At 40.5% G+C, this 108,659-nt stretch overlaps 3 protein-coding genes across 3 annotated transcripts; all 3 read left to right on the plus strand.

The window, feature by feature from the left end:
- The first annotated feature begins 9,336 nt into the window (after positions 1-9,336).
- Positions 9,337-15,541, plus strand: LOC138615623 (rho-related GTP-binding protein RhoU-like). The gene is made up of 4 exons (XM_069689374.1): positions 9,337-9,345; positions 13,143-13,257; positions 13,502-13,560; positions 14,993-15,541. Exons 1-4 carry the CDS (start codon positions 9,337-9,339, stop codon positions 15,479-15,481), a joined length of 672 nt encoding a protein of 223 aa, XP_069545475.1. The 3' UTR covers positions 15,482-15,541.
- Positions 15,542-21,627: 6,086 nt separating this feature from the next.
- arhgap19 (Rho GTPase activating protein 19) lies at positions 21,628-29,383 on the plus strand. The gene is made up of 12 exons (XM_069689375.1): positions 21,628-21,692; positions 22,873-23,147; positions 23,954-24,034; positions 24,400-24,609; positions 24,808-25,034; positions 25,881-25,967; positions 26,159-26,224; positions 26,704-26,910; positions 27,058-27,153; positions 27,738-27,851; positions 28,089-28,190; positions 29,305-29,383. The coding sequence occupies exons 1-12, from the start codon at positions 21,649-21,651 to the stop codon at positions 29,362-29,364; spliced, it is 1,569 nt and encodes a 522-aa protein (XP_069545476.1). The 5' UTR covers positions 21,628-21,648; the 3' UTR covers positions 29,365-29,383.
- Positions 29,384-36,015: 6,632 nt separating this feature from the next.
- On the plus strand, positions 36,016-103,270 carry slit1b (slit homolog 1b (Drosophila)). Its single transcript, XM_069689464.1, has 38 exons — positions 36,016-36,683; positions 50,699-50,770; positions 51,635-51,706; positions 51,836-51,907; positions 69,207-69,278; positions 69,467-69,538; positions 70,284-70,355; positions 70,481-70,644; positions 70,754-70,901; positions 72,033-72,104; positions 75,988-76,059; positions 76,534-76,605; positions 77,515-77,658; positions 77,755-77,918; positions 78,949-78,972; positions 79,192-79,336; positions 80,240-80,314; positions 80,742-80,885; positions 81,717-81,860; positions 81,958-82,124; positions 82,347-82,485; positions 83,071-83,139; positions 84,218-84,289; positions 84,764-84,835; positions 85,173-85,244; positions 87,763-87,926; positions 90,501-90,625; positions 90,987-91,081; positions 91,878-92,017; positions 92,192-92,285; positions 92,522-92,659; positions 93,624-93,852; positions 93,988-94,118; positions 97,135-97,289; positions 97,394-97,605; positions 98,174-98,298; positions 98,488-98,693; positions 99,160-103,270. Exons 1-38 carry the CDS (start codon positions 36,436-36,438, stop codon positions 99,420-99,422), a joined length of 4,716 nt encoding a protein of 1,571 aa, XP_069545565.1. The 5' UTR covers positions 36,016-36,435; the 3' UTR covers positions 99,423-103,270.
- Positions 103,271-108,659: the final 5,389 nt, after the last annotated feature.

Consider the following 108,659-nt stretch of genomic DNA (forward strand, 5'->3'; position numbering starts at 1 on the left):
TTAGTCTAAACTAGAGTTTAGAGCAACTTTAACTTGCAACTGTGGAACATGATACAGTTGCCAGATTTCCTCCTGGCATTTGGATGTTAATGGCATGTGGTTGCATTGATCCATCCAGCTGTTGCTTCACTGGACGAACTTCTTTGTTTTGAGCGTCTTTAGATTTGTTTTGGCTAAAGTGTCAGAAAAACAAAAATCAAAAATCTTCCTTAAAAAAAAAAAACGGGAAAAAAAATGTTTCCTGGTCAACTCAGGCAACTGTTTTTCAGCCCTCCTCCCCTTTCTTCTCCTCCCTCTTCTTTCTCAGCATACACACACTCTACATTTTGGTATTTCTGGTTGTGGGAAGAATTTGATGCTTTGAATCGACTCAAAAGACTAAAGAAAACATTCCTTGGCAGAGCTAAGCGATGAGGTAAACGACTTGAGGGGCTGGACTCCTGCTTTTCCATTTTGCTCTCCCGTTCTTCTCATTCTCTGCAAGATGTAAAAAAAAAAAAAAAAAAACAACAAAAAAAAACGCGTGTTCACATGAATATGTGTGAGTGCGTGCAAGGGAGCGCGCGCGCACCGGAGTCGCTCGCGTGGCCAACATGAGGGGGAACTTTTGTTATTGTGTGTGGTGAAGGAATAAGTTTGCTCACTCTCTCCCCCCTCAGCTGTATGGTAATTCGGCCAGCACCTGCTCTCCCTTCAATAACAGCGTGTGCGCGCCTCCCCTAGCGGAGCGCGCGCCCACACATCCCATACACAATACTCTCCCTCCACACACACACACACACACACACACACACACACACACACACACACACACACACACACACTAACTTTTCATTTCACACCAAACAATCCTAACCGGTCAAATATCGCATATATTTGTTTTTGCTTCAATCTTCTTTTAATTTATCCCCAAATTCTGTGTTACACGAGGAAAAAATATAATTCAGCCATTTTTGAAATCGTATTCTCTGTATGAAGGTGGTGTGTGCTCGTGCATGTGCGCGCCCATATGAATAATGAGCAGGAAGGTGGGGGTTGTCGCTTAATTAGATCGTTCATTAGATGTGTGATTTTTCTGCTGTATAATGGAGTCTATTGCAAGCTGCACGCGCGGGCTCCTGCACCGTGCACGTATAGTTTACATTGCGTCACTGTGTTCAGTTATGCACGTCGTGGATGGTGTTTTCTGGCGCCTGTCTCCGGTGTCGTTACCTGCTGCCGTGGTCAGTCCTACACAACGTCGTCCCTCGGAGGAGGCGGATACACGCACACCACCTTCCCTCAAAAAGGGGCACGCTTTCCCCTTTTTTCCAAATCACCTTCAATCCTTACGTCACATCACATGTGTTTGCTGTGCCTGTAGTTACTTATTACTACCTCTAATAAATGGCAGCCACAACGAAAAACCTCCTCCATTGATAAACCTGTCCATCTCAACCATTTTTCAAACCAAATCCCGACTGAACCGTGACCATCACAATTAACCTCGAATGAGACAAGAAAATCTATTTGATTTCAAACAAAAGAGAGACTTCTTTTGTCTTCAAGGGAGAAGTTTGAGAGTTTTAAGGGTTTGCAGAACATCTATGTTAAACCAACCTCAGCTTGGTACCACACTGAACTTTAACTTGTGGCACTCAGTGGGTAAAATGCTGTTTTCCTCCAGTAAAACCCTGTAAAATGTTTGTCTTGATTATTACGGTTCAAACTTCAAGGCTACATGCGTATGAAAAAAACCTCTAAACAGGAAGGAAAACGAGGCATATATTTGAGCAAAGTAAACTCCCAAAATCAACTAAACTTCATTCCTTTACTAGTCAACATCTGTTTTTACAGTTGACCACCAAAATACTAAAAGTTTGATCTAAAACAGGGATAAAAACGAAACACAGTTTGGAAACTCTTGTCCCTACAGCTTATGTCTCTTTGGTCCTGGCCAAGATGCTGCTGGCTGAGTTCTGACTGTTTAACTAAAATGCTACTGTAGGGGGCTGCTGTAGTTTAACTCCTGCCCACCAGTAGCTGCGTCAAACAAAAAAGGGTGACTCGAGGTCTGACTATTCATCCATTCTCTGCGCTTTAATTTCCATTGATTGTGAATGCAGGGGGGAGGGAGGAAGCGGGTCTTCAGTGAAGGACCACGACACGCCTTCAGACGCGGACAGACCCTTACAAGCCATCTGCCACTAACTACCCCCTCCCCTACTCATCCAGAAAACGACGTTTATTTCCCTGCTTCCCTCCCTCCCTCCTTCCCTCCTCCGGCCTGAAGCGCACGTCTCTATGCGCCTCTGTCCACCGGCTCCATCTACACTCAACTGGAAGCATGTTAAAGGACCTGTAACGGTATGGGCCCTCCGGGGCCATATGGCGAGGGGGAAGGCAGGAGAGGGTTTTTTTCTTTTTTGGTCCCCGAAGATGAGACACCACATGGTCACTCGTGGGAACGTAAACACGGCGCGCATCACACGATATCGATCAGAAGAAGCCGTGATTGGGGATGGGGAGGAGGGAGGGTGCTACTATGTGATGATCAATTGATTTTTCACATCAGTTGAGAAATGTTAATGTATCTTTACCCGGAGTGAAAGCTTTTTTTTTTTTATCCCGGGCGCAGCGCACTGAGCTCAGCCCATGACCGTGCCAGGGTTGGTGGTTCAAGTCACTAAATGATCCAGAGATGATAAAGAATCAACCTGCCAGGGTTGGATGGAACGAAGTAGAGGGGAAGAGGAGGGGTGTGTGTGTGTGTGTGTGTGTGTGTGGGGGGGGGTGTTACAGAGGCCACCCATGCTAAAATGTAGGGTAGCAATGAAAGCCCAAAGGAAATGACAGGTTTTGAATCAGCACGTTCACGAGGGATACTTTTATGCACGCCTCCTCCAAGTCCTTGCTGATGCCTACGGGCAAAAAGGTGTTTTAACGTAATGACAAATGACTTTAATAATTGGACAGATAATTAAAATTGGCTACTTGGGTCTCAATGGTAAATTTATGGATGCTTTTGTAATAACTTTATTTTAAAATCCAATTGGAATTCTGTTGGTTTTACGTCACATTTCTGAAATATAACTTAAGTTATTCATCCTTTCGAGGCAACTGATTGTAGTCGGGACCTGGACTGTATTCTCCTTTCTGGTTTGCCATTTTTACCTGCTGAAAAGCAGAGATCAACAGGCTCCTTTGTGTCCAGATCAGATTACTGTGGCCAGCTGCTAGGAAAGGGGGCCACAGGCCAGACCCGCGTTTCCCCAGGGCTCTTCAGGGTTCCGCGAGGCTCCCCACGGCTTCCCACGGCTCTTCGAGGCTCCTGGTCCGGCTGCTGTCTCATTTGCATACGTTGCTGTTACTGGAGACGTGCTGAGCTTAAGTTTATGGGAAGAGTGCCGCAGTAATTACGTGGGGGGCCCAGAGACGCGCCTGCAAGTGTGTGTGTGTGTGTGTGTGTGTGTGTGTGCTTCATAAGTGTGTGTGAGAAGGGGGTTGTGGTGTGTGTTTATGTGCATGCGTGTGCGCAGGGGCACAGGGGACCTGAGGGGGAGGTAAAGAGGGAGCTGTACGTGGCCAGTCGCGTGCCAATCTTGATGAAAACACATCTGTCGTGCACCCCGGGGTGACGCACCACAACATATGCGGGGCACTATGAATAAAATCGATAATTCAACACCTGATACTGTGCGCGACACGTTTACCTACAACAAATAGGGTACTCGTGTTAACATTGACAGCGATTAGCCCACTACAATGATAAAGACGCTAATCGGGTTAAACAAACCATTGTGGGAATAGTATGAGAACTCAAACCTATTAACAAGGAAACATTGTCTTTACAGTTGTAGCATAAGAACTCATGATCTCAAATTCCTGTAAAAAAATAACCCAGCACAGCACAATAAAAATATAGAAATGTATATGTAATCTCTGTATTTTAAGATATGCAGTACTACTTGAGTGAAAAATGAAAGGAAAAAACGAAATCACTCAGCAAAAACATGAGATGCTCCTACAATGCTTGGTTCCACATATAATAACGCTGATTTTGAAATAAAGGGTGGGATGAATATTAAAATGTAATTTATATGTTACAGCCTTCACAGTCACCAGATCATTCCTCCTTGAACACATTGAAATTTTGGATTTACGGCTGCGATGATCTCCACCAGCAAAACATGAAATGAGAGACTAATGTTGGCCTGTCAGAGAGGCCACCACTTCAGTCAACACTGAAGTAGCCTATCTCAAAAACGATGGGATGAAATTTGTGGTCGCCAGAGGAGAATTCCTCCTAAATTTGGTGATCTAACTTTTCTTCTAGTACCCACAGCAGACTGACAGAGTAGTTTTGACTGAAGTGTTTGAAAAACAGTTGGATGAGTCATCGTAAAATCTGGTACTCACTCATGCCCCCGTTAGGATGGGTTATTTTCCAAAAATTTTAATCCAGCTCCATCATCAGGTCAACATTTTAAAAAGGTTAATTTCTGCCTGAGAACAGCGTTACAGAGTTTACAGGTGGCTTTGGGCTCCTAGGCTTGTTTTACTTTCATTTTTAACCTTCCTGATGTCACTTACAGGAAATTGGTGGCTGCTGGCTGTATAACTATTTACTGACCAAGATAAGAGAGAGATAAGAGAGGAAGAGTACGATAAACTGTTTGTTGAGTGATTTTATACCACAAATTAAAATACAATGAAATCCATACAAGAATGAAAATATTTGTTCTCTTTTATATGTACTGTAGAAACGAACCACTGATATGCAGCCACCTTATATCATAAACACTGCAGAGCCAAAAATATAAGAACACCCTGTTCATATCCAGTTCATTCCGAAGGTGATGGGTGGGGTTGAATTCAGGGCTCTATGCAGGTCAGTTAAGTTATTCTACATTCAAATGGGGAAAGTGTTATATTATGGATCTGGATTTGTGCAGAGGGCATTATTAATTACACATGAACGGGTGCAACACAGTATCTCGCTCTTTGTTCTACTCTAATTTTGTTCTAGCTCTGCTTAATCATCAGTATAAATGATGAGAGAGTAAATGGAAGAAGTCCATCTTCCCTCCCCTCCCCTCTCTTTCCAACTCCCTCTATCTCTAGAAGCATGAGCATCTGCCCAGAAATGAACAGATGTAGGCACCTGCGTTGTGGGCCCACATATGCGCACATGTCCCCCTCCCCAAACCCCTTTCAACCTTCTATGGGACCCGGAGCCCACCACAATGGGGAGAGATCAGGGATGCAGTAACCAAATACTGCCTATCCCCCCAGGACACTCGCTCTGTTAGAGGCATTGTCACCAGTTATATCAAGTGGCTGCACCAAACAATCTGCTGTATGACTGCTCATTTGAGACATAACATAATTCAGAGGGACAGAAGGGAGGGAGCAGGGGGGGCTGGCTGGTGTACAGAGGTGGCTGCCTGGATAATTTCTATGGCTCCAATATGAAGTGGTGGCTATTTTGAACAAGTGATCTCAGGTTTACTTGCAGTTGGGGTTCAATTGAATTGAATCCAGTCTTGGGATAAGTGGCTGTTGGGCTTTTTTTTTGGAGGGTCCGAGGGTGGCAGGTGCTAGCTGGGTTAGGAGGATGAAAGGGAGGTTTGTTGAAGCAGGGTGGATACGAGACCAGGTTACACATAAAAAGCCATGTTTTTGTTCGAGAAAAGAGCTCCAACAGCCTATTGGTAGAGCAGCGGTAGATAATGGTGCCATAATAGCCCCATGTCCCTATCTCTCAGCTGCCGCTGGACGACAGAGGATCCACACGCACCTGTTGTCGTCCCCCTATTGTGTCCAGCAAGCGTTAGTGTGCTACACCTCAGGAATGCTCCCCATCCAGAGGCCTGCCTCCTCGTCCCAGGAGAGAGCTTAGCCACGGTGGGATGAGGGGAGGGTGTCACGAGTGTGTGTGTGGAGCGGGGGGGGGGGGGGGACACGGGAACCAGCAGGGAAGCTTTAGAGGATGAGGCATGGAGAAGGAGGGGAGGTAGAGGTGGGAGGCGGGCACAGAAGGGTGGGTGCGTTCCTCCAAAGCCAGTGTCCTCTCTCCTCCTCTTCAGGGGCCTGTCCAGAGAGCCCTGTCCTAAATCACTGGCCCCAGGGGGAAGGCTCTCCATTGTGAAGAGATGGCCCCTGCAAGCTGGGCCGCCAGCTGCCACTGCTGCAGCGTCATGCCCCCCTCTCACACACACACACACACACACACACACACACACACACACACACACACACACACACACACACACACACACACACACCTCCTCCCTATATCCCCTCCACCTTCAGCACCGTGACAATGCTGCTTGTGGCCACTGCCACAGCATTAAAAAGAATTTGGAGGAGGCTGTTGAGAAAGGCCACAGCGGAGCAACATGTTTTTTGGACAAACATTAATGATGACAGACTCAGAGCTGGGTTACAGTGCACGACACGGTAACCTGCACACATGTGACTCCCTGCCCCCTCAGACTGACTGAAATAGAGTCGAGAAGGACAGACTGAGATCATAATGTTTGTGTGATAATGCAAAACTTACTGCAGTTTGTAGTCAATATTCAAAAGGAAAAGAAGGCTTAACCAAAGATGCAGGACTTGATGCTCCCTGGAAAGGTTCAGTTTAGTTATTTTTGTTTCGTTCAAAGATGTACAAATCCCAGCTCCAGATTCTATCAAGTCAAATAGAGTTTAATGTTTTTTTCTTTCACCCTGAAATGTCTTTCAGCACTTGAGAGTGTTGTGTCATATAAAATCAAATCAGTATTTCAACCTTTAGACTTATAGCGCAATTTTATTATGCAAACAAAGATAATGGTCTCATCAACTCCGATTTATTTTATTTATCTCTTTTAAAGCTCCACCCATTCTGATATAGTTTGTGGATTATACATGGATTAATTTTTTCAAACAGGTCTAAATTTATAAAGAGGAAGGAAATAAAAGAAAAAGAAACATTACATTTGTTAGTAAGGTGTTAGTTCACAGCAGACCTCCATAACAGCTTCAGCAGTCTGACACTGATGTTTTAAAATGTGTCTGCTTAATTTCTTTCTATACTTGTCATAGTCACTTATTAACTGTAACATATGACCAAAACAGTGCAGTATAATTTGTATCTTAATGCTGTGCCAAAGTTGATATAATGACTAGTTTCTGACTTGTAAACACGGCTGATGTAAACATCTAGGTTATTATTCCAACCAAGAAACTTCGGTTTAACTATCTCAGATCCATCTGACTTGGCACTTAATGATGATTGAAAATGACCAGCTCAAAACACAATCATATATTTGGATTTGTCCAATGACATGAAAATTGGAAAATTGTAACATGGGAATCTTTTAAGTACACAGATTCCTTTACTTTTCAGATACAAATTTTAACAATTTGCTAAAAATACAAAGTATGAGTGGAATAAGTTTGACACCACAAGAAGTCTTCATAGAGTTGGCAATCCAGCCCAACTGACTAACTGAGCAGGTAGGTCCTCGGTCACGGATCTGACTGCTCGGAGTTTACCAAATGCAAAATGTATTTAAATGGCTCTGAAAGCCAGAGTAAAAAGATTTTCAAATCTGTTTTGTCAAAAGTTGAACTCACTGAACAGAAGTGGAACCACTATGTCTGACCAGCCTCAGCCACTGCATATCATCTGGCTAACATCATCCCTGCAGTCAAACACGGTTGTGGTAGCATCATGCTATAGAAGTGCTTCTCAGTAGCAGGGACAGGGAGGTTCTCAGAAAACCTGCTCCAGTTCACCTTTCAGCACGACAACGACCTGAAGCAAACAGTCGAGACAACACTGGTGTGGCTTCAGGCTCAACCAAAGTCTGGACATAAACCCCACAGAACATCTATGGACAAACCTAGACATTTCCAATTATATGAAGCTCGACAAGATCTGGCTGGAAGGATGGGACTGATCCAATCCAGGTGGGCCAAGCTATTAGGGACTTACCCAAAAAGACTCAAAGCTCTAACTGCTTTCAAAAGGGTTCTAAAAGTACTGAATAAAGGGTCTATAAGAACTTCGTGTCCTAATAAGTTCATAGTGAGTCGGTCACAGAAGTATTTAATGTTTTAGAGTAAAATTTTGTGGTCAATTCTGAAAACGTAGCGCTAGCCAATGTAGGGATCTGAAAATGGTGTAACTGAATTCAGTCTATCTTGTTTATACTCTGGCAGCTGCATTTTTGATTATCTGTCGTTTGCCTGCAGTCGTTTCGGTAGGCATTGAAATAGTCAAACCAACACAAAAATAAATGCATGTATACATTTTTCTAAATCAGTTTTAGACAAGAAGCCTCCAACTCTTGATATATTCTTTAAATGATGAGTAGCTAACGCCTAAAAAGAGACACCTCAGGAATAGAAACACAAAAGGCTTCCCTGTTTCATATCACTCAATGTAAAGAATCAGTCTTTTTGAAAGATCACTGTGTTCATCTGAATCAAAAGTGTTGCAGTTGCACCCGATGAGCCGTGCTGTGTCACCAGACAGAACTGTTGCAGATCCACTAAATTGACACATTCAAAGACTTTTTTTTGTGCTCTTTTTTTAAATTTTTTTTATTTCATCCCCCCACTGCTGCCGTCACCGCCTCACCTCGAGGATTTTCCCATCCATAGCTAAGGGAGGCATGCTCCATTGTGCAGCTTCTAATGATGATTGTAATGATGGCTTGTCCATCTTTGATAAGAAACAGCACGCCTCTCATTAAAGGGCCCGGGGCCCCGGTTCTCATGGTCGCCGGTCCTTCTCCGGAGTCGGACAGCAGGCGAGGGGAGGCGAGACGACACCCGTGGCACACGCCTGTTGACCGAGCCACAAAGCAAAAGCGTGTGACACTCACCCCACCCCCGCCGCTGCCATTGTCCTCGCCGTGGGTCCCACAGACAAGACCAATCCTGTTACCCTCCCACCCCCTCACCCACCACCCCTTCTCACATCCACAAAAACCACAACACACGCTGCTCACTGCAACACACATGCACTCTCCTCCATCCTTTCTCTCTCTCCTTCACAATCAGTTTTACCAATCAGCTGATCTCTCTCTTTCTCACACATCCACCAAGGGCTGTCTCCCCATCCCCTTCTTCCCCCACCCTCAACCCCCCTCCTGCACCCCCCACCCCCCTTCACCATCAGCTGCTTCGTAAGTTGGAAATCCATCATTGTGTTTAAAGACGGTGTTCGTGCATGCTGCTCAGCCATAGCCATACACACACACACAAACACTTATTGGGGTGTGTTGGGGGTTGGAGGGGAGGGGGGGGGGGGTGATTGGTCCATGAGGTTTTCAGGGGGGTTGTAATTCACTGATTCACATGCAGACAGTATTTCTTGGTGGTGTTGGTGGAGGAGGAGGGTGTGGCAGGTGGGTGGGTCTGGGCTTTAGAGATGCTGGTTGGTGGTGATGGTCGTGGGATGGAGGAGAGAAAAGGAGGAGGAGGGGAGAGGCACGGGGTGATGGGAGGGAGGAGGAGGGGGGGTTGCTGCGGCTGCCGGGGTCAGGCCTGTGTGTCCTGGGAAAGTTGGGTTCTCCATTTAAATCTGCACATGTTGTGGCCTTCTGGTGGCTGCGTGAATGCGCACGGTGACAGATGGCCCCGGCCCATAACTATAGAGTCCGAGCACCCCGGTCCCCCCAGGGAGAGAGAGAGGGAGAGTGACAGAGAGGGAGACGGAGAGAGGGTGCAGGGGAAGAAGAAGAAGAGAATGAAGCGCTCAGCTGATCCCATCAAAAAGAGAGATGAGGGCCAGAGGAAAGGCAGAGCAAGGAAAAAGAGGAGGACGAGGAGGTGTGTGTATGTTTGTGGTTTTGTATCTATGTGTGTGTGTGTTAAAGGGGGGGGGGGGGGGGGGCTTAATCCCAAACTCCAAATTGAGTTAATGTATTTGCCTGGTCTGCATGCTCCAAAAGGAGGCCCGGGGTCCCCAAAGATTCTGATTAGGTGTCTGGTTTATCAGATGTTGGCGGATGGCAGGGAGGGGGCTGTTTGTACATGAGTAGAATAGCAGCTTTGTATGTTGTGTGTGTGTGTGTGTGTGTGTGTGTGTGTGTGTGTGTGTGTGTGCGTGCGTGCGTGCGTGCGTGCGTGCGTGCGTGCGTGCGTGTGTGTGTACAGGGTTTATGGGTTTGTGGTGCTGTGCCAACTTCTGGAGCAACCCGATGTCTCCATTCACAGAGCCGGTAGATCTCTGCTAAATTTTCACTGACTCTTTGTTAATCCTGTTAAGCAGTGATGTCAGCGCCTGGTTAAAGTTATTTTTAGCCGTCAAGGAGACGTGGGACAGTTCACTCTTTTACGTCTGTCTTCAAAACTTTAGTTTTCGTCTTTCAGAGGCATAACAATTTTGTAAACCCAGGGCATATTTTGCTAACATTTCTTTAATGGGGTGTTTGGATAAAGACATGGTTTAAAGTTGAAGGTTAGAAGTACCTACTGTACTTTTAGGTAGTGCAATATGTCATAGAGCGTCCTCGTGAGATGAGAGTCCATGTGTTCACTAGAAGTACAAACAAGTGCGTGGAACAGATTGATGTGTAAATAATTTATGCTTATTAAGAGTTATTCATGTATTGCATTTTATTATGCAGGATCGGACACACAAAACACTCAAGAGAAAAATAAATGCATGACAAGTGCATGAGTGCATAAGTGCATGACAGAGGAGTATAGGTAATAGATGTGACAAGAAAACCTCCCCAGTTGATTATCAATATTAAGATGGTTACTTTTTGAATAACACGTTTTCTGAAATGTTATGTTATAACATACAAATGGGCGTTATCTATTAAATATGTGCTAACTTGTACACATTTCTGGAATAGAAGTCTGAACATTGGATGAAGCCGGATTCAAATTTCTTGTTTAATTTTTGCTGACATGTTAGAGTCAAAGGTTTTTACAGAGGGAAATTTCTTTTTATCTTTTTATCACGCCATAAATCAGAAAATACTGTCAACATGCATACAAAAAAAAAAAAAAAAATCAATTTTCACAATGTTTTTTGGAATAAAATGTTATAAGGCTATGAAGGATATGTGATCAAAACTTTTTCAAAAAATAGAGAATAAAAAAATGGAAATTTTGTGTCTTACCTAAATAAAATATTTAGTAATAGAAAAGAGACAACACAGAAAAACAACCTTTTCACTTCCTTTTCCATCTTGTAGACTTACATGTCTGACATCAACGTGCTTCAGTCATATTTAAATGTAGGTTTCAGGTAGAAATTAGTGCGATGAAGTAAGGGAATATTCAGTGGGATACTAAATCTAAACACTAAATCTAACTAATACTAAATCCGTTTCTACCAAAACTTTGTGTGACCATTCCTTTTATCCATTTGGGTGGACTGACAGTTCCATGAAGCAAATCATCATAGACACACTCCATGGAGTAAAGGTGGTGCCTTGCTCCCACTCAGTGGTGTTTTTGGTGCTGTTTAATGCATGGCAACACATTCTGCCTCCCACACACGCACATCAGCACACACAAACACACACAAATGCACACACACCACACAAATGCACACAGCCTCTGGGAGAAGTGACACACTTCACACAAAGGCACCGGCTGGGCTTTGTGATGCTTTTTGCTAACCTCGTCTGTCATTACAGAAGAACATAAGTTTCATTACTTTATTAGGCTCCTGTAACTCTGATATAACATGGAGAATCAATCCTAATCTTCAGTAGTTAAGGTTCCTACCTGAACAGATAAAGAAGAAAACTATTCAAAAAATGGCAAAACCAAAAATAAATAAAGATATTTTATGTAAATGATCAGAGTATATATCATATTTCATGTCATATAATTATTCAAATAAATTCCTTATATAAAAGGGAAATGTGTCTCGGCCACTGGATAGATATGATGGATGTGTCAAGCTGCTTGCCGCAGGACTATGAATCTGTATTTTGTTAATGTGCCTGAGGAATTTCTTGCTTAATGAGAATAACAAAAACAAAATGTAGGTGATTATTTCCTGTTTTTTTTCCATCCTCTGTATTCACTGCAGCCCCCTCTCTCCTGTTTTAATGCTTTAACCTGTTCTCAGCTTCAGGCTTCCTAACCCTTTCCGTTTATGTGTAGAAGCAAAATGCTTTTATGCTGTTATGTTTTCATGAGAAATCATGATTCATGTGTTGCCTCCAGTTTTGCTCCTTCAGTCGCTACAGCTGACAATTCCACCACGAGGGGGCGTCACAACACTTCCACTCTTCTCAATATTTTCCTGCGAGCAGCCTGGTAGAAGTAAAATTTGGGGTTGTTTGATTAAATTGATAAGAAAGGGTAGAAACACTGAGGAAAAATAAACAAAAACAAACAAAAATATTTATTTGTGACTGTCATTATTGACCGTTTTTTTTTAGTATCCTATTATCCAAATTTATTCATTAGAGTGGGCAGATTTTGTCTGAGGATGCTGGAGAGATTTTGTATGGTCTAATCATTTGAAAACCAACCCTTTTATTTTCATGGGTGTCTGAAATATTCAAAAAACAAATACAAAATATATTCATTTATTGTCTCGCTCCTGTTGCAGAAAGAGGTTCAAAAATGTCAAAATATGAAGATTTAAGATTTTATTTCCTCTTTTTATTTGACTGAAGAGGGAGCCATATTGTATATATTTACTCTTTGGGATAAAGGTTTTTATTAAGCTTAGTTCATTTCACTTGGAAAGCTCTGGAGCTTCATATGGTGCCCTGCTCGGTAATAAGCCTCTTAGGAGGCTCGACCGCAGCAGATGTAGCGAAAATGCCAATCAGGAGCGTCTGCTGAGCAGAGAAATCTCTGCCACGGTTCACGTAAAACTCGCCTGAATGCTCTTTTGCGCTTTAGATGTTCAGTTGACAACACAAACATCAGCCGTCAAGACGATGGAGCGAGCAAGGAGTCAGCAACAAATCTAAGCCGTCAGAAAAACCTAGAAACCAAATCCTTTCCTGTCCACAGGCCGAGCCATGCTTCCTCAGGATGTTGGGAAACAGAAGTCCCGCCGTGTGTCGGACCTGGTGTGCGGAGGAGACTGTCCCCAGGCCCAACCTCGGCGTTTAAAGAACCGGGACTTTCCTCTGAGCGTGAAGCGCCGGCGGTCTGGCTCCGCACCTGAGCGCAAGGTCAACTGCGTCCTGGTGGGAGACGGCGCGGTGGGCAAGACCAGTCTCATTGTCAGCTACACCACCAACGGATACCCGACAGAATATGTACCGACAGCGTTTGACAACTTTACCGGTAACCTTTGATAACAATGTTGCTGATTTCGCAAAAAAAATTAAGAACAAAAAAAAAGAAATATTCTCACAAGGAGGGAGAAATGTGGCTTACAGTAGGCTATGTGTTTTATAGGCTGAGTTTCCGACCCGAGCTAAGTTTTACAGTTTGTCGATTGTGCCCATGTAGACTCCTTTATCTCACTGAGAGACTATAGATGAAGCGATCGCTACAGAAACAATTTAACATAAGCTGATCTTCTCAGGGATGGTTGTGGTTGACGGAAAACCGGTGAGACTGCAGCTCTGTGACATGGCTGGACAGGTGAGAAGCACCTTTTTATATTTAATCTATTTTAATTAACATACCTTAACATGTACCGGCTGTATAACATGTATATGCTGTAGGCACAGTGACTTTATGGAAGTATAACCACTGAGATATTATTTCAACCTCACTCCTTTCTTCCTCACACTGCCGTGATAGAAATGGGGGCTGGTTGATGGATCAATTAATGTAAGTCATCACTGATCAGGAAGTAGGATAGGCCTAGTTGTCAGTCATTCCAAAGTTAGCAGCTCTTCCCATGTTTGTGTTGGCTCCTTTAGGACCCCTTGAGTTTGAACTTGCCCTCCAGTCCCGAACATCCCTGCAACCCCCATAGACTGTATCGCCCCCTGCAGGAATAAAGTTCGTTTGTATTTCACGCGTTTCGCTCCATCTATATGCTCCATCGCCCTCTTTTGGTTGAGTGGGGGTCTTTGCAATAAAAGAAGACAAATTTCCTCCAGCATCCTAGCTAAAGGAGAAGACTTTAGAACTTTCTGTACAGCAGCCTTTTTTATACTCTAATAATAAACTTATGGGACAAAATCAACAATCAGTCTGTTGGAGGAGGTCAAGATAAAGGATTGGTTCATCCAAATTATGAGACCCTTTTCCAAAAACAGTGATCCACAAACTATGACTATGAATGGATCTCCCCACTGATATTTTTAATTGTGACCCACTCAGAAATCTCAGAAACTATTTAAACCAACTATTAGCATGACCAGATGTCAGTGGGTGAAGGGAGAATTTTGGGAACTACATTAACATTAGACCACGAATGCCGTTGTCACATGTATAAAACCTTTATTTCATATGTCAAAATGAAGACAACCGGATAGATGTCAGAGTGGTGTGGAGATCAGGCGATGATCTAGGATAAGATAAGGCTGGCAAATATTCTCAATTTATTTTACTGTTAACAGATCTTTATCCCTCTAATATGTATTATCTATGTATATACTGTATTTTATTCCTAGGTGCCATGCAGCTCTGTTGTTGTTCAGTACTATTCAAATCAATGAGTGACACATCTTGCCTCCATTGTGGTGCCAAATGAAGAAGTGTGGACAAAGCTGAAACAGAAAATAATCCTGAACAAATGTACTATTTTCTTCTGCTTGAGCAATGCCTGTTAAAAACAAGTGACAACCTGTTTTACAAAATTACGGAGTTTCTTTAAAAAACCAAAACATAACTACATATTTGTGAGCTATAAGCAAAGATGTACATCGCCAGTGAGAATGAATGGATTTGAAGCTGAGAACCACAAACAGGAGGTCGGGAAGTATTGAGAAACAGACTAACAATGTTATCCTTTTTTTATGGGATTAGTTGCAAATTAAAAAGACAGAATAACTCCACCCTCATCCTGCGAAGTAACTGAGTTGATTCTAACCTGACTTTCACTGTTTCATTATTCTCGCAGGACGAGTTGGAACGCCTCCGGCCGTTATGCTACAAGAACGCTGATGTCTTCCTTCTCTGCTACAGCGTGGTGCGTCCCTGCTCTTTCCGTAACCTGACCAACAAATGGGTTCCTGAGATCCTTCAGCACTGTCCCGGCGCACCCTTGGTCCTGGTTGGCACCCAGCTGGACCTGAGGGAGGACGTCCAGGTACTGATCCACCTGGCACAAAACCAGGAGCGGCCGGTTGGTACTGAGGAAGGTCAGCAGCTTGCTCAGGAGCTCAGGGCAGTGAGTTTTGCAGAGTGCTCGGCATTGACCCAGAAGAACCTGAAGGACACTTTTGATTCAGCCATCTTGGCCAGCATCCAGCACATAGACAGTGACAGCGTCCAGCAGCAGAGGTTGACTCTAACGAAGAAGACTCCTGATAAGATCAAGAGCCTCTCAGAGACCTGGTGGAGGAACATCAACTGTCTGATGGGAGAGCAGAGCTGTGAATTCAAATGAACAGCAGCTGCGTGTGATCATGTTTGCAAATACCTTGATTGTTTCTGCCAGGTTACAGAAGGGGCCAGATGGGTGAGGATTATCACCACACATGACCACACGACAAATCCCACCACGACTTCAAATAGCAGGTTAACAAACGCAAAGGTTACTTGTTAAGATCCCCACGCTGACAGGGAAAATTCCCTGATGGGTCCAGATTCCCTGTCAGCACTTTTCCTGTCAACACTTGGAGTGACCAATCGAACAGTGAACATGAACATGATCTTACTTGTAACAATGTGTTGTGCAGAGCCGATAAGAACAGGTGTAAAAGATCAGGTGGAGCCATTGAAAAACTGAGAGCTGTCCAACTGAACAACACTTTGTAGTTATAACAGAAAAACTGGCTACAAAAGTGGATTTGTAGTTGTATGTTACTGACCTACATTATGCTGAGGATATACCGTACAGTATCCAGAGACTTTGAGTCCAACACATACTGAAGAATGAAAGGTTGGACATATCTGCCTCTGCTGCATCTGCTTTTAATCATGCACTTCATTTCAGTACGAACTTGCTGGAGTGCCCCTCAAACACGCATCACTACACTCGGACCCTAAACTGTCAACTGCACAATGGCCAACAGAGGAGGGAGGTGAACTGTTCAGCAGGTTCTGATGAATCCACTAAGGGACAGGTTCAGCTGATTCATTTGAGTACAAAAACTCACAAAGATATTCAATAAGGTTCCTGAAATAGTTCATTAAAAGTCCAGAATGTAAATGCCCTTCCTACACCATCAGTGAATGCTCCACATGAAATAACATTTGCACTGCAGATCACCTGGTCTACAGCTGGTAGAATAGTTTCTCACCTGTTCTCACCTGATTTTTTTTTTTTTTTTTTATCTTCGCTGTTTAGCATTTGTACTGCTAAATTGTATGTGAATAAGGGGAAATAAGCAGAATGTCAGAGTAATAAATACTTTTTTTTGAACTACTCACAACTTAACATGGAGGTCTGTGTTCAAAAAATTACCAGATTCCTTCTGAATTTGTCTTGACGATGTTGATATCACCCATCCAAGGGCCATTTTTAAAACCCAACATTACTAGTAATTTGTATGACTGTCAGTTTGTGGATAATTTATTTATATATATACTTATTATTATTTTGACTGACATCACTGATCATTGAATATGCTTAGAAGCTTTGATACAACTTTTTTTTTTAGATGTACGCAAGACCACTTCTTTTATCAAGAAAGTAGTTAAATATCAGAGATATTTGCTGATATGACATCAAAGATTGAGAAATCTGAAGGGAAAACACTCGAGAAGCATTTTCCTGCAGAAGAACTGTGCGCGCGTCCCATAATCTCTGCTCTTTATCTTTCACCAGGCAAAAACAGGACATGTTGGAGGGTTAAATGAGATCAAGTGTTGAATGTCTCATCAGCTCTCTGATCCGCCTTAACCAACTTCTGACCGTGCTAGACCTGATAAGGTGAACTTGCATGAATGAAAATGTATCTTTCCCGCAGAAATCTGTTTTGAAATCAGGCAGTCAGAGGTGGAGTGTCTTCTGGGTTAATGGGGTAATACAGAGATGACCACTTTGCTCAGTTGTCCTCGTTGATTGAGAGTCGGCCTGGTGAAGGCGCCTCCGCTTGCAGTCTCTCCTAATAGAAGCAGACAGGACCACCTGGACTGGATTAGACCAGCAGATGGAGCCTGATTCTCTCACCACGGAAGCATCACCTCTCAAGGAGCAGGAGAAGCAGATTGATCCACTTTCAGAGGTTAATCGCTTATGTGATTGCTTTCTGTAAGTAAGAAAAATCATCATGGCACTTCAGGTTGCAAATGCCTTTACACACACACACACACACACACACACACACACACATGCACGCACGCACACACACACACACACACACACACACACACACACACACACACACACACACACACACACACACACACACACACAGTGTACTGATTGACTTACTCTAACCCTATAACTGAATGGTGTACATTTTGGGGACTTGCATGTGACTTTCAGTATACCATGTGTAAAATGTAAACATAATCAAACAAACAAGACAATGCCAACTCAACGAGATCATAAAATTGGATTTATTAATCTGAGGAATACAAATATGTACTTGGTGTGTTTCTTTAAAGGTATCTTATATCCTAAGTGTCATAACATTTGACTTAAAATACAAACTATGGGTTGGCATTAAATAGTATAAATGCAGGTAAGTGTGATATATTATTAAGACATGACAAAATATGGTAATTAAAGACCATTACATAATGTTAGATACATAGTTAGTGGACTTAATAAAAGAAACAATAAATACATGTGAAATTAATTATCAAGCAACTTTCAAAGCTGTTTTTCACAAAGTAAGTGAATAATCCCGTCACAAAAATCAGGTAAAATTAAACAAAAAAATTAAAATGTGCGTAGTACTTTTTGACTTCAGACCACTTGAATTTAAATATTTTCTTAATTTTTTGCCATTTATGACTTTTCAACAGTAGGTTTCCCAGAAACATGCTGTCCTGTCTGACCCTGTGTGTTTTAACCTTTCTCCTCTCCTCCTGTGTTCTGTCATTCCCCTGTTTGTTGTTGTCTGCCATGTGCTTTGTGTTTCTCCAGACACCTCCCACTTCCACTCCCCTGATCCATCTGTGCAGCTCCTGGCAATCCAGTTAATCACCTCCTGAGAGTATATCAACCCTGGTCCTGCACTTCAGTGTCATCAGTCCGTTCCGTCTTCTCACCCGGTACCACACTGGGTTTTTGAGCCTCATTTTTCCTTGTCTGGTTCTGACCTCAGTTTTTGTCTGCCTGCCTCAGCAACCTGCCAGCGTGCCCACAGTCTACCTGACCTGTCCCCTCGTCTTGCCTCGGACTTACCTGTTACGCCTCTGTTTCTCCTCTTGGGTCTGCTACCACATAACAGTACCCCCTGAAATGTGATGCTTTATCTCAAGGGGCTATCCATTGATAAACATATTGTAGTCTTATGTTCAGACCTGGTTTGTGCAGCATAAACCAGACCACAGGGACATTTCAGTATATCAACACCATTTGTGGATTTAATGGACTATTTTTTTTACAAGGGCAGAATGGTGTGAAGTAGTTTGTTTTGCGTCCCACTTGTGAGGAAATTGTGCACAGCGACCACGGGGGAAAAAACCTATAGATTGAATAGGCAGCCAGTGACAGATGTTCAGAGAGGCAGAGAGGTAAAATTGTTTATAGATGGGTCATTTCTGAGGATATTCCAGTGGTTAGGGATAATAGTTTTGACCCTGTCAGTAAGAGGAACGTGGTCAGGGGCGACACCTGGTTGAACATTTCTGCTGTGGAGCTGCAGTGTACTGATGACACGCTGAAAAACAGGGACTCAGACTAGTTAAGTGTCATTCACAAGTTCATTCAAAAGAACAAAGTATTTGGGTGAACCAACTGAAGTTAATCACTTCCAGAAACAGTTTGTTTATTTCTCCATGTGAGTTGTGAGTAAAGGTTCAGGGATGCACTCAATGAGTGAGGGATTAAAGTCATTGATTTGCAGTGATTCATTCACATGGAGGCCATTCTAATAACCTACCGTATTTTTCGGACTATAAAGCGCACCGGATTATAAGGCGCATTAAGCAAAACAACACAGTCTGGTAAATCAAACTTTCCACTTCCGTACCATTGATTCATTGATGTTGAATTCTTTGGCGGCTGCTCTATTCTCATGTTCTGCTGCGTAGCTAATTGCTTGGAGTTTGAAACCTGCTTCGTAAGCATGCCTCTTAACAGGTGCCATGTTTTGGAGTCCTTTTACGTACACACAAATGTACTGTAATATAATGTTGAAGCACAGTAAGTATTACGTATAAAAAGTGGAGGGGGTAAGCGTACTAAATACTGTTCTCTGACTGGTTTATTGTAGCTAACGCATACTCCGGGCGCGGGCTGCCTGACATGAATGCACTTTTAGTTCAGACATTACATTCCTGTTACGGGCCGATCAGGTCGTGACTCAACGTACCGTGATGCTCCCAATATCCATTGAGCGGAGCGGCTTCGTTGCTTACCAAAGTCGTACTTACACATTTCGACAGATTTTTGAGCGCATTGTACCACATAAAATAACAAGTAACCATACATAAGGCGCGCTGGATTATAAGGCGCGCTGTCAATTTTTGAGAAAATTTAAGGATTTTAAGTGCGCCTTATAGTCCGAAAAATACGGTAATAGTCTATCGGTTGAATACCAGGCAAATACCACGATTTGAAGCCCAGCTCTCTTGACAGCTCAGCAGCTGATCACGAGACCAGCCCACATCAGCTGACGCTCAGCTGATTCCCTGCTATGCATTAATTGAGAAATCTCAAACAGGGTGCCTTATTTAAGCAGCTTCACCCTACCCTTCCTGATTCCTCTGCAAGATCCCAGCTCCTCCCTTAACACTGTTTCTGATTTAATCCTAATTTCTGTTTGTCATTGATGCCTGCTCTGTTCTGTTGGGTTCTTGCTGCTGCTCTCCCTGTTTTATGCTTCTACGTAGGCAAATGGAAGGACGGGAAGGAGTGCTCTTTTGGTGCAAGAATGTCGGAGGGCAGGGAGGTTCCAGAACAAAGCCATACAAAAACACTAATTTCATAGGAGGACAAGGAAACACAACAATTGCAATTTTTTATTTCCCTGTATCAATAACTCATGAACTAAACTTTATTAAACACAAAAGAAGGTAGACAATTAGCTACAACATTATTTTTTATTAAACCAAGTTGTCCTCGGAGGTGGACTGATAGCACAGGTCCCTGTGCACAGCTGGCCGTGAGACAGTGCAGGGGCCGTCTAAAAAGTGCAACACTAAAAAGAAATACTACTAAAATATTCATTAACTTCAGTGTTATTTAGTGCAGTGTTACCAAAATCACTTCAGACGTAAGTGATCTTCTGTTGGTGTTTTCACCAATAAAAATGACTAAAAATTATGCAAAACCATATGTACCTAAATTATGAGTTGTAGTACAAGAAACAAGGTCAAGGTCCAGCCAAATAGCCAACTAAGTTTTTAATTTTGACCAAGTCTTGTAATGTGAAACAGTGGCCTTTGCGTCTGGGAGGCACGGACCAATGTGTGATTTTGTGTGTATGTGTTATTTGCGCGCGCGCACACACACACACACACACACACACACACACACACACACACACACACACACACACACACACACACACACACACACACACACACACACACACACACACACACACACACACACACACACACACACAGAAAGTGGGAAAACAAAATTGTACTAAAACTGTAATTTAATTTGTTTTAAACAGCTTAAGGTTTTGTGTTATCCTACCTTTTCTACCTAATAGCCCTCCACTGGTTTTTACATTATAACATTAGGAGAAGACACACAAACACATATGCACATAATTAGTATATTTAAATGTATTTGTTAAGAAATATTTTAACTGGATTTCTTTATGTGCAATTTTTTTTTCATTCATGAGCATGTGGTCCTTGGGAAAAAGGTTAGTGAAGAGCACTGCATATCATAGAGCTGTCAGCTGGAGCTGCAGGTAAGCAGAGGAGTTGTGGGTAGAGATAGAAATAAAAATCCTCAAAATATTTTACATTCATGGGTATTTTGAAAAGAGATGTATACATATTCTAAACTAAAAAAAACAAACCATCCACACTGCACCTTTAATTAACTTTTTCACATAAGCCTATATATTTTTGCAAACGTTTTGTCTATATATTAAGTCTTCCACAATTACACCTCTGAAATTATACCAGGTCACATGTTACTACCTATTGCATGTTTAATTTCCCCAACACAAGATACTAAAACACATGTGACGTGATACCTGAAAATAAAAGTTCAACAGCTGTAAAATGTAATGTTGCTAATGATGTTGAGCGTTATTTTTACGTACTTGTAGGTTTATTTGACCAAGAATTCCTCGTTCCAGTGATTTTTGCATACAGATGGTGTTTTTCTCTTGACAAAAGCCGGAGAATTCAAACCGACCAATCACATGTAATTTGGAGTTTGTATGCCACGCCCCCGTGAGACAGCCAACCAATGACTGGTGATGTAGGCGGCGGCTGGAGGACAACAGCGGAGGATTCAAACCGAACATGGCTGCGGGTAAAGATGTCGATGAAAACAAACAAAACGGAAGGTAAAAACGAATTTTATAATGTCATTGATGAGTAGTTAATGTTTTTAACAATAACGGAGAGCAAGCATTCTTCAGAGCTAAAGCTTTACCGGAGGGATTTTAAACTGGTAAACCTACGTGTCGTTGCAGAGAGTGGCAAACTGTCACCGGCCGTCGGTGAAGTAATTTAATGAAGCTGTATAACGTTGGCTAATGTTTGCTGCATGACGTAACAAAGCGGAGAAATCATACCAGAGGGACAGTTTTGTGAAACTGATACGACTAGCTACCTGGAAAACACTTAAATCAACGTGAATGGGAATTCCTTCCTTTCAGTTGTCAACGTTAGCACTGTTAGCTGAATGATGCAGAGTTCGTGTGTAGGTTGATTTACATGAGCTCCATTGAATTTAGCGAGGTTAGTTTGAGCAACGATCTCACACTTCAGTCGCCAGGTTCTTTTTTTTGTTGCATGCATGCATGCACATGCATGCACTGTATATAAAAGGATGCACAATTTATAGCCTTTGTTAACCTTATACCATATAATGCTATTACAGCACCACTTTGAATTATTATTTTAGAAAGATCATAAACTGCCAAAACAGAACTTTAATGAAGACACAACTGCATAGTGTGTCTTGGTTAAATCCCTGTTGTAAAATATGTGGCATTTTAAGTCATCCGTCTCTATATTGAGCACTGAGCAGCCACAGTACAGTTCCCACAGATAGACGCCAGGACAGCTGAAGGATTTACAGTATTAAACAGCTTGCACTAGTGCAGCCATGTGTGGTGCAGAGGTGTGTATAAAAAGTGTATGCATGCATGCACAGATCAGTCAAGCAGCACTTGTTTACCTGCGGCTGATCAGCAGGTCGTCACCTTGAAAGCACTTCTATCCCCAGGTCCTCCTGTGCAGGAGACGGGGACACATGTTGGGCGAGACCTTGAACCACTATTTGCTCCCAATGGTTAGGCCACCTTGCATGGTTACTCAGTGCTGTGTATGTGTGTGTGTGTGTGTGTCTGTGTCTGTGTGTGTGTGTGTGTGTCTGTGAGCAAAAAGGAAAGTGCTCTGGATTAAAGCACTAAATACATTAATTGATCATTTCCCTAATCGTGATTTATCTAGGATGTTCTCTCACATTCAAATAGGTAACTGCATGTCAAATCTCTCCTCCCTGTCTCCCCCTCTCAGAGGTACAGTGTGCAGTATGGTGATCAATCATGAAGAATCATCGGGGGGCTCTCATGCCGGCCGACCACCCGTCATCTTTAACCCAGATTTCTTTGTGGAGAAACTCCGTCACGAGAACCCTGATGTTTTCCTGGAGCTGGTCCTCAGTAACATTACTCGCCTTATTGATCTTCCTGGGACAGAGTTTGCCCAACTCATCGGTGAGGAGGGCCCTAAGACCCCAACCGGCGGAAATGGAGGCTTTTTCCGTTCTTTCAACTTCCTCAAACGCAAAGGTTAGAGGTCAACTACAGTAGGTCATGTCTGGTGAATACTGTTCTGTGTTTGTATATACATATGTATTTACAGCATTGGAAAAAAAAAAGAGCATAAATATCCTTCATCCTTCCACACAACACAGACATAAGGAAGCACTCAGGTGCAGGCGAACTAATGTACTAGAGCATATGAAATAGCATTTCATAAATACAAAAGAATCCCTGCAGACATCCAGTTGTAAACTAGTATTTGTTTGAAGAGTTAGATTTTTCTTAAACTGCTGGTGATAAATAAATACAAGTTACAAGTTGTTTTGTTCAAGAGTGACTGAAACAAACAAGTATAAGAATCATTGCTTCTTTGCGTCAGTTGTCAAAAGTCTTCTGTTGCCGTTTTCCTCAAGTTCCTTCATTGTCTCTGTTCTTCCCCCTAAACCGCACAGACGACTTCACTTGTGTTTTTATAGGTGATGAAAACATTGTGATTTCACAGACAAGACAGGATGAGTGTAAATAAAACACTGTTTTGTGATGTAGAGACATTTTCCACACCTTCAAATTTAAGAGCTCACACTAAACACACATTAATTAAGTGGCGACCTGTTCTGGATTTGTTTTTTTCTTTTCGCCAATTTGTTCCTGTCATGTACCAGTGGAGTCTTTAATGTGGCCGACGAGATGGTGTTATCACACTTGTTCGTTGCTGTTAATGTCACCTGTGGTGCTACTTCATGATGACATGTCCTCTTGTAAGGTCCATGTAGCATAAGTGGAGGATCTGTCAGTAACTTTTATTATCTCTTCTCTGCTAATGTTTTTTACAGATAAAGGCATTGTGTTTGGAACCCCGCTGACAGAGAGCTGCATTGCCCAGATCTACCAGCTTATTGAGTACCTCAGCAAAAGTGAGTCATCTAAATAAAATCCACAGATGTCTGAATCCGAGTTGTTTTTACATCCTCAGCTCGCTGCCATTTCGAAGCCAACTGCTCGCTGGCATTTTAAAACCAATGAATTTGTTTGGTATTCAATTTTTAATCATCCACCACTTATTTTACCCCAAAATACAGAATAACATTTTACTTCTTTGGTTTAGGAATAGTGTGGATGACGTGCTATTTCATTGTCCTACTTAGTCAGAATTTTTTTTAATTTTTTTTAAAGAAAAGTTTCAGTATTGCGTAACTAACTAAAAAAAAAAAAAAAATATCATTTTGAATTGCGAAACTATGTTTTACCTTCTGATCCCCACCTGCTCTTACACCCTCAGATCTGCATGTGGAGGGTTTGTTTCGGGTGCCTGGGAATAGTGTCCGGCAGCAGGCTCTGAAGGAGCTTCTTAACAGCGGGGCCGACGTCGACCTGGAGTCTGGAGACTTTCACCCAAATGATGTGGCCACGCTGCTCAAGACTTTCCTGGGAGAGCTGCCAGAACCCCTCCTGACCCACAGACACTTCCATGCGCACCTTAAGATAGCTGGTTGGTACACACACACACACACACACACACACACACACACACACACACACACACACACACACACACACACACACACACACACACACACACACACACACACACACACACACACACACACACACACACACACACACACACACACGATTACATTTTTATTTATGTCTGAAATGTCTTTAACCTTTTGGAATTCTCTCCCAGACATGACTCTGTTTGACGAACACGGCAACAAGACTGCAGTACCCAACAAGGAGCGTCAGATTGAGGCCCTGCAGCTTCTCTTCCTGCTGTTACCTCAGGCCAACCGCTCGCTGCTCAAACTGCTGCTCGACCTGCTCTACCACACTGCCAAGCAGCAGGACAAGAACAAGATGTCGGCCTTCAACTTGGCCCTCATGTTTGCCCCACATGTCCTCTGGCCCAGACACGTAAGATCTGTACTTTATGACTACATAATATGAATTCAAGAACCAGGACCTTTGAAAATACGTCAAATCGTAGATCAATATTATTTTGCTCCATTTGAAAGAAAAATGAAACACAGACACAATAGATCTATTTCTAGCTGTTGATAGGATTGGTTTTTAGTCTTTCTATTGAAGGTGTGTAATTGATGTGAGGCTGTTCAAAACATCATTATCAGGGAAAAATGGAAACTTCACTTCAAGCCTCAACACGTATACATTGTATTCACATTTAACCCTTTTGGGATCATATTTTTTCAATTCATGTTCAGACTTGGATTTCGTGTGCATGTGACACTTTCCTCATTGATCCAGGTTTTTTGTCTCTTTATCCCCTTGTGAATATGATATCTGCAGCTCTCTTGAAAGTGGCAATAATCTTGAAGTATTTCATTTATATAAAATGTTTGTCAATCTATCACCGAATGAGGTAACACAACAGTGACTGAGCCTCTAGCCCACTGATTAAAAAACTAAGCTTTGCATTATTATAAACAGAAGGATCTGAGATCAAAATCACAAGCAATGTACACGTAATGAAGCGCTTTCCGTCACCAGCAGTGGTTATTCTGCCAAAAGAAGGTTGGTGGCGCTAATGCAACAGGCTTCCTATTTTTACTGCCAATTGACTGATGTCACACTGGTGACACTGTTGGGATCTCTGCGAAGTGAAACTCCAAAATACAGCTGCACTTTCTGCCTCTCGCCATTGTTGCCGTTAAAGAGAAGAAAACTGATATTTTCTGAGATCATAACTAAGTTTTTTTTTTTTTTTTCCCCCCTTCTGAATTCTGTTTTCTCCTTTTCTAGATGACAGCCGGCGACCTTAAAGACAATCTGAAGAAACTAAACAACAGCATGGCCTTTCTCATCAAACACTCGCAGAAACTATTCAGGGTGATTATTATTATAATTGATCACATAGATGGCTGAACGATCAAAAACATGTATTAAAAATGAACCTACGTTAGTATTACTGTATGCAGCACAAGTCTGGAAACGCTAACAACCAAGCACAGAAATACGTTAGAAATTGTGATTGATCAGTGAACTGTGGATGAGTGACATGTCGACTGTATGTTGTTCAGGCTCCAGTTTACCTGCGGGAATATGCCAGAGTGCACTTCACTGGAACCAAGGCTCTGCAGACCAAGGTGAGTGAAGGGAGTTCTTATTACGTCACCATGTTTCCTGCTTTAGAAATTCTGGGGCATGGCATAAATAAATCCATTCAGTCAACATGCTACAATATGCTTATCAGTTTGTCTTCTCTTCCCGTTTTTCTGGTAATGGCACATCATTAGATTCATTCATTTCTTACCCTCTACATTCACAATTAAATCAACCTTTTTGAGAGGATAAAATGTGTGACAGACAGAATGTAGTAAGCTGAGATGAGAACTTTTTTTTGAACTTCCAAACTTCAGTTTTTAAAAAGGTGAATGACAAATATTTGTTTTAAACAATGACAGTGTACATTATATTTTAGGCCAAGTAATGAGACAACATTGTTCAAGTTTGGTTCGCTGGACTGCAAATGGCAAAATGTATCACTAACATTTTTCAGAAACTGCCATTTCCTTGTGCACATTGGATTTTTTGACACAGTCTGACTCACTCTGTGCTCTCTCAGGATGATCTGGAGCTGCTGGCAGCAAACAGCTCTCCTGTTCAGCGGACAGGGTTGCCTCTGAAGAGGGCAGCTGTTTTGGGCCCCTGCTCTCAGGAGCAGTGCCAGTCACCAGCTCAACAATACACAGAAGAGGCCTTGAAGGAGCTATTCAGACACGTCCATCACAACATGCCAGACTCTGCCAAGAAGAAGAAACTTGTCCGACAGGTTCATTTCCTCTTAACCCTCAAGTCTAGCTGTTTGAAATGACAACATAAGTTGATCAGATCCGTTTATTCCCCTGCTGAACTTCCCAAATGCAAATCAATTTACAACATTAAATATAAGGGCTGTCTTTTTGTGTCTTGTATACAGTTAGTCGAACAGACAACGTCTGATGAGTCCCGTCAGGTGCCCCCAGCTCCTGGCAAGAAACATCCCCGTTCCCGCTCCTTTGGTGGCCTCATCAAGGTACTAAATAATCATCAAAAGTCAAGACAAGCAGTAGAACGAGGGAATTAAAGGTCCCATGTCAAATTCAGATTTCCTTTTTTTTTTTTTTTTTAATTAAAAAGTAGGTCTAGGGGATGTAAACATTTTTTGAAATTGCTAATATGCTAGTTTCACAGAGAAATACACAGTCTGTATTCAGCTGTATGACCTCTTGTCATTTTGTGATGTCACAAACTCGCTTGCGTCAGATATCGACCCTGCTCACTATCCAACCTTTTATGCAGAAGAAAACACTGAGCAATCCTTCTGTCGCAGAGCTAGCAAGCTACAAGAATGAAGAACAAGTGTGGTGGGTGTCGGTGTGTGTCACTCAGAAAAGAGTCAGCCAATCAGAAGAAAGGGTCATTGATGTCAGTGCCCCTTAAAGGGACAGAAAACCTGATGGTAGAGCTGCAGAGTGAAGCATAAGAGAAGAGATTTAAGAATATATTGAGATGGTTTTTGACATTTTTAAAACACAAAAATATCTTCTTGTGAATAGATAATCTGAGCCAAGTTAACCTTTTTACGATTTGTGTATTCACCCGTTTCCCTGATAACAGCGCAGAGCTCGAGGTGAGCAGCTGACAGCAGAGAGGCGGGTCAAACACATCTCCCCTGATACTGTCTCCAGGGCAGGAAGAAAACCCGGGAAAGAAAACGTCATCCTGCAAGCGGTGAGCCTTTTTCTTTTTTTGGTTTCATGTTGTCTTTGTTTCGTGACTCTGACATTAAGTGTGAGTTGTAGTTTACTTTTTTCTTCCATCGCAACATTTTGTGAATGACCCAAAACTTAATTTTTTGTCTTTCAGCTGAATATAAGAACCGAAAGCTCAGGCAGGGACCATGCATATCATACCCTCTCTAACCCTTGTTTCACCTGTGTGTCTGTGTGTGTGTTTGTTTGTGTACAGGTCAACAGCCCATTCACCGGACCAGTGTTGGGGAAGGCTGGACTGGTAGTAAAAAACCCAGATTTTACTTTTCACAAGGAAAGAGCTCCAAAGAGTTCCAAGGTATGAAGAAGTTTCCTTCTGTACTTTTTTTTTTAAATTCATTATAAATTTAACAAGACTGTTTCAATACCTTGTGTAGGGCTGAAGCGTGTATGAAACACTAGAAGGATTTGAAACAATTTGAAATACAGTGGGGGTATAGAAAATCATGGCATTCGATCAACCAATAATTTAACTTTATCACTCACTCAGTGCTGTTAAAATCCAGCCAAAACTTAATTCCTCAAATCCTGCTGTATACTTGTTTTTTGGATTTAATTCTGTACCAATCAATGACTAAAAGCAGTTTTTGAGTCTTCTTTATTAGTTTACTGTTGTGAAATTACTTTTTCCACGGAAACCAGGACTCCACAGAGACACACAAGGATTTCTTTTATTAGTTCAGTTTTGTTAATTAAAGAATTTCATTTTGATAACACGTGAGGAAACAACTAAATAAGACCAAGTGAAGACTCGTACATCAAAATGCTGGCTGTCACATGTCAAATGTTACCGTATGTCAAAATGGAATCTCTGTCTACTTGTATTCATAAATATAATGGGTTTGGGATTCAATATGGGCGTTGCAGCGGTTAGCACTGTCGTCTCAGTGAGAAGGTTCGAACCTCAGCCTGGAGCCTTTCTGTGTAGAGTTTGCATGTTCTCCCTGTGCGTGCGTTCTCTCCCGGTACTCCAGCTTCCTCCCACCATCCAAAGACATGCATGTCAGGCTAATTGGTGATTCTGAAAAATTGCCCAAAGGTGTGTATGAGATCGTGAATGGTCTTTGTTTCCGTTTGTCTTTTTGTGTTGGCCCTGTGATGGACTGGCTGTACCCCGCCTTCCCCCCAAAAGTCAGCTGGGATAGGCTCCAGCGCCCCCATGACCCTGTTCAGGATACAGATAATGGATGAATGGATGGAATTCAATATGTCCTAAATTGTGGTGTTAGAAATGTGACACAGAAGCAGAAAAACTTGTTTTGGCTTGTTACTTATTTCAACTTTGTATGTATTTTTGGTGATTGTATAGGTCACATGACTTATTGGTTTAATATGCGAGCTGAGATGTGATTTACAAGTATCTATCCTTTAACCTCTTTTTTTTTTTTTTTCTCTCTTCCTTCATTTTTCAGAAGGACTCTCCTTGTGTTTCCAGGATGTGTTTCTCTCCAGCTCAGGAGATCTCACTGTAAAACCAGACAACTCCTTCTCTCAGACAGAACTTTGTCTTGAGTCTTATTTTTACTGTGACTAATACATAGCAGCTTTAGCGTTAGCCAGTACAGCCAAACCAATGCCAGAGACGTGTTACTTGTTCTTTGTTTCAGTGACTGTTTGCAAAGTGGAACCAGCAACTGAATAGAATTGTTGCTTTTATTTAAGATGGATGAATTTCGGGATGATTAATGGGGATAAGATTCAAATTTTGATAATAATAAAATAGCAAAATTCCTTAATTGGCTTCAACACAGTGTGAGGTGACGGCAGCAGAGTATCAGCTGCACTGAAAATGGTGCTGTAAGTACATGGTTCATCTTTTGGACTGCAGCAGCTCCAGTGGAAACATGGTTTTGTTTATTTGCTTTATTTTGGTAATCAGATGTGATATTGGGTGAATTATCAGAATCACAATGTGACACATTTACCTCCAGTAAACTGAGAAATTGATGTACTGGAACAAATGTAGATTATACTTTAACTGGTCTCAAACACAATACTTTAAAATTTGCTGAGCTATAGATGCGTGAGCATTAAAACTAATGTTCCATGGTGCTAAATGTTCGGCTTATCATCCAGCTCATCCTGAATGTGAATAATTTCAATCGGCTTTGGTTTGGTTTCACTGGCTCTGACCTGCTTGTGACGTTATCTATTTAAACATGTATTTTAGCTACTGTATCAGATTCTGTGACCACTAGCTGCCAGAGCTTCCAGTCTGCTGTAGAGTGTAGACTATGTATACATGTTGTACAGTATTTGTGTGTCTGTGTTTGTACATTTTTTTTTTTTTTAACTTTGGCTGTGAAGTGATTTGTGGTACGTTATATTGAAACTTTTGTACTGGAAGATAATTGGGAGATCATTTCTTGATTTACTTTTTTTTTTTGCGGGCTGGTCGATATGAACAGAAGTGGTTGGGATATTTGTTGATGGTTTAAGTGAAAGTTGAAAGAGTGTTTTTCTTATGTATGTATTTATTTAGGTTGAAATGAGCAGTAATCTCTTACAGTCAGGCCCTTACTCCTTAACATGGTATTAATTTGATTTATTACCAGTACGGGAAGCTGAACTAAGAGGAGGTCATATGTTCAGTAAGGCGGGAATGTGATTAATATAAGAAAGGAGCCATAACTGTGTACTTGTATATTTTTTTAAATAGTACATTATAAATAAACATATGGCTGTTACAGTTGTTGTGTGAGTAAAGGGACATTATGTCATTTACAGGGAAAATATAACGAGTTTGACAGTTTTCTGACAGACAAAGACCAACAACATGAAGGTTTAGTTATAAAACATTGAGAAAACATGGTTTTTGCATTGATAATGTCTTAACGCTGTCAGTTATGCAAAAAATACAAAACTGTTTCAAATCCATAAAAACCACAAACATAAGTTAAAGGAGCACCTTTTTAGTACTTGATCGTTTCCTGTGAATGACATTAGGGTAGAAAGTTTGGTCAGGAATACTCAAGAGCCATATTTGATACAAGCGGTTCAGTTAAAACAAGAAATAAACCATTGTCACACCACAGATGCATTATGGGTTTTGTGTCTGCAGACAGTAAAATTGTCACTTTATGCTCCTTTAAATATTTGACTGTCATTTTTATTTTCAGGCCCTGATCGCTGTTCCTTCAGCTTCAAGTTTCATTGCTTAACTGATTTGTGTGCTCAATTTGTTGCAGAGTATTTACAGATGCACCAGTTCTACATTTTCAGCACTGAGAACTAAATGACTTTTTCCCCAGAAAGAGCTTTACTTGATGGCGAGAGTACAAGTTTTTTTCAAATTTCTTTTTACAGGAAGATCAATTCATCACCTGAATAGTGATGTGGGTCCAAAACCAATCATAATATGTATATTAATTATTGTGGAAATTAAAAATAGAGACACTTAAGTCTGATGGCTATACGTCAGACGTTTGGCTGTTATGTTCTTTTTAGATGCTTGTATTTGTTTTCTCCCCCCGGTGTTGGAACTCTGTTTCTGGTGCATCCTGTTTTGAAAGTGATGTGGATGTTGTAATGATGGGTTTGTTGAAAGTGTTGAACATTACTGATGGACACTAAAAGGCTTTAGCCCGTTTTTTTAATTGTTATTATTTTTTTTATAGTATACTTTCATATTCTAGATTTTGGAATTTATTTTTATTCTCTGAATGAGACTGAATTGGGAGTTCTTCATATCATGTGATTCTCTTCTCCCAACATCTGCTCCTCCTCTTCACTTCTCTACAGACTGCCGTTTCAAACCTGCTTTAAGGAAGAGATACTTTGGATTATGTTGACCTTAATGTTGTTTGGGTTCCAAAAAAAAAGAAGCCTTTTTATGTCGTGGAGCGAAATGAGACAGAGTTAAGGTGTTTCTTGAGTTTTGTTTTGTCATTCAAATGGGAGACGTTACATTCTGTCGGGTTTGAAACCTCTTGTTGTTTTAAGTCGGTCTGTGCTGCACGTCTGTCACATAAATGTGAAACATTTAGTCAATCTTGACTTGCTTGCTATGAAGGTTCATTTGTGAGTACACTGTGAGAACAACAGGAGCACAGCTGAATGTGGCAGAAAGTGGAATTTTAGTTTTTCCTACTTTTTACCTAAAAAGTTCAGTTGCATCTTATTTTTGATAAGGATTAATTGTAATGGATCTTTTTTTTTTTACCTTCAAAATTGATAATGAGGTAATCCATCTGTTTTCACATTTGTCTGATTGAAAATTGTCCAATGTTATGATGAAGTCATCTGTGACTGTTGTACTGTCTGGTTTCAACTGTGGTAACCATTTGTCTTTTGTATTTGAGTGTAAAATAACCATGTACAGTGATTTCCTCGGCGAACCATCCGCATTGGATTAAAAGTTCTTGTTTCTTACAGAAAGCCTGTTGTTATGTTTGAATTCATGCTTCAATTGATTGTAGTGAGTTTGAATTCATGAAAATGTAAATGTCCTTCATCAATTACAGTGCTGAGGACACGGCTTTAATGCAGTGACTCTGTGTGGCCACTGAAGTGTGCTGTTGGATAATGTAGAGGTTTTGTCTGATGAAAAATATCCCCAGGGCCAAGTTTGTGTTTGTGCAATAGCATCTTATGTCATAAAAGCACTTGAGTTTTTACCAGTTAAAATGTGCATTGGCTTTTCAACATTGTGCTTCAGTTAAGCGAGTTTGAGTGTGACAGGCCTCTGCCCCCCACCCCTTCTTTTTTTTTTTTTTTTTCTGTTCATGTTTTCACACTATATTAACAATAAATGTATTTTGCAATTTACAACTTATTTAAACTTTTTGATTCAACTTTAGCTTCGATTAGACAACACATTCAGAGCTATAGAGTGTTATCTACTGTTTTACTTAAATCTTGACATTAATCTATTGCCTATCTTGACAACTTTTATTCGTTATCTTTTTAAATATTATGATTATGTTAGTGATAACATAACATGTTGTTGACACCCATAAAGAAACTGTTTCTCCCTCCAGGAAGGTCAGACGTCAGGGTCAGCCTGTGAAGTGTCCCAGGAGCTGGTAGGGATTCATGCAGGAAGCCTAATTGTACTGGTGTAGAGATGTTTTCCTTTAAATGACCTTTTTAATTTGGAGCAAAATTAAAACAAATGTCTGCAAAAGTTTACTTTTATAATTATCATGCAGAAGAAGTAAAAAAAACTAAACACCAAATGGGATCTGTCTCCTGAACATCTAAGCCTACTTGTAAATATCTCTGGTGAACGTTGGGAATTCATAAGGTAGGCAAAGTTTTAGTGTGACAGACTACAAGCCCACATCTGCAAGTGCAATCTTTTATTCTGCATTAAACAATTATGCGGCTTTTATTCATGTTGCTTAAATATATACGAATTCATGAATATTGCAGAGAAAATCAACAACACTCCAAAAGTATTAGTCACTATATGGAAATGTACATCAGTCACAACGCTAAAACCACTGAGAGCTATGGTGAATAACTGATTATCTGGTAACAGTGTACCTGTTAAGAGGCATGATGTATTTGGCAGCCAGCGGACAGTCAGTTCTTTTAGATGATGTATTGGAAGCACAAAAACTGGGTAGGTGAAAGGCTCACTTACTTTAATGGAAAAGGTATTCCATCACATCAGTGGCCTCTTTTAGCAGGATAATGTGCCCTGCCACACTGTAGAAAATTGGCCTCCAAATTTCCCATATTTTAGTCTGGTGGAGCTTCTGTGGGATGTGCTGGAAAGATTAGTCCGATCCAGCTTGCAACTTCCAGGTCCTGAAGGTTCTGCTGATGACGTCTTGGTGCCTGATACCACAGGACACCGTCAGAGGTCTTGTAGAGTAAATACCTCGTTGGGTCAAAGCTGTTCTGGTGGTGTGAATGAGTACACATTATTGTGGAGTGGGTTTTAATGTTATGGCTGGTTGGTGTAAATTTGAGTGAAACTAGATTTTGATGTAGCTGTAAACTAAAAGAACATTTGGCTCAACACGAATGTAATTGTAGAATTATTTGCACATAGCAGGCTCTTTTAGTCAAATGTTTTGGGTCAATGCGACACAGTGTAAACACCACGTTGTGATCGACCAGTATCCCAAAGATCTTCAAATTACTGTCATATAACACAGACAAGAGCAGCAAATCAACAAGGTCATGTTTGCATTCTCCAGCCATAAACAAATGGATAAATTGAATAATTGTTTTTACTCTGTTTGCCAGCTGAAAAAGATACGCCATTCTAGGGCATTACTGACATTATTTTCCCTGAATGCAAAACAGTTAAATGGGTGACTATCTCATTGAATGCTGAAGTTGCATCTTAAAAATCACATCATGAGGGCAGTTGACACCCAATACGTCCTCTAATTTGGTTTCGCTTTGCTAATTTAGACAATAGATAAGTCGTCAGTGGGATTAAAAGTTTTGATGCCAAATGACATTACATGCAGGGAAAAATCTGGAGCTTTTGTGACTTGATGCGTACGAGACAAAAGCATCTGCTCTGTACTTCCAGAAATCAATTCAGACACGTCTACAGTAAAAGCCCCCCCACCTCCCCACCCACCACTGCCTCAGAAAGGTATTATAGCCCCAGAAATAAGGGGGTCTACCCCCCTGGAGATGTCAACATCTTGTCCCTCCCTTTGTTGCAGATTATGGCCGAATGAGTCATTCAATTCAGTTGCACAAAGGAAGCAGCCGGGCTCTGCCTGTGGCCAATTTGTTTTCCATCACTTCTGAAGCGTGCCTGGTTAAATTAACCCGTCATACTGGCTCTGCCGGGAGAAGACCAAGTGAGTGAAGCCACGAGCAATAATCACTCATGTATGGTGGTAAATAAAAAGCTGGGTAAACTGTGCCCTCCAGTCGCAAATTGTCACACTGCAAACAAATGACAAATCAAATCTGTTATCAAGAAAAGCTCTAATTATACTCCACATAACTCCATGATATATTAGACCAATCACTGATGATATTGGGATAAATGTGCTACAAACCAAAGAATCCATTACAATGTTCTCTCCTTTTCCTTCTTCCAAAGCACCACTAATACTTTTATGCCACTGCAAATGGAATATATGTTAAATTCGGTAAACCATTATTCAATTAATGGAACATAACATAAATGAATCTGGAGAAACACTTTGTTCGTTGCTACCGTACAGCTTTATCCTAACAACGGTAAGCAGCACATGTGGTCCTGCAGATTTGTAGTTTTGGTGGCTTTTCTCCACTATATCCCTGACAATTCAGATTTTTTTCCCCCTCCTTTTTTTTTCCTTGGTAATATGGCAATCACAAAAGCAGAAGCCAGGGTTTCTGTGGAGATTGAAAAAAAAAGAAAAGAAAACAGCCAGGCTCCATTTGAATTTCAAAGCCTTGCCAGTGAATCATAATAGACTTCTGAGTAAGCTCTGTGGCAGCTTATGGCATTCCAGTTATGCCATTCTCACAAGAAATACACCCCCCCCCCCACCACTACCACCACTACCACCACCACCACCAACCGATAGACGTTCCTGCAGCCCGGTGTGCTGTCTTAACAGTGAACCGTGATAAAGAAATATGATCACATTTAAAGCCTAGCTAAACTTCTTCTGTCTTCTTTTCATTCACGTGAATGAACATTATTGTTCTTTCTCTCCACAAATTGTTTCTCCTTTTCTGTCTTCATATTTTCTCCAGAGCTTCCCAGTCAGATGCTTCAGGGTGATCACGATTTCCTCTTCCCTTCCTCCCTCGCGCTCTCTTGTCATCGTGTCCATGCAGCCTTGGGCTCTTTTCTTCCCCAAGGGAGGAGAGCGCATGTGGGTGAGAGAGATAGACAGAAAGAAGGAGAGGGGAAGAGAGAGAGAGAGAAAAAGGCTGCCGTCACTGGAGGTGGCAGCTCCCACTACTGCTGTCACTGAATAGATGTGAGTTCACCCCGGGTACTGGTGTGTGTGTGTGTGTGTGTGTGTGTGTGTGTGTGTGTGTGTGTGTGTGTGTGTGTGTGTGTGTGTGTGTGTGTGTACATGGGTGACTGGGGGGGGGGGGGTGGTTGTGTAGGAGGAGTCTCGGTGCTGTTATTTGTAAAAGCTTTTGATGGATGATTACTGTGTGTGTGTGAGATAGAGGGAGTGAGGGAGTCCCCCCCTTTCTTTTTTTTTTCTAGTAGCTCACTGTTCAGTGCACAATGACTCAATGAAAAGTGGAGGGGAGAGGCAAGCACACTGTACGGCTGCATGAGAGAGAGCAGGGAACACACAGGAAAGTAAAAGAAGAGAAGCCAATTGGAGGAAGCTCTAAAGCTGAGGACAAGTAGAAGGAAAGGATACACTTGTCTTTTTTCCGCCCTCTCTTTATCTCTCTGAAAGGCCACTCCGGGATCAAGTGGCAATCGCTCAGTTCGAGCTGAACTTCACCTGGCTGTGCTGCTGCTAGCTCAGCCTTTTAAGCCTTTTCCTGCTGTTTCTGTTCACTTTTGAAAGGAGGTCATACTGGTCAGTCATCCCAGGCAGAAGGAGGGGATAGGATCTGTCAGCTGGTGTCTGCAGTGTCGTGGAGCTCTGCAGGAGAGCAGAATGCCTGCTTGGAGAAGAGGGGATGGAGCCAGGTCAGGAGGGATGACGGCGGTGGCAGCGGCCCCGGGCCAAGCTCCTCAGTCTGAGCTGTGGACGATGCTGACGTTGGGCGTTGTGGTGCTGCTGGCTGGTCAGGGAGGTGCAGACGCGTGCCCCACTCCCTGCAGCTGCCTGGGAAACACGGTGGACTGCCATGGCCTGGGGATCCACTCCATACCCAAAAACATCCCCCGAGGGACTGAGAGGCTGTAAGTAGTCCTACACTGACCATGCATGCATCCATTTTTTTTCTTCCTCTTCTGAGGACCAAATGATTACAGATGGATAGTAAAATGAGAGGAATCCTACAAAGTGATGTAGATTGCTGCTTTTCACGTAAATTTAAATCTGTGTTTATGTTTAAGACCAGGTTTTGGTTTATTTTTGATTAATTGTTTGGAGTATCTTCACAAGTTTAATAAAACACTCACACACTATATTTGTATTCGTATGAGATTGATTTGTAAAACTAAAGATGAAGGAGGGAGCTTCTGTGTGCATTGAGGTACAAATTAGCCTGCAGTTGTCGATTTAATTATCAGCATGACTAACCCTGTGTGGAGTTATTTCCTAGTATGTGTGTGTATTGTTTCTTATTTGTTGCAGTGCCTCCTGTGTTGTGTTTGCTCCAGTTCTCTGTACCAGTAGTCTGTTTTACTTCCTTCCACACACACACACACACACACACACACACACACACACACACACACACACACACACACACACACACACACACACACACACACACACACACACACACACACACACACACACACACACACACACACACACACACATGCGCGCGCACCTTGACTCTCCATTTGATTCCCAGGATTCAGTTGCTGCTCTGCGGCATCATTTCTCTGTCCTGCAGCTGTTCCCTGTTGCAATTATATGTTTAGCACTTCTTTTATATTCTTTGAATCTCCCTCTTTTCAAAATTCATATCTCATGTTCTGTACAAATTCCTAATCACCGCGTATCCTCTTCTCTCCCCTGGACTTTTGTATTCCATTCTTTTCTGTCTCTTGTTTCTGCTTATGATCATGTATTAGTATGGTTCTTCTTTAGAGGCTTCCCTAAATGATATGTTATATTATTATCACTATATATTATGAAAGTAAAGCAGGAATAACAAAGTGCTCTCCTGACATGTCAGTATGCACAGTATGAATTATTATATTTATATATATACACATACACTGCATGTCTGCTTGCTTAGGTATACCTATTCAATCTAGTGCAATCAGTGCTGAAGTCATAGTGATGTAGTGATGTTGTACTAAACTACATTACATTGATGGTTCCTAATTGTCTTGTTTGGAAATGAACTAAGACCTCAGTAATGAACACAGTCAAATTACAACCTCATTGACTGTGTCAGTCGAAACTGAACATTTCTATATTTTATTGGCGTAGGATTTACCACTGAGCTGTTGCATTGGCTCGGTGCACCTAATGATACCGTAAATGTATGTAAAGAGTTTCCCCTTCTGTACTGAATGTTGTTGCAATTTGCTGTCTCCAGAAATGAACCCCCACTGTTTGACTTTGATGGACCACTACAATAATACTGTAACTGACTAAAATATTTAAGGTCTGATATCTTGCTATTTGGCAATTATTTACAAAAATAAGCCAGAAGCACCCAAACAAAAAACCCATAAATGCACAGCATGTGACAATATCTTTAACTCTTGTAATGAAAACGCACTTATGAAACAAATTACAACAAAGTACAAACAACATTGCAGTGAGGACTGTGTGTGTTAAGAAGCACTTTATCTGTTTCTGGCCCTCTCAAAGTGTAAGTATCATCTGAGCTGTATGAGGCTCTCAGTTCAGGGGTAACATGTATGTTTGTACATGGTGAGCTATGTGTTTATTTCAGGTTCTAGAGTGCCTGTGTATGAATAATTGATGATTGTCAGGGGTGCCAGCAGAGATACATTATCCGTCCTTCTCTGGTTATTGTAGCGTGGAGGATGTTTTCCTCTCTAAGGCTGATAGCTTTATGATCAGGGATGGGGGGACTCAGACTCCCGGTCAGAAAAATGGCCTGGAAAAACCTCTACGCCTGCAGAGGCACTTGCTCGTTTTTCTTTTTATGTGCGACGGTAACTTCTTGCTCTGTAGAATAAAAGTACTGATGGAGTGGAGAAACTGAAAAAAAACCCTTTATCTTTTCATCTTTTGTGTCACGTACAGGATCATGACAGAATCTTATTGATATGAATGTGGGCACTGTTTTGTTTAGCAGATCAGAAAGGTGTAATTTCATGTTGTGAACATTAAAATATATCCACCGTATTTGACCTTTTATGCCAGCATTCATCTACACCATAGGTCTCCATCCTTTTACCTCTGAGAGCTCTTTTGATCAACCGACGTGGATTCAAACCAGCATCGGCAGAAAATAAGTTTCTGACACAGTGATTTGCTTTTCATCCTGTAAAAACAACTGACTGTGTTCTGGACAAATTTTAGGCCCATATGACTTCCTGTTTTTCCCCAAAGCTGTCTGAAGTTGAACTGGGCTAAAGGTGTCCTGCATCTGTAGTGGATTAACAGAATTTAATTTGATATCAATCTGGATGGTTGGAAGGGTTCATTTGCGAATGAAAATGATCTTTTTTCACGATTTACTGAACTGCTGTCTTTCTAGAAACAATTGCTTTATTTCAAACCACATACTTCCTTTTGTACACTAACAAATAGTGCTCTTACATATTAGGACTCGTACTTGTGTAGCACATGAATTTTGACAGGTTAGTGTTGTTTCAAATCGCACACTGCCATTCTGCACTGAAATTACCTGAATACATCACCCGCCAAAGTATCTGCAGCTTTAATTATTTTACCCGGACTGAGCGTGTTTTCCTCCCCTCTGTTTAACACACTCAGTAAACACACTGATTCTTCTGTCCAACAGCAGTATGGTGGCACTTTTGTATGTTTGTACATCAGACGCCTTATTGTGAAAATTCTTTAAGTCGGTGATCCTGCCCTGTTCTCTTTGTAGCCAAGATGGTGACCACCTTGGCTACAAAGAGAATGGGGCAGGATAAGAAGTGTGAAAAAGAAGTGTGAAAAAGAAGTGTCCAGCATTTCACACTTCTTTTTTGGACCGTTTTGAGTGCGTCATCCAAGCACTTGTAGTGCACTGAATGTTTCTGTACTTGACAGTGTGAATGCATATGTGCACTTAAAGCAGTGAGTGTTAGGAAATATGTCAGCCATTTGGAACACAGCAAATGTCTGTGATGTTCTGATAATCTGAAACAGGCTGCTTATCATTTTCAAAACTGAGATTCTTTTTTGTGGAAATTCCAATAAAAAACAATCAGTCAACTGTCCACAGGACCAAAGTCATTGTTTCGGGAAACACACTTTGCTATTTAAATTTTTGGTGGTCTGACTTCTACAGTTGAAATTCCTTTAAAATCTATTGCATTGAAAAGATGACAGATATCACTGAATTGATTTCTTTTTGTAATAGTAATGCCATGTGACCAAAGCTGAGCCATTGCAGCTTCAGCTGAAGCAGGAGACCCACACAGATGGACTGCAGTCACAATCTCTGTGTCTGTCTGAAAGGGGTATCACACACATGTGACCCAATAGATACACTCCTGTTTTAATCAATCGAGCTGTCCACACAGACCGCATAATGACTGGTTACTCCGTCCATGTAAACAGAGCCAGGGTGACCTTTTGACCTCTGGATTGTTTCCTGATCCTGCAGCCCCACCATCACACCGTCCTGTAGACTCAGACAGGCCCTGCCCTGCAGTGGAGAGGACCGACTCATTAAACAGCTATTTGTTAAAGGTCTCGTCGCCCAGTTAGCATGTAAAGTGATGTGTGTGTGTGTGTGTGTGTGTGTGTGTGTGTGTGTGTGTGTGTGTGTGTGTGTGTGTGTGTGTGTGTGTGTGTGTGTGTGTGTGTGTGTGTGTGTCAGCTGGACAGCTAGCCGGGGGGAGAGACTCAGTAGTGTGAGAGAGAGTGTGTGTGTACAGTATTCCCTGGGAGACAGCCGGCAATAAGACGGTCATTTATCAAGGTGACTGTGCCAGTCAAACTAAACACCCCTGCTTGTTGGATTGTCATGGAAACACTGAAAAATGGAAGCCCCTTTGGGCCTGGATGAGCATGGTTATTTGAGCAGAGGAAAGTATGTGAGAAAGAGAGGGAAAGTCTGTGAAGATGTGTTCATGAGTGTTTGAATGTGTGCACTGGTATTGGACAAAACTTCTGACCAGTCTTTTTTGTGAAAGTACTTAGAGCAGATCAAGTTACTTAACAGATGTTTTGTTTGTTAAATTATTATGTTACATACGTATGCAACTTGTTGACTCAAGCTTTCTCACGAAGAGGAACACTGGTCGTCCAAGTCACAGTCCTGTATTTGTTCCATCCAACCACCATGACCCACTTGGACTTTATCACCCTTTGCATTTTAACACATGACCTCTATCACATGACCTCCATCACGTGACCTCCTTGTTCGGCCTTGGTCATAAATGTAATTTTCACATCTAATAGAGGAAAAACGTGACACTGACACAGTTTCCTCGAATGGACAGCTGGGTATCCAGTTGCAGTGTGACATTAAAAAATATATTACAAAAAACAAATATTACATCTAAAGCAATGTTGTTTTTTTAAACTTTCTGGTGTTGCAAGCAGCCCAATTTGTTTCTCTGCAGTGTCTCAAAAGGATGTTTTTTTGATGCTGAAGCATCTCCCAGTTTTAACTTAGTCTGCCTAAACAAACCTAACATACAATCAGGGAGAGGAAATGTTAAAACAAACCTAAACTTTGTCAGCCTGTGTTTGTACGTACAGGAGAGAGTGTGAGGAAGTTGAGGTTGAGGTCTTTGTCAGACTGATGAGTGTGTGTGTGTGTGTGTGTGTGTGTGTGTGTGTGTGTGTGTGTGTGTGTGTGTGTGTGTGTGTGTGTGTGCGTGCGTGTGTGTGTGTGTGTGTGTGTGTGTGCGTGTGTGTGTGTGTGTGTGTGCGTGCGCATGCGTGTGTGTGTGTGTTAGTAATCTGTTCCTGGAATTCTTGGATACCCACAACTCAAACATACATAACTGAATCAGCAAAGAATCCTGAGACACGGAACAGTCAGATTTAAAAAGCAGACTTTTATTTTGGTCTGTTTATTTCTATTGCTGGATGCATCATTACATTCTGTAAATTGGGCATGACTCATTGACAGTAATATCAATCAAGCTATGCATGCCTGAATGTGTATATTTAAAAGTATGTGTGTCATTAGGTGTTGCTGCCAGTGAGACGGTTAATTAAGTGTGAGGAGGATTAGTGTTAGCGCCTGACATGGTGGGCAAAGAGCGGGAAACTGAGGTGCCTCTTGCACACTTGGACACCGATTACACACACACACACACACACACACACACACACACACACACACACACACACACACACACACACACACACACACACACACACACACACACACACACACACACACACACACACACACACACACACACACACACACACACACACACACCAACTAGTTTTGTCATTTATGAGGACGTTGCATTGCCTCACATTACTTCCCAGGAGATTTCATGTTAACCAGAAACCTCCTTAACCTTCTTATATGTTTTGACGGTTGGCCTCATTGGGATTAACTTTTACACTACAGATACAAATATGAATTCAAATGAACAGTTTTCCTGAGCTCACGTTTAGCTTGTCTACTGTATATGTTACTTTTTTAACCACACATTGACAACTAACAAACCAAATTCAATTCTAGTAACTGTGCACCACTGGTACGACAAACTGAAGTGCAGAGGTAAGACTGTAATTCAGAATGACTGTCAACAACTAGAACTTGGCACAAAATGGCAAAAAAACATTATTTTAAAGGTAGTTTTTCGCTGCTGTGAGCAACACCAATGAAATTCTATTCATGTCCATGAATTGATATAATTGCAGTATTCTAATACTTCATTAAATTGAACATAACTTTCAGTAAGCATAGATATTACGAGGCGGACATCAAAAGACATCAGGTATCAATAAATGAACCCACTTTAAGTTGTAAAGTTTCTATAAAAGTTTTACCTTTCAGTAATGTTTTTGGTTTCATTGTCAACCAACCCCCCCCCTTTCTCTCTCTCTCTCTCTCTCTCTCACACACACACACACACACACACACACACACACACACACACACACACACACACACACACACACACACACACACACACACACACACACACACACACACACACACACACACACACACACACACACACACACACACACACCTCATTCCTCAATTTCATTACCAGTGACTGCCACCTCAGCTTTTCCCCACTGCTACTCTCTCTCTCTTTCTCTGTGCCCATCTCTTATAATCATCTAACCATTTCCCCTGCGGCCCCTCAGTGGGAAATATGCCGCTAATGAAGTGCCATTAGACCCGAATGTGTGTATGCGTGTGTGTGTGTGTGTGTGTGTGTGTGTGTGTGTGTGTGTGTGTGTGTGTGTGTGTGTGTGTGTGTGTGTGTGTGTGTGTGTGTGTGTGTGTGTGTGTGTGTGTGTGTAGGGGCGGCTGCTAATAGTAGTCACACTCACTGTGCTGCAACTGGGGAGAAAGATGGGGGATGAGGAGAGTGAGTGACTGAAAGGAAGAGGTGGCAAAGAATGGAGGAAGAGCAGTGAGAACAGGGGTGGCAAGAGTTTTAAGTTGTCAGTGGAAGAGAAGGAAACGTGGAGGTGTTGATGATGAAGAAGGAGAATGAGTGAGGACAGGGGTGAAGAGGGAAGGATGATGATATAGAAGAGGTGGAGGAGAAAGAAAAAATGAAGTGAAAACTTTGATTGTTGCATCTGCAGTGCAGTCTTGTGATGAATTGGTAATTTTTACAAAGTTGGTTTTAAGCAAATTTTATTTTATCCAAAAAAGCTTCCTAATTTTCTTTTCATGTTTCAAAAATACTTTGTTCTGATTAGCAGAGTATTTCTGACACTGTATTTAAATATACAAAGTCTTTGGGTGGGATAATCAGTAATAGTCAGATCTTAGCCCGAATGAAGCACTCCAGGGCTGGTTGGAAACAACCTGAGAGACCTCCCGCTTTGTAACATCTAGTACAGATTGTTCTGTTCTTATTTGACCAAAGAAAGAAAACCCTCCCTGGGGTTGCAATGAAAAGGGCTTTTAAGAAGTGTTTGGAGTAGTTACTCTGAACCTAAGTAGATTTTTTTGCCTTTACATGTACTTTGTTTTTTTCTTGGTGATGATAATGCCATTTTAATGCTGGTTTGTGTGAGATTGGAAGGATGGATCTGTCAACCTCCAATACAACTGCAGTGTGGTTTGTTCAGAATGAACACCAACTACAGAAACTCGATGCATTAGTGATACTGAGTTGTAACTAACAAGCTGAAAGTGGCAGTTTAGACCTGCTGACAGACATGGCATCAGCTACAATAAGCAGCTTTTAGGTCACCAACTGTAACCCTTAAACCCAGCCCTCTCATTCATTTGAATGGAGCCAGTCTGTTGGAAAAACCGAGGTTCCATCATGCAGAAAAACAGTTGAACCAAGCTCAACTTATGCTATATTGTATCACGTTAAGGTGCTGCGTTGACCAGTCAAATACATGCACTCCCACATACATGCAAGAATACTTTACAAAGTTGCACAATTTAAAATGTACCTTGAAATTGTCATGACAACATACCAATAGTTTCCAGCGTGATGACAATAGAGAGATGTAAAAATCCTGTCTGTGAGTGTTACAAGCAGTTGTGTATCTATATGCAGCCTATTAATCCATTCATCTGTTACTCCATCCAGGCTTCTTTCATTATATGTCTTTGTCTTGCTGGTCAGAGCATGTTATACACCAGTCAGTCTGCGAGACAATATCTTGTCGGGGTCACGTTTTGTCTCGCTTAGGTGGATAAAGTAAGGAGCCTCAGGTTTAGGCACCAAAAGGTTGGGGAAACAGATCATGGTTGGGGTGAGGGGAGAGCAGAAAGAGAAAAGGATTGTATAGAGATCCAAGACATGAACAGTTTGTGGGGCCAGTAAGACCAGACCAGAGACATGCATTTCCATGGCCGGGGACATCTGCAAAAGAAAGAACAGAAACTATGCGAGCGAGTGAGGGAACTGTATGGAGAAGCAACAGTCAATAAGCAAAAAATATGGGAGAGAGTAAGCATGAAATTAAGATGTAATGGTGCCATATGAGTGTATAGAAGCTGAAAGAGCAAGAGGGAATGAGGTCCCGCAGCAGCCTATAGGCCTCTAACAGCATAAATGAAATGAGGTCCCCCAGCAGCCTATGGGCCTCTAACAGCATAACTAAGGGATGGTTCAGGGCCAGTCGACACAGCCCTAACTATAAGCTTCATCAAAAAGGAAAGAGTTATGTCTAACCTTTAAGCTAGAGAATGTTTCTGCCCCTCGAACTAGTTAATACTGGTTGCATGGGCAAAGGTCCTGTGTTTGTTCCAGCCAAACACCCCCAGCAGCGTCCCAGTGTGCGGACTTTATCAACCTTTGACACATGACTTCCGTCACATGACCTCCTTCTTTAACTCTTGTCACACATGCGAATACGTTTCACGTGTAGTTGAGGCAAAGTGCATTGACAGGTGTATTACACGCTTTGCTGTGATACCGGGCTGCCTTAAACAACACAACTCAGATCTCTGCTTTGCTTTTTCTTTTTAAATTCATTTTTTCTGTGTAGTTAAAGTGAAATGTATTACAAATGTACAATTTGATAGCTAAAATTACACAAAAGGAATTTTCACATGTCACATGATCTTCTAATTGGGATTTTTAATACTAAAATTCTAATTTAGTTTCATACTGGAAAACACCAAATGTTAGGTTTTAAAGATACTTTAAATTGAATATCGATTTCCCTTTTTAACATTGATGGCCGCTTACTTGGCCCTCAGACAAAAAGCGAGTGTTAATATACAGTTTGAAACACTAAATTGCTGTTTGCTGGGCTTTGGTTTCAAGCACTTTGCTTCTGTGTATCATTGTATCAGGAGGTGGATGTTGACTTTTAGTCCTCATTGACATACGCGAGTGCATCATTTGGAAGGAAACTTATGGGGACTTTTATTCTCTAAGATCTGTTCATTAAACAAGCCAGCTCTTGGTCCAGATGCTGTAACTGGGCAGGGTGGACCTCAACAAAATTAATCTGTTTTTCTATCTCAGTTGCATTTCAAAGAAACCTGATGGGATGAAGGTTTGAGATCGGGCAGCACTGTTGTGATGTTTAGTAAGTAGGCGATGGAGCATAAAGTGTTCGGTTTCTTTGTTGTTTATTCACACCAGTTGAGACTGTATAATGTTACTCTGTCTCTCTTGCTCTAATGACAGTGCGTGTGCTTTTGTGGGAAGGAGGATTTTGATTATGTTCTTTGTGTGTATCTTGATACCTCATTGGTCTCTGCCTCCTGCTCAATTGATTAGCAGAGGAAAATGACTATTTGCATGAAATGGCCACTTGACCACTCAGATGTACAGTATCTAGCAGTGTGTTTGTGTGTTTTTATATGCATGTTTTTTTTTAGTTGTTTATTGAAGATATTCTGTGATGATATACAATTGACCAATGTAAATATTTGATGTTACGATCATCATGCAGGCTTTAAAACCTTAAGGATTGAGTTTTTAATTTTTTTTAACAAAACAGATTCAGTGTGCCACACCCAAAACTCAATCTGAGAGCTAGAAAGACAATAACGTTATAGGAATTACAGTGACAGTGATTCGATTTTCTTAGACTATAACCTTATCTGGTTCTGTAGTATTTGCTGAGATTCTCACACTTTTACAGCCTCCTTTATAACGATCCAAAGTGAGCTCTACTTACTGTATCTCTTATACCTTCACGTTGCTCTCTCTATCCACACCACATATCTCATCATTTTTCTAAGTCGCCCCCCTCCTGCTCTTCTTCCATGTCAGATATAACAGTGGAGAGCAGAGATGAGCGGATCAACTGCCTCACTGCCCACTGAGGCTGTGATTTGTGTGTGTGTGTGTGTGTGTGTGTGTGTGTGTGTGTGTGTGTGAGACGCGTTCTGCTTTAATGAGCTATTGTTTGGCCGAGTCGCCACTCGAGGGGAGTCTGTCGCTTAGCTGACCCCTGACCCCGCCATGCTGCACAAAACTCAATTAAGCACGCCTCATCAGGGCTATATCGGTGTCCATCTTTTCCCTCGTGTCTCTTTTCTTCTCCGTACACACAAAGACAAATCTTGTGAGCATTTTGCAGTTGATAATTTCAGACTTGGTGTCCCCCTGAGGATCTGTACATATTTTTTATAGTGTGTGAAAATGTGGTCATCACTCACTGCATGTTGCTCTCCCTCCTAATGCTTGCTTTCCTTGTGCTGTTTAACTGTCAGGGTAATTTCACACACATCCAGGGAGTGATTCTGGACCCCCCGCCACGACCCGTCTCCATCCATCCTTCCCTCCCTCTCTCATAGCCAATCCCCTGCTCCTGCTTCATCCCCCCCACCCCCTCCCCCACCTCTCAGAGCAACCTCCTCCTCCATCCTCAAGCTGCAAGACCCACCAAAATCTTGTTTTCTCCCAATGGGATATTATTTTACCTACAAACTGCGCCACCACTGAGTCTCGTGCCGCAATCTACCCGACCAGTTTGTCTTTCTTATCACCGAACAAGGCAGTTACTTAATGCAGAGTGTAGCTGCGCTTTCTTGAGCAGCCGCAAGACCCGAAGTATACAGACTGCCACAGTTTTCTCAGACTGTCACCGTTTTCGGACAGGTTTTTTGTCTATATTTACTGTATCAAACGTTTTAGGGTTTACTAGATCCGCTGGCCTTGATGACATACACTGATTGACAATCCATCAGTGACAAGAGGCACACGTTGTGATTGCACCAATTTCACCTCAGAGAAAAAAGGAGAACTAATTTTATGCAACTCTGAATTTCTGAAGCTGCGTATTTCTTCTCTGTCATCCAGCTACATCATAAGAAAATAGGAGCGACTATAATCATATACAACTTCTAGGATTTCTTGCATAGACTATACTTTTTAGGATTCTACTTCAGTTGCTGACATACCTGATATACATTTTGTGCATATAGTCTGCTGTGGACCCTTTATTTATCCTGCACTGCTGAAAGACTTGGTTTTTCAGTGATGCTTGCAGCAAAGCCTATCAACGGAGGGTACAGCTTATATGAATGGGTCCACAGCAGACTTTACACAAACCACAACAATGGCGCAAGCTTTAATAAAAGAATAACATCCACTCGCTCTTGGAAATAAGAATGAACATTTTGATAAAGATTGATAATGAAACTAAAGTTTCCCACTGCTCTAGTAAAATAAAATGTTCTAATGGAGAACATTTGGGTGTTATTAATGTAGCTGCACTCAAACAAGTCCTTTTAGCAAAGAAATGGATTGCGATGTTTTCTTTACCAGTATGGAGAGGAGAAATGATTATAAGAGCTAGAATTTTTTATGGATACATGAGCAGTGCAAAAGGATAAATGCCAAAAAATGTTAACCTATTGTTCAACTCTAATTTGTAGTAACCTCCTGATATGATACAAAAGACACAAATTAAGAATACAGAAAAGTAACTCCTGAAAGCCCAATCTAAGACCAACATGGCTTGGGCTGTGGACATTATGGCTGTTCTTGTGTTTTTCTGCATTTCCATGAGTGAACTGTAGACCCAATTCACACACCCAAACCACAACATCCACTCTTTCTCTCTCTCTTTTATACAGGACAGGACAAGGTCAGACTCTGCTGCACCCTTTACAGTAGTACAGAAACATGACACTCCACCACACACAACACACACATATACACACATACAGGTACGTGCACACGGCTCAGTTTACTTCTCCTTGCACAAAGCCTCGTGGGAAGAGTGACATCATCCCCTCTCTTTCTACACAGCTGTCAATCAAGTAGACAATGAGGTCATCGGGTTAAACCTTTCCTGCTGGAAGCAGCCTCTACGACCGTTTTGAAGATAGTGCATAAAACATACTGGCAACAGTCTATACCTAAAGTGTGCATACAAAATCGACTCCTACCTTATCTACCTTGGGTGACTCAGAATGAATGCAACAGTAGAGTAAACCTTTACAGAGAGCAGTTGAAGTGTACGCCAGTGTGAGCCGAGGTGGAACATGACACTTTTGTCAAACAGTAGCTGTTTCTTCTAGGAATGAATCTCATACTGTGCATCTGAAAAAAAAACATCTGGAAGAAAGAGTCCTTGAATATTCTTGCAGCGTATAACTGATGTTCGTTGATTTACATTAAAAAAAAATAAGCTTGTCCTCAAAGTGAACTCTCACTCACGAGACTTTCTTTACTGCACTGACTGAAAAGAAGTTCAAGCAGTAGAAACAATATGCTGTACAGTATTGAAATATTTGTGTTGTGGTGTTTAACTGATTGAACGTGTCTTTGACTAAAGATCCAGTTTGTTTTGTAGATACAAATAGGAAGAAATTGATCTTGACGGGTCCTCCACTTCTAGAGAAATAGAATTATACAGCAAAAAACTTACAAGAAGCAACTTCCAGCTGAACATTTTAACACCAAATAGGACAAAAATCTCTCTTTTTTCAATTCTAGACCTTTGCTGCATGTCTTAAGATACTAGTGGGCTTCAACTGAAGTGCTTGTTGGATTGTTGGACTATTGATTGTATATAAAAGTGGACGTATCTTGCAACTCTGAAAAATGAGGACAATGCGGAAGTGCCTTAAGCTGTAATACCACCGATTGCCGCTACGGGTCAGTTCCAAAAAGCACCGCCTGTACAGGGACCCTTCTCTCATTAAATTTAAAATTTTAAGTTCTTTCACTGTTGTTCATTAAAGTCGCCCCTTCTTATTAGTTTTCTAGCAGTCCATCTAAAAATAATCCCGTCATTAATTAGAAAACAATCCTCAAAAAGATGTGTTTTTAGGGGGCGTGTCTGTTTGATTGACACACCTGTGGTGCAGTCAGGTTACAAGTATTGGTGGGCAGGATATAGTATTGTTGGGTTTCCAATCAGATCGAGTCAGATCCACCGCTTGCTCCCTAGCTCATCCAAATATGGTCACTTCTGGCTCCAAGATGGCGCCTGCCAATATCCGAACTGAAGGCTTCATAATGACCATTCACAAACCAATGTGTGACGTCACTGTTGGTTACCGTTTGGTTGAACAACTACAGGAACCACCTCCACTCACATTTTCACCAATCAACACTGAAGCAAACATCCAAATATATCTGTAACTTTCTGAAACCAGTGTTGCAATATTCCTGTCCACGTTATGTGATGATGTGGGAAGGAGGAGGGAAAGTAGGTAGGGTTTGAGTGTCCCCCTTAAAATCTGTCTTTCATTTAAACAACAATTTCTGCCACTGTTGGTTTATTCAGCTGAGTGCAACACTGTGTGAAAATGTGTGCGAAACAGTGTCACAGTAAAGAACAGTCCTTGTAGTTAGACAATTAATATGCCTCTGTCTTTCCAAACTGCCATTGAGTGGGGCCATTTGGAACTGCTATAAATATTTTCTGCCTTCCACCCAAGTGGAAAACTTTGGAGCGGAAAATGCAAACTTGTCAAAATCTTTAGTTCCTTGAATGGCCACTTAAGGGGCTCCAAAAGCGGTGAATTTTGTTATAACTCACTTGTTTAATTTGTATAAAAAGCTTAAAGTTTAGATGAACCTTCACCTTTGCACCAACTCTTTTCCCATTTTTTGATTAGTTGGGAGTTAGGTGGAGCCAGGCATTACCGAGAGGATAGCTGCTGACCAAACCCACACTGAGCTTCAAAACTTTAAATTTAAAAGGGACTTTGTTACACAAACTAGTGTTTCAGGACCCTAACTAGGCCTTAAAACCTCTCTCTCCCTCTGACAGTACCTGTTTCTTTGTGTTGTAACTGTCCAATATTGGTCAAAAAGAAAAGGAAAAAAAAAAAAAATAAAAGCCTATTCTTAGCTTACTTCTTTGTAGCCACTTTATAATACTGACTAAATTTTGGGAATAACTTTTGGATTTCTTCTGTTCTCATTTAACTTTTTTTTAAAATTCTTAATGTATAAACAAATGAACATTCAGAGTGTGCTTCTTTCTGTTACCACTTTACTTCCTGTTTTTCTGATCTGTTGTTTTGTCTTTTTTTCAGAGATCTGAATGGGAACAACTTGACACTCGTCACCAAGACAGACTTTGCAGGTCTGAAACACCTCAGAGTCCTGTAAGTCCAGCATATTTATAATCACATATATGTTACTGTGGCATTCACACAAGTTCAACATAAGGGTTAAAACAAATTATATTTTAAAAACTGTTATTTAGAACAAGCCAAAACATAAACTGAGACATTTTTAGAAAATAAAGAGCCGTTATTTCATTGCTGTCAAGCTCATTGTTAAAAATGGCTACCGCTTGTATTTATGCTAGGTTTAGGTCTGGTTGTAATGTGGGAATCATAACTGCGGTACCATCAAAAGCCAGAGGGCACAGAATGAAGCATTAGCTCAGTGGCGACACATAAGCCACCCAGAGCTGCTTGTTTGGTGTCAGTGTCAGTCAAATGTACGAGGAGGGGTTTATCCATGACCTTTTGACCTGGAAACACTGTGCCCTCTGGGAGAGGCTGGACGAGCCCTGGTTTCCTGTGTTAATCTGAGGACTGGGAATGTGCTGAGTGTCAGTGATGGACATGAGGTGTTAAAAGGATGACATCTCTGGAGGCCTGCTCAAAACAGATTAACAGTCTTCAGGGAGCCCAGGGCTCATTGCTGTCAGGAGGGCATTGACTGTTACACCAGTGGCATCTGAGGCGGAGGTCTGGGTATTTCTGAAGTATGCAGATCTCAGCAGTGACTCTTTAAGGAAGCATGTGTGTGGAGGCTTTGTATCTTCAATTTATTTAATGAAAGGCAGAAAGTAATGAAGTAATCCAGGTTCTTTTATTTTATTTACCAAATGGCAGCGTGATGTTACACACTAGCCATAATTAATTAACTTGATGTGCTGATGTATAATGCTGATTTATCTTGATAAAAATGAAATTTATGGCTCATTAATTCTCTTTTTAATTTGTTTTCTTTTTCAGTCATCTGATGGACAACCAGATCAATAATGTCGAGAGAGGAGCTTTTGACGAGCTGAAGGAGTTGGAAAGACTGTGAGAACAAATTATGCAACACATTGACTTTTCTAAGTACACATAGAATCAAGACAGCATTTCCATTAAATTGCCTGTAACATTCATGCTATAAGCTTCTTATTCTTTCAAATTTTTTTGTTGATACAGTCGCCTCAACAAAAACCACCTCAGCCAATTCCCAGAAATGCTCTTTCAGAAGAATGAAGCCTTGTCTCGACTGTGAGTACAGCCTCTGAAGCTCTGTATCTTTTCTGCCTAGTGCCCTGCATTCTTTATTTTGAATCTAACATCCAAATGCTGTTCTCAATCACACAGTATACTTTAATCACCAGCATGTAATATGATCATCAGTCAAATAGAGGTTCCTGTTTCAGTGACACATTTTGTCTCAGCTCGGTGTGAAAAGTAATGTGCATCAGTTTTGGGCACCAAAAACCATGTGGTTAGGTTTACGAAAAGATCTTGATTTGGGTTCAAATAAGTACATTGCTTAAGTTACTTAATGTATGTTACTTATGTTAGATAAGTTACATTATGCACGCAACTTAGCAACATTAGTAAAAACAACTTCATATTGACTTTTGCTTTCTCACGGACTCAAACACCAGTCAGGGAAGGGCTTGTGTTTGTCCAGATCCAAATTCACTGCATTAATATGTGGGTCAGGCTACACTTCATAGAGAATTGCTTTCAGTTGTTGCATCCTACAAGACGTAGACCTCTTGTTAATTTTGAAACTGCTGGAGCAGCCTTTCAACCAATCAGCATTGAACACCATATACACTGAAACTCTACCACTACTGCAACTACATTAAAAAAAAAAAAAACTTCACCTCAGTGTTATCGCACTAACCACCTTCACTGGTCGCTGATTGGTCCACCTTTAAGAGTATCTGTGCAAAAGTTAATGTGAGGATTGTTTCCAAACTACAGTCACAGTAAAGATATCCGAGGCTCACTACTTTGACTTTATCACTGTTTGTGCTTCATCACTTGATTTTGTGACACTGTGTCCTCTAGTATTACATGCTTTGGTGTGATACTGAGATTTATGGGTTCACACACACATTATTACCCTTGTACTGATTATAATTGGTTTGGTTATCATGACTCATTGGGTTTGACTAAGTCTGTGACAGACTTGGCAAGTTGGTGTTGACAGCTGAGACAAAATCATTTAGTTGTGGAATTAAGAGGTTCTGGTCATTTTCCTTGTGATCAAGTAGCTGTCATTAAAATTACCTTCGAATTTTACAACTAAGACAAGGACACGAAATACTTTAAAAAAAATGACAAGACCATGGAACAAATCTGTAGCGTGCCTTGACTGAGAGTGAATTTCTTTTATAATCCATATTTTAGTGCATACATGTCCACTACCACCATGTATCCTGCCAAAGGGGTCGGCATGGTAATGGCATTGACAACGTGAAATAAAACCAAAGTGGAAGTCGTGCTGCTACATTTAAAAGCATTTCAATCGAAAAAAGCAACATAACCTAAACAGACAGACTGTCCTCTACTGTCGGAGGGAGTGACCTGTGCATCTACAACAGTGCTTTGGACAAAAGTCAAACCCACTAGTAGAAACTCTTTTCTCATCCATCATTGTAGGTTCCATCCATTACATCATACTTAACTCGCAACCAAAAGTTTTTGATTCGTCTGTGACCAAATAAACTGAAAGGGAGATTTTGTTTGCAATCTAGATCATTTTATTCTTAGTGCCTATTTTTCCTTAGAAATGCGATTTTTGATTGCAGTGCAAGAAATCAACTCTCAAAACTGTTTTGTTATCCTTGCATAAAAAAAGACACAAAAGTACATCCATAAAACTTGTCACAACTTCTCACACGTGAGAGTCACTTACTTTCCTCAACTAGGAGCTACGCCACCCCCAGGATACCCATAAGGCCACCTTCCTAAAGGAGAAGGCTTGAGCCATAACAGCTGTAATTATAAGTTATTTATAACATCCCTGGCAAGGTTTTTTTCTTCCCATGACTAAATGACTAATGAAAACTTGGTCGATGAACTAACGTTTGGTTGACAATTCTCACCTTTCTACACCAAACTGTTCTCTGAATTGGTAGCCCCCAATACCACAGCATAAAAAAAAAATCTACTACGCACTGCAAATAAACTCCAAATATATCCCGACATTATGCCTTAGTACATTTCCACTGCATACTACTGTGACTAATATGTAGATGTTTTGAACCGCTGATATGATTTATTTTGGTTAGGATAATAAACCATCACATACTGTATAAAGTAGTGCAACAGAGACATTTTCTGCTGCTTCAGGCTTTGTACTTGCTGTCTTTTCTGATCAAAAATTGACCTATTTTTCTCACCCAGAAAACACTGCAAATTATCTCCCTTCGGACAGCAGAAGCACCACAAATCACTTAGAGGGTCCCCCAGGAGCAGTGAGAACAGTAGTGCTTTAATTTCACTTCTGAACACACACACACACACACACACACACACACACACACACACGCACGCACGCACGCACGCATGCACGCACACACACACAAATAGCTTTTTTTTTCTTTAATAATAACTGAAATCTTGGACTCAGTTGGTTATTATGTGGCTAAATGTGTCACACACAGACACTGCTCAGAAGTCTTTGTTATAAATATGTGGTTGTAGTGTGCGAGGGGAAAGGTGTCTGCTACTGCCTGGAGATGCCTGGAAACACACACACAAACATAGCCGGAGAGAAAGGAAAAAAAAGCAAACATGCCACAGCTCTGTAATTAACTTTTCTCTATGTTTGAGTCATTTGTAACAATGTGTGTGTAACGGATGTGTGTGTGTGTGTGTGTTTGTGAGTGAGTGTCGAGACATGAAGCAGAAGTATGAGAGTAATGGATAGTGTAAGAAAGTGTGTGTTTGTTTTGGATGTGTGTCAGTCCTGATTATCTGCTGTTTGCTGTTTTGGCAATTTCACACTCTGGCTCCCATCAGGGAATGCCGAGATGGACTTGGCATGTTCGATCAATCAGCACACACACACACACACACACACACACACACACACACACACACACACACACACACACACACACACACACACACACACACACACACACACACACACACACACACACACACACACACACACACACACACACACACAGTGAATAAAGTGACACACTCACTGTGCAGATCCATTAGCACTTCCTCCAGCAGAAGTGATTTCTTTTCCTCCTGCTGTGTTGATGGACTCCATAAAGCCTGATGTCCCTGGAAAACACACAAATATGTTTGTGCTGCATTTTGTTTGAGTATTTTTCTTCTTTACTTTCCCTCTTGCTCTACGTTCCTTTCTGCAGACATCAGTCTTTTGTCTTTTCTTAAATTGTCTTTCACTTTTGATATGCAAAACTTAAATTTTCCTTTTTTTCAAAATTTGTTTTGTAGCAGATTGGCTTATATTTGCTGTCACCCAGACGTCCTTACCATAGACTGTATATAAAAATGGACATAGCTTCCAGGTCTGAAAAATTAGGCCAGTGCGTAAGTCCCTTGAACCGCAATACCACCGGGGGCCACTAGCAGCTGGCTCCAAAAAAGGCGCTGGCTCCATAGATTCCCATTTAACTTCTTTCATGAAATGCAAGGTCAATTAATTTTTTCCACAAGTCATAAAGGTGTCATTCACTAAAGTCACTCCTTATTAGTTTTCTGTCTGTCCATCTGAAAATAATCCCATCATAATTTAGATATAAATCCTCAAAAGTGGTATGTTTGGGGTCGTCTCCGGTTTGATTAACAGGCCTGTGGCGGGTGTAGTGTCCTCAGGTTCTCAGTCAGATTCACACCTTGGTACTCCCCCGCTCGTCCAAATATGGTCACTTCTGGCTCTGAAATAACAACTCACTTTATTCCTCATTTACAATTTTAGCAGATGAGTGCAGGTCTAAATGGACACCAAATGGACATGAGTCCAGAAAAAAAAAAAAAACGACTTCACTTTATTTACAGCCTGTCAAGAGCTCACACACGTTACCTGATCCAGCTCACAGCCAGCGTTTCAGCAGAAGCATTCACATTCAGCATTAACCCCCCCCCCCAAAAAAAAAAAAAAAAAAAAAAATCGCAAATTGGTCATAATATGAAGCTACAGTAAATTTATTGGAACGCTTCTAAAATTGATAACAGAGATCTGGATTTGTGTTGAAGATGCCACCCTGTTTCCTTTATACCTCCATTGTGCTGCTTCATCCCCTTTTCTTGATTTGGCCACCTCTAATTTCTCCCTCACTCTCGAGTCTTTTGTTGGCTCTGTGTAGATGTGTGAAGGAGTTCGCTCCACACCCAGTAACAGTCTTTTGTATATTTTGATGATACCTAGAGACACCCTGAATGTGTGTGTTTGTGTACCACGGTGCACCCCTCCCAGCACCTACCTTTAGCCCTGGGGAGCCAAAGTATTATGGGAGTGTAGCTAGATGTCTTTTTCCTCTCTTACACGGATAGACAGACGCACACACGGATAGACAGACACACAGTCACCTTGACCTGGAGTTGAACTCTGTGATTAGCCAGTTGATACATGGCTCCAGCAGGTGTGCTGTCGACTGTGGATTGATGGAAGAGACTTTGTCAGACCGCCAGTTTGGTAGAGCTGTGCTTCTATGCCTGCTCTGAACATCTGAAAATATTAACAGTACAAATAATTATGTGATTATGTGACCCATGTTGAGATTTTGATCATGAGAAACACTGAATGTTAACAAAGACTTTGCTTAAAAGAAAACTATGAGTAACTGTGTCGCTGCATCTTTTTATACAGTCTGTCAGAGTTTGAAAAGTTTCTTTGGTTAATTTGATGCTCTCCAACCATGCTTTGACTATGTGAAAGTAACTCCCTGTGGCCTTTAAAAAGCAAAATATTACTTTCCTCAGAAAGACCAGCCACTTTTTCCGTTGTTTGTCTAAACTGCTCCAGTGGTGTACTGTAATCCATGTCTCAGCTGTCAATCCATATGTTCAGTATGTTTTAACTTTTTTTTTTTCTAAAAACACATCTTCTGCTTGTAATTTGTCAAAAAGTGACAAACACAAGCTGTATTCATCCATATTACGGTGGGAAAGTGAGTATGTGCAGAACATGAGATTTCATAAATTGCCATGATGAAAACAAAGTACAGGATCCTTGTGAAGTGAAAAAGCATATAAAGATAAATGGTAGAGGATGAGTATAAGTTAAATGAGAGCAGGTAATGAAATGAGTGTGTGTGCGCAAGGTAGAAATATATACTGGAGAATAACATGTGTGTGTGCTGGATTTAATGTGTGTCCTTGTAGTTAACTTACCCCTCAGACACTTCAGGAGTTTGTCTCATTAGGCACAATGGCACAGCTGTCCTCATTAGAGAGATGATTGGCATCTGAGTGTAGCTAATTAACAGTGTAAAGCTAACAGAGGTGGTGATGGCAGCTGCCGGGCTGCGGCTGTTTTAGAGGCTAACCGGAGTGTGACCTCGCTGTTTACCCAACTAATTTATCAAGAGAGAGGGAGAGTATGCTGGAGTAATATGTCTGCTTGTGCTTGATAATTACCCGTATTTGCATTTTTACAGTATAATTGTCTGTTTCTTTTGTGCGTGTCAGCAGTGTTGCATGTATTCATGCGCTAATTACACACATTTGCACGTACACAGCAAAAACTGTGTGATGTGTTTTCATGTGTGACATAAATATTTAAGGGTGTGTCTGCAGTGTGAGAGATAGCGAGAAAGTGTGTGTCTACAAACGTCCTAATTAATTTTGTATATACGTGTGTGATGATCATGCATTTCTGCAGTTTTTGCTTTGGCAAAAAACGGAATAATTGGTTTTCTGTAGATCAATGTATACTATGTGTTTGCTTTTCCTTTCATTTGTGACTATGTGTACAGTCTGGTTGTATGTACTTTTCATAAATGCTTCAAATACTGAAGCACACCTTCACACCTTACATATAGAGTTGAATTAATTTAAAGGGAAAGTTGCTATCTCAGAAACTCTTTGAGTTTTGAAGTGAGGTTACTGAAAGTTATGTGATGCTAATTTAAGCAGCAATAGATATGAAATGTTGATCATTTCCATCTTTGGAACAGGGTCTTCACTCTAAGCCCCATGACCCTGTTCAGAATACATAGATAATGGATGAATGGACCCAGCAATGGATAATTCCTGCTATCAATATTGCCTCTCTTTATTTTATTTGTGACCTGATTTTTAAGATTTACATCTTTGGAAGGAGTCAGTGGGCTTGGATTGCTGAAAGAACAAATCTTGATTATCTCTGGCCTGAAAACAACCAAGTTTCATTTTGTCAAGTAGGTGTACTCATGAAATTGATGGTAACTGATGACAGACGATATCCTGTAATATACTGCTGCTTGTCAGTTAGACCAATGAAAGCCATTGTTCCTAAATGCTTTGTACATTTGTCTTTGATATGACAGGACACAAAGTAGTGTGAAATGTTAGCTGCAATAGGGAGTTGCAAGTTTTTATTAATAAAAGGAATCATTATCAGGGTCAGAATTCTGAGTCACTCACAGCGGTAACCCTTCACTTTTAATTTTGAAATAGCTGGAATCAATGTAGATGAGAGTGCTGAGACTGAAATTTACAGTAAATGTGCCATAAAACTGCAACGATGAGCTTAAATGTCATAAAGCTCTGTAATTCAAAGGACCGAACTGGGGATCTTTTTGGTCCTGATATTGATTAAACCTACAAACTCATCTGAAGTTTTTTCCAAAACAATAAATAATCCCCTAATGCCTTAAAGAGGCTTAGAAAGGTGCATGGAGTGTTTCAACTAGTCCCAACCTCTCTATCCACCCAGCCCTCCGTTGCTTGCATGGAGCTCATGATATGGAAAGCTGCACACAACACGTTAACGGGATTGTTTTCTTGTTTCTGTGATGTTTGCTACCCTGGCTGTTTAAATCCGTTCTTTTTAAAGTGTCAGTGGTACACTGCAGTTCAAAGTGGAAATGCTCAGCCATGGTGTCGACTGCTTACATCGCTCACGACATACAGTATCTTTGTTGCATATAAAGAACAACACAAGGTTAAAAACTCGATTTTCATTATAGGATGTCTTTAAAATTGTGCCTAAGCCCTAAGTTGGTGCTAATACTTACAAATACAAACCATTCTTCTCCAAGGTGCTTTGGTTGAAAAATGTCCAGCCAACAGCAGGTATGCCTGCATTTGTACAGTTCATTTGCACATGCATGCATGCCTACATTTACATTATCTGCAGGACTTCAGTCTGTCATCACACATCACACAGCTGAAGGATTTCCCCAGAACTGTTGTTTTCTTAAAGCTGGTACTGGGACGCTCCCTGCTGCGTGTGGTAACATCTTTATATGGGAAAATGAAATCTGTGAGACCATCACTCTTAGAAAAACCTGCTCAGCTGTTATTTTTCAGCCCAGATTGTGTATCTGTTTGAAGGAGGTCAGTCCACAAACACCGGCTTATCCTGTCATGTCCATCCAAAGTAAAGCTGACACACTAGGAGCAAAGGGAACAGTGTGATAGGAAGAAACAGAGGCAACTGTTCGAAGAGCCAATCATTAATCTGAGACGGACACTTACTGAGACAAGTCTCATATCTGTCTCTCCTTTGTTTCACTTTCATTCTTCCTCTCCAATTGGGTCTTTGTCACCCCCCTCCTCCATACCGTCTTCTTTCTCCTCTTTCTTGTTTTTTTTCCTTCCCTCTCACCACCTTTCCCTTCTCTGCCTTTGGGGTTCTTCAATTAAGTACTCTACTCCCCTGCGGATGGAGGGAGAGAAGAGAAATGAAGGAGAGAAGGAATGAAGGAGCAAAGGCAGAGGAAGGGAATTGGAAAAAGATTAAATAAAGTCCGATTGAGGGCAACAGAAGGAGAGCTGAAAAGGAAAGGACAGAGGAAAGCAAAGAGAGTGAAGTTCGAGGAAGTATTAAGGGAATAAAACAAAAAAAATTACAACGTCATTTATTTGTTACCACACAAATGGAAATAAGGCGTGAGTACTTTAATTAACTGCAGTTGCACCTGGGACAAACCGCCTGCGTTGTGTGAATGACTGCTACCTCGTTGCATTGCTGCGGCTCGCTCACGTGTGTTCATGCTGCCAGCACGTCTGCTGCAGCACTAATACTGCCAACCTTACATTGAGTCTCCCTTTAATAAAAGGCCATCAGTAATGAATGTTTGATGTCCGGATAAAATGCTCCCCTTCACTTGTTACATTTTTGACATAATTTCATTAGAGCCTACTTTATGTTTTTTGCTGTGACGACATAGTACACAGATGTTTTCCCTGTATATTTTTGCTGGGAACTGCACATGTCGCGCGAGCTGCCCATTCTGTACATGACTCTGAAAATGAGACATTTTGCGACCGCCACACACCCACCGTGCGGTGTGTTCCTGAGGCCACACTTCATACACACATATGATTGAAATTGCATTTTATCTCCACACACCTGAACCTATTTTATTTGAAGACAACATGATAATGACAGTAAAGCAAGTGAGAGGGCAAGACAGGTAAAGAAGACATTTATTGTATTTATCTCCCGAGCGAGTTGAGTTTTTGCTGTTTCCATGGTCACAGCCTTCTTTGTGCCATGGGGTCATGAACCCTCCCAGAGTTGAGTGCAGGTCATGTGCATTTACCCAGTGTATTTGTGTGTACTAATCAATGTGTGTTTGTGCGTAACCTACAACATGTGTATGTGTGTGTTTTTGAAGCGTGCTTGTGGTGTGATGTGATAAAAATGTGTTGAATTAAAATGCAGCCACGTTTCCTCTGGATGTTGTGTGAAGCTAATATTTAGCATGTGTGTGTCTGTGGTTGGTTTGCAACTACATGCTGAGTGGGTGTGAGTTTGTGTTTGCATCTTTCTTTTGTCCCTTTATACTGTGTTTTGTCTGTGTGAGCTCTCTACCTCCAGTTCTGTGGTCGACACAAAGACAAAAGGGAAATGAGAGAAATTCATGTTTGGTGGCTTTAAAAGTAAAACAGGAAGATTTCCCCCCAGTTTCTCTCTACGATTCTCTTTCCTTTTCATCTGCCGGTCTTTAACATTTCGCCTTCAATTAACACTGAAGTAGCTGTCAGGTTAGAAAGTGGTTTCCCTAGATTGTTTGATTGATCAGACTTTAAATCCTGTCTTCTTTCTCCAGTGTTTCATTGAAGTGTGTAGTAACGATCCCCAAAAAATTGCGGGGGAAAACATTCTTGAGATTTTGTGCATTGTTTTTGCATCGTTTTACAAAAACAACAAAAAACTGTGAATAGGTACATCATTTCAAAATACATTATACATTAATACTCATCCCTACACCTTACTTTTAAACGGAGATATATTTTCAATGATTCTTCGTCTTCTTTTCTAATTATTCTCTCTCTTTGCTTCTTGTCCTTCCTCTTACTCTTCAAATCCCTCAGGACAAGTATCACAAATAAGAGGGTGTGATTTAATCTGTGTTTGTGAGTGTCAAAATATGCGAGTGTGATCTTGTGGTTCATGTCTGATCAGCTTCCTCTTGCTTGTCATATTTTGATATATTGGTTAATTCCTCAGTCTTTGTGTCTATGTCTTTGTCTGTGTGTGTGTGTGTGTGCGTGTGTGTGTGTGTGTGTGTGTGTGTGTGTGTGTGTGTGCGTGCGTGCGTGCGTGCGTGTGTGCGTGCGTGCGTGCGTGCACCAAGGCAGATACCAAGTGTGATTGAGTCTCTGTCACATGCAGGTCATTTTAGGATCAGCCTCTCAAACTGTGGTTTCCTGCTTGACCACATATGTTCACATTCTGATGCTGCACCAGTCCAAATATTTCTTCTTTTTTGTGCTCCACATCTGGTCTTAACTTTCTCTTCTTTTCTCTCTCTGTAGGGTCTCCTCTTCAGTTTCTTTTGTTGTTGGTCTTACTTCTCTCTTCCTGCGTTTGTTCTTTATGTCTCTAATATCCTTTCTTTCCATCTCTGTTTGTTTCTCTGTGTTTGTGGTTGTGTAAATGATAACTCATTTAATGGTATTTATACCGTGCATGTTTTTGTGTGTTAGAAGAAGGGGACTAGACTGTGACAATAAAATATTAACTATGTTGTTGCTCTGACTCTGTCTGCTGACCTGCCGGGATGCAGTTCAATAAGATAACTGGTGTGTCAGAGAGTCAGTGTTTGTGTGAAAGTAAGAAAGTGGTAAGTCATAGACGTGGTAGGTTGTTCTCCCTTTCACCTTCATCAACTGATACGGTGCTAATTGAAGATTGCCCGATCAGATTTATTTTGGGACAAACCATTACAGTGTAATGAATCTCTTGAAAACCATTTAGAACTACCATAGACTCTCAGTGGCAGCCCAACTAGGGCCCGTGTCCACCAAAGCGTTGTTTCCTGAGTACAATGTATTTTTTAAAATTGTTTTTAATGAACAGCAGCAGCTTGATGAGGTGCTGAGTGTTTATTCTGCCCTGAGCGCTAAACGTTCTGTATTTTTTACCGATTAGTTGAGAAATGGTAATACTGAGCTTGTGACTGTCACCATCATGCCCAATCACAGTGAAGGAGGGGTGGGACAAACTGCTTTACCACCGACACTGGTGACTGATTGGTTTGACCTCAGAGTGGCTGAACGAACACTAATACAAACAGCGTATCAAGGCTACAATCACAGCGGAGAAAACTGAAGCTGGGATTGAATAGTGTAGTTAATGAGGTATTGATGCAGGGAAAATTGTGTTTTTTTGTCCTCCTATCAAATGAGTGCTTTTGTTGTGACCTTGCTGTGCGACAGTTTTGGCCCCGCTTGAGTCTTCAGGGTGGTGGTCAGACTCCTGAAACTCTTTGTTACAGTACCATGGTACCTCTTATGACTGCATGTAACTCACAACAGAAACATTGATTATTATAATGACATTGACAAAGAAAGTTAATTTAATGTTGCACTATGATGTCTGACTGCCACTAGTTACAATCAGCATCAAAACCAATACAAATCTGAATTATCTAATTGCCAGACTTGTACAGTTTATCCGTTTAGTTGGCTAACCACTATAAATCACCTTTCTTATATACATGGGTGACTTGCATGAATTGACTAAAAGTGACACAAAAGTTGTAAGTGTTTTCATAAGCTCCCTCACACGTACAGATTATTTAATAGTTATATTAATAATACTATTGTTACGTTTTCTGTATGCGTTTGAATCTCTGGAGCTCTATTCTTTCTGCTGCTTTATTCAAGAAAGGAAAACATGGTGGATAGATTTGTTTCAGTGTAACTTGAAGCTATAAAGATTGTCTAGGAAGCTACTTCTACAATGTGCCTGCTACCATAGTTACATTTAGGCAGTGGTAATGATTGTAGATGCACTTTGGCAAAATAGATGTATTTATACTTTTTTAACATTTTGCTAGGATGCCTTTTGACCATTTAAGGTGGTTCAAGCAATGACACTATAATCCATCTGTAATGCTCCATAGACTTGACTTTTTTTTTTTATTTCTGATGTCTATCTAATCTGCCAGAGAAGTATTAAGTGCATAGACAGTTGTGAACAGGCTTTTATTTCAATCATACTTTGAGTTTTGACAGAGCATTTCACAGTTCCAATATCATTATCAGAAAAATTAAAACAAAACAGGAGAGAGCAGGACTGACTATCAACTGGACCACCAGGTAAAACAAGAGCAATCCACGACTGAGAACATCAGAATGTGCATAAAGGAAAATACCACTGCACTTGGAATGCCTATCAATGAGGTTGCTGGACTAAAACTAACCCGTTGTTTGACCCTTAGCTGTAGGAGATGGATGGACAGACAGGAGAAGTAGACAATGTGGAGGAAACAAGTGGGAAAGTTTACCTTTCTCACCCTCTGCTGTGAGCAGGGAGGGAGGGATGGATGGATGGAGGGAGGATATTGAAACGACAGTAGGGACCACAGAACAATAAGAGGATGAAGAGGAGTGAGAGGGGACAGTGGGGAGGACGGACACAGATACAACAGATGACAGAACGGATCAGAAAATGAATAGAGGTGATAGCAGGAGAGAGCAAATATTCTGAGACTACCTAGTGTCCACACACACACGTCCAGCTGTGACCAGTCTGTGTTTCCCTTCAGTAAACATCATATCCTGACTCCTCGTGTCCTGGCAACCGATATCTTGACAACCTGATGGGAAAGCATCTTTAATATTGTGTGTGTGCGTGTGTGCGTGCGCGCGTGTGTGTGTGTGTGTGTGTGTGTGTGTGTGTGTGTGTGTGTGTGTGTGTGTGTGTGTGTGTGTGTGTGTGTGTGTGTGTGTGTGTGTGTGTGTGTGTGTGTGTGTGTGTGTGTGTGTGTGTGTGTGTGTGTGTGTGTGTGTGTGTGTGTGTGTGTGTGTGTGTGTGTGTGTGTATGTGTGTGTGTGTGTGTGTGTGTGTGTGTGCGCGCGTGTGCCCATGAGGGAGAGCTGTCTAACGATAATGCTATCTGTCAGGATGTGGATGTGTTTATGGCATATTTAGGAGTGCATTTGTGTAAATTACAACTACTGATTGTTAATGATCACTACACTTAGTGTTAATGTTATTAATGTCATAAAGATAATGTTGATATGGACATTGAATTCAAGCCACAAAGGAGTGCTGCTCCATGTCTTCTATTTATCCAGTTTCTGTCCCTGTTTAAAAAAAAATGTTATAATTTTGCATTGCCATGCCGTATTTACAATTATTTTGTGTTGTAGGTTTAATACAATAGCTTTTTTTGAGCAAATAAAGCACATTACAGTTTGACTTAGAACTACACAGTGGAAGGCAGGGACCTTTTCTGCTGCCCATAAACCTTGAGACACATTCATGTTAACAATGAAGAAACTTTTATTGTGCAAAATTGTTTAATCAATTCTGCCCATTGTATACTGTGCTCTTGCACACTTTATTATGTTTGTCAAAGGATGTTGCTGCATACACTAAGAAGGAAGTTAACATCAGTTCTGAGAAGATGACTTTTGAAATGTAATAGGTTACAGTTACCCTATAAAGATGTAATATTTGATGTTAATGAATCCATAAAAGTAATATAACTTATTACATTTGATGCATTTTGGATCATTTTTATAATAAATATTTTAAACAAGAGAACCAATCAAAAACAGTCCTAATGATCTGAGCACATACTACCAAATGACCGGAGCCTGTATAGATTAAACAGGAATCATTCCTGTGTGGCAACGATGCAAAGCAACTATATAAATATTCTATAGTATTCAATATTCTTATATGTGTGTTTTTTTTTCCCCCTGAAGAGGATATATTCAGATGTAACCCGTTTGTAACCCCCAACAATTTGAATAATTAAATACCTTTTCTCCTGTAATGGATCAGATTACAATTACATTTATTTTGTAATCTAATTATGTAACTGTGTTACATGTAGCTACAGTAATTACTCCCCAACACTAGTAACCATTATAGATAGCTTTGAAATAACTTCAGTAATGTCCATGTTTTTCGGATGTTGCCAACTCTTAATTGTTCCCTCATCTCCGAACCAATTTCACAACAAGAAATTCTATTTTTGATCAACTGTGAAGTTGCTGAAGTTGGGTATCAATCACAGTTAACATCAGATCTTATTTTGCTTAAAAGAAGAAGAAGAAGAAAAAAAAAAGCTAACTGGGTTTATTGGTCCATTAAAATGCTGATTCTGAGTCATCCTGGAAATTTCAAACCATTTCAAAAAAGCTTCTAGCTGGCTTTTCGAAAACAATGTTCAAACTTTAAAGTGTTTGTTGATTTCTTTCTTTCTGCCTTTTGTATTTGACACTGACGTATGTTTGTAGTGTCGGTTGGCTGACCTCAATTTTGTTCTTTCTCTGTATTGCAGGGAAATCATTTGAACGGAAACACTTACAATATTGGTTTTCTCCCTCTCACTGGAGTGGATATAAAGCTTACTGTTAGTGAAGAGAGAGGGACAGATAGACAAAAGTAAATGGTTAGTTTGGTTCACTGGCTTTGAACTCCTTCTGAAACAAGGCAGAACAACTTTATGTATGAGTGTACTTCATCTCTATCCCCTCTGTCTCTTTCTATCAAGTTTACATCTCTCTCGGTCGCTGTCCTCATAACAGTCCCTCTCTTCTGCTCCAACTCTCTGCATAGTCTGGTTGATGAATCCCTCACTCCCTCACTCCTCTCCCTCTGGGTCATGTCCTGACCTTAATTTTTTTCTCTAACTCATTTCAATTTCTCTTTCTTAGTTTCTATTTGAATCTTTAAATTCTACTCCTGCCTCAATCTGTCCACTTTTTGTGTGCACGTGATCATTTATGATCTTGTTTTTCCTGTCTCTCTCCATGTCTTGCACCACCCTACTTCTTTTCACTGCCTATCCGTCATCCTTTCCTCCCTTTGACTAACTTGACACTTTGTACATCCTCCATCGCCTCATCACTCTTGTCTTTTTCATGTCTAAGATACTGCTGAACAACAGAGAGCTACCTCTGCTTTTATGACAGACCCCAGACGAATTTATATTTTTCAATATTTTTACCTTGTTTTGTCTTCATCATGCATTTAATTTCAAACTGTCTTACTGCTTTTACTGCAGGCTTCTCCATGATTCTTCTTCTTTTTTGTCCACGAAAAAAAACAAAGAACTCTGCTTTACCACCAAACAGAAAGAGCTGTAACACAAACACTGATTGATCTGCAAACTATCTATAAATTGTGATGCAGAACATATAAAGAACAGAAAATATAAAAACATAGATAAATAAAATGGGGCTATCATTAAAAACCATAAGTGTACAAGGTAGGAACGTAACATATATACAGTGGCACTAATACATTGGTGAGTTTGCAACTAGTTACACAAAGTTTTCATGCAGCATTAATTGTTGCATACTGCATATAATCACCCTGCATATAATTGTTAAATTTCAATTTGTGAGGAATAAGTTGTTATCTTGTTGTCAGTCTTACCTAAAACCTTTATATTGTGATGAAATTTTAACTCCATGAATGTCGAACAATACACACTTTTAAGTGTTGACTGTTAACACGGGGAAAGAGTTCACATTCAAACAACTCAAGGTTAAAGTACAATTTACTCTTCATGGGAGTCTAGTTTTAACTCCCAAAATGTTCAGATTCAACTCCTGAAAAGAGTTAAAAATCAACTCTCAGAAAAGAGTTACTTTCACTCTGCTTGAGAGTGTATTCAATGTACAAGCAAACAGATTTGATTTGAACTCAGAGAGAGTTTATTCCAAAAATGTGAATTTGTTGTGTAAAAAAAGATTAAATTTGATTTACTTTCTCAAAGAGCCCGTTCTGTGTCTGGTGGTGAAACCGTACATATTATATCAGTGGTCTAGATCTCAGTAAGTGGATGTTTCTTCTGTCAGCCTCTGGTTTGACCCTGACGTTAATGGAGTGTGTCTGAGGTCCTCCAGGGCAGCCAGAGATGATGCACATCCTCATCTGCGGTCTATCTAATACACACACACACACACACACACACACACACACACACACACACACACACACACACACACACACACACACACACACACACACACACACACACACACACACACACACACACACACACACACACACACACACACACACACACACACACACACACACAATTTTATCTTCAGATTATAGTTGTGTTTGTATTAGTTGGATTGGGTTTCTGTTGTTCACTTGGTCTTTTCTACACTGTCTATGGAGATGGAACATTGTACTCTATCTCTTGCTTCACTCCTCTTTTTTTGTCAGTTGTAAAGCCGGCCTGTTTTAATATATGTGACCCTCTGAGGTCTCTGAGCAATCGAGTTTCTGCCCCCAGTCTTCTCTGGGCTGGAAGGAAAACAACATTAAGATAGAGAGGAACTGGTGTTTAGATTGGTATGAAAGTCAGTGGTAATGGTGCGGATCAGCCTGGAAGTTACTTGACTGATTGTGGGTAAAGGCTGCTGGAGTTTCATGTTGTACATTTTCATGAAATGCTGCAATTTGTTACAGTTTACATGACTGTTTTAAATGTTTATTTCCCTTCTCATATAAATGCATCTCATTCCCAGTAAGTCACCTAACTTTAACAAATGCAGAACAAGATGGTTTCTTATAGTAGCCTAAATGGCATTAGCAATACAACAACAGCGTCTTGCCAAAGCATCACTGAAATATCATATTATAGAAAAAAACGAGAAGTGCACTTGGAGAGCGCTGACCTCTGCCAAGGCACACTCATATATGATATGCAAATCTGTAACGGCAACCATATATATCCGCAACTGTTGATGATTACACATCCTTTGAATGTGGATTGTGATTTGAAGTCATTGAATTTGTCAACGAGCCTTTGTCACTATTAATACTTTACAACCATCTCGTGAAATTTTCTAATCAGTTAAATTCATCCATTATCTATGTGAACAGGTTCACAGGGGGGGGGGGGAACCCACGCAGGCACAACGAGAACATGCAAACTCCACACAGAAAGGCCCAGGCCCAGATTCAAACCCAGAACCTTTTCTTTGTGAGGCGACAATGCTATCCACTGCACCACTGTGCAGTTAAATTCAATTAAATGTTAAGACCTCACAAAATTAAAAAGTGGAACCTAACAATTCATATATGTATATATATATATATCTATATATATATGCATATATATAGATATATATATATATACATATGTAAGCATTTGATAACATTGGAAGGTAAAACTATTTTACAGGAGTTCCCGTTCGACAGAACCAGACTCAGAGGTGGATGGCCATCTCCCTCGACTGGTTACTACGAGCTTCTGTTCGAGGCTATGTTTCCTTCAGACTGTCAGCCAGCCACTGCCCCGGTTGCCGTGGACCTGCTGGCTGATGACTTACGTTAGGTTGGCCTGCACCAGCTACAGGGGCATTATTATCTTCCACAGCTTATAGGTTGCTTTTCATGGTGCAGAGCTGCCGTTCCAATTCAGTAAGCTTACCTGCAATGCTGCAAAAAGACATTTTATACAAATTCCATTTTTGCTGAGTAGAGCAAGGGCATGTCAACATTCAAAATTGGCTAGTTTACAGAGTTTGCTGAAGCAGCACCGCAAAGTGTGATGGCAACAGGAAGTTACTGCAATGTCAGAGGTGACAGACAGGAATCGAGGATTCTCACAACCGCACAATGTTAATGAATAATGTGTGGCTCTGCCCCGTGATTTGAATCCACTGGAAAATGTGACACCCTTCCAGTAAGTTTCATAAATTTGGTCCGATGGTTTTTCTAAACCTTCTGATAAATAGACAAACAAACAATTAACAAACAAACAAACTGTCCCAAAAACATAACATCCTGGGCGGAGGCAAAGATAAGTAGAATTCATGAGTGAGAAAACAGAGCGCATGTGTTCAATATGTTGACTGTATGTAAACATGTCTGTTCCACATCTTAACTTTTGGAGGATAACCTTTGTATCTCTCTTTTTCAAATGTTTTCCAGAGACCTAAGTGAAAATGCCATCCAGGCCGTCCCGAGGAGAGCTTTCAGAGGAGCCACGGACCTCAAGAACCTGTGAGTGAAAGCAGAGAGTGAAAGTAGTGGATAAAAGGAACGGGAATGGTAGAGTGATGATAGTGTCACAGGCTGTTACTGTTAGAAAACATCACGTTTACATTCAGAAGATCCAGTTCATTCAATACTTGATTGAAACTATTCAATAAATCTCTATCATTATTGTTTTTTCTTCTTTTTATTACTAGTCAGTTGGATAAAAACCATATCAGCTGTATTGAAGAGGGAGCGTTCAGAGCTCTGCGATCTTTGGAAGTCCTGTGAGTATTCTGGAAAATCACTCTGAACCTGAAGTATTGCAAATACAGGCTGTTTTTCATCTTTCTGGATATATATATATATATATATGGGTGGTGCAGTGGTTAGCACTGTCACCTCACAGCAAAAAAGGTTCTTGGTTCGAATCCGGGCCTGGGCCTTTCTGTGCGGAGTTTGCATGTTCTCCCTGTGCTTGCGTGGGTTCTCTCCGGGTTCTCCGGCTTCCTCCCATCATCCAAAAACATGCACCTCAGGTCAGGTTACCTGGCACCGCGCTAGTGGCAGCCTGCTGCAGCAGCTCCCCCCTGAGAGCCCCCCTGCTGTAGTGAAGACATTTCCCCTCGGGGATTAATAAAGTGTATAAAATCAAAATCAAAAATCAAATCAAAATTAGGACAATCTATTGGCACATAAATGTGAAATATACTGCACTTGATATAACTCATGCTATTCTTGGTATCTAGTAGTCTTTGGATAATGTGTTTGTCTTTTCAAAACAACTTGTGCTTTCATTGTTTCTTTTCATGCTTCTTCTTTCCTTTTCATTTCTCCCCGTCACTCTTTATTCCTGCATTTCTTTTGCCTTCACTCTCCCTTCGTCGCATCATGTCTCACTCTTTTTCTCTCACCCATCCTTGTAATCGTAACACTTTCTTTCTTCTTTCCTGTCTCCCCTCCTTGTGCCACCGTGGCTTGCTCTCTGCCAGCTCCTTTCTCCAAGTAATGTTCTCTTCATTTCTATTCCAGAACACTGAACAACAACAACATTACCAGTATTCCAGTCTCCAGTTTCAACCACATGCCGAAGCTGCGCACCTTGTAAGTTCTTCAACCACACTGCCACAATGTTAACTCTGGTTTCAAGGACACCACCAGATATTTAATTGTGATTTGATTTTGCCTCTCTACATTTCCTCCTCCCTTCTCTTCCTCCCCTCGCCCAGTCGTCTCCACTCGAACTCTCTGCGTTGTGACTGTCACCTGGCCTGGCTGTCTCCATGGCTGCGGCAGCGGCCTGCGTTGGGCCTCTACACTCAGTGCAGTTCTCCTCCCACTCTGAGGGGCCTCAACCTCGCCGAGCTTCGGAAGAGTGACTTCGCCTGCTCAGGTACAGAAGCTCAGCACTGCAACACACTTCGGTCCAGGTGTGGATGTCGGAGTTTAAGTCTAAACATTAAAAAAAAAAAAAAAATTGTTTTCTTATTGCTTGTTTTTAGGTCACAGTGGCAGTGCCTTCGTTCAGCCATGCAGTTTAGCCTCTGGGTCCTGCCCTCCAATGTGTTCCTGCAGCAACAACATCGTGGACTGTCGAGGGAGGGGCCTCACTGCTATCCCCGCCCACCTCCCTGAGGCCATGACGGAGATGTGAGTATTCCAGAACAAAGTAGTAATTTTCATCTGAAACTTTTACAATCAGTCTAATAGTAGAATGAGTTGACATCCTCCAGCACTCAACTGCCATACAACAAGTAATCATAAATTAAAAAAAACTGGGAATTATACTGTGATATAGTGCACAATAATCATCTTCGTGGCATTTTTATATTTAAACATTTCTTACAGTTAAAGTTACATACCTCACCTTTTTTATGAAAGTCCCAAAAATTCCATTACAAGCAAATACAACATACTTTAAAAATTAAATATAGACCACAATACATCCTACGAGGAAAATATATTTGTAATTTTGAAAAATTCATGCGATTTCTCTCCTTAAATACAACATAGAAGCTTTACTTGTTTGAACACAAAGCTAAAACAAAGCATACTCAACTACATACTCACCACATTCTGGCACACTTCTACCACTGGCTTAGATTCAGAAGCGTTACAGGCAGAGTGGGTGGTGACTTGGACAAACCCAGTAAATAGATTTTAGAGGCCATTACATGCACTTTATTTTTCAGACAATATATCGAAGGTCCTGAGGTGTGATCCCACATTAAAAGATAGATGTGTTTGTCCCCACTGCAGCACTGGCATATATGAACTTGTGTGCTGGCAGAGAAGGAAACCATTGTGAGCAGTATCAGTATCAGTTAAACTATATTGTCGTTAAATACTGAAGTTTTGAAAACACAAATTCACTTTTTATTGCCACCGTGATACAAGTTACAGAAATCTTTGCAACTATGTTAAAACTAATATACTTGTTTTGTTCCACATGTGATTTGAATAATGCGGTTAGCTTGATTGCATATTTACAGTAAAATTTACCAATCCTGCTGACAGTTTCCGTGAACGCTCACTGAGGGAAACCGATTCAAATCCAGAACTTCAGAGGAGGAACTCAGGACACATTTCATGTATTTTTTTAGGCATTGTTATTTCAGCCCAGTTAAAAATCTGCAGATGATTTTTCACTTTACCAAGAAGAAAATTGATGTTGAGTGTTTGAGTGGTCTGTATTGTTTGATTGATTTCAATGGAACATGAAGAAAGGTTTGTTGATGGAAGTAACATCGAACAAATTATTATCTCTCATTTTCCCTCCAGTCGTCTAGAGCAGAATGGCATCAAGTCGGTTCCCCCCGGCGCCTTCACCTCCTACAAGAAACTTCGACGAATGTGGGTACCCCTAAGAAGCACTCTCATCACAAAGCACACTGTTACATTTAAATACTGCTAAACATCAGTTCAGACTGAAATAACACTACTACATATACTACTATATATATATAATATATGATATATATATAAGAACACACTGAATAGCAAATAGCTGAGGAGAAAAACATCTGGGACACATTGTTTAGCCTGCCGCCATTTTAAATGTAATAAATCATTGAATGACAGAGAACTAATAAGTCTTTAAATCAGAACTCACTTATGAAACAGATGTCAAGTTTCTGTTCAGATACTATGGACTTTTCCAGTCTTGTTCACTCAGTTCAATCTTACTTTCATTCAGGACTCTGTGAGATGGAAGGAACGGGATCATGAACTAGATTTTTTTGTAGATTTATGGCAATTTTCCAGTCATCACATCCTTTAAATGTAAAATGGGTTTATTCTAACCACAGCAAAACAATCAACTGTCACAACATGTAAACTTTGTCATTTCACTACATCCAACCACAGACCAATGGAAATTGATCTTTGACATTTATTCACCATACTGGTTTTAATGTAACCGGCATTTCTGCACTTCACTTTACCTGTTATCATTCTGAAAAATGTTTTGTCCACCAAAAAGAGTTTTCTTTGTCATGAAACGCTAAAGCCATTTAGTTAGAAAAGCTGTGGTTTCTGGGTTCCGCCTGATCTTGCAAAAATACATGAAACGACTATGACCTCTTAACACCAGATTTAGCGGTTATGGCACATCACCTGTTAAATTACATGCTGGTACCAATGGAAAGTCAATTAGGATCATTTGTCATGGTGTTTAGATGTCATGGTCATTTCACATATTTCTGTTAGATCAAGTTGGCTCCACCCCTTTAGTTTCCAATCAACCCAAGACCTTGTATTTCAGACTCCCGAGGGACAATACCTCTGAGAAAACTTTTTGTGTTGGGTTTGATTTGCCAACTCGATTGCTCTCATCATCTTCCGTCTCCACTTTTCACTGAGCTGCGGTTTCCCCTGCTTGACATAACATACAGCCCCAGTGAACTTTCAGCAGGATTTGATTTATATCAGCCTGCAAAGAGATAAACTCTACATCAGAGGTTTTATATATCATTGTGATCCAATGCATGTTTAAAAAAATGACAATCTGACTCCAATAATAGTGTTCGTGGCTTCTTGGCTTTCTACCTTGTAGTAGTTTTCTTTCTGGCTCCATTCTTTGTGGTTTTTGTTCTGTTCACTGTTATTGCTTTCCTCTTCTCTCTTCCTTTGCCCATTTCCATCATCAAACATTCTCTCTCCCTCTTTGTCTTTCTGGATTTCATGTTCCTCTTAATCTCATTCTTTTCTCCCCTCTTATGCCCTCTTACAACATCACTGAGACTGTCCCGAGCATCAAGAGGGGGATTGATTACATTACCAGGCTGTGGTTTGTCTTAAAATTTATTGTGACAGTTGAGCGACTGACGTGTGGCAGCAGAACAAGGATTTTATAATCTAACATGTCATGGTTTGGCAAGCCAGACCAAATCCAAGATTTAAAACCCCTAAACTTGGCCAGCAGAAGAGCTCTCTCGCTCTCATAAAAACTCGCTGTCAGGCTGACTTACAGTCCAGTCAATTCATGAAGTGGGATTTGGTATTGGAGGGATTTTGATTTGATTTGATTTGATTTGATTTGATTTGATTTGATTTGATTTGATTTGATTTGATTTGATTTGATTTGATTTGATTTGATTTGATTTGATTTGATTTGATTTGATTTGATTTGATTTGATTTGATTTGATTTGATTTGATTTGATTTGATTTGATTTGGGGATCAGAAAAAGGAACAATAAAACCATTAATGTGTTTGACCCCACAGGATAGCACATGGAAACATTATATAAATAATAAAAAGCATCCTTCAACACTTTCAGTCCTAATGACAGCACACATTAAGTGATGCTATTGGCAAAATACGTTTTTTCACAACATTATACGTGGGATAAAACTAAGCAAAACGGGGTCAGATAGAAGTAGATCAAATGAAACAGAAGCACAGATTTTTTTTAATTTTTTTTTTTTTATAAAAGACTGAAGAAGAAACTATGTTGTAGTTCTAGCTGCCTCAATGTCTGCAGTCAGGTATTTCTAGACTGTAGGAATAACTGGAACCCCCCCCTCCCGCAACCCGCAAAAATGTTCCTTATTCTTTTACTGAGCCCGACCCGGCCAGCAAACCACCACATTTAGATTATACTGTACTACACAGTATGAATAGCACTGCATCCATAGAGTAGGAGATCATGTTTTCTGTTATCATCAGTGTTGCACTAGTTCATTGTTGGGCTGTTTGCCACAGCATTAGCATAATGCATTGATAGTAATGCCTTCTCTCTCGTGCACAGTAATGAGTAAAGATTACATAAGTGTCTCCAAATTTAGCAAAATACACTTTAATTGAACATCGTAAAAGTATAATCTTTAAAAGATTATTGACTTTTTTTTATCCCAAAAAATATCAGCATCCACTTATATACAGTAAAATCCAATAACATGGGTTTTTGCTTGCACAGATGACTTGGTCGTGATGTAGGGGAGGACGCTCTGTAAACATCATCTTTGTGATCAAATCACTGAGATTATAATACAGATTGTTGGCTGCAACCATATAAGAAGATGATCGACTGATTTAGTGTAATACTGTAGGTATTGTGTTGTATTATGTTTTGGTTGGACAGCAACAGCAGGGCCAGCCGTCAAACGTGAACGTCTGTCACTGACTGAGTGACTGCGTGAGCAAGTTACACCACCGGTCACCCTAATGCTTCAACTTCCAGGAGCCATTTCCAATCATACCACAAGTAGTTCGGACTGAGACATCTGATTGGTCAGCTGTACATATGGAACGTGCTCAAATCAGCATGACAGCACACCGTCCTCGTCACTAGAACATATCACTCCGCCTTCTCCATGGCAACACTGTAACAACAGAGACCATTTCTAGTCCGTTTTAATGCTTTCTAGAGATTGTGGGACTTCTCAAATGTAATAAATACCACACATAGAAATATAAAACTGCATTTGAAGAGAACGAAATCCATGGACACGCGTGTTTTTAAGATAGTAGTGCCATTTTCACAATGATCTGGAGAACTGTTAGCCGATTGGGTCTGGACCATATCAGCTGTGCCGCTAAGTGGTTGACATGGCGCTACTATCTTCCATGTATTGCCATGGAAACGCGCGAGATCGCACAAACAAAAAGTTCTCTATTTAGAGATTGATTTGCCCCACAATATGAATACATTTTGTTTACATATTTTATTTACTTGGTAAGTTGTTGTATAATTGTAATGTCATTGATTGGCACGACAGCGATGCGGACAGGACTGAGGCTCTTGCGCTGAGGTCCGTAAGCATCACTAAAGTCTTCTGTAATATTGCTTAATTAAAAGCCCTCTTGCGTTTCACACGGGGTCCAGATTTTGACCTCGTCAGAAAACTTACTGAACAGAATGATGTATGTTCAGAATTTGACAAGAGAAGACTGTTTTAAAATTCTTCTACTTAAAATGGAAGACTTTTTAATGAAGAAGGTTGTGTAGATTCAGTCATAAGAATTTCTAAACATGTGGCTAAAACTCTTTTTAATGGCAAAACCATTCCAAGTACAAATCTGTTTCACTAATTAATAATCAGAGCAGAATTTCTATTTGTTATTTCATATATTTTTAAACATCTGGACAGTTTTCATACATTTTTTTTATTTGCAAATAAAAATGATACAAATAATTTTGACATAAAAAAAAACTAAAATATCAGTTGCTTTTTTGTAAAAGTTCAGAGAAACTGTTTCCGCACGGGAACTAAATCATTCTGTTTCATTCCCAGAGACCTGAGTAACAACCAGATATCTGAGATTGCTCCTGATGCTTTCCACGGCCTCCGAGCTCTCAACTCACTGTGAGTGTTGAGAGTGCTTCTACCAATATGTGTTTACATATGTTTGTATTCTGCCTGTGTACATCTCCATATGTTTGCACCGCATGCATGTTGGTGCATCTGTTGGCATGAATAATTCAAACGTGGCTCCTGCTCTCTGTAAACAGATAATTCTTATGAAATATCAGGACATACCAACAATCACAGCAGGTGGCCAGATGGAAAGTGTGTACTCATGTGCGTGTATAAGTATATGCATATACTGTATGTGTCTGAACTGTGGCGTGAGTGTGTGTGTGTGTTCTGTCCTGTTTGTGTCTGAATGTGTGTTTGTGGGGAAATACAAAATGTACAGGTTTGTGGTGGAGTGTGGAGCCACCTGAACATTTTATGGTCTTGCTGTTGTTTTGATGATGCAAATAACAGCCTGATGGAGCATTTGTTGTTACAGAACTAAAAGGCATTCTGAGAGTTTGTGCTATGTTTTATGTGCAGGGTTCTGTATGGTAATAAGATTACTGAGCTGCCCAATGGAGTGTTTGATGGCCTGGCCTCTCTGGAGCTGCTGTAAGTCCAAACCACAACATGCATATATTTATCTGAACTGACATTTACACTGACTGTGTTGTACACAAATTAATTTCAGAATGGCTTTGAGGTACACTATGGCTTGGATGGAAACGAATACACATCTCTGCACAGTTTTTGCAGCATTGTAATAATACTTTTTTCATGACTTACTGTAATGATAGACTGTATATGAAAGGGCTCTATTGTTTTTATCTTATCTAACATGTAGTGTATTTCATATGAGCAAGATTTTCTTATGTAGGGGCAATTTAAATAGATGTGAAACTGTAGAAGATGTTTTAATCAGAGACAAAATTACATGAGAGCAGAAGCTTTATTTGGTAGACTTTGGTGTTAACCTGGTCTATTAGATAGAAGTACAGGGATAGAGCCCTATAATACAGTAGCAACTGATCTGAGACCCTGCTCCAAGGGGGTGCTGAGGGGTGAAACTGCAGTGTATCACTAGTGTCAAACAACATTGCAGAGCAAAGAATGAATGGACGAAAAGGAAGACATATTTCAAGCCCGTTTAATTCCCATTAGGAGTTCAGTAAATCAACCTGAGTTCAGGCTAGTGTGATGAAAAAGCCCCCTTGCTTTGCTTGCAATTTTATAACTTAAAAAAACAAAGTTGTTCTGGAGGAAACATAAAAGAGAACACCAGGCAGTTGCAGAATCATCCATCATCTTTTATCCGTGACACCAAGTTAAAAATTTGTGAGAACTTGGTGAGAAAGTCGTGCTATAAGTTAGTTGATTGATTCCGTATCTGATTAGGGGTCAATTCATTTCTTTTCTTTTTACAAATTTAGCAAAATTAGCAGGCGATACCCTCAACCCGGACCAGAGCTCGGGATCTGTCATCCACTTCCTTACTGATAATGGTCTCCTATCATCCTGCAGGTTGCTGAATGCAAATAAGATCCACTGTATCCGAGCCACAGTGTTCAAAGATCTGGAGAACTTGGCTCTTCTGTCGCTGTATGACAACAAGATCCAGAGTCTGGCCAAAGGCACCTTCAGCTCACTGCACAGCATCCAGACTCTGTGAGACAATACATAAATGGATACTGTTTGAAGTTGTGTTCCACTCCTTTCAGTCTGATCTGACTGATGTCCTTCCCCCTTGTGATTTCTCATCAGCCACCTGGCCCAGAACCCCTTCGTATGTGACTGTAATGTGAAGTGGCTGGCTGACTTCCTGCGTTCAAACCCCATAGAGACCAGCGGAGCACGCTGTGCCAGCCCTCGCCGCCTTGCCAACAAACGCATCGCACAGATCAAGAGCAACAAGTTCAGATGCTCTGGTCAGTCAGTGCCATTGTGTGTGTGTGTGTGTGTGTGTGTGTGTGTGTGTGTGTGTGTGTGTGTGTGTGTGTGTGTGTGTGTGTGTGTGTGTGTGTGTGTGTGTGTGTGTGTGTGTGTGTGTGTGTGTGTGAGTCTGTGAAGAGAGAGACAAGAATAAGGAAGATAGGAGTGTAAAGTGAGACAGAGAGTGACAGTCTGAGTTCAAGAGGTGCAATTGTATTCACAAGAGGAATAGCCTGTAAAGCACAAATTGGTGCAAGACCTCTGAAGTTCTCATCCTCCAAAAGCATTTTTCAAAAACCTAATAAATTACAAAACAATATGAAATGAACTTAACAGGTAGTATATATAGAAACCTAATGATAACCCCTTAAACAAGAAAAACATGCAAAGGCTGAGCTACAAGAAGGCGAAAGAAAGTGTTTGTTTACATGTATGTGTGACAACAAGACGAAAAAGGAAGCAAGTTAATCACATAGACTGTAACTGGATGCCTGTAACTAGAAGCTCCCTGTCCATTTTCATCCCCCACACCATGCCAGTCTGTGTGAAGCCACTATGTGATGCCAGTCTCTGGCCAGTGAAACCATGGCAGGCGCTCTGCTCACCACACAAAATGCTCTGCGTTGCTTTAGTCTGCTGCCAGGCCTGGAGAGGTTCACGCAGGCCGACACAACATTCCCATAAAAGAAGCAAAACACGGAAACCAATTGTTTCATGCCTCGTTTCTGCTGTACGTGAACATGTTCTGCTGCCAGTTTCATACAAGACCTCTTCCAGGAATTTGTGTGTGTGTGTGTGTGTGTGTGTGTGTGTGTGTGTGTGTGTGTGGTGGTGGTGGTGGTGTGTGTGTGTGTGTGTGTGTGTGTGTGTGTGTGTGTGGTGGTGGTGGTGGTGGTGTGTGTGTGTGTGTGTGTGTGTGGTGGTGGTGGTGGTGGTGGTGGTGGGGGGGGGAATGTGTTTCTGTTTGCGGTATTGAATCGTCCAAACACTTTGGCTGACACAGTTTTCTGTCTGTTTCTGTGACAGCCAAGGAGCAGTACCACATCCCAGGTGACTTTTTGTTTATATATATTCATACCTATGAATGTACAGTAGGTAGATCCAAGTTAGTTATCATTGTTTTCAGATTCATATCTACATTAAAAGAAGAATTCTTTAACAAAACAGTTACAGTATACGTCTTCCTCCAGGTATCTTGATATCTGTTGAGCTTTCTTAAAGAGTTTCACCAACTGTCTATCCGTCTGTCCTACCTGCACTTGTGTCCAGGTACTGAAGACAGACGTCTGAGCTACGAGTGTAACAGTAAGCCAGTGTGTCCCGCTAAATGTCGGTGTGAAGCCAACGTGGTCGACTGCTCCAACCTCCGTCTCACCAAGTTCCCTGAGCACCTGCCGCCCTCGACTGAAGAACTGTGAGTACACACGCACACACACAGTGTACATTTTACAGTACAATATTTTGTCATACTTTTTGGTACATGGAGCCCATGTTCAGCCTGACATTTATTCAGCTTAGTGAAAAATACCTTCCCAGGATATTTGGCAGCTGAACAATAAACCTTAGCATCAAATAGCACAATAGCAATACAATTATGACAGAAACTTTAAACAGTAGAGTCACACTCACAAGAAATCAGAAATATATTGAAACATTTCTGTTAATGTTTATTTTTTTCTGCTGTTTACAGATTTTTACTGTATTTTACTTATCTGCCTACATGATGCTGGTGGAACACGATTCATTATGCAATCTATGAAATATAAATTATATTAGGCTGCTTAAAAATACCCGCCACATGTCAAGTTGAACTCCTCAAACTGCTTGTTTTATCTGACCAGTGGGCCAAAATATTGTATTTACATAACATAGAAACTATATAAAACAGGTAAAAGCAACAAACTGATGGTCACAATTGAGAGCTTTGTCTGTCATTTATTATTAAAACTAGTTCACCAAGGAATTGATGAATTGGTTTATTCAAGTTTTGAATCCGATTGTTTCTATACCTGTGATTAGCCAGTATTAGCCGAAGCTATTTGTCTTGCTGACAAATCAATGTATGTTATATTATAATGCCATACTCTACACTAATTTGCTTCCACACACACATTCACAGACATTTTCATGTACAGCATATGAGTACACACATGATGGGCCAAACAATGTAATGGATATTCATGTTTACGTGTATGTGGATTCATGCTGCATGGATGCACACTCACTGCACAAAAAACACACACTTTGCAAAACGACTCTTCTGCTAATGATCTTTTTGCTCCGCCCGCTTCGTGTCTTTTCTCTGGGATTGTCCCAGGCGTCTCAACAACAACGACCTCTCTGTGCTGGAAGCCACCGGAGCCTTCAAGGGCCTGTCACAGCTCAAGAAAATGTAGGTCACTCCGAAAAAACTTGACAAAAACGATGGCAAATAGGATAGGAGAAATTTCCAACCAAAGTTATTTACTGTACAAGGAAAAAGAGGTTTAGAGCAAACTGTAATTTATGAATTTCCAAAACTAACAACACAGCACTACCACAGAAAATGTAATTGTTTTTATAACTGTGACAAAAGTACTTACAGTTAATTGATTTTACCTGTGGAAAATATGTCTCCTAAAATGCTGAACACTGGTTGACAATTGAAAAGGTTGACTTTCACCACAGGAGTAGACAATGTGCTTGCATGCTGAATGATACTGCTCGGCTGAACCAAGTGCATTGTCATGAATCTTTAAGAATAGAGTTTGGCATGAAGGAAAATGAATGAAAACTGCAGACAGAATTCTTACTTTGTGTTTTATCTTCTTTACTCTCAGTAACCTGAGCAACAACAAGATTTCAGAGATTGAGGACGGAGCATTTGACGGCGCCTCTTCAGTGGTTGAACTTCACCTGACAGCCAACCACCTGGAATCTGTGAGAGGGAGCATGCTTAAAGGCATGGAGGGCCTGCGCATGCTGTGAGTTTACCTGACTACACTGAATATTAACTAATAAAATATATTTTTGAGCAAGTAGTTAGCAAAGAGACCCTACTGACAAAACTTAGTGTGAATGGCTCACGCTGATGACAAAGTTTGGATATTACCTTCATGAAATTACATAAATTAATATGGGCATTTGATAGACCAAAAGGGATGGATTTTATAGATAGAAATACCATTACAAATTTAAGTATAAAAAATATCGGGGCAATTTTTACCATCACAATTAACTGAAACCAGTGGCTGCATAAACATAAATATATAATCCAAGTGTTTAGTGGAGGTTTGATTTAATGAGCTAAAACTACTGGTGTGATAATTACATTGTACATTCCACAATAGTACACTGTTCTGGAACTTTTACTACTCATGTTGTGGGGATATACATTCGTTTACACAGCCACATTGAGAGGGGCACAATTCCTTGTAAGGACACAAAAATTTAGTCGGTTCAAGGTTTAGTTCTATTGACAGCTCTTAAATACAAAATGCTACAACACATCAGAAATTGTCAAATAATAATGTCCTGGACTAGTTTCCTTTTTTGTTCCTGGTATTTACACCTTGCAGGTCGAGGTAAGGTCAGGTTAAATTCAGGATAAGGGTTAGGATTAGGCAAGTAGCATTTGTGGTTGTGGTTATTTCCAGGAAATTAGTGTAAGTCAATGTAATGTCGTCCTCGAGTCAGTCAGTGCCATTGTGTGTGTGTGTGTGTGTGTGTGTGTGTGTGTGTGTGTGTGTGTGTGCGTGTGTGTGTGTGTGTGTGTGTGTGTGTGTGTGTGTGTGTGTGTGTGTGTGTGTGTGTAGGATGCTGAGGAACAACAGGATCAGCTGCATCCATAATGGCAGCTTCACAGGGCTGACCAACGTCAGGCTGCTCTCCCTTTATGATAACCAGCTGAGCACCATCCTGCCTGGAGCCTTCGACACCCTGCCCAACCTGTCTACCCTGTTAGTGTCACATACTTACACACTCATACAGACGTAGTCCCTGTTTATTCTTGGTCATTTTTGTAATTGCCTTCTTCCATCTCTGTTGTTTCACCAGAAACCTCCTGGCCAATCCTTTTAACTGTGACTGCCGCCTTTCCTGGTTTGGGGCGTGGCTTAGAAGTCGACGAATTGTGACCGGGAATCCTCGCTGTCAGGGCCCCGCCTTCCTCCGAGAGATCCCCCTGCAGGACGTGGCTGTACCTGATTTTCGCTGCGAGGACGGTAAGATGCATGTATCCAAATATGAGAATAAATGTTCTGGGGAAGGAAAGTAGTTACATTAGAGAACTCAAAAGTTGTATCACGTATCACAGACTGCCTCAACTGAGAATGCATAAAATGTTATCATGCCTCACAATACGTCTGAAAACCACACTGAGTAATTGTACAATGAAACGAAATATAAGCTATATTGAAATTCTCCCCTCCTATCTGTGTGTTCAGGCTCTGTACTGGAGGACAACAGCTGTGCCCCGGGGCCTCAGTGTCCCAGCCAGTGCACCTGCATGGACACAGTGGTTCGCTGCAGCAATAAACACCTGCAGGCTCTGCCCAGAGGACTTCCCCGCAATGTCACTGAACTGTGAGTCTGAAAGCAACTGCATCAACAATTTTAGTTCAATTTCTTAGAGATGAAAAATGTCAGGTACTTTATTACACGGATGGGCAAGCTGGACAATAAATAAAGATCCTGTACTGATAATACACTATAATGTTTCTGTTTAAGCTCTAAAATATCTTGCTTCAACAGGTGTTGTAACAATATCAGGAAGTTACATATACTATGTTAAATGGGCAATAGGGGCAGTAAAAACGATAGCAGTCATTTTATTATCAGGGATGTTTATCATTCCTGATTAAAACTTGTAAGTATTGGTTTCTAATGTAGTTTACATGATTTGAAAAATGTTTTTCTTAATTCAGTCATTGCTTTTGTAACCAGAGAATTAATGTGAATTCAGGGTTCCATGTCACAAAGTGTAAAATATTGATTCATTTCATTGATTCAGCAGGAAGAAAATTCCAATATCGAATGACTTTGTGGAGAAATAATTACATGTGAATCAGTGATGTATTATGTTAGAAATGATCTCAGAATTCCCTTAACGAACGATGTAAATTATCGTTCTGCAGAAAAGCGCAAACCATGTCTGTCCTGTCCCCTCAGGTATCTGGATGGTAACCAGTTCACCAATGTTCCCAAGGAGTTAGCCACCTTTAAATACCTGCAGCTTGTGTAAGAAACACGTTATTCACACTCCTGTTCCTCCTTATACTTATCTGCTACATCTGCTTACTCTGCTGACACGATTTGAACCACTGGCATCGTGAACACTAATACTGAATGCACTTCACTGCTCATCTGCCTCTTTTAGAACATCTACTTTAGTACAGGAGTTGTTTGTTGCATTCAAAGTGAAGCAAACACTTTGAGGTTTAAAGAGTGAGAGTGGACAACTCATAGCTCCTTTTACAGTTGCTTACAAAGATGCAGGGGGAAGTGCCTAACCATAGAGAAAAGGTAACCAAGGAACATTTTCAGGCCATCCTGTCACTCATATGAACTTAAATCAGCTGTTTGTATGTTGCACTGCAAGAGATGAGACTGAGGGGAAAAGCCTCCTAAACCGCCAATAAGTGATGCTGATTGCAGAACAGGCCTAACAGGGAGGTGAAGATACCATAATGCTGCTGGTGTCTGGGACTTTATTCAGTACAATTAAAAATGAACTCGATTGACTTTTAACAATATAAGGATTTGTTGTTTAGATTATGACCCAGTAAAAAGTTTTTATTTTTATTTTGTTTTTATGAAAAGTGCTGCAAGCCTTATAAGGAACATCTGGATGTGAGCATCCTCAAAATAAAGCTGAGAATCAGCACTTTAACCCCGTAGTTACAGTTTCAGCTGATTATCCCAAATTGTTGGACACTTCACTCAGGTTGGACAAGAGCTGCAGACAAACCATGTAGTCAAGTAGACCCATGAATGTACAAACAAATCCAGCAGAGGGAGCTGTAGACTGTGTAGTGAATTCAGTGAAATCCAGCTCATTCCAATAAGCCTCATGTATTTATATTGTATCATATAAAATATGAACCAAACCCTTAAGGTGATTCGCTCAGTTCAATGATCAGACGCTTTTTAAGTTTTGAGAATGTGTGTGTATGTTGTGGGGAGTAAAGAGAGCGCTTGGAAAGGGATGGCAGTTTGTGTGCTACTTTGTGTGTATCGTGCAGGTTTGTGTGTCTAATGGGACTTCTGCTGCAAAGTCTGTGTGTGTATTGATTGTAACTGACCTTTGCCTCCGCAGAGATCTGAGCAACAATAAAATCAGCTCCCTGTCCGATGACTCCTTCTCCAATATGAGCCAGCTCACCACCCTGTGAGTTCATCCATGCATATGTCCCTGGTAAAATGTTAGAGGAGAATTTCACAAAAAAAAAAAGGGGTATCAGAAAGATGTCAGTTAATCACACTTTTTCAGTTAAGGTCGCCATATTCACAGACTGCAGTGCTAATACATAACTCATAATGTGTTAGTCATAGATGGAGTTTGTATATTCAGTGTAACAGATTTCTATAAAGCCAAAGTCTGTTTACAGATCTGAGTACAACGTTTTATTATGCTTTTTGCTGTGTGACATCTGATAAACTGACTCTTGTGATGTCACTTGAGTCAGCGTTAGTTGGGTCTAAAAACCTGAAGTTAGAAAATGATAAAAATTCTGTTGATGTTGACTTAGAAAGAATTGAGCTAACAAGACCTGTATCCCGCTGCCCATCACTGAATACTGATTTCAGCACAGTGTTTTGTTTTGCTGTGTGTCATTATGTTGTGTATCTTTTTTCTTTTCAGAATCCTCAGTTACAACTCACTGCGCTGTATCCCTCCTCTCGCACTGGGTGGTTTGCGCTCTCTGAGACTGCTGTGAGCGCGCGCACACACACACACACACACACACACACACACACACACACACACACACACACACACACACACACACACACACACACACACACACACACACACACACACACACACACACACACACACACGAACGCGCCATATTGTACTACACTTGTCACTGGTCGGACCACATCACTGTTGCCCCTTTGCTTTATTACGAGCTATCATCTGTTTTTGGACTTGAAATGTTCCTCTGTTGTTGAGCTCAATGAGACTCGCTGCCTGTCATTGCGGTTGCTCAGTTTTCAGTTTGACCGTTTATAGCCTTTTCTGACCTGCAACTATGTCTGTTTTTCAGCTCTCTCCATGGCAACGACATCTCTGAACTGCAGCAGGGCATCTTCAGCGATGTGGCCTCCCTGTCTCACCTGTAAGCACTTAAATGTATATGTAGTACAGTACATGCATATTAATGCATTCATACGGTACATAAGAAAAGCACCTCCTTATTGTAAAAGACAGCAGAATGAGGTGTGTGTGTGTGTGTGCGTGTGTGTGAGAGAGAGAGAGATGCATGTTCATTCCCTTTTATGACTCCACTCAAATAAAGTCCAGTTCTTAGAGATCAAGTGGTTTCAAGTGAAGTGGCTGCCTTCTGTATTGAATTAGCTGGAGAGAGCCATCGTTTCCCATTGATCTGTGTGTGTGTGTGTGTGTGTTTGTGCGCGCGTGCGTGTGTGCGCATGTGTGCGTGAGTGTGTGTGTGTGTGTGTGTGTGTGTGTGTGTGCGCGTGTGCGCGCGTGTGTGTGTGTGTGTGTGTGTGTGTGCGTGTGTGTGCGTGTTCTTGTGCGCGTGTGACTGCATATACAGTATAATCATCTTCAGTCAAGCATGACTCATGTGAGTCCATCTAAGAATACAGTTAGTGTGGAAAGAGCAGATGGATGGTGAAGGGGAGGTTAAAGATAAAGAGGAATAAGGAAGGGAGGAAGATTAAGAGGGGAAAGGATGAGTGAGAGTAGACGGTAGGGGAAGAATGTGAACACAAGGTGAAGAGAGGAGATAGGGAGGATTTTTTTCTGAAATAGGATCCTGCTGTAAAGAAAATGAATTGGGTTGTACAATGATCTCATGTAGCTTATTCCAGTGCTGAAATTGACTTTTTTTAATTTTTATTCTTTAGTGGTTCCTCTGTGATGCTTTCTTTATTCGCAAAGGAGAAGTCTGCATTTCGAGGCTTTTTGAAAAAACAACTGCACCACAATTAACAAATAACAACTAATTTTCTATTCAATTATACCCAAAAAATATTTAATGTAGGAGATTTAATTTAATTTAAATTATTTCACCCAACAGAAGAGCAATATTGTAGGAAAATGTGACCCAAAGATCTTAACTGTAATCCAAGCTCAGGCAGATAATGCTTCTTTGATGATTAGTGTATGTGGAAAAGAATGTAAGGGAAATTGACACACTTTGGGCAAATATTTATCATTACACAAAGACATTACATCTTATACAGGAAATTATGATTTTTTTTTTTTTTTAAATCTAAATTTGGTAGTTTGGGCTATTTTGATTGTTTCTTGGCTTAGTCACACATTACACATGTTAATGACAATCACCCTGGTTACCCTCCTTATCTATTCAAAAACACTCATTTTGAAATGACAGAAAGTGAGTGCACCTGAAATGATTTTATCATCCCTTAACAAACAAAATCTACAGTATATTAGCTCAAACAGGAAGTCGTCTGTCTAATGGTCATTAACAATGAAAAAGTTTGGAGTAGAAATTGTAATCTGATTTATAATGTTCTCCACCCTGCTGCCTGCTTTACTGTGCTTAAGTGATATCCACAAACCACCAGCAATACTCATTTTACTTATAATATGTTATCAGAACCACTAAAAAAAAATTAATCAAACCAGGACGATCAACAATTTTCCTTTAAACTACCATGCCTTTGTTGACATCCTAGAAGTCTCTCATGGAACTCCATATGGCCGCACATTCTCGTCACTGAGAGTGGATGAGGATTTGTGCAAATTTTTGGGAGGAACTGTGTGTGCATGTGCGTGCGCGCACGCGCATGTATTTGGGCATTATGTGTTAAGTGATATTTGGTCTCATAATTGTGTAATAATAAATGTAGTAATAATAAATTTGGTGAACGTTATTAGCTTTATGATTGTGTGTCAGCATATGTTACTATCTGAACAGTATGTGAGCACAGCTGTGAGGTCTGAGAGCTCCACCACGTGGCTTCAAACATTATTGCTGTACATTTTAATGCAGATCAATTAACCTCCTGTCTTCCTGTCTTTGCTCCTATCCACACCACCATCTTTCACTCCCTCTTTCTTTTATTTCAGGCATAATGTTGTGTTAAAAATTCGTATTAATGTTATTGTGGACTGTCTAAATATGTAGACGAACTGTATTTTGATTATCATTATCCATGTAACTTCCATGCCAATAAAGCCCCTTTAGACTGAAATGAAATAAATATATACAAAAAAAGACACATCCAAAAGGAAAAAAATCCAGGCCTCAAACCTCTATCCTAAATCAACTGCCAACCTTCAATCATTCAAGGGAAAAGAGACAAACTGCAGGTCCATTTACTTTCTGAGATGCTAAACAGTAAAGGGACCGTACATCTTAAAATGAGTTAGACAAGGAATAAAACCTCTGAAAAACAGGATTTTTAAAAAAAAATTTTTTTTATCATTGAGCCACTTGAGAAATAATTTTGTTTAATACACTTTCATCTCATCTGCCCCATTTCATTCTCCCCTTCTTTCCCTCTCTTGTCCTCTTCAAGTTATTGAGTGAGTTCTGCTCCCCCATACTTCCTCCAAAAGTTATTTTCTTTGTCTCACCTTTTCTAACCCACAGACCGTGCCCTTCTGTCAGTGAGCTCACCGTACGATTCTTTTTTCAGAGCGATTGGAGCCAACCCGCTGTACTGTGACTGCCGTCTGCTCTGGCTGTCAGACTGGGTGAAGAGCGGCTATAAGGAGCCTGGTATCGCCCGCTGTGCCGGCCCCCGTGGCATGGAGGGCAAGCTGCTGCTCACCACGCCAGCTGACAAGTTTCAGTGTCTGGGTAAGCTGTCAGTAGAGTGCTCTGACATAAATACACATGAAAGACAAGCTGTAGTTTTATGTCTTCAACTAATCAGGGACTTACAAGCCTGTTTCCAAAAAAGTTGGGATGCTGTGTAAGATGTAAATAAAAACAGATTGCAAAGATTTGCAAATCATGTAAACCCATATTTAATTGAAAATAGAACAAAGACAACAAATCAAATGTTGAAAGTGAGTGATGTTATTGTTTTATTTAATGCCATTAACACGTCTCAAAATAGTTGGGACAAAGGCATGTTTACCTCTCTTCTTTTAAGAATACTCTATGTTGGGAACTGAGGAGACCAGTTGCTGGAGTTTTGAAGGTGAAATGTTGTCCCATTCTTGCCCGATAAAGAATTTCAGCTACTCTACAGTTAGTCTCCTTTGTCAATTTTTGTATTTCATGAAGCGCCATATGTTTTCAATGGGAGACAGGTGTGGACTGCAGGCAGGCCAGTTAAGCACCCGGACTCTTCTACTTCAGAATACGCAGAATACCGTTTGGCATTGTCTTGCTGAAATAAGCAAGGCCTTCCCTGAAAACAACGTTGTCTGGGTAACAGCATATGTTGCTCCAAAACCTGTATATATTGTTCAGCATTAATGGTGCCTGCCCAGATGTGCAAGCTACCCATGCCATGTGCACTAATGCACTAATGCACCCCCATACTATCATGGATGCTGGCTTTTGAACTGTACACTGGTAACAAGCTGGATAGTCCCTCTTTAGTCCTATCTTTGCTCTACTTTTGATTAAATATAGGTTTACATAATTTGCAAATCATTGCATTCTGTTGTGTCTCAACTTTTTGGACACCAGATCTGTACTTGTACACTTTGTTGCTGAATGAAAATGTTTTATTCGATTTATAAACGTGCTTTCTTCATCAAAGGGATTTGGCAGCTTATCCACATTATAAACTGATATCATATGTTGCCTATAAGGTAATATATGAAAAAAGTTAATTGGTTATCACTTACATGTAATTTTGTCATTTAATTTGTAAAATGAGATGAGAACAAACGCCCACATCCTATCGCTGACTAATGGATGGTATTTAATGAAAGGTTTTTAGTCTGTTTGACCTTCATCAGGAGTTGGCTGGTGTTCCTCCCACACACTTATAGCAAAAGACAGCATTGCACAGTCTTTGACTGTCAAATAAAAATCTACATAAAATTGCTTTAATAAAACTACAAAACACAATTCAACTAAAGAGAGATGTCTTCTGAGAATGTTGTTACTTTTATTGATTGTTTTATTTTGGCAAATTATTTGCACTTTTCTATAGGCTTTTTCATGTCATTAAAAATAATGAACGTTCAGAGGTGAAAATTACTGACATGAAACGTAACCGTTAAAAACAACAGGATGTAGTTAAAGTTCTATTTAGACACAGCACCAGTGAAAAGCAAACAGGCCATAGTATCATCAGGGTCAGAGGTTTTATCATATTCTCTTTACACTGTGAAGATAGTGTGTACTTTCCTTTTGTGATTATTTTATCACACGCTGCGTGCATTATCACAATGTTTAATGTTGCATTTTGAATCATTATAATACTGCTGGACTGTTGTGGTGGCTCATTGCCAACACCTTGCAGCCAACAAACAAACAGGATGGGGCTAGCTGTCCCGGTCACAGGGCTTTACTTCTTTTGACTTTTACACGTATTACACATATCTAATTCCATTAGATACCCTATAACGGCATCATAATCTCCCTGGGGTTCACATATGAATAACATTTTCGTTGTTTAATTTTCATCCAGATTTTCTGCTTCCTTTTCCCTTAAGGTTATATCTATAGTAGTACATTTTTTGGCAATTTGCTGCTTTGAGTTCAAAATGCTTCTGTCATTGGGCTTCCCCACCCTCATATCTCCTCACATGTTACTTTTGTATTATGTCTTTCATCCATTTGCTTGAACTGCATGCCTGTCAATCTTTTTTTTATGTGACTGACATGTTCTTAAGAACCCTCCACAACCTGCCTATGAAGAGACTGTGCCGTCTGTCAGTTTCCGGCACTCGTCAGCCAAGTGTTGCCATTGAACCCAAACCTAAGTCATGTCAACGACAAAAAAATGTAAGACAAAATAAAAATGTAAGGTTCTGTCACAGCAGAACAATAAACAGGGTTAAGAAAAATTGGGTGTAGTCACAAACAGGTTTTAAATTATATAAAAACTAAAGAGAACAATAAACATTTCAATTACTGTGTTTGTGCTGCAAATAGACTATTTAAAATATGCATCATTATTATTTTGTATTTAATCTTAATTATCAATCCATCAAATTATGAATATTAGGAATAAATAAAAATACTGTAAAGCCCATCAACACCCGGGGCATTATACCGTCTATCAATCAAATATTTTAAATCATAACAGTTCTCCTTCCAATCTCAGATTTGGTCCTAGTTTCAGGGATCTGATTTCAGCCCATTTTTCCATGGAGTTGTGTTTGTACATGTGTCTCAAAATGTCTTATTTAGTGCCCTGAAAGATGTTAAAATTGCAAACTGACCTCTGACTGTCTATGAGATCAGGTCCAGTGGAGGCATCTGTTCAGGCCAAATGTAGTCCATGTGTGTCCTCCCCCTGCCAGAACCAGGGCGTCTGCCAAGTCCACCACACACAACAGTACACCTGTGCCTGCAAGTCTGGCTTCACGGTATGCAACTATGTGGGCATGTGTGTGTTGCATGTTGCAAAGAGGTTTGTGTTATCTCGCTAGTGAGTTTGTGTATTTTCTTCAGCACCTTGTGTAATCTAATCAAAATATTTGCTCTTGCTGTCACACAATAAGACATCCACTGACCCAGAGCTTTACTTTTATAACCACGAATCCAATTTTTTGATGTGTTTGCGTGTTGTCAGTGATTATTTTGAGTTCACATCTGTCCCTGATAATCCCATCCAATTACTCAATTGACCAGACAGTAGTAGTGTAGCTTGTACAAAATATGCTCTGTATTCAGTGTGTGTGTGTGTGTGTGTGTGTGTGTGTGTGCGTTTGCGTGCGTGGTGTTCAGGGTAAACTCTGTGAGACTCCAGTAGATGCTTGTGTCAGTAACCCCTGCACCAATGGAGGAAGCTGCCTGAGTGACGAGCAGACCAGAGGGTTCAGGTAAAAAAACTTGTTTTGGTGGGAATTGAAAAATGAACAGAAAAAAACGAAACAAGCCCTGCTGAATGTTGTTTGACAATTTAATATTCTAGTATAAAACCTGCCTGTGTAAAATCAGATGGCCCTCAAATCAACCTCTAAAAAGAAAAGCACATTAATTTATGAAAGGCCAGGTTGTTGTTGCTTCTTCATGTCATTTCGACTATCTTGTCTGCCTGAAGAATTTCTCTCTTGGTTTTTGTTATATATTTTTTTTTCTGGCAGGAATTGAGCCTATTTGCTATCAGGCTGTAGGATCAGCACACATTCAATACACATTCTTGAAAAACAAAAGCAGTCTTCAGTTGTACTTTGGGATTAAATCTACCAAATCATGCTAATGTCAATGCTGCCAAATTACATTTAGGTATTGTGTTAGCTGCTTATTTTGCTAATTGTACACACATTAACACGCTATACTAACAGGTAGATAATATACATATAATATACATATTCGTGTATATTGGTTTTGGGCTAGGTAACCTTTCCATAATGTTGGCTGTAAATTATATGAGACTGTGAGTGGCGAAAACAAGTTCTTTTAATAGAGGTACATTGACAATTGAAGCATTCTCAATACTGGACCAATTTAAACATGTCTATGTTTCTCTATATTTGTCACTTAAAAAAAATGTTTTCTCTTTGAAATTATCCAAGTTGTTTTGACAATTTTTATTCTTCATTCTCAAGTTCATTCATTGTTCTTGTTCCTGTAAATGCTAGTTGACTTTTGTTCCTCTGTTTTTTATTCACTTAGCTGTGCATGTGGGTTTGGTTTCCATGGCATTTTTTGCGAGGTGAACTTGGACGACTGCGAGGACCATGGGTGCGAGAACGGCGCCACCTGTTTGGATGGAGTGGGAAACTACACTTGCCTGTGTCCTCCAAACTACACGGGTAACAACATCAGTGTTGCAGTGGAATCAACTGCCCAGTTATAAGGCATTTTAAAAAACTATATGTCATGGAAAATAAAACATATATTGTTGTTCAAGTTGAGAGTGGAAGTGTGGTTTGAAAGCACGAACAAACTGGTTTACATAGTCCCTCTTTCTCTTCTATCATTCTCAGGTCTGTTCTGTGAAGAAGAAGAAGGTGTTTGTTCTCCAGGTAGAAACCCATGTCAGCATCAGTCCACTTGCATCAGCACTCTTTCCGGCCCCAGGTGACAACGCACACACACACACTCGCGTACACACCTCTTACCTCTCACTTCAACTCTGCCAGACTCAGCAATGTTTGCGATTCCAGACAGACAAGAGTAAAAATACAGACACATGCAGATAAACATATACAGAGGTACATTTAGTTAAGGTCTGTGTTGACTCCACAAAATTCAATTTCATGTGTCAAGTAGTGTCTGTGACTATATGTGTGTTCTTATGTGTGTTCGTCTCCCAGATGTGTCTGTATCCCAGGCTGGGTGGGACCAGAATGCAGTATGGATTATAATGAATGTGTGGATCATCGCTGTCAAAATGGAGCTCAGTGCGTCGACCACCTGGATGGTTACAGCTGTGTCTGTCCTCAGGGATTCAGGTACTGGCAACACTGTGGAACCTGGGAATTCTGGGAACTTTTGGAACACAAGGAACACTGCAGATATTATATCAGGGAAGCTGATGAATGTGGGTTTCTTTTATCCTGTTAAGAGTACAGGAAATTATATTCTTTATCATTTGTATTCAAGCATTTTTGCACAATCCATCTGTGTTTTTACTTGCAATGTACTATGTAGATCATCATAAATTCAATGATCAAATAACAATTAAAAATCAGCATTGTTTAGTTTAAATTCAAATAATATATATATATATATTTTTTTAACTACTACACATTTTTATAAACATTTTAGAACAATATAATCAAAATTAACCAAAAAAGGAACCTACCACCCCCAGATAAATCTCTCCATACATCACAGTGTACAGTTTTTATACCTATTATAGGGTGTGACATTGCCTTATGGGCAGATCATGCACACAAGAGACTTCCACTGGCTGAGCTGACTAACTTCCAGTTTAATCTTATGGTAACTTGAATAGTGACAAAATAAATTGATCATGCAGACTCTTCCAGTCTTTCCAAATGCCTTCGGACATCTAATAGTGTAATGAGTCATTGTGTGAGGGTTGGGATGCCTTTTATCCATTGTTTTACAGTCACACTAGTATCTGCGATGTACAGTACTTAGCCTGACGTAAGCATGTGTCAACAGAGTTTTTGTAATGAGTGACAATGGCAGAAGGGGGAGACAAAAGTTCTGAACTGCAGGTTTAAGTCTTCCGTAGTTACCCCGTCTTACTTTCCACATAAATGAGTGACCTTGATCAAATCCATTGACAGTGATGTATACAGATTTAAAACAGTTACAGAAAATATGTATTGGGTTGTCACTGGGTATCAGGATAAGTATCGGGATCAAAGCATCTCTTGTTTTGTGTTTCAGCATATGCAACATTTTTTCTGATATCCTTTATGATTTTCTCTTTTTCCTCTAAAGTGGTGAGTTTTGTGAGGTTGCCCTTCCCCCTTCGTCACCCTGCCAGCTGGCTCAGTGTCAGAACGGCGCCCTCTGTGAGGAGAAGATAGGGACTGCAATCTGTCAGTGTCTGCCGGGCTTTGAGGGTCAGAGCTGTGAGAAGCTGGTCAGTGTGAACTTCGTCGACCGAGATTCATATGTTCAACTTCAAGACGTGAAGAACTGGCCTCAAACCAACATCACGCTGCAGGTGAAGACGCACACACAAGCCTGCATCTCGAAACAACATAATCTATGTGATGGAACTGATTTCAACAGTATCACATTCGGAGACACACTCGCACACATTGTGATTTGTGTGTCTTCATGCATGTTTGTGTTTCAGGTGTCAACAGCAGAGGAAAACGGTATCTTACTTTATAACGGAGACAATGAGCCAATCGCTGTGGAGCTTCATCAAGGTCATGTTAGGGTTACCTACGACCCTGGGAACCAGCCTGCCACTGCTATCTACAGGTAGACACACACACTGAACACAGAGTTCCTCAAATGTCTGCAGATGCAAGGCTTCAATCTAGACCGGTCCTGTGTGGAAATGTGGAAAGATTATTTAGGATAACCTGGCCCAGGATCATATTCTGTATTCTAATTGGGGCTTTGACTCAGGAGGTAGTAGAGGGTTGGTGATTTGATCTGTAGCTCTGCCAAAATTTAAACGGTCTTTGAGCAAGACTCTGAACCCATTTTTCCAATTACTGACCATGTGTGAGAATGAAAGGGCAAAGAATATAAAACATAGATAATATCCAGCTATTCATATAGCCGGTGCGCTCATACAGTACTCGCCCCATATTCTACAATATAAATAGCACAACATTTTGTTTACTTTAGAAAAGGAAAATGTTTTTTGGCCTCTGCTGCAGGTCCACTTCAAGTTTGTAGCAGTTGCTACTGTATTATTAGTAGTGAAGCCTCTCAGAACCGACTGCTTTGAAGTCATTTCCGCTTGGATTTAATGTTTCTTCAAACCCAAATGATTTGTATTCTGTACTCCCAGAAAACCATTTATCACTTTCTAGTAAACATTTTCCTCTCACAATAAGCACGGCTCAGACTGTACTTCTAGATAATCTTAATTTAGATTATAAAATGTAATTTAACTGTTATAATACAATAATAAACAAAGGTTGCCTTTTTATATAACTGTCCCTCCAACAGGGAAACCAAACTAAACTAAAAATATCTATTTTAGGCGATATCCATTTGTTTGGACTAAGTCAGATTTCCGAAGCTTCATGTGAGCTTTTGAATACAAAATTGGCTGCAAAACAAATTGCGGATGTGGGTTTTGTTCTCCATCTTTTACACTGAAGTCACATTGGAAAGGTGTCTCCTGATGTTGAGAAAGAACAGGAGACTATTCTTTCATCTTCAGTCATTTTAATGCTCACACTGAAGACTTGTCCTATACAGATAAAGTCCTATAGAAAGCCTTATTGGTTTAAACTAAGTAGGACATTAATATTCAGAGCTGAGTTGTACAGTTTTTCTTTGTGAGGGTAACGACTGCAAAATGCTGAATCTGACCAGGTCGACATGTTTAACATTATACTCAACCACATGCGACCCAGCCAGCGCCCACAAGATGATTAATGTGTTCTCACATCAGATTTTTAAAGCTGAGGTTGCTTAGCTTAGCTGAGCGATCCACTGGACTCCTGTCGGGCCCGCGGCAGCCTCTCAGCTCGCTGTAGCCCAGCAACGCTGCTCAGAGCGCATGATCTGTGTTGTTGCTCAGAAAGAGTCCTGCGTTGTTTGGAAATGTGAACAGATGACATCGGCTTTGTGGATATTCTGAATTAATCGCAGATCCAGACAGAGGACACTTGAAGTTGAGAGTCCACTTGATCAGGTGTTAAATGCTTGAATGTTTGGATGTATCATTGTTAAGGAGGAGGAAGCATGGTCTCACACACACACACACACACACACACACACACACACACACACACACACACACACACACACACACACACACACACACACACACACACACACACACACACACACACACACACACACACACACACACACACACACACACTCTTTGAGGATATTTTTACAATAGGCAGATGCAGAAAAGAGGACTTTGAATCATGGCATGAAAAACAATAACAGAACAGATAACGACTTGAGAAAAGAGAGAAATGAGGAGAGCAGTGAGATTACAGGAAACAAGTTGGTGTAACTGTTGACATGATGTTGTTACATACATGATGACATTGTATTATCAAGTTAATACAAATAGAAATCCTACTAAAATATATATAGTTATGGTATATATACACACATCGAACATAGTGCAGAAATACAGGGTTCGTACGGGGTAACAATTAACAAAGTTTCACCGGTATTATAATTTGACTGACATGTTAGCCATAACAGATGTTTACGTTTTATGCGCTGCTGTGGGTTTGTATGTTTGTTTTTAAAGTCTTGCTGACCTCCATTGGGCAGCTTTAATGCTAATTAACATTAAATGCTTCAAAAAGCAGACTTGTTAGAATACTTTTGCCAATAGGTTTTTTTTTAGATAGCTTGGAGGAATATTAACATGTTTGCAGACAAAAGTACTTTTTATTCAACACAAAGGAAACCTCTATTTCTGGAGGTGATTAAACAGGACAGCAAGCAGGGCCACTAGTTGTAACAATTAGATCAGGGATATTGACTTAAAAATAAGAGGCATGTGGTCAGAGAAAGTTCCATCAGAGATTTCACAAATGCACGGTGCAGAAATCTTATATGACAGAACAAGAAGGAAAGATAATTAAACAAGAATCTGACCAGACAGTTTCCAATTTCACTGTGTGAATATGGGTCTGGCCGAGCATGGCTGCACCGACTGTCGCTCACAGCTTCAGTTTTCTGCACTATGAATAGCTCGGCTGGTATTAGCGTTTGCACAGCCACTCTGAAGGCCAGACCAATCAGCGACCAGTGTCAATGGTTAACCGCGTTTGTCCCCCCCCCGTCTGGTGACAGCCTGGCTACACTCACTGTACTTAAAACATATCATAAAGGTTTTGAGATTCAATACCCAGCGTTATTTGAATATAATTTGCATTGCATTATTTCCATTTAGTGCCTCTGTTTTGTATATGCAGTATATGGGCCAACAATGTGAAAAAAAAAATAATGTAGGCGTATCTTTGTATGAGAAATATAATAGAAAGCTGCTAGATATGGCAGAAGCATTTCTTCGCTCCTTGCCCAGTGCATGCCGGGACACGCTTCACCCCTTGGAGGTAAATATTAAATAAATAAGCTCACGTTACATCTTAAGGTTTAGACTGGTAATTCTGCAAAATTGATGTTTAATTACAGCAACATTTAAAATGGGCATAAGAACAGAAAAATTGTCAGCGGAACACTGACCATCTCTGTCATTCACCTGATGAAAGTTTTTACACTGTACAGTTTTTACACTGTACATTTAATGTTAAAAGTGTGTAACATTGTCTTTGAACAGTGCTGAGACGGTGAACGATGGGCATTTCCACACGGTAGAGCTCGTGACCTTTAATCGGATGGTGAACTTGTCAGTGGATGGAGGAGAGCCGACAACACTGGACAGTCAGGGGCGGAGCCAGTCAGCGACAGGGGAGGCCCCTTTGTATGTGGGAGGTAGGTGCAGGGAGGCATCACACTTCAACTCAGACAGAGACCTTTCTTTTCATGGTCCGCAGGTTTGAACAAATTTCAGACAAAAGTGGTTGTTTTCTGTCCAGGTATGCCTGAGGAGGTGATGCCTGCCTCTCTGGGTCTCTCCTCTCAGACCTTCAACGTGTCCAGCTTCCACGGCTGCATCAGGAACCTTTACATTAACCACGAGTTGCAGGACTTCACCCGCAGCCACATGAAGCCGGGGGTGGTGCCGGGCTGTCAAGCCTGCCGCAAACTCTATTGTCTGCATGGTATATGCCAACCGAATGGTGAACAGGTAGCAACATATCTCAACAGCCTAGAAACCCCTTACAAACACAATAATGATATAAATGTGAAATTGAAGCACAATTCTACATAAATCAGTAGATCTATAATTCATGGACACTTTTCATGTAATTGTTTCCGTGTGTCACACTCTGATTATTATATAATTTAATTATTGTTTAGATTGTCCCTGATCTTACCCTCAGCTTACCCTCAGCATCAATATATATAATAGTTTTTTTTTATATCCTATTTGCTTCAACATATCAATAGCTGAGCTCTTTGAAGTGATTCATAATGTATCAAGGTTTTTTGTTAGGTTAAGAACACTGCTGTTTTATTTCATGTGGAACGTCATAGTAAAAAAGTAAAACAGATTTTCTCAAAAGCTCTCCATTCTTTTGACATGTTGCTAAAGCAGAAATCTGAGGGACACAGAATAAAGGAGACAGACAAGGAGACGGTTGATGATCTTTTAGTTTGCACACAGTTATTGAGGTTTAAGTATTTATTATACGTTGTATTTCTTTTCACAGATAATTGTTAAGGTAAAATTGAACATATGTCCTCTCTCACAGGGCCCCCAATGTCATTGCCAGCCAGGTTGGACAGGACAACACTGTGACCAGCCAATGACAGGAGGCCTTACTGGAGTGGATGTTGTCACCACAGCAACTGATGTCAACCCCTGTGAAGACAGCAAGTGAGTGTTGTTTATTCTGGCGTTAACTGGCATTTGAGATGTTGTATATCAGACACTTTACTTTAAGATGTATTTTATTTTCTAATGGCATTCTTTATTATATTAACTTAAAAGGGTTAATGTGCCATTTCTGAATCCTTTTTAATGCTGAATCTCTTTTCCTCGTCTGCTTTTCTGCTTATATTACAGGTGTGTGAAGGGTGTGTGTGTGGTGTTGGATGGACAAACATACAGCTGCAACTGTGAGAAGGGATATCGCGGTGCGCTGTGTAACCTCCAGGAGTCAGCAGGTTCATGCCGAGGTCTGCAGTGTCTGCATGGCCAGTGTCAGAAGACAGAAGACGGAGAGAGCTGCCTCTGTGAGCAGGGATACACCGGAGAGAGCTGTGATATTGGTGAGGTGGAACGAGGAATCCGTACTAGGAATTCCTGTTAGGGAAGTTTATGTATTTAACAGGCTCCTAAAGTCTGAGGCAACCTGCCTGCATGTTTTTGTTGTTTGCCCGAGATGTTTTGTTCCTGCTTTTTAGTCTAACATCTCTGTGGATTTGTAGAATGTAGTCGATAAGTCTATTTTTTTTTAGAGAATTGCAAAGTGCATCTTGTTATCAGTATCGCAACAGGTCAATGTGCTGAATCAGCATGTGTGTGTGGCGAAGCATACTGTTTCAGAAGCAAGGCTACAGTGTGTGTTTCTGCAGGTTAAGATTTTGAATTAAAACACTATTGGACCATTGGTCTTTCATATTGTTTTGTTTTTATTTGTTGGCAAAAAAAATCCCATACATTCACTCATAGCTCTTATTATCAATGGTTACTTTTCATATAGTCTTTTAACACAGTGTGTGCCATCATCCACAGAGTCCCAGTGTCGAGGCGAACCAGTCAGAGACTACCACCGGCTGCAGCGCGGCACCGTCCTCTGCCAGACGTCAAAACCTTTCTCCTGGGTTGAATGTCAGGGTCGTTGCCGGGTGGGAATGGAGCTGGGCTTCACCTCTGCCTCCTGCTGCGCTCCTCTGAGGGTCCGGCGCCGGCGGCTCACCTTCGAATGCGATGATGGGACCTCGTTTACGCAGGACGTGGAGAAGCCTGTGGAATGCGGCTGCAAGGAGTGTGTGTAGTACTGTGGATGTGATGCCTGCACATATACACATGCAAACACACACACAGTTTCAAACACAGCACACACACTGAGCTAAAGAGGTACACACACTGTAGGAAATCTGTCATTGATAAACAGACATTTTTGGTGTTTTGTGTGGTATTGCGCACAGACGCAGTTCTCCCTCTCGAAACCTGAAATCAACGAGTCAACCTCATCGTCTTCCTCTTCCTCACCTGCTGTAGGAGATCCTGGGAACTAACTAGCTATTAGCTCATTATTAATACTTGTGTGGCGAATAGCCTTCATATGCCTTCTCATTTGTGTTCCTGACTCACGTTGGATTAAGTGCTGCTCTGCATTCCCTCACAACAGCGACAGCATACAATGGCTTGTTTATGAAATGAAAGCTTTGACGGTCCAAATTAATCAGAAAATCAATCTGTTTTGATTGTGGAAGTCAAAGATCTCACCTCTCAGACTTCATGTGCAGGTATTTCTGAGCTCTGACAGTTTGATAAAGGAGAAATATTGTTTTCTTCAGCTGTATCTGCTGTTCCTCCAGGCTCTTGAAACACTGACGTGGATTTAAGCATCAAGTTTTCAGCTTGTTGTTTTTGTTGGTAGGTGATAGGTGGAGTTAGACAACTTGGCTTTATGTGATTCTCAACCGGCCATCAGTCTCACAAAGTTTTGTGCAATGAGACTTGGACTTTATTAATCCCACAGTGGGGAAATTCAGTTATTACAGCAGAAAATAAACACAAAAAAGGTGCACACAATAAGACAGCATAAACTCACTCAGTCTTTTATCCAAATCATTTCCACACTACTTTCCTAAAAGTACAGAAACACTAGAGTACATGTTTCTCCTCAAAGTAACCAAAAGTTCAACACAAGATGCAGAAATAAATCAAACATTTCATACAGAACGCCGTGTAATAAAATTCAGTCACTTGGCCACGCATATTTTCAGAGGTAAAGTCTGCAAGAAAATGCTTCTCTGTTTATCAGCTTTATCAGCAGACTTTGTGTTTTAAAAATAGGAATGACACAAATGTGATTTTTTTTTTTTAATAAATAAGTCCAATAGTTTGATTTCTATAATTGTCCAATATATGCATCTAATAAAAAACCTGATGGTAGAGTTAAAGGCATGTTACAAATATATAACATGAAGTTTGACCAACAACCAACTGAAACAAAATTGGAACCTTCAATAATTGTTACGATATATATTATAACTCATCGACATCATGACTAGACAACAACTAAAGCTTACTATTAAAATTGTTCATGTTTTCTTATGCTGTTAAATTTCAGTTTTTTTCAGTTGCGTTAATAGGCTTTTCTTGGTAGTGTGTTTGGGAGTAAAATTCAGAAGAGTACTGTTTTTTTCCATTTATAACAAACAAACTTTAATTATGTCAGTAATTGTACCTGAAATTGAACATGACAAAGACATTTTTGGGCGTCTTGACAGTGTCTTCTTTTAATTTAGTTTGACATGGCACACTACATACATGGAAGATGCTCATTACACGAAGTGTGAGACCAGACTGGAAACAGGTGCAGCACACAAACAGGAACACTTCATGTACATGGGGTTGAAACTGCATTTGTGTTAAATCAGATTAATCACAAATATGCTGCTATCTTTTGGAAAATAGTGGTAATTACACCAAGTATTTCCAGACATTTCTGTGGACAAGCATGTTTTTCTCCTGGTAGTGCAGGTGACAAAGATGGCAGCAAAGCCTCCAATGGAAGTGATCAAATATTAGAGCTAATAATCAGCACCACCTACTGTTTGTAAACATCTGTTGAAGTCAGTTAATGCTTTATTTTATATTCATAAATCAACATTGATGCTGAGGGCAAGTTGTCATCTTGTTCCACTTCCTCCCATATGACATGAACACAGCCTGAAGGTGAGAGATGACGGAGGTCAGCGGGGACAGCAGAGAGGTTGTGACACGTTCCCATCGCTGCTCACCAGACGCCCTTTCTCCCACTTCAGACTACAGAGGGTGGGGTTGGAGGTGGGGGTGGAGGGGTGGCAGGGCGTGTTTGTTTGTACTTGTTCTTCTGTCTTTGTGAGGACTGGTTTTACAGGTCTTGAGAGTGAGGACATTTTGTCTGGTTGGTACTTTTTCAAAGGGCAGTTTCCGAGATAAGACTTGCTTTAGGGTAAAGTTTGAACTTGGTTAAGGTTAGAGCCAGACGTCAAACCTCAGTGTTCTGAAACCATAATATGTCTGCTGTGAATCAGAGGATAGTTTTGTTCCATTTCTATAGTCATACTTAAACTAATCTTTCTGACATTCTTTGCGTTCCACTCATTTGTGCAAAATATGAAAATCTTTTGGCAGATACTTCCTTTTTTAAAATCATGACACTGAAATTAAAGTTGGCATTAATTTTTCTTGAAGCAGTTAAAGCATATAGACTTGAAAAGCGTGCAGTGCATTGTTATATAATATTTGATATTATCTTATACATATGTTATTGATTAATTAATTAATCGATTGCCTGAAAGTGTTCATAATTTCCTACAGCCCAGGGAGATGCTTTCAAATGTCCAATAGTCCAAAACCCAAATATACTGCATATACCTTCATATCTGTAAAAATAAGTAAAGTATTAAATCCATACTTTTGATAAGCAGTAACCAGCAAATGTTTGATACTTTTGCTTGATCACAAATTAAATTAAAAAACTAACTGATTAAATTCTTGTTACAGCTTTAATTACCTCATAACAATAATCTAACTCTGCAAACTTTGATGTTCACTGTAATTGTTTGGTTAACTCAAAGCAAATTGCCTGCTAATTGATTTTCATGTTGTATTGAAAAAAGTGGAAAATGATGAATGTCTGCAATAGTTGGCAAAGCACTTCCTGTTTTTTTTTTTGTTTTTTTTTAAACACAGCAGCATTGTTTGGTTAGATGTGATTTGAGGTACATAATGAATTAGTTGACACATGCAAAACCAATAAATGTTTGATTTGGTTTCTTTTGTTACATTTAAAAAAAATGGCGTTTGTAGAAAAAGATGTTTAAATTCCTCAAAGTAAGTCAGAATCACTTTGGTGCATCACAGCTATTGTATTGGCAAACCATACTCAGCCGCTGGAAAATCTACACCATTGTAGATGTTAAGGGCCACCGAACATATCATTATGTGAATGAGGGTCCTCACAAATGTAGAAGTACAAAACCGCCTGTGTGTGTGTTTGTCATCGTAAGACGCTTCCTACAACGAGACGGCGTCCCTCATAATGAGCTTCATATACGACGGTGCAGTGTGTTTGTTCCTCCCCGATTTGTCAGAAGAGCCAATAAACGCATCATACTAATGTCACAGAAAATGTAGCTTTTATATATGATGTCATGTTATTTATATGGATGTGAAACTAAAATAAAAGATGTGTAATATTAAGTTTTAACATGTTAATATTTTTTATTTTAGCCTTTGAGTCAAAATATCCATAAAGGCTGAGATGTGTCATGATTTCGAACTAATGTAGATTTTATTATTATTATTATTATTATTATTACTATTACCATAACTGCAGTACATCTACACACAGTAACAACCTAACAGATTGTAATATATATCATAAGCTTATAATGCATTTGATTTTGTCATAGTATTTTTATATGTTGGAGAGGACTGTGTCACTGTCTGTAGCCTGTAGACAAATCTTTGTTTTTAAACCCACCTCACAACATTTAATGGGATTTCTTCATGAAAGGTTTGTGTTGTCTCACCTGAGTGGAGACGGTGAGTAGTCATTATTTTCCTATTTATTAAAATAAAGAGCTGTTTTGCCTTCATTGTTTTTCTTTCTCTTCAACCTTGACACTGGCTCTGTTTTTTGTTGTTGTTGCTCTGACCTTTGACCTCATTGTGTGGGGTTATCTAGCGTCCGTCCAGGCTGAGTCAATGGGTGATGGCAGCTCATTGAGAAAGGGAAGAGAGGGAGTGAAAGAGGGTTGGAGAGGTCGGTGGAGTGATGGAGAAGGATGGGAGGCTGGTTTTTGACCAGGCAGTTGGTGTGAGCAGAAAAAGGATGGAGGACAAAGTAAAGAAGGATGGTTCAAGAAGAAAGAGAGAAAGAGGGATGTCCCGCTGGGAGGGGGGCAGTGCTCAGAGACTGAAGCTGTTTAATGAAACAGTGATTTATGCATCCCTCCGTAACCATAAAACATAATATATACCCCCATCGGCTTTGACAGAGTCCCACCTCCCCCAACACACACTCTCCAGTGAAAGCTGCTGCATCTTTCCATTGCCCCCACCTCTACCTCTGCAAACCAGCCCCCCCCCAACCTTTCTTCACCGCCATTTTTTACCCCTTCCCCCTCTCCTCTCCTCTCCTCTCCTCTCCTCTCCTCTCCTCTCCTCTCCTCTCCTCTCCTCTCCTCTCCTCTCCTCTCCTCTCCTCTCCTCTCCTCTCCTCTCCTCTCCTCTCCTCTCCTCTCCTCTCTCAGTGGGTCTTTAAAGGAGGATAAAATCATGGCAGCAGCACCTTCCCAACCCCCAATTCTAATAAAGCCTCCACATCTCTTCACGCTGACAATCTGCTGCACACAAAGAACCAAAAAATATACACATGCTACAATGAACATGATTGTCAGCTATAACTGATCATATACAGAATAACTGAAATCTTTGTCCCCACACTGAAAGAATAAGATCTTTTTTTATTTTGTTTTTGTCTACCAGTGTCTCTTCACATCGTAACTCAGTGACTGTGAATTCTTTGAAAGAAGAATTATTTTGTTGGCAAAACATTCATACGGGAAACATATATGCCTCTAAAAAGGAATTCGTTCAATAAAGAAGTTTTCAAACACAAAGCATCAGCGATGGTCACTAATACAACAAACATTTGGCTGTGACATGTACGATAAACATAAATGACCTTATGCGTGGCAGGTGGTTTAGCAAAACAAAGGGGAACCAAAAAGCCTTTAATAAAGCTTCAAACTGTCTTCCTCACCTCTTAATCTAGCCATCTCACACATACTTTATTAATAAAAACCACATCTCCTAGAGTTAGCCGTTATCTCCACGGGGACTTCAATGTGTTTGCTGAGTTGGAAAATGTAGTATAGAAGAAGTCTGGTCCTGTTGAAGACTTACATATAGAAGTCAAACAGTCATGAGGTGACTGGCTTCATGAAGAAAGTAAATACAATCCTGGTGTCAGTATGTCAATAATGTATCACCATTGAACACATTGATTGACATGTTGCTAGGACCAGTCCAGTTCAGGCCATCAAAGGTAGTGTAGAGTCTGAGGTTAGTTGTCAAAGTTTACCTGACTTTATTTGACATTATGGCATATTTTATTTGTGTTCTCTCCCCTCTATAATCTGGCCCTTGTGTGTTTATGCTTCTGCACCAACAACAGTGTCTTTACACATCTGTTTGTTTAGCGTCCGCCCATCCTATTCTCACGATATCGCCCCAACACTTTGAGGGAATTCCCTCCAATTTGGCACAAACTGATTAGTTTCGGGTTTTTGTGAAAGTCACGCTGCTTTTTTGATCACTTCTTTGTTGACAATAATGGACACTTCAAACCCAGTAAACTCATAACTGGACCTTTCAGAAATGTTTAATTTAACATAGTTAACAAAACATTGATAATTTCTTCCCAATAGCAGAAAACTTCTGGACAATACTACAACATTAGTTTCTTTGCATCTTATTTTGATAAATCACGAGCAGCTCTGACTTTGTTCAGGATTTTCAAACATTTTATGATGCAGTAAAGTCCTAAAAAAAAGTTAACTTTTCATGGCACCCAAAATCCAGAGTTTTCATGTTTTAAATTGTTTTATATGTTTTGACTTGGACTTGTATAGATGTTGTGTTACAAAAAAAGGTTATTTTTCCTCAACTGCTGCCAAAAATCAAATTGCATCAAATATTTTTGCTTTTGATTATTGCTCATCTGGTCATGAATGTTTAATGGATTCATATTTGATTATTTTCAGAGCAGGTCAAAATGTTTCAAGAAGTATGTCAAAAATGAGCCATGATGCTCAGCTGTATTAAAACTTACTGACCTTTTTTAAGGATTGTATTTGTTTGTTTCACTTTTGAAAGTACATTTCTTGTATTTAATGAATCATTTGAATGATGTTTAGTAATCAAACAGCGCTCATGTTTTGATGCTCCCTGCAGGGGGCAGTGCATTGTTCATGCTTGCAGAAAAGATCTGTACAACACACACACGCACACACACACACACACACACACACACACACACACACACACACACACACACACACACACACACACACACACACACACACACACACACACACACACACACACACACTTGCTTCCTTCCTTTTCTCCTGTTTCCTTTCCACTCATGTCCTTTCTTCTTGTTTCCTCTTCTCTCTCTCTTTCTGGTTTTCCCACTTCTGTTTCATGTCTTTCCATCCTCTCTTTCCTCAATTCCTCTCCTTTTGCCTCTTCCCGTTCTTCCTGTTGTTTCCTCTCCTCTTCTGTTTCCTTTTCTCTTGTCTTGTTTCCGTTCATTTCAAATTCTCTTGTTTCCTCTCCTCTTAGTTTGCCTTCTTTGCTATTTTTGAGCTACTCCTCATCTTCCCTCTCCTGTTGTTTCTCCTCTTCTTTCTTGTTACCTTTTTTTCACATCTTGTTTTCTCTCTTCAAATTTTGCTTCCTCTACCCTCTGTTATTATATTGTCTCCTCTCCTCTTTTTTGCCACTCTTATTTCCTAATCGCTAGCTTCCTCCCATCTCTTGCCCCCTTCTTTCTCCTGTCAGCCCGCTGTCATGCAAAAGTGTGCAATACACCTGTCAGAGGAAATTGTGTCAGCATTATGTTTTGGCTGGCCTCAGCTTGAAAAGTACAATGTATCACCACGGTCAAAGAAGAAGATCATGTGACAGACAGAAAGTCCTCCAGTTTCATAAAGGAGGTTGGGAAGGTTTGCTGGATCAAAACCAAGACTTTCAACAGGGACCAGAATAAGAATTTCTGAAAAAACACATGGCTCTTTCTCAGCAAACTCTTTTCTCCAAACAATCAAAGCCCAACCAAGTAGTTTTTGAGCCTATATCACATGATTTCCTAAACCTGTAATCCTAAAAACTGTACGTGGTTTCTGACGGCTCAGTGTGGCAAAACACTGACACAGTATGCTGCAGTGGACTAATGGGTGTAACATGATGATACTGGGTCGCTCCTGTTGTTTCCTCTTCTCTCTTGTTACCTTGTCACTCATCCTCTTATTTTCCCCTCCTGCTTTTGCCTCCTCCTCTTCCTCTCCTGCTGTTTCCTCATTTCTTTTTTCTCATCTCCTGTCCTCTTGTTTTCTGACATCTTATTTTGCCTCGTCCTCTCATTTCCTCTTCTGTTTCACATCCTCCCTCCTCTTTTATTGATTCATCCTCTGAGCTCTTCTTACTCTTAGATTTCATTTTTCTCTCCACTCTTCATCCACTTCTCCTTGTTTTTATTTTCTGTCTCCTCTCTGATGTCCTTGCCCCTTTTGCCCCACTCTCTTCTTATTTCTCCTCATCTTTCACATCACTCTGTCCTCCTCACACATTCTGTCTTCCAGTGAGTAAACTCTTGTTCAGTTTTCTCCACCTAATCCCTCTTCTTTTTTGTTACTCACCTTCCTCCCCTCATATTCTTCTTTTCTCTCTGCTTTTCTTTCTAATCTCGCATTTTCCATATTATTTCAGTTGTCTTTTCACCTTGAAGTTTATCTCTTTCTCCAACACTTTTTGTTGTTTTCTTCATTTGCTGTCTCTTCCTCTCTTTTCAAATTCTCCTTTTTATTTCTCCCTTGCTTTTTTGATTCCACCTTTCTCCCCTCATTATGTATTTTTTCTCTTGATTTCTTTTATGTTTTTCTTTTCCCATGTTTTCATTAATCTATTTGCTCTTTCTTTTGTCTCTTATTAATAATTGTATACATTTTTCTTCACACTTTTGTTTTCAATTCTTCCCACATGGTGATTATCACTCACTGAATAAATGGAGAAAGAGTGGATAGAGTCTCCAGTTTCCAGTTCCTGGGCACCCACATCTCTGAATATCTTAAAAGATCATTCAACATCAGCTCTCTGATTGAGAAGCCACAACAGCTGCTTTACTTCCGAAGGATACTTTAGAAAGTCAACCTGCCACAACATCTAGTGACCTTCTACTGCTGCTCTATTGACATTGTCCTGACATATGGGATCCTTGTGTGGTATGGAAACAGTTCTGGCTCTGCAGAGGGTCACCAACACACATCTGCCTGCTCTGGAAGACATGTCCAGCTCCTGTTGCCAGCGGAAATCATCCAGCATTTAAATTAAAAAAAAAAAAAAAAAAAAAAAAAAATGCATCCCACCCTGCCTACCACTTGTTTGCCTTTCCACCCTCAGGAAAGCACTATGGGTCCATCAGAACACATACCACCAGATTAATGAACAGTTTCTACCTCACAGCCATCACCACACTAAACTCTGCACTAAAAAGCCCCCAATCGACACCACTGAACTCTGCACTGAATGTACTCCCACAAGAACAATACTTGTCATCCCCCTCTGCAATATTAAGACTGTGTTAAAAAACGCCCGCGCAATATCCCATATTCATGTCTTGAACTCTAAAGAATAATCCAATTCCTCTGGAATATGACAGGGTGTATATGAAGCAATATGTAGACTGTATGCATACAACTTTTATATTTAGAAAAAACACTTTATACCTTTATACTTTATATGGAACCAGAGAGAAAGAGACAGATACAATTAGATAGATAGATAGATAGATAGATAGATAGATAGATAGATAGATAGATAGATAGATAGATAGATAGATAGATAGATAGATAGATAGATAGATAGATAGATAGACAGACAGACAGACAGACAGACAGACAGACAGACAGACAGACAGACAGACAGACAGACAGACAGACAGACAGACAGACAGACAGACAGACAGACAGACAGACAGACAGACAGACAGACAGATAGATAGATAGATAGATAGATAGACAGATAGATAGACAGACAGATAGACAGATAGATAGATAGATAGATAGATAGATAGATAGATAGATAGATAGATAGATAGATAGATAGATAGATAGATAGATAGGTAGGTAGGTAGGTAGGTAGGTAGGTAGGTAGGTAGGCAGATGGATAGATAGATGGTATGCCAGTACAATGACAAGAAAATAATTCAAATGCTCATGTATTCC

The sequence above is a fragment of the Brachyistius frenatus genome, unplaced genomic scaffold (assembly GCF_029030835.1).
Source record: "Brachyistius frenatus isolate BFR_SWC_R1_liver_20210118 unplaced genomic scaffold, ASM2903083v1 Contig_7, whole genome shotgun sequence".
Classification (NCBI taxonomy): domain Eukaryota; kingdom Metazoa; phylum Chordata; class Actinopteri; family Embiotocidae; genus Brachyistius; species Brachyistius frenatus.

What these genes read in the sequence shown, in the direction of transcription:
- LOC138615623 (XM_069689374.1), top strand. An exon ending in AGCGTTTGACAACTTTACCG is followed by an intron (nt 13,258 to 13,501) that starts GTAACCTTTGAT and finishes TGATCTTCTCAG; the next exon opens with GGATGGTTGTGGTTGACGGA. An exon ending in TCTGTGACATGGCTGGACAG is followed by an intron (nt 13,561 to 14,992) that starts GTGAGAAGCACC and finishes TTATTCTCGCAG; the next exon opens with GACGAGTTGGAACGCCTCCG.
- arhgap19 (XM_069689375.1), top strand. Translation starts at nt 21,649, where the DNA reads ATGGCTGCGGGTAAAGATGTCGATGAAAACAAACAAAACGGAAG. An exon ending in GAAAACAAACAAAACGGAAG is followed by an intron (nt 21,693 to 22,872) that starts GTAAAAACGAAT and finishes TCCCCCTCTCAG; the next exon opens with AGGTACAGTGTGCAGTATGG. An exon ending in ACTCGCAGAAACTATTCAGG is followed by an intron (nt 25,968 to 26,158) that starts GTGATTATTATT and finishes TATGTTGTTCAG; the next exon opens with GCTCCAGTTTACCTGCGGGA.
- slit1b (XM_069689464.1), top strand. Translation starts at nt 36,436, where the DNA reads ATGCCTGCTTGGAGAAGAGGGGATGGAGCCAGGTCAGGAGGGATGACG. An exon ending in TGATTTTCGCTGCGAGGACG is followed by an intron (nt 82,125 to 82,346) that starts GTAAGATGCATG and finishes CTGTGTGTTCAG; the next exon opens with GCTCTGTACTGGAGGACAAC. An exon ending in ATGAGCCAGCTCACCACCCT is followed by an intron (nt 84,290 to 84,763) that starts GTGAGTTCATCC and finishes TTTTCTTTTCAG; the next exon opens with AATCCTCAGTTACAACTCAC.